This window comes from Macaca nemestrina, chromosome 18 (genome assembly GCF_043159975.1).
Source record: "Macaca nemestrina isolate mMacNem1 chromosome 18, mMacNem.hap1, whole genome shotgun sequence".
NCBI classification, from domain to species: Eukaryota; Metazoa; Chordata; class Mammalia; order Primates; family Cercopithecidae; genus Macaca; species Macaca nemestrina.
In genome coordinates this window covers 9,682,450-9,826,628 of record NC_092142.1, presented here as the reverse complement: position 1 = coordinate 9,826,628, position 144,179 = coordinate 9,682,450, and the positions used below count along the sequence as shown (strand labels likewise).

At 44.0% G+C, this 144,179-nt stretch overlaps 3 long non-coding RNA genes across 3 annotated transcripts; 1 reads left to right on the top strand and 2 right to left on the bottom strand.

Moving 5' to 3' along the window:
- Positions 1 to 44,689: 44,689 nt before the first annotated feature.
- LOC139359826 (uncharacterized) lies at positions 44,690 to 91,127 on the bottom strand. Its single transcript, XR_011616300.1, has 3 exons — positions 90,259 to 91,127; positions 82,897 to 84,917; positions 44,690 to 46,178 (listed from the first exon to the last, which is right to left on the bottom strand). It is a non-coding gene; the product is annotated as an uncharacterized lncRNA (long non-coding RNA).
- Positions 91,128 to 92,133: 1,006 nt separating this feature from the next.
- On the bottom strand, positions 92,134 to 110,911 carry LOC139359827 (uncharacterized). The gene is made up of 3 exons (XR_011616301.1): positions 110,557 to 110,911; positions 93,636 to 93,962; positions 92,134 to 92,216 (listed from the first exon to the last, which is right to left on the bottom strand). It is a non-coding gene; the product is annotated as an uncharacterized lncRNA (long non-coding RNA).
- Positions 92,158 to 94,652, top strand: LOC139359825 (uncharacterized). The gene is made up of 2 exons (XR_011616299.1): positions 92,158 to 92,309; positions 94,400 to 94,652. It is a non-coding gene; the product is annotated as an uncharacterized lncRNA (long non-coding RNA).
- Positions 110,912 to 144,179: the final 33,268 nt, after the last annotated feature.

The following is a 144,179-nucleotide window of genomic DNA, read 5'->3' as shown; positions in this document are numbered from 1 at the left end:
CCACCTATGCCATGGGCTTCTGCATAGGGTGAGAAAGACAGGTAAGTCGCCTTAAGGCCTAGAGTCAGAACTGGTATATGTCACTTTGTTCATGTCATTGGCCACCACAACTCACATGGCACTGCCTGAGGTCAAGGAATGGAGTATAAACTCCAGACCTGATGAGATCATGGCAAAGTATGGAAGGGGAGAGGAGGGATTAAAAATGTGAAATCAATAACTCAACCTACATACCCCCCTAAGCATGGACATAGAGATAAATAAGTCCCAAGTTTTGTCAAGCTTGCCTTTTAATTATCTTTTAAATCGCCCACTCTTTCTACTTCCACTGCTACCACCAGGATCCAAGCCATTATCATCTCTTGCCAGGATTATAACAATTCCACCACATCCGTCATTGTCTCCCCTACAACCCATTCTCCATGCAGCAGCCAAACTGATCTTTAAAGAGACAAATCATGATCTTTTCATACCTTTGCGCAGCAACAACAAGAAAAATGCCTAATGGCATTTAGAAAACAGACTAAGTTCCTCTTTGAGATCCTGTGTGGTCTGACCTTGGCTCCTCCTTCACCCTCACCTGGTGCTGCCTCCGGACTCCATCTCTAGGCTTCACTTTTCCATTCCCCAAATGGCCCAAGCTCTCCCTGTTCCCATCACTCAGGGTGTTTCTTATGCCAGGAGAGCTCTTCCTTCCCTTTGCCTCTACTTCCTACCCAGCAACTTCTACTTCCCCATTTCCACTGACATTTGCTTTCTTTTTTCCACCAACATCAACTGTTAGAAAGTCATCTTGAGACAAGATGCTTTGGATGCCTTAACTATGCACAATTCCTAATATTTTACTCCTTCCATTAGTGCAGTTAGTGGTTCTGAGTTGCCTCTGTGAATCCCCCTTATCTGACCAACTTTAGATTCGTATGACCCTAACAGGGACTCAGACACCTCAATTAGCCAACTTGCAGTGCTCAAAGACAAGATGCAGAGTGTAGCTCCAGAAAGCCTGAGATGACAGGGAAACAGCCAGAGGTGCTGCTCACCACAGGGGTTATGGGTAAGGGATGGCTCTGGATAAAACAGGTTAAAGACATCCCTCTGTTTAATATCATGGGGAAGGGATTATTTTGATCTGAACATACCTGAGAGAGCACCAAAACTTCCTTCTTGAAGATGAGACTGAGATGTCCCCATGCTCTAACCCCTGGTGGTGTTTGACTACACACAGAGGATAAAATTTACAGTGAACTAGCTTTGTCTTTGTATTGTCTAAATCACCTATAACTCTCGGGAAGCCACAATATCTAGTGCAAAGAGTTTCAGGGCTGTAACACACACAGATAGATATGGGTATAAACCAAGAAAAGTGTGGATAGAGAAGAATGTGAGGGGCTGTGAAATCATATAACAAACAGGGAGACCTGATCCAGCCTAAAAAGTGAGAGAAGGCTTCCAGAAGGATGTGATTCCTAACCAAAATTAGAACACCAAGTAGGATGTAGAGGGTGAGTGGAGAATTTCACACAGAGGAGATGGATGGTGCAAAGTTTGAGATGGATGGTGCAAAGGTTGAGATGCTAGCAAGAGACATGCAACTGAAAAAACTCTACTCACACTTCCAACACCAAATGTGGGGGTTCCTTCAGCACCAACTAGTTCTCCAATTCTCTATATACCAACTGATTGTCCTACAATTTAATTCAGTTATAATGCTAACTGCCCAGAAATGGTGCAGAGCAGGGTTAAGGGCGCAGTCCCACAAGACTGTCCTACTTCAGATGGCAATCTTCAGCTCTAGGCCAGTCTTACAAACTGGCTATAAATCAGGAGTTCCCACTATCCCCTCCTCAGGTTCAATACTTTGGTAGAATGCCTCAAAGAACTGAGAAAAATACTTTACTTAATAATACAGGTTTATTTTTATAAGGGATACAAATGTACAGCCAGATGAAGAAGTATATAGGGCTAGGTCTGGAAGGGTCCTCAGCACAGGAGCTTCTATTTGTGTGAAGTTGGGATGCACCACTCCCCACCCCTGTATATGGACATGCTCACCAACCCAGAAGCTCTCTGAACCCCATTGTTTAGGGGTTTTATAGAGGTTCCATTACGTAGGCATGATTGATTAAATCACTGGCCATTAGTGATTGAACTCAGGCTGCAGCCCCTCTCCCATCCCTAGAGGTTCAGGGGTGGGGCTAACGATTCCAACTCTCTAACCACATCGTTGGTTCTTGTGACAATCAGCCTCTATCCTGAAGCTGTCTACAGGATTCCAGCCAAGACAATTGCATTAGCATACAAAAAGGCACTCATTATCACTCTGGAGATTCCAAGCATCTTAGAAGCTCTTGTGTTAGGAACCAGGGACAAAGACCAAATATTATAACAAAAGATGCTCCTATCATCGGTATCACTCAGGAAGTTACAGGAGTTTTTTTTGTTGTTGTTGTTTTGTGTTTTTTTTGTTTGAGACGGAGTCTCGCTCTGTCGCCCAGACTGGAGTGCAGTGGCCGGATCTCAGCTCACTGCAAGCTCCGCCTCCTGGGTTTACGCCATTCTCCTGCCTCAGCCTCCCGAGTAGCTGGGACTGCTGGCTCCCGCTACCTCACCAAAATACAATTTTATTGTATTTTTTAGTAGCGACGGGGTTTCACCAGGTTAGCCAGGATGGTCTCGATCTCCTGACCTCATGATCTGCCCGTCTCGGCCTCCCAAAGTGCTGGGATTATAGGCTTGAGCCACCACACCCGGCCTACAAGAGTTTTAGAAGCTCTGTTCCAGAAACCAGAGGCAGAGACCAAATACATATTTCTTACTATGTCTCAACTGATTGCATATTTTAACCCATAAGCAATTTGGTAAGGCAGGTGCCTGGATGGAGAAGGGAAAATGGTGAAGGTGTCAGCTTGGGAGGAGCAGTGAGTGCCCGGGGAGTCTGAGAAGTGGATATTCCTGGCTGCACATCATTTATTTATTTGGAGACAGAGTCTAGCTCTGTCACCCAAGCTGGAGTGCAATGGCACAATCTCAGCTCACTGCAACCTCCACCTCACAGGTTTAAGCAATTCTCCTGCCTCAGCCTCTCTAGTAGCTAGAATTACAGATATGTGCCACCACACCTGGCTAATTTTTATATTTTTTAGTAGAGACGGGGTTTCATCACACTGGCCATGCTTGTCTCAAACTCCTGACCTCAAGTGATCTGCCTGCCTTGGCCTCCCAAAGTGCTGGGATTATAGGCATGAGCCACCACACCCAGCCTCCTGGCTGGATTTTAGAGAGCTCACTCTTGCTGCCGTTCACAGAAAGGACGAGAAGGGAGCAAGGCTGGCATTCCCTGTGGCACCCCAGAGCAGCCTGGTACCTCTCAGGATACAGACCAGAAACCCCAGAAGCAGGGCAGACACTGTGGCCCCTTCATGTGATGGCTTCTGTCAAAGTGTTGTGACTCCTGCTGTTGACTCTCTTGACCAAATTCTGCTTTTACCAAAAGAAAAGGCTGCCTGGTCCAGAGAAAAAGAACATGATCAGCCCTGTCCCTCCTGGGAGAAAATAAAAGCTGGTGCTACTAATTGCTCTTTCCTGAGCCTCCCTCATCAAGAAAAGGAATGGTCAGCATCTCTCCTCAGCCGCTGTTAGTACTCAAACGAAAATGAGAAAAAGCCTGCCTGCCTCCCGTCACATCAAAGGGTAAAAGACTCTGCAAAACCTGTTGGGTATATCTGTCCCCTTCTGATATGGTCTGGCTCTGTGTCCCCACTCAAATCTCATCTTGAACTGTAGCTTCCACAATTCCCATGTTTTGTGGGAGGGACCCAGTGGGAGGTAACTGAATCATGAGGGCGGGCCTTTCCCATGCTGTTCTCGTGGTAGTGAATAAGTCTCACGAGATCTGATGGTTTTATAAAGGGGAGTTTCCCTGCGCAAGCTCTCTGTTATCCGCTGTCATGGAAGACGTGCCTTTCATCTTCCACCATGATTGTGAGACCTCTCCAGCAATGTGGAACTGTGAGTCCTTTAAACCTCTTTTTCTTTATAAATGACTCAGTCTCAGGCATGGCTTTTACCAGCAGCGTGAAAACAGACTAATATACCTTCTAATCCTCTGTACTCTCCTGTTACAGTCCCAGGCTGAGGGTCCCCCACCCCAGATGGTCCCAGACCTGAGGTGCTGTGCTGTTTCTTTTTCACTTGAACAGCATATTTGATGAGAAGACAGTGGGAGGAACATGATGGGAGCATAAGACACAGTGTGTGGGTTCCCATCCCAGCTCTGCCACTTAATTGCTGAGTGGCATTGGGCAAGTTACCCTCTGTTTACTCATTTATAAACTGGGAATAGTCATAGTATCAACCTTCAGGACTGTTCAGACTAAGTAAGTGATCTTTGTAAAGCGTTTGGGATGGGCCTGGCACTAAGTAAATGCTCAATAAATGTCAGCTGTTGGTAAGACTATAAGAAAGTGGAGGTGTAAGAGATTAGAGAGAGAAGGAGGGGCCAGGTGCTGTGGCTCACGCCTGTAATTCCAGCACTTCGAGAGGCCAAGGTGGGTGAATCAGTTGAGGTCAGGAGTTCAAGACCAGCCTAGGCAACATGGTGAGACCCCCCCATCTCTACAGAAAAAATACAGAAAATTAGCTGGGTTTGGTGGTGTGCACCTGTGATTACAGCTACTTGGGAGGCTGAGGTGGGAGGATCGCTTGATTGTGGGAGGTTGAGGTTGCAGGGAGCTGAGATTGTGCCATTGCACTCCAGCCTGGGTGACAATGAGACCCTGTCTCAAAAAAACAATAAAAAAGAGAAGGGGGATAAGGAGAGGGAGAGCGAGATGGGGAGCAAGGAAGAGAGAGAAATGAGAAAGCACCTACACTGGAATGGTGTATTTTCTTTTGAAGAAAAACAAATCTTCCAACATATTGGTTGATTACATTTTGATTTGATTCAGTGAGTGTTTTATGGAGTGTCTACTCAGTCTATAACTGTCGTTTAATTTATCCTTCTAAACAACACTCATGGGGTAGGTTTTATTATTTCCATCTTACCACATGAGCAAACTGGGACTCTGAGAACTAAGGCACCCTGGATCCCACAGCTCAGTTAAGAGTCAGGCAGGGAGTTAGACTATCTGTGTCCTCCAGGGCATGGATTGAGTCAACATGTGCTTGGCACCATGATGTTTAAAACAGAGGACTGACACCACAGATGGTTATAATCCCTCAGCATGTAAACAGGGATATCCTCTAGCCCACCATTTCATCAGCAGCATCCCTGAGCATCTCCTCTTGCCAATTACTGCCCTGCACTGTACTGGTTATGTGTCCTGCATCCTCTCCCAAATCCCACGCCCAGACCGTGAGCCTCTGGAGGGCAGAAAACCATGATTTTTTTTTCATCTTGTATCTGATTCAAGGTAGGGAATGAATCATCATTACAGACTTGAGTTGAAACAATTTCTTCAGAGTGCAAGCAATGCCAACAACTGCATCCATTCAAGTCAGGAAATGTTTACCAGTTAACAATTGTGTGCCTGGCCCTGAGCAGAGACAGAGCAGCACATGGAAGACAAAGCAGACACAATGTCCCTCCTTAAAGAGCTTAGTGGTACAATGAAGGGGTAGGAGGCCCTGATTTCTAGCATCTGCCAGTTGCCCTGTAAATATTCCTATCATGAATCAGCCAGTGATTCTCCCATCACACAAAGTTGAGCTTGGGGTTGATATAGTAGAGTCACCGTCACCGTGCTGAATGACAGGCTTGTCTAGAAAGAAGGGAGGTTATGCCCAAGGGGCATTGAGCTCTGAAAAACCAAGGAAAGGGGCTTTGAAAGGAGGTACCTGCAGAGTAGACAGCAGGCAGGGAGGGGGCTGGCAAGGCGTAAGGAGTGGACCTGAATTTATTGTGCCTCTCTCAGGGCTGAGACAAGGGTGAGGCGAGTGAGGCTTTGGATGCAAAACCTAAGGGAGTGCCCCCAAACTCAGGAGCCTCTTCAAGTTACCCAGCAGCAAAAAGAGTTAGGAAGATGGGCTGCTTCCAGCACACTACGGATTTGTTGGGGAGGTAGACAGATGCGAGCAAGTGAGGAAGCCAAATTAAATAATCACTGATTGGTTCTATGAAGGAAATAAACAGGGTGCTAGGACAGGGAGAGATGGGGAAGTTGCCGTTAAGCTAAGAGTCATGCATGCAACTCTTTACTTTTCAAAGAGGATTTTTCAGTCCAAATTAAGCTCCAGTATTTACCATGGAGATTTACAGGAGCAGACAAATCCCTGCTCTATCCTCTTTCTTCGTGGGCACCCTCCTCACCAGGAAAGGGGGCTGTCATTGAGGGTCTGCTACCCATGAGTCTCTCTCCTGCAAAAGGGACAGTCTCTTCCCCGCCAGGACTTGGCAGCTGAGGAAGGTTAAACTGATTACACCCTCCGCTCCTGCTGTCTCCTGCTGCCCGCCTGATAACGTCTTCCTCCCTGATGGCCGCTGTCGTGGGGCGAGCAGTGAATCAAATCAATAGTGTCACCTATTAGGCTGATGTCAAACCCTAGAGGAGACGGTTTTTCTTCCTCCACTTTTAACAGGTATTATGTAGCCACTGGGTCCCAGAGAGACTCCTTATATTATATAATTGTATTTATTTACCAGCGTTGGGAAATGTCTCCCACTGGCTTTATTCTATTCAGGTCAATCCAAAATGAAGACTCAGAGAAACAATGGAAACCTTTGAATTCTTTTTATTCCACCGCGAGCATTAAAGGCATCCATGATTTTTCATATGGATGAATGCCATCAAATGGTCTCGGTTTTCTTTCTGACTCCACCCCTTGCTTGCTGTATGGACTGTAAGGAATCCTTTTACTTCTGCATGCCTTTGTTTTCCTCATGTATAAAGTGGGGATAAGAAAGGCCAGATGTAATGGTTCACATCTGTAATTCCAGCACTTTGGGAGGCTGAGATGGGAGGATTGCTTGAGGCCGGGAGTTCGAGCCCAGCCTAGGCAACAGAAAAAAAAAAAAAACCCATAAAAAAATTTAAAAATTAGCTAGATGTGGTGGTGCATGCCCTTACTCCCAGCTGCTCAAGAGGCTGAATTGGGAGGATTTCTTGAGTTCAGGAGTTAAAGTCTACAGTGAGCGATGATCACACCACTGCACTCCAGCCTGGGTGACAGAGCAAGACCGTGTCTCTAAAGGAAAAAAAAAAGGAACTTTTTAAAAATGGAGATAATGAAATCCACCTTGTAGGGTTGTTGTGAAGATTAGGTGAATTGAGTTGATACATGCAAAGTCCCTCAAAGAATGCTGGCCATATTCGGCATTATTAATACTTTTCCATTCTTGTTTTTGATATCTTGAATACCTACTAAGTGCCAGGTTCTGAGCTAGGAGCTTTGGCCTATATGATCTCGCTTAAAATTGATATGTTGCTCATCATGGTTTTTTGCATTAATTTTGATTTGTTAAAATAGTGCATTGAAACATTATTCATCTTGGTTGCTGAGTTTGAGGCACTCCCTTAAGTTTTGCATCCAAGGCTTCACTTGCCTCACCCTTGTCTCAGCCCTGAAAGAGGCACAATAAATTCAGGTTCACTCCTTGTGCCTCCCCAGCCCCCTCCCTGCCCACTGTCTACTCTGCAGTCACCTCCCTTCAAAGCCCCTTTCCCTAGTTTTTCAGAGCTCAATGCCCCTTGGGCATATTCTCCCTTCTTTCTAGACAAGCCTGTCATTCCGCACAGTGACGGTGACTCTACTATATTAACTTCAAGGTCAATTTTGTGTGATGGGAGAATCACTGGCTGATTGCAGAGGAGGGACAGAAGGCTGTAGCTGACACAAGCAGCCCAGAGAGGCTGGTGGCAAAGAGAACAACGGTGAAGTCACAGTTTCTGGGGACATTTCTGCAGCAGCAGACTTGATGGCCACATAAATCTGGGTGTAAGGAAAAAGGAGGGGCGGAAGGTGACTGGCGGGTTGCTGGTCCCGGTACCAGGGAGGATCAGTTCCATTCATGGCAGGGAGGAGGTGGGTGCCTGAGAGTTAGGGGGATCCCACTATGCCCTGGTCCTCCCTGGGGCTCTGATTTCTACCTGTGCTTCTCAGTGAAGCACAGCTAACTCCGTTCAGGGGAAAGATCATAGGCTTGGAGTCACAGAGGCCTGGGCGTAGAGATACAATTTTAATAATCACACTGAGTTCTAGTTTGAAAATAGAATTGACATTAAAATTAGAGGGAGCAGAAAACACTCATCCCTGGTTCTCTGCTGCCAGTTTGTTGCTAGGAGCTTCAAGAAAAGGTGGCTTTGCAGCAGCCATTCCTGCCTAACAGCTCTCCTTTGCTCCGGTAGACGTGGCCATAGCACAGCACAGTTCTCCCTAAGTGAAGGCTGTGCAGAAGGCACAAGCACCTGTTTCCCTCTCGGGTTGCTATGATCTGAATGTTTATGCCCCCCAAAAATGCATACGTTGAAACCTAATTCCCAATGTGATGGTACTAGAGGGTAGAGCCTCTGGAAAATGATTATGTCATGAGGGTGTTTCTGTCATGAATGGGATTAGTCCCTGCTCTAGTTTGGTTGTTTGTGTCTGCCAAACCTCATGTTCAGATTAGATCCCCATTGTTAGAGGTGGAACCTTGTGGAAGGTGTCTGGATTATGGAGGGCAGGTCTCTCATGAATGACTTGGTGCTGTCCTCACAATAATAAGTGAGTTCTCTCTCTATTAGTCCCTGCAAGAGCTGGTTATTTAAAAGAACCTGGTGCCTCCTCCCTCCCTCTCTTGCTTCCTCTGTTGCCTTGTGATCTCTTCATACATGGACTCCCATTCCCCTTCCACCATGAGTGGAAGCTGTCTGAGACCCTCACCAGAAGACAAGCAGATACAGGCATCATGCTTCTTGTACAGCCTGCAGAATTGTGAGCTGAATAAACCTCTTTTCTTTATAAATTATCCAGTCTCAGGTATTCCTTTAGCAATAGCCACACAAATGGACTAGAATATCATTATAGTGGGAACCCCAGAGAGCAAGCTAGCCCCCTTCTACTATGTGAGGACACAGCTGGAAGCTGCCACCTGTGAACCACAGAGTGCGCCCTCACCAGACCCTGCATGTGCCAGCGTCTTGATCTTGGACTTCCTAGCCTCCAGAACCATGAGCAACAAATTTGTGTTGTGGATAAGCCACCTAGGGTATGGTATTTTTGTTATCACAGCCCAAATGGACTAAGACACGGGTATAGATGGTACGAGGCAGATAGTTATGGCTTACTTGGGACACCAGACTTCTTAGGATATAGGGAGATGATCATAGTCAACAGAGGGGGCTCCTTCATTCCTTGGTTTTTTTTCTTTCCTTCTCCATAGAATGTAGACTCCATAAGACAAAGACTTGGTCTGTTCTGTCTGCTGCCATCTCCCCAGCCCCCATATGGCTATCTGGCAAGTGGCATCAAACAGAAGCTCAAATATTTTCTGAGCCAATGTGGTTTTTTTTGTTTTTTTTAAATTTATTATTATTATTATGCTTTAAGTTCTAGGGTACATGTGCATAACGTGCAGGTTTGTTACATAGGTACACTTGTGCCATGTTGGTGTGCTGCACCCATCAACTCGTCAGTACCCATCAACTCGTCATTTACATCAGGTATAACTCCCAATGCAATCCCTACCCCCTCCTCCCTCCCCATGATAGGCCCCGGTGTGTGATGTTCCCCTTCCCGAGTCCAAGTGATCTCATTCTTCAGTTCCCACCTATGAGTGAGAACATGCGGTGTTTGGTTTTCTGTTCTTGGGATAGTTTGCTAAGAATGATGGTTTCCAGCTGCATCCATGACAAAGGACACAAACTCATCCTTTTTTATGGCTGCATAGTATTCCATGGTGTATATGTGCCACATTTTCTTAATCCAGTCTGTCACTGACGGACATTTGGGTTGATTCCAAGTCTTTGCTATTGTGAACAGTGCCGCAATAAACATACGTGTGCATGTGTCTTTATAGCAGCATGATTTATAATCCTTTGGGCATATACCCAGTAATGGGATGGCTGGGTCATATGGTACATCTAGTTCTAGATCCTTGAGGAATCGCCATACTGTTTTCCATAATGGTTGAACTAGTTTACAATCCCACCAACAGTGTAAAAGTGTTCCTATTTCTCCACATCCTCTCCAGCACCTGTTGTTTCCTGACTTTTTAATGATTGCCATTTTAACTGGTGTGAGATGGTATCTCATTGTGGTTTTGATTTGCATTTCTCTGATGGCCAGTGATGATGAGCATTTTTTCATGTGTCTGTTGGCTGTATGAATTTCCTCTTTTGAGAAATGTCTGTTTATATCCTTTGCCCACTTTTTGATGGGGTTGTTTGTTTTTTTCTTGTAAATTTGTTTGAGTTCTTCGTAGGTTTTGGATATTAGCCCTTTATCTGATGAGTAGATTGCAAAAATTTTCTCCCATTCTGTAGGTTGCCTGTTCACTCTGATGGTAGTTTCTTTTGCTGTGCAGAAGCTCTTTAGTTTAATGAGATCCCATTTGTCAATTTTGGCTTCTGTTGCGGTTGCTTTTGGTGTTTTAGACATGAAGTCCTTGCCCATGCCTATGTCCTGAATGGTACTACCTAGGTTTTCTTCTAGGGTTTTTATGGTATTAGGTCTAACATTTAAGTCTCTAATCCATCTTGAATTAATTTTCGTATAAGGATTAAGGAAAGGATCCAGTTTCAGCTTTCTATTTATGGCTAGCCAAATTTCCCAGCACCATTTATTAAATAGGGAATCCTTTCCCATTTCTTGTTTCTCTCAGGTTTGTCAAAGATCAGATGGCTGTAGATGTGTGGTATTATTTCTGAGGACTCTGTTCTGTTCCATTGGTCTATATCTCTGTTTTGGCACCAGTACCATGCTGTTTTGGTTACTGTAGCCTTATAGTATAGTTTGAAGTCAGGTAGCGTGATGCCTCCAGCTTTGTTCTTTTGACTTAGGATTGTCTTGGCAATGCAGGCTCTTTTTTGGTTCCATATGAACTTTAAAGCAGTTTTTTCCAATTCTGTGAAGAAACTCACTGGTAGCTTGATGGGGATGGCATTGAATCTATAAATAACCTTGGGCAGTGTGGCCATTTTCACGATATTGATTCTTCCTATCCATGAGCATGGTATGTTCTTCCATTTGTTTGTGTCCTCTTTTATTTCACTGAGCAGTGGTTGGTAGTTCTCCTTGAAGAGGTCCTTTATATCCCTTGTAAGTTGGATTCCTAGGTATTTTATTCTCTTTGAAGCAATTGTGAATGGAAGTTCATTCATGATTTGGCTGTCTGTTTGTCTGTTACTGGTGTATAAGAATACTTATGATTTTTGCAGATTAATTTTGTATCCTGAGACTTTGCTGAAGTTTCTTATCAGCTTAAGGAGATTTGGGGCTGAGACATTGGGGTTTTCTAAATATACAATCATGTCATCTGTAAAGAGGGACAATTTGACTTCTTCTTTTCCTAACTGAATACCCTTGATTTCTTTCTCTTGCCTGATTGCCCTAGCCAGAACTTCCAACACTATGTTGAATAGGAGTGGTGAGAGAGGGCATCCCTGTCTTGTGCCAGTTTTCAAAGGGAATTTTTCCAGCTTTTGCCCATTCAGTATGATATTGGCTGTGGGTTTGTCTTAAATAGCTCTTATTATTTTTAGGTACGTTCCATCAATACCGAATTTATTGAGCGTTTTTAGCATGAAGGGCTGTTGAATTTTGTCAAAAGCCTTTTCTGCATCTATTGAGATAATCATGTGGTTCTTGTCTTTGGTTCTGTTTATATGCTGGATTATGTTTATTGATTTACGAATGTTGAACCAGCCTTGCATCCCAGGGATGAAGCCCACTTGATCATGGTGGATAAGCTTTTTGATGTGTTGCTGAATCCGGTTTGCCAGTATTTTATTGAGGATTTTTGCATCGATGTTCATCAGGGATATTGGTCTAAAATTCTCTTTTTTTGTTGTGTCTCTGCCAGGCTTTGGTATCAGGATGATGTTGGCCTCATAAAATGAGTTAGGGAGGATTCCCTGTTTTTCTATTGATTGGAATAGTTTCAGAAGGAATGGTACCAGCTCCTCCTTGTACCTCTGGTAGAATTCAGCTGTGAATCCATCTGGTCCTGGACTTTTTTTGGTTGGTAGGCTATTAATTATTGCCTCAATTTCAGAGCCTGCTATTGGTCTCTTCAGGAATTCAACTTCTTCCTGGTTTAGTCTTGGAAGAGTGTAAGTGTCCAGGAAATTATCCATTTCTTCTAAATTTTCTAGTTTATTTGCGTAGAGGTGTTTATAGTATTCTCTGATGGTAGTTTGTATTTCTGTGGGGTCGGTGGTGATATCCCCTTTATCATTTTTTATTGCTTCTATTTGATTCTTCTTTTTTTATTTATTAGTCTTGCTAGCGGTCTGTCAATTTTGTTGATCTTTTCAAAAAACGAACTCTTGGATTCATTGATTTTTTGTCTCTATCTCCTTCAGTTCTGCTCTGATCTTAGTTATTTCTTGCCTTCTGCTAGCTTTTGAATGTGTTTGCTCTTGCTTCTCTAGTTTTTTTAATTGTGATGTTAGAGTGTCAATTTTAGATCTTTCCAGCTTTCTCTTGTGGGCATTTAGTGCTATAAATTTCCCTCTACACACTGCTTTAAATGTGTCCCAGAGATTCTGGTATGTTGTATCTTTGTTCTCATTGGTTTCAAAGAACATCTTTATTTCTGCCTTCATTTCGTTATGTACCCAGTAGTCATTCAGGAGCAGGTTGTTCAGTTTCCATGTAGTTGAGTGGTTTTGATTGAGTTTCTTAGTCCTGAGTTCTAGTTTGATTGCACTGTGGTCTGAGAGACAGTTTGTTATAATTTCTATTCTTGTACATTTGCTGAGGAGTGCTTTACTTCCAATTATGTGGTCAATTTTGGAATAAGTGTGATGTGGTGCTGAGAAGAATGTAAATTCTGTTGATTTTGGGTGGAGAGTTCTATAGATGTCTATTAGGTCTGCTTGCTGCAGAGATGAGTTCAATTCCTGGATATCCTTGTTAACTTTCTGTCTCGTTGATCTGTCTAATGTTGACAGTGGAGTGTTGAAGTCTCCCATTATTATTGTATGGGAGTCTAAGTCTCTTTGTAAGTCTCTAAGGACTTGCTTTATGAATCTGGGTGCTCCTGTATTGGGTGCATATATATTTAGGATAGTTAGCTCTTCCTGTTGAATTGATCCCTTTACCATTATGTAATGGCCTTCTTTGTCTCTTTTGATCTTTGATGGTTTAAAGTCTGTTTTATCAGAGACTAGTATTGCAACCCCTGCTTTTTTTTGTTCTCCATTTGCTTGGTAGATCTTCCTCCATCCCTTTATTTTGAGCCTATGTATGTCTCTGCATGTGAGATGGGTCTCCTGAATACAGCAGACTGATGGGTCTTGACTCTTTATCCAGTTTGCCAGTCTGTGTCTTTTAATTGGAGCATTTAGTCCATTTACATTTAAGGTTAATATTGTTATGTGTGAACTTGATCCTGCCATTATGATATTAACTGGTTATTTTGCTCGTTAGTTGATGCAGTTTCTTCCTAGCCTCGATGGTCTTTACATTTTGGCATGTTTTTGCAATGGCTGGTACCGGTTGTTCCTTTCCATGTTTAGTGCTTCCTTCAGGGTCTCTTGTAAGGCAGGCCTGGTGGTGACAAAATCTCTAAGCATTTGCTTATCTGTAAAGGATTTTATTTCTCCTTCACTTGTGAAACTTAGTTTGGCTGGATATGAAATTCTGGGTTGAAAATTCTTTTCTTTAAGAATGTTGAATATTGGCCCCCACTCTCTTCTGGCTTGTAGAGTTTCTCCCGAGAGATCTGCTGTTAGTCTGATGGGCTTCCCTTTGTGGGTAACCCAACTTTCTCTTTGGCTGCCCTTAAGATTTTTTCCTTCATTTCAACTTTGGTGAATCTGGAAATTATGTGTCTTGGAGTTGCTCTTCTCAAGGAGTATCTTTGTGGTGTTCTCTGTATTTCCTGGGTTTGAATGTTGGCCTGCCCTACTAGGTTGGGGAAGTTCTCCTGGATGATATCCTGAAGAGTGTTTTCCAACTTGGTTCCATTTTCCCCCTCACTTTCAGGCACCCCAATCAGACGTAGATTTGGTCTTTTTACATAATTCCATACTTCTTGCAGGCTTTGTTCATTTCTTTTTCTTCTTTTTTCTTTTGGTTTCTCTTCTTGCTTCATTTCATTCATTTGATCCTCAATCGCTGATACTCTTTCTTCCAGTTGATCGAGTCAGTTACTGAAGCTTGTGCATTTGTCACGTATTTCTCGTGTCATGGTTTTCATCTCTGTCATTTCGTTTATGACCTTCTCTGCATTAATTACTCTAGCTATCAATTCTTCCACTCTTTTTTCAAGATTTTTAGTTTCTTTGCGCTGGGTACGTAATTCCTCCTTTAGCTCTGAGAAGTTTGATGGACTGAAGCCTTCTTCTCTCATCTCGTCAAAGTCATTCTCCGTCCAGCTTTGATCTATTGCTAGCGATGAGCTGCGCTCCTTTGCAGGGGGAGATGCGCTCTTATTTTTTAAATTTCCAGCTTTTCTGCCCTGCTTTTTCCCCATCTTTGTGGTTTTATCTGCTTCTGGTCTTTGACGATGGTGACATACTGATGGGGTTTTGGTGTAGGTGTCCTTCCTGTTTGATAGTTTTCCTTCTAATAGTCAGGACCCTCAGCTGTAGGTCTGTTGGAGATTGCTTGAGGTCCACTCCAGACCCTGTTTGCCTGGGTGTCAGCAGCAGAGGCTGCAGAAGATAGAATCTTGCTGAACAGCGAGTGTACCTGTCTGATTCTTACTTTGGAAGCTTCCTCTCAGGGGTGTACTCCACCCTGTGAGTTGTGGGGTGTCAGACTGCCCCTAGTGGCGGATGTCTCCCAGTTAGGCTACTCAGGGGTCAGGGACCTACTTGAGCAGGCAGTGTGTCCCTTCTCAGATCTCAACCTCTGTGTTGGGAGATCCACTGCTCTCTTAAACGCTGTCAGACAGAGTCGTTTGCGTCTGCAGAGGTTTCTACTGCTTTTTTGTTGTTGTTGTTGTTGTTGTTGTTGTTTAGCTGTGCCCTGTCCCCAGAGATGGAGTCTACAGAGACAGGCAGGTTTCCTTGAGCTGCTGTGAGCTCCACCCAGTTCGAGCTTCCCAGTGGCTTTGTTTACCTACTTAAGCCTCAGCAATGGCGGGCGCCCCTCCCCCAGCCTCGCTGCTGCCTTGCGGTTAGATCGCAGACTACTGTTCTAGCAATGAGGGAGGCTCCATGGGCATCGGACCCTCCCGGCCAGGTGTGGGATATAATCTCCTGGTGTGCCCGTTTGCTTAAAGCGCAGTATTGGGGTGGGAGTTACCCGATTTTCCAGGTGTGTGTCTTAGTTCCCCTGGCTAGGAAAAGGGATTCCCTTCCCCCTTGCGCTTCCCAGGTTGGGCGATGCCTCAACCTGCTTCAGCTCTCGCTGGTCGGGCTGCAGCAGCTGACCAGCACCGATTGTCCGGCACTCCCTAGTGAGATGAACCCAGTACCTCAGTTGAAAATGCAGAAATCACCGGTCTTCTGTGTCGCTTGTGCTGGGAGTTGGAGACTGGAGTTGTTCCTATTCGGCCATCTTGCTCCCCTGAGCCAATGTTTGAATGAATCCATTCAGCAATAAACAGAGAGTAACATAATTCAAGAAGGCTAGATTATGCAGGATTGCACAGGTGTAGTTTGAATGTACCCACTGCACACGTCTCTTCCCAGTCTCACCAAAAGGATGTTGCATGGGGAAAGGTATGGGAAGCAGGAGAGGATTTAGGAAATGATTGTGATTTTAAAATGTGTAGTCTTTGACTGGGCATGGTGGCTCATGCCTATAATCCCTGCATGTTGGGAGGCTGAGGCGGGTAGATCACCTGAGGTCAGGAGTTCAAGATCAGCCTGGCCAACATGGTGAAACTCTCTCTCTACTAAAAATACAAAAATTAGCCGGGTGTAGTGGCGGACGCCTGTGATCCCAGCTACTTGGGAGGCTGAGGCAGGAAGAACTGCTTGAATCCAAGAGGCAGAGGTTGCAGTGAGCCGAGATCACGCCACTGTACGCCAGCCTTGGTGACCGAGCAAGACTTTGTCTCAAAAAAAAAAAAAAAAAAGTGTAGTCTTTAGACAAGCCTGCCTCTCTGTCTCCTTCATTTGACGAAGATGAGGTCATTGAAGATGAAGAATGAAGATGAGGTCATTGGGGTGAGCTCTAATCTGATAGGACTGTGTCCCTAGGAAAAGGGAAATTTTGGACATAGACACAAACACCCAGTAATCACACCATGTGATGACAGAGGAAGAGACTGGAGTGACGCATCCTTAAGCCAAGGAACACCAAGGATTGCCTGTAACACGGAAACTAAGAGGAAGGCACGGGACCGATTCTCCCTGTAGCCTTCAGAAAGAACATGGCCCTGCCAACCCCTTATTTGAACTTCTGGCCTCCCAAGCTGTGAGCAAATACATTTCCAATGATGCAAGCCAGCCAGTTTGTGGTCATTGTTATAGCAGCCCTGGGAAACAAATGACCTCACTGTTCAGACTTCTGTGTGAGCTACTCCTCAGCTGCTCCCAATGACCCACACAAATACTAGAACACAAACATTCAGTTCCCTGACTCCCCACTCCATCTCCCGCACAACCTTGAAACCAAATTCCTGACACCAAAGCTAATTTTACCTTTCAACCTGCCTGCAGCTATTTTTATTCCAACCTCCAATCTCGGTTCTGTTGAGCTCCAATTAACAAGGTGGCTGAGGTCTTCCTGAAAGGCTTCACAGACCTGCATAATTCATCTCCTGTGTTCTCGAAGCCAGCATTAAACAAAGGAGGTCCAGCTCCAGACCAGACTCAAGTCTGGTGGTTCCCCAGGTGGGGCCGGGGACGATTTGCACCAGCAGCAGCTGGGGCACTGGTCAAAACTGGAGATCCCTAAGAGGATAGCCTGAACCAGAGTCTAAGGGGAGAGGTCAGGCACCTGCATTTTCAGCAGATGTACCAGGATATTCTGGTGTTTGCTAAAGCACTACCTTGTTAACTCTTTATCCACAGAGTTTTCCAGGCATGAGAGTCTGGGTTCCAGCCACAGCTAATGGACCTGTGGAAGACAGAATTCTCCCTATTTTATTTTTCCTCTTCCCAGTTGTCCTGGAGTGGGCACTGGGGTTGGCTGTTCTCAGGTGCCTCTTGGAATTTCTCAGCCTAGTTTACATGGGGAAGATAGAGGCATATTCAGATGAGGTAGCGGGTGAGAGTGGGTGAACTAAGGCAAGACATCCCCAGTTCTTTCCCAGCTTCCCTTCAAGAGGTAGGGTCTCTGACCCCAAAAGAATGCCTCTGCCCCATCCTTACAATCATCCCCTAAGACTGCTTTCCAGACCTGGCTGATTCTTTGATGAGATTTCTCAGCATTTGTTTTCATTTTTGTTTTTGTTTTGGTGTCATCTCAATGCTGCCAGTACTACCTGAGGCAGGAAAACCCACCCTACCCCTAAGTAAATCCATTCGTTTAGCAAATATTCAGTGAAAACCGAATATATGCTAGGGGCCTGGTTCACGCTCATAGTCCCAACACTTTGGGAGACCAAGGTGGAAGAATCGCTTGAGTCGGGGGGTTTGTGACCAGCTTTGGCAACATAGCAAGACGCTGTCTCTACAGAAAAAGTTAAAATTAGCTGGATGTGGTTACTCATGCCTACAGTCCTAGCTACTTGGGAGGCTAAGGTGAGAAAATCACTTGAGCCCAGGAAGTTCAGGCTGCAGTGAGCCTTGTTCACACCCCTACACTCTAGTCTGGGCAACAGAGCAAGACCCTGTCTCAAAAAAAAAAAAAAAGAAAAAAAGATGCTGGAAGCTGTGCTAAATACGGAAGGGAACAAGACAGACCAAACCCCAGTTACAGGGCCTTTGCTTCAGCAGGAAAGAAAGATGGTAAAAACCCAATAGCATGACATGATATGGCTTGATTTCAGAGAGCGGTCAGGGCTGAGGGTGGTGGTGTGGGGTCATGGAAGTGCCAGTTGAGATAAGCTGGCCAGCAGGGTCCTCTGAGAAAGTGACAGACACCAGAGACCTGGATGAGTTGAGGGATGGGCCATGGGACTATCAGGTTGAAGAGAATTCCTGCACCAGGGAGTAGCTAATATGCAGCCCAGGTCATCAGGGTCCCGGGCATGTTTATAGACCAGCAAGGAGGCCAGTATGGCTGGTCTGGGAGGAGAAGATAGGGAGGCAGAGGAGGGGAAAGCTAGCGGGAGGTAGGGTCAGAGACAGGCAAGGCCAGACCATGTAGGGAAGTGCAATTGTCCAGGTCAGAGATCATCTCAGGCTAGGCTAGGGTGGAAGTCCCAGAGAGGCGGCAGAGTGGATGGATTCAGGATGAGTCTGGAGTTGGCAGGACGCAAGGATGGATTAGATGTGGGAGGAGGGAGAAGGAAAGAGGAAGCTATTTTAGTTCCTAGACGCTGACAGGATATTGCATAATATAAAAGAATCATTCATTTTTTTAGAAGTGGTAATGGTATTGCCATTGTGTATTTCTTAATTGTCCTCACCTTGTAGAGATACATGCCAGAATTTTAAAAAATGAAATGGCCAGGCATGGTGCCACCTGCCTGTAATCGCAGCTTCTGAGGAGGCCAAAGTAGGAGGATTGCTTGGGCCCAGGAGTGTGAGACCAGCATGGGCAACACAGTGAGACCCTGTCTCTAAAAAAATTTAAAAATTAGCTGGGTATGTTGGTGCACACTTGTAATCCCAGCTACTTTGGAGGCTGGGGCAGGAGGATTGCTTGGATCCAGGAATTTGAGGTTGCAGTTAGCTATGATCATGCCACTGCCTTCCAGCCAGGGTGGCAGATCAAGTTCCTGTCTCTTAAGAAAAATAAATAAAAAATAATAAAGTCATCTAATTACTTCACATTAATAAAACGCATGAGGGCTGGGCACAGTGCCTTGCACCTATAATAATCTCAGCACTTCAGGAGTTTGAGGCGGGAGGATTGCTTGAGTTTGAGACCAGCCTGGGTAACAAAATGAGACCCCCATCTCCACGAAAAATCAAAATTAGGCAGGCATGAGGATGTGTGCCTAGAGTCCTAGCTACTCAGGAGACTGAGGTGGGAGGATCACTTGAACCCAGGAGGTCAAGGCTGCAGTGAACCATGATCATGTCACTCTACCCCAGCCTAGATGACAGTGAGATCTTGTCTCTAAATAACTGTAAGTAAAATGAAATGATGTAATTATGGGATTTATCCAAAATAGTATAGGAGGGAAAGCCTTCTGGGAGGTGGAAATGAAAAAAGAATTGGCCATATGTTGATCATTGTTGAGGGTGAGTGACGGATCCATGGGTTTTCATTGCACCATTCACTCCACGGTTGTATTAATCTATGGTTAAAATTCTCCTTAGTAAACATTATAAGGGGGTACCATTTCCAGGATGCAGAAGTCTGAGAAAGGGGCAGGTCTAGGACGACAGATGGAGAGCTTCCTATAGATGTCGAATCTGGACTGTACTGTTCACAAGAGCCAAGATGTGGAATCAACCTAGGTGTCCAACAATAGATGAATGAATAAAGTAGATGGGGTGCCTATACACAATGGAATACTACTGAGCCATATAAATGGAGAAAATCCTGTCATTCATGACAGCATGGATGGAACTGGAGGATATTACGCTAAGTGAAATAAGCCAGGCACAGAAAGTTAAATAGTACACATTCCCACTCAGATGTTAAAGCTAACAAGGTTGATGTCATAAAAGTAAAGAGTAGGGCAGAGGATACTAGAAGTTGGGAAGAGGAGGGAGAGAGGAGGACTAGGGAGAGATTTTATTAAAGGTTTAAAAATTCCATCTAGATGGGAACAGTAGGTCCTAGTGTTCTATGGCAGTGTGTGATGACTATAATGTAAGTTCTGAACAGCTGGAAGATGATATTGAACATTCCTAACACAAAGAAATGATAAATGCTTGAGATGACGGCTATATTAGTTCCCCTGATGGGATCATTTATATTATATACATATCAAAACATCACTGTGTGCCACAAAAATATGTACAGTTATAATGTGTCAACTTAAACAATTAATACAGAAAAATTAGCCAGGCATGGTGGTGCATGCCTGTAGTCTCAGCTACTTGGGGGGCTGAGGAAAGAGGATTGCTTGAGCCCAGGAGGTCAAGGCTGCAGTGAGCCAAGATCAAGCCACTGCACTCCAGCCTGGGTGACAAAGTGAGACCCTGTCTCAAAAAAAAAAGATAAAAAATTAAATTAAAATTGTAAGCTCCAGACTCTGGGTTCAGACCCAAGACGTCAGAGAGAGGGTTACACACCTCCCCTACTCTCATCGGAGGCTTCATTGTCACCTCCCTCTTCTAACCCCCTGCTCAGAGGTTTATTTGCCACCTTCCTCACACACCCCACCCTAGAACCAGCTACATAATTTATGGGCCCCAGTGCAAACTGAAAATGCAGGACCCTTTCTCAATTACTATAAATTTCAAGATGGCTTTGCAGAGCATTCAACCAAGCTGGGGCCTTTCTGAGCATGGGCATTTGTGCAACCGACCTGCAATGACACCAGTCCTGCCCCACCCTGCAAAGATTGGAGAAATCTTCCTCAGGTGCTCATCTACGAAGCACTGGCATCTGTGGCCACCACAATTGAATGACTTCCTTTCTTCATCCAGTTATTCAGGAAGTGTTTTTGGTGTATCCGTTACAGGATATTATGCTGGGGAAGAGGGTTACAGCAGGGTCTCCCAATCTCAATACTTTTAACATTTGGAGTCACATCATCCTTTGCTGGTCCTGTGCTGTCCTGTACACTGTAGGGTATTTAGCAGCACCCCTGGCCCCATCCCACCAGATGCCAGGAGCACCTATCCCTCCAGAGTATGTCCAGACATTGCCAAATACTCCCTGGCAGCAAAGTTGCCCTCTGCTGAGAACCACTGGACTACAGTGATACAAGGAAATTTGGAGGCACTCCTAGTAAGCTTTTCCTTTGTAGAACCTATCACATTCATATTTTTAATTACTTTTTACTTATTTGTTTAATGCTGGCTCCTCCAAATAGACTGCAGTTTTCATGAAACCAAAGACAACCTCCCATCTCTGTTTTGTTCTCAGTTGCATCTCTAGCCCCAGCACAGTACCCAAGACATGGTAGGAGCTCAACAAATACTTGTTGAAGGCATGAACGTTGGAGGAGACAGACAAATGGCAGACAGAAACAGTGGAGTGTCTCAACGTGGACAAAGAAAATACACAGTTGCGTGTACAAGGAAAGCATGCATCACAGAGGAGGAAGTGATTAACTATCAGGGAGAGAAGACTCCAGGAAGTCTACATGAAAGACTCAGCAAATATTTAAAGGAAAAATAGGGATCTGTCTGGTGAAATGATAGGGCTGTGCATTCAGACAGCAGCACCACCATCCACAAAGGCACCAAGAGAATACAAGGCTGCACTCAGGAACACAATGATTATAATGGTGCAAGTGAGTGAGCTGGAGAGGTAGGCATGGTCCATTCCGTGGGCCTGGATGCCCATTAAACCATTAAACAAATGGATTACAAGTAATTAAAAATATGAGTGTGATATGTTCTAGATGCTTTACCCAGTTGGCGCTGAGTATCCACTGAAGGGTTTGAAGCAGCCACCTGGGTTGGTGGGCTCTGTTTGTAGATAGCCATGTGCAGAATAGATTGAAGAAGACAATCTATAGAAAAGCAGGCATCATAGCAGGGGCACCTCTGCCTTTGCTCCCTCCTGGACCATGAGGTGTGGCACTGTCCTGGCATTAACCAATCTCCTGCAGTCACTCATCTGTGTTATCAACTGCCCTAGTCAGCTCAAGCTGCTATAATAAAACACCATGACTGTGTGGCTTAAACAACAGGCACTTACTGTGAAGGGCAGAAAGTCCAAGATCAGGGAGCCAGGAGGGCTGGGTTCTGATAAGGACTCTCTTCCTGGCTTGCAGACAGCCGCCTTCTTGCTGTGTCCTCACATGGTGGAGATAGAGGAAGAGTCTGTCTCTCTTCCTCTTACGAAAACACTAATCCCCCCCATGGCGGCCCCACACTAATGACCTCATCTAAACCTAATCACCTCCCATAGGCCCCACTTCCTGACAACATCACACTGGGGGTTAGGGCTTCAACATATTAATTTTGGGAGGACACAGACTTTCAGTCCGTAACACCAGGTCTCCTGAAAGTCCCCAGGCCTGAACACCTGAAAGTGCCTTGTGAATTATTCAAAGCACTAATTTGGGACTGAGTGTCTTCTCGCATGTTTCCTCTTTGAAAATCAGAGCTGACAGTAACTCACGCACAGAGGTGCTATGGAGACAGCAAGGCTGGAGGGGGCCCTCTGCAGACAGACTGTGCCACGGGCCACACTCCAACTGTGTAGCTTCGAGCAAGTAACTTCACGGCTCTCAATTCATTCTCATCTAAAGATCGAGGGGAAGGATAGTACTTTCATTGTGAGATTGATGTGAAGGTTAAAATTAAGAGTTAACCTATAAAACATCCCTTAGCAGTGTCACTGTGACATAGTGTCAATAGCCAGACTGTTTGTGGGCCATTTATCTCCCACTCACCCCCTCTACAGCCATCAATCATACCAAATTAGAGAATGTATTTTGAAAACTTCATACCGAGTGCCAGAGCAGGGAGCATGATGGTCACCAGGTTAAAGGCTCAGGACTCGGGCTTTTTTTTTATTTTTTTTATTTTTATTTTTTATTTAAGTTCTAGGGTACATGTGCATAACGTGCAGGTTTGTTACATATGTATACTTGTACCATGTTGGTGTGCTGCACCCATCAACTCGTCAGTACCCATCACCTCGTCATTTACATCAGGTATAACTCCCAATGCAATCCCTCCCCCCTCCTCCCTCCCCGTGATAGGCCCCGGTGTGTGATGTTCCCCTTCCCGAGTCCAAGTGATCTCATTGTTCAGTTCCCACCTATGAGTGAGAACATGCGGTGTTTGGTTTTCTATTCTTGTGATAGTTTGCTGAGAATGATGGTTTCCAGCTGCATCCATGTCCCTACAAAGGACACAAACTCATCCTTTTTTATGGCTGCGTAGTATTCCATGGTGTATATGTGCTACATTTTTTTTTTTTTTTTTTTGAGACGGAGTCTCGCTCTGTGGCCCAGGCTGGAGTGCAGTGGCTAGATCTCAGCTCACTGCAAGCTCCGCCTCCCGGGTTCACACCATTCTCCTGCCTCAGCCTCCCAAGTAGCTGGGACTACAGGTGCCCGCCACCTCACCCGGCTAGTGCCACATTTTCTTAATCCAGTCTGTCAGTGATGGACATTTGGGTTGATTCCAAGTCTTTGCTATTGTGAATAGTGCTGCAATAAACATACGTGTACATGTGTCTTTATAGCAGCATGATTTATAATCCTTTGGGTATATACCCAGTAATGGGATGGCTGGGTCATATGGTACTTCTAGTTCTAGATCCTTGAGGAATCGCCATACTGTTTTCCATAATGGTTGAACTAGTTTACAGTCCCACCAACAGTGTAAAAGTGTTCCTATTTCTCCACATCCTCTCCAGCACCTGTTGTTTCCTGACTTTTTAATGATTGCCATTTTAACTGGTGTGAGATGGTATCTCATTGTGGTTTTGATTTGCATTTCTCTGATGGCCAGTGATGATGAGCATTTTTTCATATGTCTGTTGGCTGTATGAATGTCCTCTTTTGAGAAATGTCTATTCATATCCTTTGCCCACTTTTTGATGGGGTTGTTTGTTTTTTTCTTGTAAATTTGTTTGAGTTCTTTGTAGGTTCTGGATATTAGCCCTTTTTATCTGATGAGTAGATTGCAAAAATTTTCTCCCATTCTGTAGGTTGCCTGTTCACTCTGATGGTAGTTTCTTTTGCTGTGCAGAAGCTCTTTAGTTTAATGAGATCCCATTTGTCAATTTTGGCTTCTGTTGCGGTTGCTTTTGGTGTTTTAGACATGAAGTCCTTGCCCATGCCTATGTCCTGAATGGTATTACCTAGGTTTTCCTGTGGGGTTTTTATGGTATTAGGTCTAACATTTAAGTCTCTAATCCATCTTGAATTAATTTTCGTATAAGGAGTAAGGAAAGGATCCAGTTTCAGCTTTCTACTTATGGCTAGCCAATTTTCCCAGCACCGTTTATTAAATAGGGAATCCTTTCCCCATTTCTTGTTTCTCTCAGGTTTGTCAAAGATCAGATGGCTGTAGATGTGTGGTATTATTTCTGAGGACTCTGTTCTGTTCCATTGGTCTATATCTCTGTTTTGGTACCAGTACCATGCTGTTTTGGTTACTGTAGCCTTGTATAGTTTGAAGTCAGGTAGCGTGATGCCTCCAGCTTTGTTCTTTTGACTTAGGATTATCTTGAAGATTTTTTTTTCTTTTTTCTTTTAACAGGGTCTCACTCCAGTTGATAAGGCTGGAGTGCAGTGGCACCATCTCAGCTTACTGTAGTTTTGCCCTCCTGGGCTCAGGCAAATCTCCCACCTCAGCCTCCTGTGTAGCAGGAACTACAGGCACATACCACCACACCTGGCTAACTTTCTGTAGTTTTAGTAGAGACAGGATTTCGCCATGTTGCCCAGGCTCGTCTTGAATTTCTGGACTCAGGAGTTCAAGTCCACCTGCCTCAGCCTGCCAAAGTGCTGGAATTACAGGTGTGAGCCACTGTGTCTGGCTTTATGCAATTTTAAATTGAGCCTTGACAGAAAGAGTACTCCATAGGGCAATGGCTCTTAACTGCGGGTGAGTGTTGCAGCCGAACATCTGGCAATGTGTGGAGGCATTTTTGGTTGTCACAGCTGAGGGGGTTCTACTGGCATCTAATAGATAGATTGTAGAGAAGCTGCTGAACATCCTGCAAAGCATGGAACAGTCCCCGACAACAAGGAATTGTCCAGCACAAAATGTCAATAGTGCTCAGATTGAGAAACCTGATCTAGACACTGCTAGATCTTGGTAGAATGAACATAAACTTTTTGGAGTCAGGTAAACCTACATTTAAATTCCCATCATGCCACTTACTAGCTTGTGGCCTTAGACAAATCACTTAACATCTCCAAGATGACACCTTCCCAGAGTATGTTGCTCAGGATTAGAAGGAGTAAAACATCAGCACCTAGAAAAATGACCAGCACTTGGCCAATGTCCCAGACATTTGTGATTGCCTACCCAATAGCCATTCTTGACTGCCTTCCTGCTCCGGACACTGACATGAAAGATGTGATGTTGGTGCAGCAGCAGCAATTTTGGCTCCAAGAGGGAGAAGGCAAAAAAAGACTGAGAGGCTGACGCAGAGCCCAGAAGCCATGGAATCAACCCCTGGATCCAACTCCTCTTGAGTTCTGTTACATAAGAAATAATGTGTCATTAGTGAAGCTGCTTTTAAGATTTTTTAACAGCGCCTTTTTTAATTTTTTGTTATTTATTTATTTTTCTTTGTTTTTTTTTTTTTTTTGAGACGGAGTCTCGCTTTGTCGCCCAGGCTGGAGTGCAGTGGTGAGATCTCGGCTCACTGCAAGCTCCGCCTCCTGGGTTCACGCCATTCTCCTGCCTCAGCCTCCGAGTACCTGGGACTACAGGCACGCACCACCACGCCTGGCTAATTTTTTATATTTTTAGTAGACACGGGGTTTCACCATGTTAGCCAGGATGGTCTCGATCTCCTGACCTCGTGATCCGCCCGCCTTGGCCTCCCAAAGTGCTGGGATTACAGGCGTGAGCCACCGTGCCTGGATTTATTTATTTTTCAATAGCTTTTGGGGTATAAGTGGTTTTTGGTTACATGAATGAATTATATAGTGATGAATTCTGAGATTTTAGTGCACTCATCACAAAAGCAGTATACATTGTACCTAACGTGTAGGTTTTTTCCATCCTTGCCCCCCCACCCTTGCACTTCTAAGTCTCTGAAGTCCATTATACCACTCTGTATGCCTTTGCGTACTCATAGTTCAACCTCCCCCTTTTAGTGGGAACATGCAGTTTTTGGTTTTCTACTCCTGTGTTACTTCACTTAGAATAATGGCCTCCAGCTCCATCGAAGTCCCTGCAAAAGACATGATTTCATTCCTTTTAATGTCTGAGTCGTATTCCGTGGTGTATATATACCATGTTTTTCTTTAGCCACTCAGTCAATGGGCAATTGGGTTCGTTCCACATCTTGGCAATTGTGAATTATGACGCTATAAACACACATGTGCAAGTATCTTCTTCATACAATAACTTTGTGAAGCTGCTTTTAGTTGATAGTTATTACACCTTCACTCATTCGAATCACTACCATACAAACTCAATAAACATTTGTAGATCAATCAATGGTTTTATATGTCTGGCCTATAGTAGGTGTTTTAAGCAGTGGTTGAGATATCCTGGCCAGGCAAGAAATAACTTTTTTTTTTCTTTTTTCTTTTCTTTTTTTTTTGAGACAGAGTTTTGCTCTTGTTGCCCATTCTGGAGTACAATGGCGCAGTCTTGGCTCACTGCAATCTCTGCCTCCTGGGTTCCAGTGATTCTCCTGCCTTAGCCTCCCAAGTAGCTGGGATTACAGGTGCCCGCCACCACACCCGGCTAATTTTTGTATTTTTAGGAGAAACGGGGTTTCACCGTGTTGGTCAGGCTGGTCTCGAACTCCTGACCTCAGGTGATCCGCCTGCCTTGGCCTCCTAAAGTGCTGGGATTACAGGCGTGAACCACCATTGCCAGGTCAAGAAAGAACTTTTGGTTGCCCACTGCCAGTTGCCCTTGGATGTTAGACACATTTCAGAATCCCTATGATCCAATAAGCGGGCAGAGAAAACAGTTTTAAGGAGACAGGGAACAGCAAGGAGAGGAGAGGTTGTTGGTCTGTGGTTTTCTATAAATGGATTCTTCTTCCTCACCCACATCTTACAAGCCACAGTCACCATTCTGTGTCTAACAAGCAGTCTGTCATTTGGGGAGGAGGGATTACAACCCTCTCTTTCCTTGTAACAGCTGTGATAATGCAGCCCAACTGCCCGCTTAGGTGGCAATCTGTCATTGGAGGTCATGGAAGCCCTGCATGGAGCCACTTGTGAAGAAGTTGTCCGACAAGGAGACCTGGAAGAAAATGTGTGATAGCAAAGTGTCAGGTAGAGATGTGACGGCTGGCTTTGTTTCCCCCAGAGAGCTATTGTCATGGAAAGCTCTGCTCTGCCCTGAAACTAGATAACTTCATCAAGTCAGAACTGCTGGGGGAAGTGCTTTTGGCTTGAAGCAAGCTGAGAAAAGCTGGTAAAGAGGTGGGGGTGGTAAGGCGAGTGACCATGGGGATTTGATGGGGAGTTTCCTTTATAACAAACCTTGTTAAAGTGAGAGGCAGGGAGTACCATGGAATAAGGGTTGCCTAGGGGCCAGGCAATCATTTACCTCTGTTATTCTTACAACCTCCATTTGTCCAGTGCAATAGTTCATAGGTGCCAGACATTGAGATCAACACTTTACAGAAACCCTCTTATTGGTTTGCTGGAGTTTTGTAACAAGGTGGCTCCAACAACAGAAATTTATTCTCTCCCAGCTCTGGAGGCCAGAAGTTGAAAATCAAGGTGGCAGCAGGGGTGGTTCCTTCTGAAGGCAATGGGGGAGACTCCACTCTGTTCCAGGCCTCTCTGCTTGGCTTGTAGATTGCTGTCTTCTCCCTGCATCTCTTCACTTCCTTCTGTGAGTGTCTCTGTATCCAAACTTCCTCTTCTTATAAAAGCACCAGTCTTACTGATTAAAGCCCACCCGAACGGTGTCAACTTAACTTCATTACTTCTGTGAAAACAAGATCTCCAATAAGGTCACATTTCCAGGGGTTAGAACTTCAGCAGATACATCTTGAGATGATACAATTCAACCCACAACACCCTCTTATTCAATACTTACAACACTGGTGAGAGGAGAGGCCTATAAGAGTCATTTAATCCTAGCACTTTGGGAGGCCGAGGCGGGCGGTTCACGAGGTCAGGCAATCTGTCATTCGAGGAGATCAATGTAACAATATAGATCAACATAACAATATAGATTTGTTATCTCACAACCCTGGAGGGTCAGGCATCCAAAATGAGACTCACTGGGCTAAAATCAAGCTGTTAGCAGGGTTGGGCTCTGTCTGAAGCCTCCAGCGAGGCTCTGTGTCATCACCTTTTCCGGCTTCTAGACGCTGCCTGAATTCCTTGACTCTCCTTCCATCTCCAAGGCCAGCAATGCAGGTGGAGTGCTTCTCACTCAGACCCGGACCCTCTTGCCTCCCCTCTCCGTTGTCAAGATCTCTTGATCACAGTGGGCCCTCCTGGATAGTCCAGGATTCTCTCCCCATCTCAGGATCTTTATCTTAACCACATCTACAAAGTCTCTTTGCCGTGTAAGGTAACACATTCACGGGTTCTGGGGATCAGAAGTGATCATCTTTGGGGACATTATTCTGTCTACCACACAGATAAACGTTTTTCTTCGTGCCGCTCCCTAGGATGAGGTCGGAGAGCCGTCGTGGGGTCTCCTATTCATCTCAGACCTCTAAAGCACCTTAGGGAGGAAGATCTCACTGCAGCAGGCTGAGAACCCAGTGCAGCAAAAACCTGTTTATTACAGAATAACACTGTCTTCAGTAGAGAACAAAAGGGACATTATTGAAAAACCCCTTAACTAACCTGTACCTTTTGGAGTTACACATCATGAGGCTTTTTACACAATGCCTCATAAAATTACCTATGAATTAATTTGAGATCTATCTGGGAGAAGGCTGTAAATTGCCCTGAAGCAAGCGGTTATCTCTTTTGGTTGAAACTTGTCTTTCTAGTTTGCCCCAGTCCCCACCACTCCATATTGTCTCAGCCCTGGTTATGCATTTACATCAGCTGCTTGGCTCTCAAGAGCATTTGTGTTCATGACTCCTCACTTAAAATTATTCTGCAAGGATGCTGATGATGGAGTTGTGTTTAACCTTGAGATGTGACTTAGCTGTGTGATCCCAGCAAATCAGGAATCATCTCTGAGTCTCGGTTTCCTCGCTGGTGAGATGTGAACGCTGCTGTGGTGGGCAGTAAGGGGGAGGGAGGCAGGATTATGACAACTATGAGCGTTTACTCATTTACTATGAGTCAGACGAGTAAGACTGAATCTCCTTGCTATTGTTTGCTACCTGCATTAATTCATTTTTATTTACATATTTATATATATATTTATGTATTTTTAATTTCAGTAGGTTTTGGGGGGAATAGGCGTTGTCTGGTTACATAAATTTACATGAATAAGTTCTTTTATTTGAGATGGAATCTTACTCTTGTCGCTCAGGCTAGAGTACAATGGCATGATCTTGGCTCACTGCAACCTCCATCTCCTGGGTTCAAGTGATTTTCTTGCCTCAGCCTCCCCAGTAGCTGGGACTACAGGCGCCCACCAGCATGCCCAGCTAATCTTTGTACTTTTATTAAAGATGGAGTTTCACCACGTTGGCCAGGCTGGTCTCGAACTCCTGACCTCAGGTGATCTGCAAGCCTTGGCCTCCCATAGTGCTGGGATTACAGGCGTGAACTACCACACCCATCAAATGAGTTCTTTAGTGGTGATTTCTGAGATTATGGTGCACCCATCGCCCAAGCAGTGTACACTGTATCCAATGTGTAGTCTTTTATCCCTCACCACCCCTGACCCTTTCCCCTGAGTTCTCGAAGTCCAATCTATCATTCTTATGCCTTTTTGTCCTTATAGCTTAGCTCCCACAGATGAGTGAGAACACACGAAGTTTGGTTTTCCATTCCTGAGTTTCTTCACTTAGAATCATAGTCTCCACTTCCATCCAGGTTGCTGCAAATGCCGTTATTTCGTTTCTTTTTATGACTGAGTAGTACTCCTTGGTGTGTGTGTGTGTATATATATATATAATACATTTTCTTTATTTACTTGTTGATTGATGGGCACTTGGACTGGTTGTGTATTTTTGCCATTGCAAATTGTGCTACTATAAACAATGCAAATCAGTAAAGAGGATGTCTTTAAAAGGCACTGCGCAGGGTGTTAGAGAAACATCAGTGAACAAAAGGGATAAAATCCCTTCCCTCATGGGACTCACACTTCAGTGGGGTGTGTAGTGCCTGATGACATAATTGTAGCACCCGTTGTATGCAGATGGGGAAGGAGGCTGGCATGATGTCAGGCCAGTGTCGCAGCCCCTGAGTCTGTTTCCTTTCCCTTCAATGACTTTGATAGACCTTTCTCTTAAATGACTTTTTTTTTTTTGAGACAGAGTCTTGCTCTGTTGCCCAGGCTGCCAGGCTGGAGTTCAGTGGCAGGATCTCAGCTCACTGCAAGTTTCACCTCCTGGGTTCATGCCATTCTGCTGCCTCAGCCTCCTGAGTAGTTGGGAATACAGGCGCCCGCCCCCACACCCGGCTCATTTTGTTTTGTATTTTTAGTGGAGACGGGGTTTCACTATGTTAGCCAGGATGGTCTCGATCTGGTTATGCTGGTGGGCGCCTGTAGTCCCAGCTACTGGGAGGCTGAGGCAAGAAAATCACTTGAACCCAGGAGATGGAGGTTGCAGTGAGCCAAGATCATGCCATTGTACTCTAGCCTGAGCGACAAGAGTAAGATTCCATCTCAAAAAATAAAAGAACTTATTCATGTAAATTTATGTAACCAGACAATGCCTATTCCCCCCAAAACCTACTGAAATTAAAAATACATAAAAAATAAATATATAAATATGTAAATAAAAATGAATTAATGCAGGTAGCAAACAATAGCAAGGAGATTCAGTCTTACTCGTCTGACTCATAGTAAATGAGTAAACGCTCATAGTTGTCATAATCCTGCCTCCCTCCCCCTTACTGCCCACCACAGCAGCGTTCACATCTCACCAGCGAGGAAACCGAGACTCAGAGATGATTCCTGATTTGCTGGGATCACACAGCTAAGTCACATCTCAAGGTTAAACACAACTCCATCATCAGCATCCTTGCAGAATAATTTTAAGTGAGGAGTCATGAACACAAATGCTCTTGAGAGCCAAGCAGCTGATGTCTCAGCATAACCAGGGCTGAGACAATATGGAGTGGTGGGGACTGGGGCAAACTAGAAAGACAAGTTTCAACCAAAAGAGATAACCGCTTGCTTCAGGGCAATTTACAGCCTTCTCCCAGATAGATCTCAAATTAAATCATAGGTAATTTTATGAGGCATTGTGTAAAAAGCCTCATGATGTGTAACTCCAAAAGGTACAGGTTAGTTAAGGGGTTTTTCAATAATGTCCCTTTTGTTCTCTACTGAAGACAGTGTTATTCTGTAATAAACAGGTTTTTGCTGCACTGGGTTCTCAGCCTGCTGCAGTGAGATCTTCCTCCCTAAGGTGCTTTAGAGGTCTGAGATGAATAGGAGACCCCACGACGGCACTCCGACCTCATCCTAGGGAGCGGCACGAAGAAAAACGTTTATCTGTGTGGTAGACAGAATAATGTCCCCAAAGATGATCACTTCTGATCCCCAGAACCCGTGAATGTGTTACCTTACACGGCAAAGAGACTTTGTAGATGTGGTTAAGATAAAGATCCTGAGATGGGGAGAGAATCCTGGACTATCCAGGAGGGCCCACTGTGATCAAGAGATCTTGACAACAGAGAGGGGAGGCAAGAGGGTCCGGGTCTGAGTGAGAAGCACTCCACCTGCATTGCTGGCCTTGGAGATGGAAGGAGAGTCAAGGAATTCAGGCAGCGTCTAGAAGCCGGAAAAGGTGATGACACAGAGCCTCGCTGGAGGCTTCAGACAGAGCCCAACCCTGCTAACAGCTTGATTTTAGCCCAGTGAGTCTCATTTTGGATGCCTGACCCTCCAGGGTTGTGAGATAACAAATCTATATTGTTTTAAGCCACTAAGATTGTGCTGACTTGTTACACCAGCAACAGGAAAGTGATACCGTCTGCAGCTGACATCCAGGGACACATCTGAGTCACTCTTTCTCCCTCTGCAATACCCAGCTATCAGTGATGATGTCCCAGGACCGCATTTCTTGTCTCTAAATTCCCCAATTCAGTCCCCCACCCCCACTGCAGCCCCCAGATCCGCTCTTCCCACAGTCTTCCTCATCTGTTATTTCTCCTCCACCCAGTTATTCAGGCCAAAAGCCTTGCAGTCATTCACAACTCTTCCTTCTCTCTCTTTGGTAGCTCAGGTCCCACGTATCAGCAAGTCAATATCCAGAATCCAACCACATCTCTCCAACCCCCACCTCCACACCTGGTCCAGGCCATCATCACCTCTCACCTGGACACATCGTGGTAGCTCCTCACCCATCCTTCCCTTCCATGTGTATCTCTTATTTTATACATAAAAGACAGACTGTTAGATTATGTTCTGCTGCTGCCCAACCTTGCCAAGGACCTCACATCACACACCTCACCACAAGCACCCAGATCCTACTGGACGTGGCCCCTGCCCTCCCCTCCCACCTCCCATGCCAACACCACCCCATTCTTCACCATGCTTTGTGGTCAAGGTTCCTCACTGCCTGCAAATGCACTAAGAGCAGGCTGACCTCAGGGCCTTGGCATCTGTTGCCTAAACATGTTTTTTTTTTTTTTTTTTTTAAAGAGATAGGGTATTGCTCTGTCACCCAGGCTGGAGTGCAGTGGTGCATGCACAGCTCATTGCAGCCATGACCTCCTGGCCCCCAGCGATCTTCAGCCTCCCAAAAGCACTGAAACTGCAGGTATGCACCACTGCGCCGACTCTTATTCACTCCCTCTAATCAGACCTCTTGCTATAAGTCACCTGCCCTAACCTCTGTATCTAAATCAGGTCCCTCCCACCCCATCCTCACCTCTAGTCTGCTTCCCTCTTCCTGTTTTACCTTCTATCCTGGCCCTTCTCTCTCCCTAACTCTGTAGCATATATTTCACATGTTTATCACATCTCCCCTTCCATTCTCTGCCAGAACGTAGTTATTACTACAAAGTAATAAGCTTGCAAACTTTCTCATAATAAAGTACAAGATGCTGAGACTCCAGAACAACCACGACTGAACCTCTTCCCCTGTTGTAACTTACATAAATTATGTCAGAGAACACAGTGTCTGAGCCTCTGCACCAGCCTCTCCTGGGGACTGCTTTGGTCCACCCTGTTTGCTCACGGATTAGATCAGCATTGTCACATGGAAGGTGGCCCTGCGCCCTCCTGGCTCCTTCTGCAGGATTGTCCAAGGGTTTTTGGCAACCACAACTCATCCCCAGCTATGCTGGAATATGAACACGAGGTTGCCAGATCTCTGGGTTCTTTTTTTTTTTTTTTTAAAGAAGTTGTAGTCTGGATTTTTATGTGGAAGCTTCTAATTTTTAACACTGAGCCTACACTCTGCATAGCAACAGTCTGCTAGAGCTGCGAGCTGCTGCCCACTATGAAAAGGGCATGAACTCTTTATGTCACAACAAACCTCACCCAGAATATTTCAGTTATTTGCCTTACCTGTCTTGTCTGTGACAGCATTTGGCTCCTCAGCCCCTGACTTAAGGATTTTTCATGGATGTTAAGCTAAACACTAACTAGCAGTGTAAAGTGGAATTGCCAGAAAGCTAAAAATAAAAAATTTTTAAAGACTCATGTTACCTCAGGTTGCATCAGTAGAGGTGCCTTGTTAAAGGGAAAGGAGGTGATATGCCAAGCCTGGTTCCCACTGGTGAGATCACACACCTGCAGTCAAGGCCACCATTTCAAAAGAGAGAAAGACTATGGGAAATTGTTGGTAGGAGAGCAAACAGAAAGGTTGAGCAACTGTTTCCTTTTAGCTTAAAGGGAAAAAGAGAGAGAAAGAGAGAGACTGTTCAGAATTTGAGCACTCTTTTCAAATGTCCAGAGGACAGTTAGGCAGAAGAGAGACAAGACATACTTTGTGAGGCCACTGGGGAGCACAATTAGATCCAGTAGGAGGGAGCTACAAGGAGGGAAAGTTTATCTTGGCATTTAAAAAGTGAATTTTCAGCTGGATGTGGTGGCTCACACCTGTAATCCCAACACTTTGGGGGGCCGAGGCAGGCAGATCACCTGAGGTCAAGAGTTCAAGACCAGCCTGGCCAACATGGCGAAACTCTCTCTCTACTAAAAATACAAAAATTAGCCGGGTGCAGTGGCGGACGTCTGTGATCCCAGCTACTTGGGAGGCTGAGGCAGGGAGAACTGCTTGAATCCAAGAGGCAGAGGTTGCAGTGAACCGAGATAGCGCCACTGCACTCCAGCCTGGGAGATAAGAGTTTTGAAACTCCGTTTCAAAAACAAACAAATAAATAAAAATACAAAACTCCAAAGTGAATTTTCTCATTGCCAGAGCTGAACTGGAATGGAATGAGGAGTGACTTCCCTGTCACTGGCAGTATTCAAGTTGAGACAGGACACCACTTAATGGGCATATAGTAGAGGTGATTCCAGCATTGGACATAAGGTTGGGAGGAAGAGCAGGAAGGAAAGGAGAAAGAAAGGAATGGAGGGAGGATGACAGATGGATGGATTTATTGAGCACCTACTGTGGGCCTGGAGTTGTCTGTATCTAGATAATCATTCATTGCCCTTTCAACATTTACACTCTGGATCAGAGAATCGTCCTTCTAATTGCAATTATTTTACAATCTCAGGTGAAGGTGTGCTCCACATATCCCGTCCAACACAGATGCTAATTAGACACAAATTCCAAAGGTGTTGCAGATAGAAGGTTTCTTTCTGAAAGGGCAATGGGAACCCACGCAGGAGGCAGATCCCAAAGGTCGCCCCTTCCTAGTTCCCCATTCCCACCTCTACCTCCCACAGCAGCAGCAGAAATTATTGCTTACTGGAAAATGGGGCTGGCGGAGACACTGCTGGGACGCGTGCTCCTCCGCTCTTCTCAATCCTGAGCTACGTTAATGGGGGAGAAATTGTCTTGTTTTGTAAGACGTGCTTGACAGCTGTTCATTGCCTGTCAGTGAGGACAAGTAATGAGAATTACTTAGCAGTTGAGTCTTAACTAAGAGAGCCTGCAGCATAACAAGAGGTCCCCAAGATTCATGGGGAAAAAATTGCATCTTGCTGAGCCTACGTGCATCTTACCCCACTCCCACTGGAGTCTTTGGCCTCAGATTAAGAATTAGAAAAAGGAGGACCACTGCAACTGGTCTCCCTGTCACTGATCTGCAGCCCGACAAGCCATTCTCCAAACAGCTGCCAATGGGATCCTTAAGAAATGAATATCAGACATCACTCCCTGCTCAAATCCTTCCAATGCTTTCCCATGACACTGAGGATTAAATCCAAACTCATTAACCCATATAAAAAGACCATGAGGGCTGAGTACAGTGGCTCACACCTGTAATCCCAACACCTTGGGAGGCCAAGGCAGGTGGATCATCTGAGATCTGGAGTTCGAGACCAGCCTGGCCAATGTGGTGAAACCCCATCTCTACTAAAAATACAAAAATTAGCCAGGTGTGGTGGCACGTGCCTGTAATCCCAGCTACTCGGGAGGCTGAGGCAGGAGAATCACTTGAACCCCAGAGGCAGAGGTTGCAGTGAGCCAAGATCACACCACTGTACTCCAGCCTGGGTTACAGAGCAAGACTTCGTCTCAAAATAAATAAATAGACCATAAGGGCCACATCCTAAGCCTCTCTCCACCAGCTTACATGACATCTGTCTTAGTTGGGATTCTCCAAAAGCAGGCCCTAAGACAAGCATCTGGGAACAAGTAGTTTACTTGGAAGGTGATTCCAGGAAGCAAAGTGAGGGAGTGGGAGAGCGCAGGAGAGGAAAGCATAGGGCACGTGATACGGTTTGGCTGTGTCCCCACCCAAATCTCATCTTGAATTGTAGCTCCCACAATTCCCACATGTCACCGAAGGGACTCCGTGGGAAGTAACTGAATAGTGGGGGCAGGTCTTTCCCATACTGTTCTCTTGATAGTGAATAAGTCTCACGAGCTCTGACACTTTTATAAAGAGGAGTTCCCCTGCACAAGCTCTGTCTCTTGCCTGCTACCATGTAAGATGTGACTTTGCTCCTCCTTGCCTTCTGCCATAATTGTGAGGCCTCCCCAGCCATGTGGAACTGTGAGTCAATTAAACCTGTTTCCTTTATGGTTACCCAGTCTCGGGTATGTCTTTATCAGCAGTGTGAAAATGCAGGAATACAGCACGTTTATGAGCAGGTTCTGCTGTGGACAGTTGGGGCTCAGTCCTGCTGGAAACTGCAAGGGACTGTGTGGATCATGCATCAGAGTTGTCCCATCCAGGGCCACGGAAGCTGGGATATTTCCCACCATAGTCATTCTCTAACGCGGCTGTAATGAATTCCCTCCAGTGCCTTAAAACAATAGACATTCACTCTCAGTTCTGAAGGCCAGAAGTCCAAGATCAAGGTTTCGGCAGGGTCACGCTGCCTCCAAAGGCTCTAGGAAACATCTTTCCTTGCCTTTTCCTGGCTTCTGGTGGCTGCTGGCAATCTTTGGTGTTCTTTGGGTTCCAGCACTCCAGGTCTGCCTTGGTTGCTGCATGGCCTTCTTCGTGTGTGTGTCTGTGTCTTCATATGGCCTCCTTGTAGTGACAACAGTCATTAGGTTTAGAGCCTTCCCTAATATGGTATGACCTCGTCTTAACTAATTGCACCTGCAAAGACTCTATTTCCAAATAAGGTTGCACCCTGAGGTTCCTAGTGCCTCAGCGTTCTCCCATCCAGGGACAAGGAAGCTGGCTATTTCCCACCACAGTCATTCCCTAGGGCTGCTGTAATGTAGTCCCACCAAACGGATGGCTTAAAACAACAGCTATTCGCTCACAGCTCTGAAGGCCAGAAGTCCTAGATCAAGGTGTCGGCAGGGCCATGCTGCCTCTAAAGACTCTAGGAAAAAATCTTTCCTTGTTTCTGAGGCAGCATGGGGGATGCTATGCAACCCAGTTCAGCACCAGTTTCCTTCACCCTTTATTCAAGCAATGTTGTGTAGCGCAAAAGCCCACAGCCCAGTGACTGTCTACCTCATCCACTCACTCCAGCTGTACTGGCCTTTGACTCAGTGATGTTCGGCTTGCTCTCCTCCGCCCCTCACACAAGCTGGTACCTCTGTGTGCAACACTCCCTCCCAATGTCTACGCATCTAATTTCTACTGTTTTTCAGATCTACACAGCTACAAGTAACAGAACTCTAACCCAAAGTAGCTTAGTGCCTCCAAAGCAGGAAACTCATTGGTTCATGTAACTAAAAGTCTTCAAGTAAGGCTGGGTTGGGGTTTAAAGTATGCCATCGCTGCTCTGTCTTGCTCTGTGTGGTCCAGGCCTGGACTCATGTGGTTATGAGTGAAACCATTTGGAAACACAGCATCCTACCTACAGGATTCTGGTTTCTCTCAGGCCCTTGCCTACCCCTGAATCATCACTGTGGCCAGAGGATTACAGTATTGTGATTGGCCAGGTCTGGGTCACATGCCTACCTCTCAGACTAATGGGCAGACCTCATCCAATCCACATGGAATGGATTTATCCAAAAGAAACAGCGTTGTGTTATCAAAGAAATAAATAATAGTGGTGTCAACTAAAATGTCTCCACTCATATCGCATTTCTTCAGAGAGCCCTTCCCTGACCTCTCTTCCCACCCCAAATTAGCCCTATGACAGTCTCCTTCATGGATTTAATTATTTTCCCTCATAAAACTCATAATTTGTTTATTATGTGTGAATAGTTGTCCCTTGGTATCCATCGGGGACTGGCTCCAGGATGCCCTACAAATACCAAAATCCTTACAAGCTTAAATTCCTTATATATTAATAAAATGGCATAGTATTTGCATATAATCTATGCGCATCCTCCTGTAGACTTTAAATCACCTCTATATTTCTTATAATAACTAATACAATGTACATGCTATGTAAATAGTTGTTATACTGCACTGTTTAGGGAATAATGGCAAGAAACAGTCTGTACATGTTCAGTGCTGACACTTCTTTTTCTGAGTATTTTCAATTCATTGTTGGTCGAATCCATAGCTAACTGTATTATTTCTTTTTTCTTTTTTTTTTTTTTTTTTTTCTCGAGACAGAGTCTCGCTCTGTCACCCAGGCTGGAGTGCAGTGGCGCCATCTCGGCTCACTGCAAGCTCCGCCACCTCCCAGGTTTACGCCATTCTCCTGCCTCAGCCTCCCAAGTAGCTGGGACTACAGGTGCCTGCCACCACGCCCGGCTAATTTTTTGTATTTTTAGTAGAGACAGGGTTTCACCGTGTTAGCTAGGATGGTCTGTATCTCCTGACCTCGTGATCCACTCGCCTTGGCCTCCCAAAGTGCTGGGATTACAGGCGTGAGCCACCACGCCCGGCTTGTATTATTTCTGTAATATCTGCCTTACCCACTAGACTCTGAGCTCCTTGAAAGCAGAGATGATGCCTGGTTTGTTCACATCTGGACTTCCCAGCCCTTGCTCACCCTTGCTTGCTTTGTCCACAGCAGGTGCTCAATAAATACCAAAGAATGACTTACAGAATTCAGTGATTATTCATTTCAATGAGTTGTGGTGCTGGGAGAAGCACCCAGGCATCCTGAGTCCCAGCACAGCACTTGGCACTGTGGTTCTCCTGACCCCGACTGTGGTCCTCATGACTGGAGTGATACTGGAGCCCAGCCTGGAATTGATAGTCAAAGCCCAACTTTGGATGATCTGTCGGCCATGATGTTTTCCCTCACAACACTTACCTGTCTCATCTTATTCCCCAGCCTAAGTCAGTCTGGCTTAGTGCAAAGGTCACAGCTCTTAGCAGCCAGAAGACGCAGGTTCAAATGGCACTTCTGTCACTTCATACTTCCATGGGTACAGGCAAGGCTCTGAAGCTCTCTGAGACTTTATTTCCACACTGCTTTTGAAAGGATATTTTCTTTGCCTTTACCTTTCATGACTATGCTATATTTTATAAATTATAATAAAACCGCCTATAAACCATCCTGGAACATGGCGGGGCATAAATAAAATGTATCTGCAAAACAGAGATAATATTTACCACTCAGGACTGCAGAGAAGATTACAGATGAGGTAGGCAGTGCTCCTGGTAGTGAGTAGCTGCTGTTGTCATCATTATCATTTTGGGTGAAGCTGAATCTCAACACATACCTTGTAGGACATCAAGCAGGAAACCAATTTCTTTGAAAATAAATGTCACAGATATGAAAGGCCTACAAAAATAAATAAATAATCTCTGATCAGGACAAAATCCAGGGATATGGTCAGGCCGTGGGTGAGGCCCCATGGTAACCCAGTCTGACCCCTCAGAATGGTGGGGGAAATGGAGCTGAAGGTGAAACTTCACGGACACATTATTCTAGTTCTTCATGACCTAGCCAGAGAGATGACTGAACTAGAGGTGAGTAAGGTGAAACAGGAGGGCTAGACATTGCCAGCAACTGCACAAAAAGGTTAAGAATGAAAAAGCTTTGCTGTGAGCCACTATGAGCACAAAATATGATGGGGAAGAGGCCCACAATGCAGAGAATAAAATAAAATGAAACAGATACTTGCATTAGAGAGTTTGAAACAACAAAACAGATCAAAGCCGTGGAGTGGTCCAGACTCTTCAGTAAATGAAGTGGGTGGATTCAAAATTTATCACTGACAAAAAAATAATTAAAAACATGAGACCTATCCCCCAAAAAAGTGAGGAAGAGAGGAATGGGCTGTGAAGAAAAGGTACATTTCTTAAAATATCAATTGTGGCCAGGTGATGGTGCCTCACGCCTGTTCTCCCAGCCCTTTGGGAGGCTGAGGTGGGAAGATGGCTTGAGTTCTGGAGTTCAAGACCAGCCTGGGCAATATGGCAAGACTCCATCTCTACCAAAAGTACCAAAAAAAAAAAAAAAGTAGCAGGGCATGGTGGTCTGCATATGTGGTCCCAGCTACTGGGGAGGCTCAGGTGGGAGGCTTGGAGGCTTGAACCTAGGGGGTGGGGGTGGAGGTTGTAGTGAGCTGAGATGGAGCCACTGCACTCCCTCTGGGTGACACAGTGAGACCCTGTCTCAAAAAAAAAAAAAAAAAAAAAAATTTATATATATATATTGCAGCCAGGCCCAGTGGCTCATGCCTGTAATCCCAACACTTCAGGAGGCCGAGGCGGGTGGATCACCTGAGGTCAAAAGTTCGAGACCAGCCTGGCCAACATGGCAAAAACCTGTCTCTACTAAAAATACAAAAATTAGCCAGGCACAGTGGTGGGTGCCTGTAATCCCAGCTACTCAGGAGGCTGAGGCAGGAGAATACCTTGAACCTAGGGGGTAGAGATTGCAGTGAGCCAAGATTGCACCACTGCACTCCAGCCTGGGTGCAGAGCAAGGCTCCATCTCAAAAAATAAAAAATAAAATAAAAGATTAATTACAAGAGTAATCAACCAAGGAAAAGATGAGTTCTCCATAACCACAAAGAAATGATGGGCATGAGAGATCTCTTAATATCAGAAACAGAACAATAAAGATTCAAAGAAAAGTTTATGTAGCAGCAAAGGAGTGAAAGATAAAATGTCACAGTGCTCAAAGCTACTTGTAAAACAATGTGACTGGAAATGAAGTCTGGGAGGTAAAAGAGAACTTTGATGGGACGAGAAACCTGCCAAAACTTTAAAATCTGTATGTGGGCAGGCATGAGGATTAGAATCTGTTGGAGCCAGAAGCCAGATCTAGTTCTCCCCCACACCAATTCTCCCACCCATTGGACATTTTCCAAGTAAGAAATGGTAGAGGAAGGTGGGGGCTTGGCTGAAAAGCAGAAGTAGATCTTGCAGTCTTGCAGTTCTTAAATCACAAATATCTGCTGGAGGGAGAGGCCCGGTCTCACCTTCAAAACATTAAAGCCACATGCAGGCCAAAACAAACGAAAACAGTAAACCAGCCCCAGTCAGTCCAACTTCTGACCAGACTGAAGAAAGTAACCCTTACGCTAGCTGCCTGAAAGAGAAATTTGAGCCATTTCTGAGGGAAAAAAATATTATCAACTTCAGTTTCTAGTTCTTATATGCAAATTCTGGCATATGATAAAAATAGCAGAATATGTTAAAAAGTAGGAGATTGTGAAATAAAAAAAAAAATCAACAGAAAAACATGTGACTAAATACAGACCAAGAGATGACACAGCTGATTAGTGGACATGGATTTTGAAATAACTATCATAAAGTAAGTGAAAGAATCTGAAAGAAAATATTAATATGGGCGAAAATACGGAAAAATATCCAAAAGAATAATGTGACCTCTAAAACTAGAATGAAATGGAAATTCTAGACCCAAAAAATACAATACCTGAAGTGGAAAATTAATTGAAAGGGCTTAACAGTAGACAGGACATAGTGAAAGAAAGAACTAGTGAATTTGAAGAGCGGTCAATAGAAATTATCCAAACTGAAGCAAAGAGAGAAAAGGAATTTTTATAGTAGAATGTTAGAGAGCCCTGGGTCAGGATCAAATGATCCAGCACAATTTGGAGTCTCAGAAGAGGAGCAGGGAAATGGGATAGAAAAAAATATTGGAAGAGTAAAATATTTTTAGTTGGTAGGAAACAAACTCAAAGATCCAAGAAGCTTAACCAACCCAAAGGAGGAAAAGTACAGTTAAAATCACATCTAAGTGCATCATCCTGCTGAAAACCAAAGAGAATGAGAAAAATCCTAAAAGCAGGGGCGGAGTAGACACCATACATTCAGGAAAATGGAGGCTACCCCTCAAGCAGTCCGCAAAATACTGTTTAGCACATTATATGAAGAGACTAACCAAGGCTAGATAAAGAATCATCCAAAAAGATTAGAGGGAACACTACTTGGTGATCACATAGGACCAGGAGGAATATCCATCACCCAGTAAGATAAAATTCGTAATGTCTGGCACACAAATTATATGCTCCCTATAAAAAATAGACTTTAAATATAAATGTACAAGAATGGAAAAATATATACCATGCTAATACTCATCAAAAAAGAGCTGGAGTTACCATATTAATATCATATAATGTAGATCTCAGAGCAAGGCATATTACTAAGAAGGAAGAAGTTTATGTCATAAAGATAAAGAGATCAATTCATCAAGAGGACATAACAATACTAAAGTTTCATCACATAAAACAAAACTCAAGGCTGGGCACAGTGGCTCACATCTGTAATCCCTGCAATTTGGGAGGCCAAGGGAGGTGGATTGCTTGGGGTCCAGAGTTTGGGACCAGCCTGGCCAACATGGTGAAACCCCATCTCTACTAAAAATAAGAAAATTAGCTGGGCATGGTGGCAGATACCTGTAATCCCAACTACTCGGGTGGCTGAGGCAGGAGAATCACTTGAACGCAGGAGGCGGAAGTTGCAGTGAGCTGAGATTGTGTCACTGTACTCCAGTCTGGGTGACAGAGTGAGACTGCATCTCAAAAAAAAAACAAAAGCTCAAAATATATATAAAAGAAAAACTGATAGAACATAGAACAGCCAGGAGAAATAGAAAATCCACAATTATAGTCAGAGATTATTTCAATAATTAATATAACAAGTAGACAAATTACCAGGCATGTAGAACACTTGAATAGTGCCATCAATCAACTTGACTTGACTGACATTTACAGAAAAACTGGTTAGCCGGATGCAAGAAAAATAAACTTTGATTCATACCTCACACCATATACAAAAAGCAACTTAAAATGAACCAAAGACCTAAGTGTAAAACCTTAAACTATACAATTTCCTGGAGAAAACACAAGATAAAATATTTGTAGCCTTGAGTTGGGCAAAGATTTTTTAGATATGATACTAAAAGCATCAGCCATAAAAGAAAAAATGAATTAATTATACTTTGTCAAATTTTAAGATGTTGCCTTTTCAAAAGACACTGTTAAAAGACATTAAAACAGCCCGTCTCCTCTCCTTCCTCCCTCTAAAAAAAACTAAAAACAAAAGCCATAGACTGGGAGAAAATATTTGCAAAACAGGTATCTAATCAAGGACTTGTACCCAGATTACGTAAGAAACTCTCAAATCCCAAAACTAAGAAAAAAACAACACGCTTTTTTAAATAAGCAAAACATTTGTATTAGTCCATTCTCACACTGCTATGAAGAACTGACTGAGACTGGGTAATGTATAAAGAAAAGAGGTTAAATTTACTCACAGTTCTGCATGGTTTGGGAGGCCTCAGGAAAGTTACAATCATAGTGGAAGGCACCTCTTCACAGGGCGGCAGGAAGGGTAACTGCTGAGTGAAGTGGGAGGAGCCACTTTTAAACCATCAGATCTTGTGAGACTCACTCACTATCGAGAGAACAGCATGGAGAAAACTGCCTCCATGATGCAATTACCTCCACCTGGTCTCTCCCTTGACAAGTAAGGATTATGGGGATTACAATTCAAGATGAGGTTTGGGTGGGAACACAAAGCCTAACCATATCAACATTTAAACAGACACCAATAAAGAAGATACCATAGATGCACATAAGCACATGAAAAGATGCTCAATATCATTACTCATTAGGGAAATGCAGATTAAAACCATGAGATACCACTATACTTCTAGTAGAATAGTTAACGTTAAAAAGCCTGACAATACCAAGGATTTGCAAGAAATGTAGAGAAACTGGGCCAGGCGCAGTGGCTCATGCCTGTAATCCCAGCGCTTTGGGAGGCCAAGGTGGGCGGATCATGAGGTCAGGAGATGGAGAATATCCTGGCTAACACGGTTAAACCCTGTCTCTACTAAAAATACAAAAAAAAAAAAAAAAAAAAAAAAAAAATTAGCCAGGCATGGTGGCAGGCGCCTGTAGTTCCAGCTACTTGGGAGGCTGAGGCAGGAGAATGGCATGAACCTGGGAGGCAGAGCTTGCAGTGAGCCGAGATCACGCCACTGCACTCCAGCCTGGGCGACAGAGCAAGACCCCATCTCAAAAAAAAAAAAAAAAAACAAATGTAGAGAAACTGAGACTTTCATACACCACTGTTAGGAGTTTAAAATGATACAACTTTGAAAAACAGTTTGTCAGTTTCTCTAAAAATCAATCACCAATGATTCAGCCATTGCACACCTTGGTATTTAACCAAAACAAATGAAGCACATCAATACAAAGCTTCCACACAAATATTAGTAGCAGTTTTATTTGTAATAACTCAAAATCATAAACAATGTAGATGTCACCAGCAGGTAAATGGATAAACAAATGCTGGTACATCCATACAATGGAATACTACTCAGCAATAAAAAGGAATCAATACATACTGCAGTATGGGTGAATCTCAAAATAATTATACTGAGTGAAAGAAGACAGAAAAAAATGTAATACTTACCCTCTGATTCCATTTATGTAAAACTCTAGAAAATTTAAAATAACCTAAAGTGACAGAAAATAAATTAGCAGTTGCCAGGAAAGAGGGGAACTGAGAAAATGAAACAGAGGAACTACCAGGGGTACAAGGGAGCCTTTGAGGGTGATGGATATATTCACTATCTTCATGCAGTTATGACTTTTGGTGTAAACACACAGCAAAATTTATCACATGATACACTTTAAATATATGTTTATTTTATGTAAATTATATCTCAATAAAGCAGTTTGACAAAAGCTCCCCACCCCCGCCACCAAAAAAAGTTATTGTGCATTCTATGTACTAAAATTACATTTCAATAAAATACTGTTTTAAAAAGTCACACACAAAACCTCAAGCAGGCAAGGACTCAGAGGATAGCACCACTCCTGAGCTCATTTTGAAGAAAATATTGACAATGAAATGTGCTGAAATAAGAATGAATCAAAAGAACTCAAGACAGGCCAAGCCTGGGGAAAGCACTGAGTCATTTAAATATAAAACAGACTAAACAACCGTGAGAATTCTGGTTACAGAACCACGTCCCAATGCCATAACCTTGAAAATATAAACACACAGTTAAAACCACAGAGTTGGGAATGACAGACAAGAGAAATGTGAACACATAATTTCTTCACATTTTATAGAAAAGAAAATCAAGTGATGGCTAAAATTTGAAACAAATTACTAAAAAACAGATTCTAGCCTCTAAATGATTTCATAATTTTTCCCTCAATTTTAAAGGAATAATTTTAGAATGAGAAGCAGTTATGGTAAAGAAGTCGTTATCTAAACTTTAACAGTTTCTTCAAATTTCATTTCCATTTCATTTTCTTCAGACAAAATTTAAATTAATTATTTTATTAATAATAAGATGAAGAGTATGCATGCAATTTGTAAAATAATTCCCATCTATTTTTGTTCTGACCTCTCTATTCTTATGTCTGCATGTGTGTATAGAAAGATGTCCTGAATGATAGTCACTAAATATTAATTATGGCTTTCTGGAGAGCATGAAATAAGGTGGATTATTTTCCATTATTCTGTGTCCTCCTTCGATGACTTGAATTTTGTGTAGTATACATGTATCACTTTTACAAAAATGATAAAGTTACTATTCTTGTTTTTAAAAAACAGCGCACACTCTAAAGTCAAAGTAGTGCTAATTCCAACTGCAGCAGTAATTCACAGTGCAAATGGAGGATTTGTTTTAATCTGTTAGTGCCTCAGTTCTCTCATCTGTATTGTGAAAGTAACACCAGCACCTAATCCTTTGGGGTAAGGTGGATTTAAATGGGATGGTGTGTTTAAGTTGCTATGTATAGTACCCCAATAGTTAGCAGCCACTGGACAGTGGAATTGTAGCTGAAGATGATGCCAAAAACCCAGTGAGGCTCTTTAGCTCACAATCACATCATCAAATTGTACTTGAACTCTAAAAAGGGAGCTATGAGCAACATAGAGCAACACCCAAGACCAAGTATCTGATTTTCAGAACTGTATCCTATTTACCGAGAAATGCCAGGGATGAAGGTCTCAGTTTCCTTCTGGTTCTTATTTCTTGCACCAGTAGTAGAATTTCAGGAGTTGTCAAATGCACACTTCAAGTTGGTGTGTTATTGAAGAGAAGTCTGATGAGTTTCCAGAGCAGGTGACTGTCCTTGACATATGGAGGAATTTTTAGTAGTTGAACTCCAAACACAACCAGATGTTTCCTTGATGTTCACAATGGGATGTCTCCTTGAAGTCTGCCCTGCCACCAACACGGGGTCTCCAGAACAGCTTGGAGAAGAAATGACAAGAAAAAGATACTACTTTAGACAATTTCAGTCATTTTGAATTTGGAGTAACTGATTTTTATTCATCTCCAAAATAGGCATCTTGTTGCCTTTGCAAGTAGATATATTTCAGGAAAGTGATCTGAAAAGAAAATCTAACTTCTTCATTGACTGTCTTATAAAATTATGAATATATTTGTCCTGGAGAAAAAAATATACCCAACTCAACATTTTTTTTAAAGTGCCGTGGGTGGCCAGGTTCAAGACTTTTTGTTGATGCTAATAAAATGGGTGACTTTTTAAAAGTGTCCAGAGCTTTGCAGCATTTTGCATGAATTCTAAGCTCCCTTTTTCTCTCTTGCCAGGCAAGAATTATCTTCTTCAAGCAACAGAATTATCTTCGAGACTACATAATCTCCTGGCACTCCATTTTCAAATTTTGAAGTTCAGCTCTATTTTTTCACTTATATAAAAATAGTACTACTGGAGGTGGGCTGCCATATTACATTTTTTCCAGTAATGACCATCATGTAAAAATGTGCTCCAGGGAGCAATATGGACAAATAGAAGACCCCAGTGGCCATTCCCCACCCTCCAACCTCCCACTGAAACACCAAATTGAACAATTATCCACACAAGAGAGCATCTTCATAAAAACCAAAAACACGGGCGCTATCACAATACCTGGTTTTGACATCATATTAAGGAAAGAGGCACTGAAGAGGGTAGAAAAGACATTCTCAAATCGCATACAGCACTCCTCTCCCATCGCCCAGCAGCTGCACTGTGGTGTGAAGATTGTGTGTTTGGGGGAGACAGAGTGCAGTGATTGTGGGGCTGTGCATTGGAACTCAGTGCTGTCCTGTCACCATGAAGAGCAACACAGGGCAGAACTCAGCCAGTGCCTCCAGAGGAAGGACTGAGACCAACCCTAACCAGAGACACATTGTCCATCACAGCAGCCAGGACTTCAGTTCCAGCTAGCCCCACTACTATGGGCTACAGGGCTCTGGGTTCCTACTTAGACTTGAAAGTAAGTCCAAGCCACAAGGACTGCAATTCCTGGGCAAGTCCTGGTACTATGCTGGGCTCGGAGCCGCATGTGACCTAGTGAGATACCAGCTGGGAGACAAAGAGGACCTCCTCTTACAACCTGAATACCATCTCAGCCACAGTAGGATACAGCACTGGGCAGAGTCCTGAGGCCCCTATTTTAGGCTCCAGCTCCTAGACAGCATTTCTAGACACACCCTGGGCCAGAAGGGAACCTGCTGCCTTGAAGGGAAGGACCCAATCCTAACAGGATTCATCACCTGCTGACTAATGGGTCCATGGCCCCCGAATAATCAGCAACGGTAGCCAGGCAAGCCAGGTACTTGCCACAGGACTTGGGTGCAATCCAGGGCCATGCTGGCTTCAGGTGTGACTCAGCGCATTCCCAGCTGTGGTGGCCGTGGGTAGGGACTCCTTCTGCTTGAGCAAAGGAGAAGACAGAATAAAGGGGACTTGGTCTTGCAACTTGGGCATCAGCGTGATCACAGTGTGGTAGAACACCAAGCAAGTTTTTGGAGTCCCCAGTTCCAGGCCTTGTCTTTGATGGCATTTCTGGACCTGCCCCTAGGCCAGGGAGGAGCCCACTGTCCTGAAAGGAGAGACCTAAGCCTGACAGCATTCACCACAAGCTGACTGAAGGACCCTTGGGCCTTGACTGAACAATGGTGGTAGCCAGGCAGTACTCACCACAGGCCTGGGGCAGTGGTGGCCAAGGGGAGTCCTTCTGCTTAAGGAAAGAAGAGGGAAGAGTGGAAAGGGGTTTATCTTATGGCTTGGGTGCCAGCTCAGCCATAGTGGAATAGAGCACCAGGTAGATTCCTCAGGTTCCTAACTCCAAGCCCTGGCTCCTGGACAGCATTCCTGGACCTGCTGTGGGCCAGCAGAGGAGCTCACCTCCCAGAAAGAAAGAACACAGGCCTGGCTGGACTCACTACCTGCTGACTGAAAAGCCCTTGGGCCTTGAGTGAACATCAGCAGTAGCCAGGCAGTAGTCACCACAGACTTTGGATGAGACCAGTGCTATGTTGTCTTCAGGTATGACCCAGCACAGCCCCAGTGGTGGTGGTCACAGGAGTGCTTGTGTCACCCGTCTCCCAGCTCCAGACAGCTCAGCGGAGAGAGACCCTGTTTGTTTTGGGGGGAAAGTAAAGGAAAAGAACAGGAGTCTCTTCCTGGTAATCCAAGGACTTCTTTCAGATCTTACCCAAGATAACCAAGGCAGTACTACTACAAGTCTACAAGAGTCACGGTGTTACTGGGCTTAGGGTGCCCTCTAATGCAGATACAACTGCAGTGACAAAAGATGTAGATCACAATACTCAATTCCCTTTGTGTACTTTAAAGCCTTCCCAAGAAAGACGGATACAAACAAGCCCAGACTGCAAAAACTGCAATAAACACCAGACTCTTCAATGCCAGGACATCAACAAATATCCATAAGCATTAACACTGTCCAGGAAAACATGACCTCACCAAATGAACTAAATAAGGCACAAGTGACCAATCCCAGCATGACAGAGATATGTGACCTTTCAGACAGAAAATTCAAAATAGGTATTTTAAGGAAGTTCAATGAAATTAATGATAACACAGAGAAGGAATTCAGAATCCCATCAGATAATTTTGACAAAGATTGAAGTTTTTTTTAAATCAAGCAGAAATTATAGAGCTGAAAAATGCAGTTGGCATACTGAAGAATACCTCAGAAACTCTCAAAAACAGAATTGATCAAGCAGAAGAAAGAAATAATTGGTGAACTTGAAGACAGGCTATTTGAAAATAGTCAGAGGAAACAAAAGAAAAAGAATAAAGTATGTCTACAAGATCTAGAAAATAGCCTCAAAAGGGCAAATCTAAGGGTTATTGGCCTCAAAGAGGAGGGAGAGAGAGGGAGATCAAGGCAGAAAATTTATTCAAAGGTATAATAGAGAACTTTTCAAACCTAGAGAAAGTTATCACTATTCAAGTACAAGAGAGTTACAGAACACCAAGTAGACTTAACCCAAAGAAGACCACCTTAAGGCATTTAATAATCAAATTCCCAAAGGTCAAGGATTTTAAAAAGGATCCTAAACGCAGCAAGAGCAAAGAAACAAACAACATACAGTGGGGCTCCAATACATCTGGCAGCACACTTTTCAGTGTGAACCTTACAGGCCAGGAGAGAGTGGCATGAAGTATTTAAAGTGCTAGAGGGAAAAAAAAAACCTTTTATTCTAGAACACTACACTCAGCAAAAACATCCTTCAAACATGAAAGAGAAATAAAGTCTTTCCCAGACACAAAAAAAAAGCTGACGGATTTCATCAACACCAGACCTGTCCTAGACAAAATGTTAAAGGGAGTTCTTCAATATGAAAGAAAAGGACATTAATGAACAATACGAAATCATCTGAAGGCACAAAACTTACTGCTAATAGTAAGTACAAAAACACATAATATTATAACACTTCAATTGTGATGTGTAAACTACTTCTTGAGTCAAAAGACTAAAAGATGAACCCATCAAAAATAATAACCACACCAACTTTGAATAAGATATAGAATATAGACAGTAGAATAAGATATAAATAGCAACAACAAAAAGTGGAGGGGATAAAATTGAAGTGTAGAGTTTTTGTTAGTTTTCTCTTTGCTTATTAGTTTATTTGTCTTTTTTTTGTAATCAGTGTTGTCATCAGTTTAAAATAATAGATAACATGATGTTATTTACAAGCCTCATGGTGACCTCAAATCAAAAAACCTACAACAGATACACAAAAAATAAAAAGCAAGAAATTAAAACAAATCACCAGAGAAAATTATCTTCACAAAAAAGAAGACAGGACAGTAAAAAAAAAGAAGGAAAGACCACAAAACAAACAGAAAACAAATAACAAAATGGCAGGAGTAAGTCCTTACTTAATAATAACATTGAACGTAAATAAACTTAATTCTCCAATCAAAATGCATAGAGTGGCTGAATGGATTGAAAAAAGGCCCCAATGAACTGTCGCCCACAAGAAACCTAGTTCACCTATAAAGACACATATAGACTGAAAATAAAGGAATGGAAACAGATATTCAAGTCAATGGAAGCCAAAATAGAGCAAAAGAAATATATATATACCCAAAAGAAAAGAAATCAGTATATTGAAGAGAGATCTGCACTCCCATGTTTATTGCAGCATTGTTCACAATAGCCAACATTTCAGAGAAACCTAAGTGTCTATCAGAAGATGAACGGATAAAGAAAATGTGGTACGTATACACAATGGAGTACTATTCAGCCATTAAAAAAAGAATGAGATCTTGTCATTTGCAACAACGTAGATGGAACTGAGGGACATTATATTAACTGAAATATGCCAGGTACAGAAAGACAAACTTTGCATATTCTCACTCATTGGTGGGAGCTAAAAATTAAAACAATTGAACTCATGGAGAGAGAGAGAAGAGTGATGGTTACCAGAGGATGGAAAGGGTCATGGGAGATTGGGGATGGAGTAGGAATGGTTAATGGGTACAGACATAGTTAGATAGAATGAATGAAATCTAGTATTTGATAGCACAACAGGATGTCTACAGACAACAATAATTTATTGTACATTTTAAAATAGCTAAAAGAGTATAATTGGAATGTTTGTAACACAAAGAAACGACAAACGCTTGAGGTAATGGATACTTCATCTACCCTGATGTGATTTTCATGCATTGGATGCTTATATCAAAATATCTCATGTATCCCAAACGTACCTATACCTACTATGAACCCATAAACATTTTTAAAATTTTTTAAATGTACTCCAGTCCCCAAAAATTATTCAATGTGCATAAAAACAGTTCTAGCACCTACTCTATCAATTCCTTATGCTGAAACTTTCATAAAACTTGCTTACTTAAAATCAATATTATATGTGCCTGAAAATATCAGTAAGAAACTCAATAGAAGCTTAGTCAAGTCAAACACAGTAATATTTGGCACCCATGCCTCTTCTGTAGTCCAGGACTGGGTCTGCCAAGAGAATTCTTGTAAAGAGACTCCCCAAGAATGAAAGGGAACCCAATAGCTTCTCAGTTCTCTTTTGATTCTGCAAGCAAGCCCACAGGAGACCTCTGGTCCCCTTTGTGGAAGGTGGAATGGCAACGGGACAGGAAAAAGAAAATGAATACTCATCAACAGACAGGACAAGAAGAAGAAGATGAATTAATATTGATGGGAAGCTAAAGCTGTTGTAGATTGGAGACACCAACTTGCAAAGGATCTGAATCACAAGAATAAGCGAAGCTACGGGGTGTGATACAAATGAAGACTTTGTGGTCCTAACCTTATTTCCTACCTAGGGGACAAAATATTTAGAAATCTACCATTAAAGAGGCACAGAGGCATCTAACAGCATATACAATCCCAGAGAACAAGGGGAAGGGAAGTAACAGGGAAAACCAACGTTATCAAACATTGCTGCGCATCGTGACTTCATCCTAGTTCCACTCTCATTTGAAACAGTCTCTGTTACTCCAGCTGCAGCGGACTCTTAGGAAAATATGTTTCCTCCAAAATGCATGCAAATGCCACATAGAAGTGGCTTCGGACCTACACTCCTTTACTGGGTTAATTCAATTCCTGACTTACTCTTCTGTTCTCATCAAACTTCTTCTAGTCTCTAGAACTCAGAGTGTTACCTGCATGAGTTAATTCTTTCTGCCCATGCCCTAGTTTAGCACCACTTCCTCCGCACACCTTCCCTGACCGTGGTCCTCCCCTCAACTTCCAAGTGCTGTACTTCCCCTAGTATTGATCTTCTCATGGTGCGTCAAGATAGGCTGTGGACTTAACAGGCTCTCTACCAGACCTTGAGCTCTGCTGGAGCAGGTGCCGGATTTTGTTCACTGTTACATTCACCTGTGCTTGGCCCATTGAAGGTGTTTAATGATTTCTTGTTGAATATGCAGTCAAGAGCATATGTAGAATACATCGATATTCCCCCGTGTTGCTACAGAAATTTCACTTGCCTCTGCCCCACATCCACCCACCTATATACAGTTTCCCTCTGCTTTTCCATTGTTCCCATTTGGGTCCAACTCTATGACAGCAACTTCTAGATAGAATTGTCCCTGCTTGGGTGAATCTAGGCCAAGCATGTGTTTTGGGAGAATTGCAGCTTTTTTTTTTTTTTTTTTTTAGCAGAGATGTAAATATTAATGGTAAAACTATCTGATAAAAATTAAAGAGGGCCATTGCTCAAGAATGCAAAGTGGGGCTTTCTACATTTTAAGAGTCTCTGAGAAGTCCACAAGAGGGATCTAAAAACGTACAAAACATCATGTGGCTGTGTTAAGAAGAGAAACTTCACTGCAATTTTCAGAAGCCAAAGCTGAGAGGCTCTGCAACGTTGGAAACACTTGAGAGCTGTGGCACTAGAGCAGTCCAGTCTTTCTAAAGGAAGCAGACAGAGTGGTAGACTGGGTGGGCCAGTGGACCTGAGCTTAAATGAGACAGGAAAAAGGAGGGCAAAGAGGAAGAAGGAGAGGAGAAAGAGATGGGGATTGGAATCAAAGACAGAGATGGAATTAAATTATTGGAATAAATAAATATACAACAAATTGGAATATATAATAAACACATAATAAATTGAAATAAATACACAGTAAATAAATACACAATTGGAATAAATAAATACACAATAAATCAATCCCCCTTCCATACTTTCCATTTTTTTCTTGTATCCACTTTCCATTATTTCCATCTTTTTTTTCCTTAAGGAAAAAAAGAATGGAAAGCAGATTGATTTATTGTGTATTTCCAAGTTTTTAAAATATTGCATGCTTATTGGAGAAAAACAATAATACAATAAAGTAAGAAAAAAATTCACTCATAATTTTTAACCACTTTTTCTGTAATTCCTTCCCACCTTTCTATTCATATATAAGAGCTTTTATATAGGTTTATATTTTGCATGTCACTTTTGAATCCATCTGCAATTATTTTATACACAACAGGATGGAGTTCAAAATTTTTTCTACCAAAAAATCCAAATGTCCATTACTATTTGAATGAAGTTGCTTTTTCTTTACTCCTTTTCACTTTCCCTTAAGTATTGTCAGCTGCGTGTTTCATATACTGTGTTTCTGCTCTACCTTTTCTATGTTGTAGCCCAGCAGTGAAGAGCCCACCTCCGGAATCAGACAAGCTAAGGTTGGAAACCCAGCCCATTGATGAGCTCTGTGGCATTGGGCATGTTCTGTAAAACCTCTGGGACTGTGTTTTAACATCTGTAAAATGGGATTGATAATAATACTTCACAGGGTTGTTAATGATAAAGCATTTTCACCATTCCTGGCACATGCTGATAATTCAACAGGTACCAATCGCTAATGTTATTATACTCCCATTGCTCTGTTTGAATTCACACTTCAAAAAAATACTTTCGAATACCTCCTGTGTACCAGAAACCCATTGCTCTGTTTGAATTCGCACTTCCAAAAAATATTTTCGAATACCTCCTATGTACCAGAAACTGTGGCAGGCCCTGGTGTGACAGTTTTAGAACTGTCATCACCCCAATACACACACACTCTATTCCCTGGCCATTCTCCTTTCCACTGGAATTCTACTCAAGTGCTTGCTACAGTGTCCTAGCTGTTTTGAAAGGCAGTAGGGGTTTCACTGCCAATCCTTAAGGGAAATCAGATGAAAAGGAACAACCATACAAGACGTCGGCAGCAACAATAGCTCCAGAATCCTGCTATTGTCATTATCCCTTATCCTGGGTGTAGCGTTTCTGATGCCCTGGGTCCAGTGGAACCAAAGGCACTAAAATAACCTCCTTCCCCTCCACAATGCCCTCCCTCCCTTAGAAAGCACCTTCTCCCACAGATTCCACTTCCAGCACTTTAGCTGAAAGAAAGGGTACAAAACAAGCATAATGTTCACACTCTCAACCTCAAAAACCAGGATAAATCCCTTCTGTCTACAACCATGGAGATCTGGAACTTATCTCTGGGTCCCAGTAAAGATGGCTTGGGATTTTATCTCAGTAGGTACCCCACACTCACACAAACAATGTGGATTCTGTTCCTCTTTTGGGAGAAAAACATACATTCTGCTCCATTCGTAAGGGAAGAATGCTGTCCTGTGAAATGGAACCCAGGGTGAGTACTTGCCGTCTGCTATAAACTGGTCCTGAAGGTCAATGCAAATATGGCCTCCCTCCTGTGCAACCTCCCTGGGCCCCTCTGAAGCTCAGAGCTGGCTCCCTTCTCTCCCAATAAAGATCTTGCTTATATATTAAAATGGTTAGAAAGGCAGGACACTTCCCCAGAAGGAAACTCTCAACCTTCTAATTTTTATTCACCGGAGAGTCAAACAGAATAAAACCTAAACTTGGAATCACGGAGAATTAGCCCAGGTTGATAAACTTGGCTGGTGATGTGCAGGTCCAGCCATGTGTATGGCCTCCCAACCCCCAAATAGAGGCCTCAAGAACTTGGTTCTGGAGCAAATTCTGCCCCATCCTGCACATACAAGAGAAATAAACAATTGAAAGGTCGGCAGAGTGCCTTCTGTTTTCCCATTGCAGCTTTTCACATTACAGTTCATGCAGAAAAGTATATCTTCATCAAATGCCTGGCAGCCCTGAAAGCTGAGGGGATGGGCCCCTCGGGTTAAGGTTGGAGATTCTCTGGGGCAGCAGACTACAGGCTCTAAATGCAGAAAGGAGGAACAGAGAGGGAGAGAAAGAGCTGTACGGCTCAGCCTCTGCCCTTGGGCACCTCAAAGAAGGCATTATACTTATGATTTCTCATTCACTCCTCTTAAAAACATTACGTCCTACGGTGAGGAAATGAAGTTCAGAGAGGTTAAATGGCCGGTTCTTTCTGTCCCACTTTGGGCACCTGGAAATTTCTACTCATCTTTGAAGACTCAGTTCAGATACCTCTTCCTTCATTTACAGACACCCCTGTGCCTCTGAGCCCTACAGCTCCCATAGACGCCTCTACGATGGCACAGATTACATGCAGATTGACTGCCTGGGTCTGAATTCCAGCCTTAAAACTTCTGAAATTTGACTCTTTGAGCAGGTTATTTAAACACTGTGTGTTTCATTGTCTTTAACCATGAAATGGGAATGATACTAGCAGTTCTTATCTCATTGAGTACTTAGGTGGATTCATTGAGTTAATACATGAAAAGCATTTAGGGCAGTGCCTGGTAAATAGTAAGCATTCAATAAATGTGGATTTTTCTTTTTTTTTTTTTGAGACAGAGTCTCACTCTTGTCGCCCACGCTGGAGTACAGTGGCACGATCTCGGCTCACTGCAACCTCCACCTCCCTGGTTCAAGCAGTTCTCCTGCCTCAGCCTCCCAAGTAGCTGGGATTATAGGTGCCCACCACCACACCTGGCTAATTTTTTGTATTTTTAGTAGAGACGGGGTTTCGCCATGTTGGCCAGGCTGGTCTCGAACCCCTGACCTCAGGTGATCCGCCCGCCTCAGCCTCCCAAAGTGCTGGGATTATAGATGTGAGCCACTGCACCTGGCCTATTACTTTTATTCTTTTTTTTTTTTTTTATACTTTAAGTTCTAGGGTACATGTGCATAACGTGCAGGTTTGTTACATATGTATACTTGTGCCATGTTGGCATGCTGCACCCATCAACTCGTCATTTACATCAGGTATAACTCCCAATGCAATCCCTCCCTCCTCCCCCCTCCCCATGATAGGCCCCAGTGTACGATGTTCCCCTTCCCGAGTCCAAGTGATCTCATTGTTCCGTTCCCACCTGTAAGTGAGAACATGCGGTGTTTGGTTTTCTGTTCTTGCGATAGTTTGCTGGGAATGATGGTTTGAATCAATATCGTGAAAATGGCCATACTGCCCAAGGTAATTTATAGATTCAATGCCATCCCTATCAAGCTACCAATGAGTTTCTTCACAGAATTAGAAAAAACTGCTTTAAAGTTCATATGGAACCAAAAAAGAGCCCACATTGCCAAGACAATCCTAAGTCAAAAGAGCAAAGCTGGAGGCATCACACTACCTGACTTCCAACTATACTACAAGGCTACAGTAACCAAAACAGCATGGTACTGGTACCAAAACAGATATAGACCAATGGAACAGAACAGAGTCCTCAGAAATAATACCACACATCTACAGCCATCTGATCTTTGACAAACCTGAGAGAAACAAGAAATGGGGAAAGGATTCCCTATTTAATAAATGGTGCTGGGAAAATTGACTAGCCATAATTAGAAAGCTGAAACTGGATCCTTTCCTTAATCCTTACATGAAAATTAATTCAAGATGGATTAGAGACTTAAATGTTAGACCTAATATAAAAACCCTAGAAGAAAACCTAGGTAATACCATTCAGGACATAGGCATGGGGAAGGACTTCATGTCTAAAACACCAAAAGCAACAGCAACAAAAGCCAAAATTGACAAATGGGATCTCATTAAACTAAAGAGCTTCTGCACAGCAAAAGAAACTACCATCAGAGTAAACAGGTAACCTACACAATGGGAGAAAATTTTTGCAATCTACTTTTATTCTTATTAGGCACTCATTATGCTGAGTTCCTTGAGGATAGGAAGAGTATCTTACTCATGAAAACAGGACCTTGTCAGAATTGTTACATGTATCCAATGCCTGAAACAACCTGCCAAGAAAGACCCTAAATAAATATGTGTTGAATCTTTGGATAAATGCATTAATGAATTTATCCCTTTCTCTTCAGTACCCAGCATCAAGCAATGTCCAATTTGTATTCGGTTGATGTGATAAATAAATTCATAAGTGAACCTCACGGGTGATTTAAGCCTCGAGATACTCCTTACACCTTGCTCATCGTGGTAGCTTCTTGCAAAAAAGGTATAGACCTTTGTCTTCAAAGTACTTGAAAGGAACAACAGTCCAGGGTTATGCAGCTTTCCAAAGATGCAGCCATGGAGAGTGCCCATAACTTTAATAAGCACCCTCGAGTCTAGCTGGAGTCCCTCAGTAAGGAGCCGAAGTTAATTTGGCACTTTTTGGCCTTCCAATGCACTTTCAATAGGGATAAAAGCAACGTTGATTTCCCCTGGAACCTATAAATAATTCAGTCCCCCATTTGTGTCATTGAATCTCTTTTAGCAGGAACCGTACAAAGGTCAGGGCCAAATAAATGTCTCTTCAATGTTTGTGCATAATGTCAAAGAGTATTTTTAGGGCAAATGGTGTTCAGAAAAGAACTGAAGAGAAACGGTGAGGTAATTGTGTTCCAGCGCAGATATTCCCGAACAGATAAGCGTGGGTTTTCCCAACAGCCCCCAGAGCCAGACAGCTCCCGCCTGCATTGCTAACCCAGAGCCGGGGGTGATGAAGACTTCATTGGCCCCAAAATGGCGTGGTGCAGCTTAAGTTCTTCTCAAACCTAGAAGTGGTGCCAGAACAGTTTTTGTCCTAGTTTCTTAAGCCTACAGATTCTAGCAAGATTAAAAAAAAAAAAAAAAAGAATAAAAAGAAAGGCTTCTTCTTGCATAAGAATTAAATGCAGCAATTAACTAACCTGGGAGAGTGCAGTGGACAAAACCATGGGCTTGGAAGCCAGGCAGCCCAATATCTTGGCTCTATCGCTCTCTGGTTGTGTGATCTTGGGCAAAATACCTCAACCCACTGAGCGTTAAGTCTCTCTATCTATAAAATGGAAGTACTAGCAAAAACTACGTCAGAGGGATATTGTGAGAATTATAGTAGATAATGCAAGTACAAAGCTTAACATCGTGCTTGGCACAAAGAGCTCCTTAAAATTAGATATTCTTTTAAATATGTTTTAGGCTGTGGTTTGCAATGGCTCTTTTTCCAAATGCATGATCTGGTTTTGATCTGTTAGGGATTCCTCAAGAATCCTGGTTTGTTGATGCTATTCTGCTACTTGTTCTTGTTTTTCAGTCTGTTGCTCTACACATTCGCTCTCATATCCTCTGTCTCCCCTCCCTCTCTTGTTATTTCATAGGATTTGGAGTGAGAAGGGGTCGGAAAGAGGTACTCAGTCTTCTTCAAACCTTATTATCCAATGAATCAAGGCCCTATAAGGGCTGCTCACTGTAGAGTAACTGAGTACCATGCTTAGAAAAAACATCAAAGTGTATGCACCCATTTTCCAAATGAGGACACTGAGGCTCAGAGAAGTGTGGCTTCCTCAAGAAAATTAAGTCAGTGCAGGGGTTTTTAACCCAGTGTCCACAAACCCTCAAAGGGTCCTGGATAGAATTTAGGGAGTCCATGAACTTCAATGGGAAAACATTAGAGGGAGACTTTTCAATAACGTCTAGCTGAAAGTTTTCATTTCCTTCAACTGAATGTAGGCAATCAAGCACAGTGGTACTTACCTTATTATGATTTTGTCACCAAGAGAAACCACAGATACTTTGCCATCACAGCACAATTATTGTAGACATCACAAAATACTATTCATGCTTAGCACAATGTTGAAATATTGATAGTTATTAGACCTGCTGTGGGATCTATTTAATGCACTATTAAGGAAGTATACGTATCATTCTACCACATATTTATTGTTTTTAATCTTTTGCCAACAAAATAATGTATTCTCTTTGTAATTTTTTTTTTTTTTTTTTTTTTTTTTTTTGCAGGGTCTCACTCTTTTACCCAGACTGGAGTGCAGGGGCATGATCACGACTCACTGCAGCCTCAGCTTCCTCTGCTCAAGCAATCCTCCCACCTCAGCTACCCAGGTAGCTGGGACTACATGCACACACCACCAGACCCAGCTAATTTTTTGTAGTTTTCGTAGAGATGGGGTTTTGCCATATTGCCCAGACTGGTCTCAAACTCCTGGGTTCAAGTGATTCACCTACCTTGGCCTCCCAAAATACTGTGACTTTAAAACAATTTTTTTGAGGCAAGATCTATGTCTTCATCAAACTTCCCTTTGGCCCATGCCCTCAGGAAAGGTTAAAAGAGCTAACAAGTGTCAGAGTTGTCATCTAAATATGTCCCCCAGAAACTTCAAACACATGGCCCCTCCTTGGAAGAGGCTGGATCCCTCTGAGTCTCTAGATGCACCCTGTCATGCTATACCTCCAATCTCCCACCTTCCTCACTACTATTATTCAAGTCAATGAGGAAAAGGAGGAGGAAAAAGAGGAGGAGAAAAAGGAGAAAGAGGAAGAGGAGGAGAAAGAGAAAGAAGAGAAAGAAATTAACAACCACCACCCCAATAGTAGGTCTTACAATTGACCTCATCCTTCCATATAACTTAGTTCATAACAACCCTATCTACTACCTACAAAGGGAATGTTAGAGAGGCCAAGGGTTTTGTTCAAAGCCACACAGCTAGTGAAGAGTAGGTCTAGGACTCAAGCTCAGTCTGTCAAATTCTAGATCACTGCTCCATACTGCCCTGTGGTCCCTTGTCCCTAATAGCCACCCCCATGACCACTAGTCCACATAGCTGCTTCTTTTGACAACCACCCTCCCCACACCTCATAACACCTAAATTGCTTTATCTTTATCCAGGATCGTTTACACTGTGTAATTCTCATTTCAAAACTGGTCAAAGTGGTACAGGGAAGTCATCATGTCAAAAGGATTGTCTCTGGGAGACTTGGACAGGAGAACTGCTTTGCTGGCTAGCGAGTGTATCAGTTAGGGAAAGCCAGGTTATGAAGCAGTAACAAATGACCCCAAAAGCTCAGTGATATAACAATAACAAGTCATTCTTTCTTGCTCCTACTGCACGTCCATCAGGGTCAGCTGTGGCTACGATCCACATCTCTTCTGCCTGGGACACAGGCTATGGGAGCGGCCACAATCTGGGACATTGCTTTGGCAGAGGGAAAAGAGGACATAGCTTTTAAATCTGCTGCCTGGAAGAGACTCCTGTCACTTCTGCTTGCATTTCATTGGCCAAAGCAAGTCAAAACCATGACATCATGCAGGGAACGAAAGCATGATTATTTTCCAAGAAGATGGAGTGAGTATTACAGTAATAATTCAGCTAACATAGGGAAAAGCCCATTTAAAAAGGTGCTAGGTTTTGATTGCAATCTGTAAATGTCTCCAGGTTTGACCTCTGATGCGTCAATCATATTTACAAGACTGACCTTTGCTTTCTTTAATTTGTATTCATCATAGTCTTAACTACTATGATAATAAATTGGCTTTTAAAATTATTGAAAAGGTGCCACTTTTAGAGCGTGTATTTAGAGGAGAATCCACTCCCCCTGTTCCTTTCTCCCTGCAGTTCTGGCAGTACCGCCAAGACTCTGACACTGCTTGGTCATATTCTTCATTATTCTAAGCCCAGCCAAGGGCACCCAGTGGGTATTCAGCTCAGACATGGCCACTTGCTCTGAAAAGCTACTAATGAGTGAAAGTTGTGTGTGCTCAACCGACACAGGGAACAGTGTTGACGGCTGCAAACACTTCATAAATCCTGTTCTCTAATAAAGAGACTGCTCTGGGCTAATCTCTGTCCCCTCTGAATTTAAATGCTGCATGGAAAGAGAGTGTCGATGCAGCAAGATGGACTACTATAAGGGGCTAAGGAGCTGTGTCACCAAAATGGTTTTTGTCTTTCCCCTTGATTAATGAGAAGGAGGCCAGGCTGTGCTTTTATCTCAGACAGGTCATGTTGGATAAATATTAATGATGTCATCAGATGATGGATTTTCTCATACCTTCACTCACTAAACCATGCCAGATCTATCAAGCCCCGTGCAAAGTGGATGGAAGAACAAAGAGCTTGGAGCTGCAGGAACAATCCCATTATAATCGACTTGCTGAGGTTACAACATGTAATAGAGTGGCAGGGAAGTATGATGATATAATGCAAAAGTTAAAGACTACTGAAAATTGGTGCCCAGAAAAAACCAGACCTAGTTCCACAGGTGTGGGGGGGGTGTGTGTGTCTGTATGTGTGTTGGGGGGGGAGGGGGTGTGTATTGAGCAGATAGTTTTTTAATTGGGTTTTTCCTCATTTTTCCCAATATTTTATTATAAAACTTTTCAACACACAGCAACATTGAATCATTAACATTTTACTGAACTTGATGTATCATATATCTGTCCATCCATCAATCCACCTTACTTTTGGTTCATTTCAAAGTATATTGCAGATGTCAGTATACTTCAGGTTGAAATATACACATTTTAAGTATTCATCCACTGAGTTTTGACAAATGCATGTAACAGTATAATTTAAACCTCTATCAAGCTAGAGAATATTACTAGCACCCTGAAGGTGCGTCACTCCCTTCTTCACAGCTGATTCCTGCCCTCATCATAGGTCAATTTTACTTGTTCTAGAACTTTGAGTAAATGGACACCTGTCATATGTGCTCTTTGTGTATGCCTTCTTCTGCTCAGCCCTGTGCTTCTGATTCATTCATGCTTTGTGTAGGTATCAGTAATTTCCTTCCTTTCCATTGCAGAGTCATATTCAGTTGAATAAATATCCATTTGTTTAATGCATTATCTAGAAAGATATTTGCAGAATTAAGTATCAAACTTTAAAGAACATGCATTGATGGTCTTTATAATTTTTTGGCATGCAAAAATGGAAGGTTTCATATAAAAATCTAGATGTCTGGGTGCATCTTAAGAATCTCAAGATTGGGCAACACTGGGCTCACCTTTCTCCACCAGGAACAATGGGAAGGGTCAACTGAAGACCCTTCAAGTGCTCTCTCATTTGGCACAGCCTTCCCCACTTCCTTCCATATCCCACCTGGACAACTTTATTCATTTATGATACCTGCCTGTGTCTGAAGGTATGTAATTTTCTGGTTCCTATTAATAATAACCAAATGCTACAAAGGAATTATGAAATGTTTAATGAAGGAGAGAATAAATGAACAAAATGTGATTGCATTGGCTATACTGTGCCAAAGATCCTACAATACAGAGTAAATAGGAGTCCTGAGTTTGGATTCGGTTACATATGAGTCCTAATCCTTTCGCTACTTTGTATCATCTCCACTTCCTTCTATGTAATATGGGAATAAAAAATGTTAATTTATCACTTGGTGTAAGAATCAATAAGATAACATATTTAATCTGCCCAGCATCACCAGGATGGTAGTTTACAATCACCAATATTATCGTTATTATCATCAACTCGTTCTCCATTAGAGAGTTCAACTCATTTTTCATTCCATCTCTTCAAGGCAGCAATTTGAAGCTTCTGGATTCTGAGAGAGAAGATGATTGGGCTTAATGATCAGGAGAAGTTTTCTCCCTCGTGCCCTTCCTTCTAATGAGTCACCATCCCAAGCATGAGTTTGGTCCCAAATAAAAGCCATTGAAAAGTCTAGAATCCTGTCAACCAAACGGGAGCTTCCTTCTTCATGCTTTTGAGGACTTGGGACAAAGAGCATTAGAGCTCAGAAACAAAATGAGGCATCTCAAAGGGTGGAAAATCAACAGAATAGGAAATCCAGAAATAGACCCACATGCATACATGATATTAGTATATAATGGCAGTGTTTTCATACCACTGGGAAAAGACAGATTACTCCATAAATGGTAACAACTGGAAAACCATCTGGAGAGAGAGAAAGTCGAATTCTTATTGCACTAAAACAAATTCCAGATGGATCAAAGATTTAAACATAAAATAAAGGAACCATTAAAATACTAAAAGAAAGGATGGGAGGCGTTTTTTCCTAAAACATTGATGGAGAGAAAACATTAAGAACCACTTAAAATTCAGAACCCATATATAATGGGGGTATATTTAAACAAATTAAAATACGCAATTTCTACCTTTAAAAACCACAAAGGAAGTTTTAAAAAGATCTAAAAAGCTGGGGAAAATATTTTTGCAAACAACCAGAAAAAAAGGTCATTTCCTAAAGATAAAGAAATCTTATAAATCAGTAAGAAAAAGACCAACAACTCAATAGAAAAATTGGCCAAGTTTTTTTTCATCTAAAAAGAATATCTAAACATACCAAAATATGCTCATCTACACTAATTATAAGTTAAATACAACTTAAAACTATAGCAACATATTTTTAGCTTCTAATTGGCAAAAATCAACATGTTTGATAACAAACTGTGGCGTTGAGATTGTGGGGAAACAGTCACTCTCATATTTGCTGGTGGGAAGATAAATTGATAAACATCTTTGAAGAGCCATTTGGCACGAACTTTTAAAGTTAAAAATGCACATACTATGTGACCCACCAATTCCACTGCAAAAAAAAAACATCATCCTTGAACTTGTGAGAAATGCTATGGATACAAAAGTTTATCTGCAGCATTGTGGTAGTCAAACAGTGGGGACAACCTGAAAACTATAAATAAGAAATTGGGGCCAGGCCTGGTGGCTCATGTCTATAATCCCAGCACTTTGGGAGGCCAAGGTGGGTCGATCACCTGAGGTCAGGAGTTCAAGATCAGCCTGGCCAACATGGTGAAACCCTATCTCTAGTACTAAAATTACAAAAATTAGCCGGGTGTGGTGATGCATGCCTGTAATCTCAGCTACTCTGGAAGCTAAGACAGCAGAATCCCCTGAACCTGGGAGGCAGAGGTTGCAGTGAGCCAAGGTCATGCCATTGCACTCCAGCCTGGGCGACAGAGTGAGACTCCATCTCAAAAAAAAAAAAAAAAAAAATTGGTAAAATACACTATGGTACATCCATGCAATTAAATACTTCTGTTTGTAGCAATATTGGACAGCATCCAAGTTACACTGTTGAAACTGACAAAAGGAAGGAGAGATGGCAGGGCAGATAGAGAGTGTGAATACAGTGAGCTACCATTGGTGCAGGGATGCAGGGAGAAGAATAGGCAAGGCAGAAGTGCATAGGCTGTAAGTGCATAGGATATATCACAGGATACATCTGGAGGACATGGGAGAAACCAAGACCAATAGTTGGCGCTGGAGTAAAACTGCATGGCTGGGTCTATATATTCTTTTACATTTTGCACCATGTACATTTATTGCCTATTCAACGAAAATGTTTTACTTAAAATATAGTGAAATTGCTATCTTTAGGTCATTTAAACATGTATAACTATTTTAGCAGGCTATTACAGATAGTACACAGTCATCATTAGAATAATCCAAATAGATTCCCTTCTGACCCTGGAATTCTAGGAATTTATTGAAATACATCCGTACTAGCTCATTTCATTGTGCTCAGAATGACAAAAGTATTTCTATTAGGTTTGTAGAAGCATAACATGCTTCTGGCCTTCAAGACCCCACGCCTATTAGCACACTACAGAAGGAGATTCTTTGGGTCATCCACCTTCTGTCACGCCTTCTGAACAGGTAGGGCTTCCTACCACACAGCACTGACAACCACCCCACTCCAAGGGGCCACCACACACACAGGGAAGGGGAACAGAATGTTTCTTGACAAAAATGGAATTTGGATCTATTTTCAAAGCTAGAACGCATATATGCCGTAATGTGAAGGCATTTTTAGCTTCCAAATGGTAACTGACATTTGAAGATTTACTATCTGCCAAAGCTTCACATGCATTATCTTTTCTAATCCTCCCCATGACTCTGTGAGGGAAGCATCCTGCATATTCTGCATTTACAGGTGAGGAAACTGAGGCTCAGCGATGTCTGTGCAACAGCACAATGGGAGATTTCAAGCCAGGCAGTCAGCTCCAGGAAGCCCCTCCTCTTATCACCACCACCCACCATGGCTTTTCAAATCACAAAGCCTGGCCTCTCACCTGCCACTCCTCCTCCACATCCATGGGTTCTATTTATTTTCCTGTGCTTCCTCCTAGAATGTTAGATGGTGTGGGAGGCAGAACAATGTCCTCCCAAAGACATCCACATCTTAATCCCCAGAACCTGTGAATATATTGCATTATATGGCAAAGGGGAATTAAGACGGAATTAAGGTTGCTAGTCAGCTGACCTTAAAATACAGAGATTATTCTGGATTATTAAAGTGGGACCAATGTAATCAGAAGGGACCCTAAATGTGGAAGAGGGAGGCAGGAGAGGAAGTCGGAGTGATGAGCAGAGAGAAGCATTCAACTGCCCATTGCTGGCTGTGAAGTCCAAGGAAGGGGCCATGAGCCAAGGAATGTGGGTGGCCTCTGGAAGCTGAAAAAGGGAGGAAACAGATCCTCCCCCAGAGACTCCAGAAAGAAACACAGCCCTCCCTACCCCTTGATGTTAACCCAGTTGTGACTTGTGAGATTCTTTTCAGACTTCTGACTCCCAGAACTGTAAGACAGTAAATTTGCATCTTATGCCGCTACATTTGTGGTAATTTGTTGCATCCACATAATGAAGAATACTATAAAGGAAAAAATTGGGAGCTATGAAGAGACCCCGGGTGAAAACAGACACCTCTGTAAATAAGAGGTGCAGTCACACCACAGTTACCATCTGAATAAAGAACCAACAGGAAGAACCCACCGAGAACTTGAGGTTGGATAAAAGGTCTAGATCTGTGCTCTCCAAGAGCGCTTTCTGAAATGACGGAAAATGTTCTATGTCTGGTCTGTCCAGTGTGGGGGGGCCGCTGGCCCTACGTGGCTACTAAGTGTTTGAAATGTGGCTGGTGTGATGAGAAATTACAATTTTAAAATTTTATTTCAACTATTAATAATTTAAAGTTATGTACCATAGCCCCATGGCTTATGCTGTCTTGTTGGACGGGGTATGGAGAAAGACCTTCCTCTTGTAAAATGAACCACCCCCTCCCCTCTATCAGCATAACTCTGCTCGTGACTCTTTGGTAGTGAGGTCAGAGCCATCTCTCAAAGCACAAGCAGTCAAGCACGGTGGTCAGGAGCTACGGCCCTGGCCCGACCACTTCTCAGCCATGAGGCTCTGAGCAGGTGACTTGACCTGCTGTGACTCAGTGTCCTCCACTATAAAATAGAAATAAAACAATTACACTAGGCACGGTGGCTCACATATCTAATCCCAGCACTTTGGCAGGCCAAGGCGGGCAAATCACTTGAAGTCAGGAGTTCGAGACCAGACTGGCCAACACATTAAAACTCTGTCTCTACTAAAATTACAAAAATTAGCCAGGCATGGTGGTGGGTGCCTGTAATCTCAGCTACTCGGGAGGCTGAGGCATGAGAATCACTTGAACCTGCGAGGCGGAAGCTGCAGTGAGCCCAGATCATGCCACTGCACTACAGCCTGGGCAACAGAGTGAGACTCCATCTCAAATAAAAAATAAATAAATAAATAAATAAAACAATTGCTGTATCAGAATTAGATGACCCATATTAAGGGCATAGCACACAGTAGGTCCTTTGTCCAGATTAACAATTGGCAGGAGTATGACTGTTTTCTTTATAGCATTCTGTCTTCTGCAATTTAACGGTAAGGTCCTGGACCGAGGTCTGATTCATGTTGATTCCTCCCCTCTTTAAAAGTGTCTAGTACAACACCCAGCACACAGTAGGTCCTCAGTATAACCATTTGAATTGAATTGAATCCATTTAAGTTCAGTACCTATACATGTTAAATGTTGTACGCGTAATTTTAAATACTGAATGTGCTGAGACCAAGCATGCTGCTGGGAAAGGCCTTTTCCTGTGGCTGAGAGAGCTGGATCACAGGAGGCAGGGGAGATTTCAAAGGTTCCTGGAAACTCTCGTCTTACCACCCCCACTTCAAAAACTATGTTTCCTAAAAGCCCATGCCTGGAATATCTTTAGCCAAAAATAAAAAATAAAAAAAAGTCGGGATTTTACTCCACAATTAGCAAAGATTAAAAATGCTGTGGGAGAAGAAATGAATTGACAGATTCTCACTACACAGAGAAGCATGGAGTTCACAGAAACTTCGAGATTATTCAATGATTCTTTGTCTTTTAACTTTTTATTTTATTTATTTATTTATTTTGTAGAGACAAAGTCTCACTATATTGCCCAAGCTGCTCTTGAACTCCTGAGCTCAGGCGATCCTCCAGCCTCAGCCTCCCAAAGTGCCAGGATTACAGGCACAAGCCACCTTGCCCAGCCTATTCAATGATTCTTAACCGTGCTGCAGGTAGGAATCTACTAAGCAGCCTTTAAAATGTACCCATGGAATCAGAATCTGCGGTGGGGCCCAGCATCAGTATTTTCAAAGCTCCCTGGTGATCTAAATGTGCATTCAGTGTGTAAGAACCACTGGATGGTCCTGTCACGCGTCCTTCTTTTTTCTTTTTTGTTTTTTTTTTAACCATTTTAAAGTGAGCAAATCAATAGCGATCAGTACATTGTCATCACTCCAAAAGGAAACCCTATATGCCCATGCAGCAGGCTCCTCCATTCCCCTCTCTGCACTCAGGCTTCTTTGCTACTCAGGAGAAAACACAACCAACATCTTAACAGGGAAACCCCAGGCTCCCCCTTGTATTCCAAACCCATGTACCCATCCTGACACAGCTTCCTTCTCCATCTCATCTCTGAGCTAGTCTCTAAGCGGAATAGATGCTTCATGGCCATAATTCTTTTGCTCAGATCCACAAATCACTGCCAATCTCAGCTAAGTGTCCCGATATGCTCAGGCCCCTCACTCTCCCCACAAAACCTCAGAAAGTTAATTCCGGGCAGATGGGAACTGGTCAGCCTTCAGCCATTTTCAATCTTGGGAATCTCCAAAAATAGCTCAACTCTAATGCATATTTCAGGTTAGGCTTGTTTATTTTCCCTCTGTCCATGCCAGCAAGCTAATTTCCCCAGAGGGAGAAGGAAAGCAAAGGCTGCTGCCAGAAAACAGAAAAATCGGCTTTTGCTTCTCCCTTGATTGCCCATGAGGAAATGCCTCCAGGGCTTCATGTCTCAGCGCTCTGAAAGAGACCCAGAGAGCAGGGCCTTTCTTTCTCCGTGGGCAAGATGTTCAAATACTCCCAACACAAAAGCCCAGCGATGCTTGACTCTGGACACGGACTTCCGACCTTCTCAGTGTGCAAGGGGAGAAGCAAGAGGCAGCAGCTGATGTTAGCCTTGATCCATGCAAGGAAAAATAAATAAGAAAGAATTACTGTGATTTAAATTCCAAAGTGAGGAAGGACCCTGGGAGACCTGGTGTCTGCACAGTTAGGGCCAAGGATAGGGTAATGATGGGTTGATCTTGGGCACAAGAGCAGAAAAATCTGCTATTTAGATGTATTACTATCACAGACGCTCAACTATATTTAGCCAGAATGGAGGGTGGTAAAAAACACAAGCAGAAACCCTTGAATTATCCACCCATCCACTGCTAACAATTTGTGAGTCACCTTAAGGCAGACAGGATTGTAGACTCAGACATGAGTAGACTTTGATTCTGCTAGTGGAGCTCTTTGGGTAAGGACTGTCTTGCCAATCCCCTAGGTCCTTCCTGCCTGAAGTCTTTTATGACTCTGATGGAAAATTCATCCTCTTTGGGTTTGTAAGGGTTGCATGAGTCCAGAACCATAAAAAAGAGAAGTAGAGTTTAGCTCCTAAAAGTACAAGATGGTAAGAAATCATCTGGCAGTGATTCTCACCTTGGAGCTTCACAAAGACCTGGGCAGGGAGTGTCCCTAGCTCCCTCCCCCAGTCACAGAAAATGAAGCACATAAAACAACATCCAGGATATTCATCAAGAAAAGGATTCAATCATCTAGACAGGCTGGCCAAGTCCTTTCACTTGGGATGAGCTTGAACAATCACACTGCCTTTTCCTGCAGCATCTCTTAAATTCACATAGGTGATAGAGTAACCAAAGCCACCAGAACCTGGAACTTTCCTTTTTCTGTAAACATTTTGGAAGGCATGATCTCCAAAAGAAAGGGTTCCAGAACCTTAAGGGTAGAAGAAAAGGTGGGGCAAACACCAGAATAGTCTAAACCAAAATGGAATTTTCCTTTCTGAATTCATGTTAATGTACATGTACTATGTGCCTGACGGTGTGTTAGTCACAGCTGCACATGTTGGTTCCAAATGGGAGACATTAATATGCCACTTCTGGCATAATCATGTGAGTTAAATGGGTTTTGTATTTGTAGTCTTAATTTCCACATAAAGAAAATAATATTCAGAAGGTTCAAATGACCTATCCAAGCATACTTAGGTAATACCTGGTGGAGCCAGCATTTGAACCCCTATTCAAAGCTCAGTGAACTCTTTCCACCACATAGCTCTGGAACAAGTGGAAATTCCAAGGAAAATCGAGCACCATTCTTGTCGTGGTTCCACAAAGCAATTTCTTTTATAGTCCTACTAGTCATTGCCCAGTGCCAAAAGGAGACATTTGCTTTTCTCTCACTTGTCACTCCTCTGCCTGCAAACCTCATTTGCATCAGCTCCTAAACAATATCTTTGGCTCATCCTCTTAGGAAACAGAGGAGGGCGCAGAGGCGAGCTTTTTCTGGAGTCTGCCAATGTCTAAATCAAAAGTTCTCCTCCAGTAATGGCAGTCAGAATGGACTTTGTCCAATTCTCTCACTTCCAGGACGGTTAATGTCTGCTCTACGGCCCTGTGTTTCTAAACAGCTTTCTCCCGGAGAAGGGATGGCACATATGTGTATGTGCTGTTTCCTCTCCTCCCTTACCCATGACAGACATTACTAATCAATCCTGGCATTCCATCTCACCCATCCTAGCCTCAGCATCAATCCTCTCTATTTCGTTAAATTCCAGGCACTCACTACCAACTTTAAAAAGTCTCCTTTTCACCCTTTTTCTCTAGCAGTACTCCACCTAACAACTCCCAAACCATCCTTTTGTACTAAGGGAATGATGTCTCCCTTCCCTCTATTAATCCCCCGAATGTACAACCCATTTTAGAGAAGCCACTTCTCACTATAGAATCTCAGTGTACACTGTTAAACCATTTAACTTGGCAACTATTAAACATGAACAGAATTTGTCCTAATGTAATTTCATGACAAGTTCACTCCATGAGACTTCACCTAAGTGATCTGGGCACTTTGTTAATTAAAGCAAATTGAAACTGAATTTCTAGTGGAAATCTGAGGAGAACTACACACCACCTCGTGAGATAAAAGGTGATTCCCAAGGGCATTTTGAAATCAAGGGTACCAATTATGGGTTAAACTCAAAGTGTGAGTCTGAATCCTCCTTCTACACAGGTCTGCATTGAACATCGGTAAGTTCTGTGATTCAGCAAATTTTACACGAGCTCCAAACACAAGGGCAGAAGTGGCTGTATTATTAATAGTTTGTGTTCAGCATTGCTCACAGGCGGATGCACCCATTCACTGTGACCTGTGTGGGGCTCCCTGCCTTCCTCTCGCATCTGCAGTAACTTAAGAAAACAAAACTCCAACCATCAGAGCTAGTCACTGCTACTTAGATAAGACCAAAAAGCCTGAATTCCCAGAGGTGAAAATCAGACTCAGAAAAGGTTATGATAAAACTGAGCACCACCACAGCCCATCCAACACAGAGGGCACCCCTACCAAAAGATGGAAGCCCCGGGGGGGTTCTTCTTCTATGCATATTCTACTCAGTAAATTGCCAATTCTTCTCTTCCTTGCCCCTAAGGAGTTATAATCAAGCTGTAATTTTGCATATTGCCTAGGTTTGCCACATATGTTCAAATTAAAGATAAGCTGTCTTCAAAGGGAAATCATCCCTTTCGAAAGTGAACGCCTACTTGAAATGTAGCTGCTTCAATCCTGACAGAGAATTCTTCTGACTCATATTTGGAATTCAGTCTGTTCCTCCAGGTGGCATGTGCACCAACATTCTCCACTCCTGTGCCCCAAGCAGACATTACTAATCAATCATGACTCTGTTTTGCTCTAAGGTGGGAAGAAGCCTCCAAACAAGGCTCCAGGAACCACTGTCAGTCAGTAAGAGTGGCATATAAGATAAAAGCTGTTTGCCATTCTGCCACCTAGAATTCATTTATGTGGATGTCAGGTGGTCATCTTTGACTGCTCTGGTGACATATAATTTCTGTTTCTACTTCTACACGTTTGTCTATTACAGGCCTTCATTATGCCCCGACCCCAAGCACCATACATACATGGACTGTCTCTAGGGGGACCCAGAACATTTCTCCATTTTCCCAGCTTGTCCTTGCATCTATTTGTCCTCATCCTATTCTACTGTCAAGGTATCTCCCGTCCCTAGACTTAGCATTTTTCCATTTCCTTCCAGTCGCATCAAATCCTAACATGAGGATGCTCCAAGTATCCTATCAGAACCCTTGCAATCTCAGCCGTGGTTGACTTATCCTAACCCCTTTGGTAAGAAAGAGTTTGACAAAATTAGCCCATTCTAAAAATATAACGATGACAATTAAACTTCTCCTTTTTTCAAAAAACCTTCACTTTCAGGATTTCAGGCAATGATATGGCTTGGCTGTGTCCCCACCCAAATCTTACCTTGAACTGCATCTCCCATAACTCACATGTGTTGTAGGGAGGAACCCAGTAGGAGATAACTAAGAATCATGGGGGTGGTTTCCCCCAAACTGTTCTCATGGTAGTAAATAAGTCTCATGAGATCTGATGTTTTGATAAGGGGTTTCCCCCTTTACTTGGCTCTCTCATTCTCTCTTGGCTGCTGCCATGTAAGACGTGCCTTTCACCTTCCACCATGATTGTGAGGTCTCCCTAGTCATGTGGAACTATGAGTCCATTAAACCTCTTTTTCTTTATAAATAATAATCCAAATGATCCAATAATCCAATAATCTAAATCATCATGGAGGGCAAGTATTTCAAGACCATGGGGTTGTCATCAAACAGAAACAGATCCAAACCTTGATTCTACCATGCACAAGCTTTGTCAGATTCTTTCACCTGTCTGGGCCTCATTTTCCTCATCTGGAGACCTTACCAGCACCTACCTCAGAGGGCTGCTATGAGGACTAAAGAAGGTAATGCACACAGAGGCTCAAAGAAGGCGGAGCTTGCAGTGAGCCGAGATCGGGCCACTGCACTCCAGCCTGGGTGACACAGAGAGACTCCGTCTCAAAAAAAAAAAAAAAAAAAAAGAAGGTAATGCACACAGAGGCTCATCACAGTGTCAGGCAATCAGAACACATTGGCTGCGGTTGTTTTTATTTAACAGATGCTGCCTTTGATGTGGTTTCCTAGAAGATCCTAAGATAAAGACTTGAATGCAAACAATGTATTTACCAGAAGATCCCAGGAAGCACCAGAAGGAGAGTAAGAAAGTGAGACAGGGAAGGGAAGGAAACCAATGAGTAGGTCACCATTGTGGGCGCCCAGGGGCTTCATCCCAAGAGGGAATCTCAGAGGTGGTGTAGGACATGCACCCCATTATCCCACCTAAAGCACCCAGTTATCCCACCCACGGGGCATTTGCTCATCAACTCCCATTTCTTGTTGGTTGAAGGCTGCTCCTGGGGGTGTTAACTCCCTGGCACTTCTAGCTTGCTTGTGCACGGGACAGGCATGTTCCTAGAGCCAGCAGACCTCAGGCAGAGTCACAGGCTCCTTGAAGACAGAAGCGGTTGGCAGGAACAGTGAGTGTGAGAGGAGGGGGGATATGAGCATGGCACCAAAGCCCCTACTGCAGATTCACACAGTAGAGTCCAGGAAGGTTACACTGCAAACCCACGCTCACACAAACACGGAGTGCCTGTGTAGAAGGAAAGCAAAAGAACTGCGCTGGGTTCAAATTGCAGCCAATTGCAGTTCAAATTGCAGCCAGGCATGGTGGCTCCCACGTGTAATCCCAGCACCTTGGGAGGCCAAGGTGGGCAGATCACTTGAGGCCAGGAGTTCAAGAACAGCCTGGCTAATATGGTGAAAAATACAAAAAATACATGGCCAAAAATACAAAAACATCATCCAAGTGTGGTGGTGCACACCTATAATCCCAGCTACTCAAGAGGCTGAGGCATGAGAATTGCTTGAACCCAGGAAGCGGAGGTTGCAGTGAGCTGAGACTGAGACACTGCACTCGAGCCTGGCAATAGAGTAAGACTCTGTCTCAAAAAAGAAAAATGGCAAATTGCAGTTGCACCACTTGCTTGTCTGTAACATGATAGGACTGATCCCTCCCTGGGAAAGTTTTGAAGGAAGTAAGTTGTATAATGTAGGTAAATCACTTCACACAAATTGGATGCTGAAGAAATGTTGGATGCAGCAAAACTGCTTAGTGACCTTTCTCTTTTCTCCTGACCCCAGAATTCTCCCACTAGGACTGTAGCCTCCCTGACAAGCAGGGAAACTTATTTTCTCCATCCATCTAGTCATCAAATGGCTATTGAATGCCACCTGGACACCTGGCACTACATAGGAGATGGAGATGTACAGGTGAGTAGACGTGTACATCTTGGCCCTTCTCCCAGACACAGAGAAGCAATCAAATAAATGCAATGTGGAGGGATGGAGAAGCAGTTTCTACAGCAGTGCTTCTCAAACTTTAATGTGCATTTGGGAATGGCCCAGGGAATTCTTACTAAAATATAGTGTCTGACTTGGGGTCTAGGATGAGATTTAAGAGTCTTCATTTCTAGCAAGTTCCCAACTGATTCTGATGCTGCACAGTTTGAGCAAAAGAGTTCTACAGAATTCATTGGGGGTAAAAAAAAATGAAGAATTAATTCATTCTCGGGGAAATATACCTGCTTACTCATTGGGTTACCTAGGTGTTTTTCCCCCCAGCTTTTGAAATGAGGAGACCATTATGAAGTTCATGAACTAGAAAGGATGATTCAAGATGATCAGATCCAGATGTATGGGAAGGTGACTTTCTTATCATCCCCAAAAGAAATTCATTCAGGGTCTACATAAAGAGGGAGACATCACCTCATCCTCTTTTGACAGTGTCTAAAGACTTGAATGGCCAAGAAATTTTTCCATGCCCCACCTTGTACTTCGGAGTGAGTTGAGAAAACTTTATAAAACCAACACACCTCCTCTAAGCCTGGAGTCGTCTTTGCTTGCACCTGTGGGACTGGAATCGGAATGCAAGCTCAGTACAACATGGGCATGCTGCTGAGGTTGCAGCCACTGAATATCTAAGCCTCATAATGAGCAGAGTTCACCATCCAGCTTTCTGATTCATCCCGCCTTTTCCTCCTGAGAAACTGTTCAGTCCCTTCACTTTTCCTGAACACTTCCATCTAATTAAGCCTAAATCGACTATCTGGAAGTGCATGCAAATGGAGCTAGATTTTATCTGAAGTTCCCTAAACCCAGATATAATAACAGTTGCAGAGTATTCACTAAGGAAGATAAATGTGAACTATCAAACAGACTGCAGAGGCCTCAACTGTCAATCAATATGTCCAATAAGCAATGCGTGCATTGTTATTAAACATTTTGGCATGTAAAATTATTCTATAATATGTGAGAGATTAGTAGATGGGATAGAGTATCCTGTATCCTTAGAATAAATTCCCCTGTCTTATTTGTCCAAAGTAACTTGAGCAGGTTTCTATTACTAGCAACGAAAAGACTCCTGATTAAAAGACAGGTTTTCAGATGGCCCAGGCCAGCCAATATTCCCAGCTCAATGAATATTTGTTTTTGAAGGAATGAGCAATACTGTAACCCAAAAGAAGGTAATTATGTAGAATTTCTGGCATCAGCAAGACAGGAAGGAGACCTTCTCTCACCCCTAATATCTTACTCTGTGATAGCTGCCCAGCCTCCGATGAAAACAGGATCACAAATTCAACAACAGGAAAAGGGTGGTGAAAATCTGATATTTAGAAAGAACTCTGAATACAGAGATGCCCATCTGGGTTCTGGCCTCTGCTCCGCTACTGAATAGCCAAATGCCCTTTAATAAGTCACTCAGTCCTCAGTTGTTCTTATCCTAAAGTGAGTCTGTAGCAAACATGTGCTGGCTGCCTTCCCACATCCATCCCTTCCTCTTTCTCCCCCTGATACAACCAATATGCTTTAAGGGAAATACATGCCCAGGCCTGCAGCAAGAGTGAGCTCTGACTGGCTTAAAGCAATCAGCATCTTTTAGTCCCCCAGCCCGGTCTCCAGTTCAGACTTGGGCACATGATCGACATAGATACCACCAAGGTGAATCTCAGGACCCTTGCTTGAATGTGAAAGCAAAAGTGCTCATTCTGGCCCTGGACATGAGTGAGAAAGCAAGAAGCAGTTTGTTGTAACCATCTGCATTCATGATAGGAGCTAGTGTGAGAGTGAATCTGACTTGCAAAATAAAGAAGAGTCACTGAAAAAAAATTACAAGGGAAATTAAGCCAGAGGAATGATCACTCTGCACCTCAAGCTCGTTCTTCTATGAGTTCTATGAGTCAGGCAATTCCCTTTGTTTTTATGGCCATTGCAGTTAAGTTTGCTGTTATTAAAAATGAATGCATCTGGCCTGGCGCGGTGGAACACGCCTGTAATCCCAGAACTTTGGGAGGCCAAGGCAGGCGGATCACCTGAGGTCAGCAGTTTGAGACCAGCCTGGTCAACATGGCAAAACCCCATCTCTACTAAAAATACAAAACAGCTGGGCGTGGTGGCGGGTACCTGTAATCCCAACTACCTGGGAGGCTGAGGAAGGAGAATTGCTTGAACCTGGAAGGCAATGATTGCAGTGAGCCGAGATTGTGCCACTGCACTCCAGCAGCCTGGGCGACACAGCAAGACTCTACCTCAAAAAAAAAAAAAAAAAAAAAAAAAAAAAAGAATACATCCGTGGATACCCAGTTTCTAGAAGTGTCCTGTATATATTATAGCACAGTTCATAATGCCTGGACTGAAATCATATATTTTGTATGAAAGCACTTTTGAATCTTACAATTCTGTAGCAAGGTAAGAAAGTATTCGTTTCCCAGAAAACATCTGGAAGTCAAAGAGTTAATCTTTCTCCCGAGCCCAGAAAGACAATTTAGTTGTCTTGAAAGAGGCAGGATGAAGGATTCATTTTTATAACAATTGGCTTTGAGAAGCAAAAGCCAATTATTCAAAGCTCCCTGCCTATTTATTTGGTCGTGTTTAAAAGAACCCATCAGGCACAGCCAGATTTGCCTTAACTGAATTGGTTCAGAGAGAGCTTTGAAGCATTAAGTTCACTGTCGGGGAAATTCCATCTCAGAACATGAGAGGAGGTAGCAGAGGAAGAGTCTGCTCCCCTGGGCAGGGCCCATCCTCCATGCTGCTCAGGGAAGCTCTGGTCCAAGGATGGTGCAAAAAACTCAATGAGAGATGGGGCTTACAGGTAGCTGCTGGCCTTCCTGTCAGTGGCAGCGATTCTGGTTCAAACCCACCCTCTGTCACTAGAGCTGCACAGCCTTGAACTTCTCTGAGCCTCAGTTTCCTCATCTGCAGAATGGGGATGATAGCGCTTGTTCTACCTAGCCATCACCATGGGATGTGTTGCTGGAAATAGGTGTGATTTCACTCTTCTATGGGAGAGGAAAGAGGGAGGCAAGACATGAAAGGAACATAAGGAACATTCACAGGGGGAAGTGAAACATGCAGGTGCATGGATTTTACAGTACACCTAGGACCAAAACCTCTGCTACTGCCTCCTATCTTATCATTTAGGCATTTGACAGTCATTCAACTAACATCCCATTGAGAGCCTACAGTGTGCCAGACACTGGATACCAGTGGAAAACAAGACAGACAAGGTCCTGGCCTTATAGATCTTACACTGAGGTCAGCTGTGGTGGGGAGGGGAGTGGTGTACAAAATATCAATATATAAACAAATCTAAAAGATAATTTGATGTAATGAAATTGTCCTTGCTCAAATCTCATCTCTTAGAGAGATATATCCAGCCTTCCTATTTAATGCACAGCCTTGCCCCACCTGTGCTTACAACCCTCTAACCTCGCCTTCCCTATTTTCCTTTCCATAACTCATTCCTTTTAACTTACCAGGTAATTTATTTGTATGTGTATTGTATATTTTCTGTGTCTCCTGTGAGAATGTAAGCTCCATGAAGGCAAGAATCATTGTTTTGTTCACTGCCGTAGCCCAAGTGCCTAGAACAATTACTATGCTGTCACAGTAAATATTTGTTGAGTTGACTTATTTCATGGAAAGTACTACAGAAAAATTAAGCAGGGTAATGGAATAGAGTGTTATGGTTCCCCCCCAAAAAAAAAATTAACATGTTGAAAACTTAATCCCTGATGTGGTAACAGTAGGAGGTGAGACCCTTGGGAGGTGATTAGATCATGAGGGTGAAGCCCTCATGAGTGAAATTAGTGCACATGTAAAAGAGACCCTAGAGATTTCCCTCCTCACTTCTGTGGTTTGAGAGCAGAGCAAAAAGGCACTCCCTAAGAACCAGGACGGCCGGGCATGGTGGCTCAAGCCTGTAATCCCAGCACTTTGGGAGGCCGAGACGGGCGGATCATGAGGTCAGGAGATCGAGACCATCCTGGCGAACACGGTGAAACCCCGTCTCTACTACAAAATACAAAAAAACTAGCCGGGCGAGGTGGCGGGCGCCTGTAGTCCCAGCTACTCAGGAGGCTGAGGCAGGAGAATGGCGTGAACCCGGGAGGCGGAGCTTGCAGTGAGCTGAGATCCGGCCACTGCACTCCAGCCTGGGCGACAGAGCGAGACTCCGTCTCAAAAAAAAAAAAAAAAAAAAAAAGAGTTTTATTAAAAAAAAAAAAAAAAAGAACCAGGACTTGAACCCTCACCAGACAACATATCTGTTGGTTCCTTGATCTTAGACTTCCCAGCCTCCAGAACTGTTAGAAATAAATTTCTGTTGTTTATAAACCAGCCGGTCTATGGTACTTTGTTATAACAGCCCTAATGGACTAAGCCAGAGGGTAACGGAGCAGAAGTAGGATTGAGGGCCTAGTTTAGATAGAAATATATGTAGGCTTCTCTAAAAAGATGTCATGTGCATGAGAGCTGCATGGTGAGAAGCAGCAGCAGTTACGAAGATTTGGGAAAGCATCCCAGGCAGCAAGGATGGCATGTACAAAGGCCCTAAAGCAGGAAGGATCTTGGTGTGTTCAAAGAATAGAAAATTCGGGAACTCTTGGGTGAATCACCTGAGGTCAGGAGTTCGATACCAGCCTGGCCAACATGGTGAAACCCTGTCTCTACTAAAATACAAAAATTAGCCAGGTGTGGTGGTGCATGCCTGTGGTCCCAGCTACTTAAGAGGCAGAAGAATCGCTTGAACCTGGGAGGCAGAGGTTGCAGTGAGCCGAGATGGCACCAGTGCACTCCAGCCTGGGCAACAGAGCAAAAAGAAAAAAAAAAAAAAAAATTCAGTAACTCTGAAGAAGGAGGGTGAGAGGGAGAGTGGTGGAAGACAGGACTGGAAAAGTGTGGAATTTTGAATCCTGCTAGTTGAATACCCTACGAATCTTTGCTTAATTGCAAAGTGTTATAAGCCATAAACATGCTTATCACCATGTCTGGAGCATAAAGAAAAAGCTCTTTAATAAATGCTTGTTAGATCCAATGAACTCTCCTTTTTCGTCGTGGAGAATGGCTGAAAAGTTAGAAGATTTCTGACCTTTCAAAGAAATGACACAAGTGGATTTCAACAATTGCCATCTTTATAAAACTAAAGGGTCATCAGAGAGAAAGGGAACAGAATTGTTCCATGTGAAAACTAAATCCAATGGGTAAAGACCACAAGGAAAGAGATTTCAGCCCAATTTGAGACAAACTTCCTTACACTCAAACTGCACAAAGGTGAAATTGGGAGTAGTGAGTTTCCCACAACTGGAAGTGTTCAAGCCAAGGGTGAGCTTCCATGTGGTAGGAATAGGTAGAAGGAGCCCAAGTGTTGAGTCGACTATAGTCCTCCCATGCATGCAAGTTAAAGATTTTATGATAATCTCTTAATCATGCCATCTAACGCATTCGTGTTTGATCTCTGCCTTTGTTTACAAACCCCATCAGTAAAATTTTCATAGAACACATCTACTAATAAGGTAGCAAAGACTGGAATGCATAACAAGGAATGAGTGTACCCATCCTTTGTTCAATAATACAATATTTTTCTTGAATAATGCATGAGCTGCTTTTCATTTCGGAAATGAGAGAGTCTATAATCCCACTGTGCGTCAAGCGAATATTTTTAAACATTTATAAGCAGGAGCCAAAGACAGTGGTAAGAAGCTTAGTAACAACAGAAACATGCGTGGCTTGGGATCAGAATAGGCAGGGTGCTTCCATGAGAACCACAGAAGGATGCAGGAAACTCAACAGCCACCATTCAGTCCCCTGCTCCTAAGGTCATAGAGGGCAAAGCAAAGATGAGACTCTGGGTCAAGATACTCCAGGGGGCTTTCTTCAAGCCAGGCTGATTTACAGTTTCCAAAGAAGACTAGACTAGGAAAGGCATATCAGCACTGAAGTTCAGTGCTTTCTTCTCAAATTAAGCTCTCTACCCAACCTTCATCACTGCCCTGGCTATTTATGTGGTGGGTGAGTTCAAGGGGACAGTGACATAAATACTAGGGCCTACTTGATGTCCTCTTATTGCTAGTATGAGAGACTACATTTATCACTCAGCTAAAAGACTACATTTCCCAGACTCTCTTGTGAGGCATGACCACGTGACCACATTCTGACCAATGAGATGTAAAGAGACAAGGGTAGAAAGGGAGGAAGAGGGTCTTACAGGAAGGATCCTTAAAAGGAGTGGACTCCAGTGAGAAGTGTCCCCTTTTTCTCATTCCACTCTTCCCTTTTCCTGCTGCTACAGGAATGGAAAGTTCTGACTGGGCCTATCCCAGTAAACTGGAGATGATAGCAAACCCCATCCTTACTCTAATGGGAAGGAGTGTTGTCAAAACTAATGAGATGATTATTTCACAAGGCCAAAATAACAGATGTTCCTTATGTGTGAGAAGGCAAGACACAGAGAAAGTAAGGGTGTGTCTGTTTGGATTTATGAATGCAGAGACGAGGAACAATTTTCCCGAGGGAAGCAGCAACACGGTCAAAGGCACAGAGGTGGCAAAGTGTGAAGCCATTTGCCAAACTAACCCTGCACGCTTATGAGTAGGAGCAGAGGAAAAGGAGGCCAAAAGAGAGGTGAAAGCCTGATCATGGAAGGTCTCAAACACCAAGCCAAGGGGGTTGACGTGTTTTCTTTGCTGGTTCTCATACTAATGATACTTACCAGCCTTGCTGAAAAAGTTGGCCCACTTGAATCTTCTTTACTGAATGAAGAAAATGGCAGAGTGAGCTTTTTTTGCCCTTTGTCCCCAAGGCAAATGGAGAATGAGGCATTTTACTTTGGATACCTTGTTGTGAGCAATTTCTGTTTTATCTCAGAGAATTTCATCAATATAGGTGAAGTAATAGTTACAAATAGGGGTTTTTGTAAATATATATATATATATCTAATAACAGCTAGCATATGGCTCCTAAACTAAACACTTGTCTGAAATTAATTTTATTTATTCTTTTTGACAATGCTGTAAGGAAGACAGGACTACTCTATCGCATTTAATCATGGAGAAAATGGGCTCTGAGAAGTTACATACTAACCAAGATTACACAGGTGGGGCTGGAGAGCTAGAATGCAAACTGAGCTCTGTCTGGCTCTAAAAACAATTCCTCTAGCCACACGCTAAATCTGTAACTTCTGTGCATGATCAGAATAGCTGAGCAAACAGAAAAACCTAGATACATTGTTGGGTTCACCATAGAGAGGACCACTCATCACCCATGAGCCAAGAGCTGAAAGATCTCTAACCTCTGAAAACAGCAGAAAGTAGAGTTCCTACTTTCCAGCTACAAAGCGGCCACAGGAAAAAGTGTGGTGCAAGGTGAAGGAACATCTGTAGCATTTGCTTTATGCATATGGCATCATTTCAGGACTGCTCACTGATAAATATGACTCCAGTTAAGGCACCATGGGGCCTGATATTCCACAAAATTGTTTGACGACCCAACAGAGAAAGAATGTATCTAATCATTCTTTTATATTATTGAGGTAACTAATCAATAATATCCTCCAACAGAAAAGCCAGTTCTGTAGCCATCAAGTTGTTCTACAGCTCAAGGTGCTGCCTGCAATGGACTAAATTTCTGTGTCACACCAAAATTCATATTTTAAAACCTAATTCTTAGTGGGAAGTTGTTTGGAGGTGGGTGGTGACTACATCATGAGGGGGGAGCCCTCATGAATAAGATTAGTGTCCTTATAAAAGAAGCTAAATCCTTTGTCCCTTCCATCATGTAAAGGCACAGCAAGATGGCACTATGAGCCAGAAAGCGGGACCTCACCAGACACTGAATCTACCTTAATGGACTCAGACATTAATGGACTTAGTGGACAGCCTTAATGGACTCAGACATTCCCCCTCCAAAACAATAATAAATAACCAAACTGTTGAGTAATGCTAGTTCTTATGTGTTCATTTAATCCTTCTGAAACCCCACCATGTTGAGAATTACTATCCAAATGAGGAAAATGAGACTCAGTGAAGAACCACGGCCAAGATTACACCATCAATAGTGAGCAAGTAATTCTAATCTGACACTGAAATGGCTTCTCCACCAAGCCACTAAGCCATGGCACTTCTCAGAGAGAACACCTCAAAATAGCAGAAATAAGAATTTGAATCTAGACAAAAGGAAAAAATGAATGGGCTGTTGAACATCCATTCTCAGCAAAATCCATCTCCCTTTTAATTTGATAGAGCCCCACCTCAGCAGAACACCATTTCCAGGCTCATTTGATGGATTCCACCCTTTCCACAACTAGGTCTCCTTTTTGATGTAAGTTGGCATTTTAATTAACATGGTTTTTATTGTGTGTGAAGCCTGAAGCAAGCAGGCTTTGGGATCCAGGGATCCCAAACACAAAGAGGAAAAAGGAAAATAAGTAAGGATCAAAATGTGATTGATGCTCATTTTTAAGAGCCAAATTTCAATCCTCCTTCCTTCTCAGGTTTTTTACTTAATTAACCCCAGCAAATGCTAGAGGCCTGAGCTCTGGTCTCTCATCTACCTTACTCTAAGGATTTGTCTCTTGTGGCCATAGTTTGCACATCTGAAAACAAGGAGGTTGAGGTAGAGGTACTGCAATGGTTCTTCCAGCCCAAACTCTTAAGACAGCCATCAGCGAGAATGGAAGGTTGCAGGCATTGGGTCAGCTCAGCAAGGATATGTTTAGGTAATGAGTGAAATCATACTAGGTCCATAAAGTGGGAGTTCCAGAATTTTGCTCTTTCAAAACCCTTATAGCATGGAGCTTACAGTTCCTTTAGCTCTTGGCTCAAAAGTAGTGGAAAGACATAACTTTAGTCATCCTTTGTCCTCTGAGCCCTAATTTCTCAAAGAGACATGGAGACTGGTTTGCCTAGATAGTGGTGAGGCCTTGGGAGCAGGGTGGAAGTGCAGAAAGATATGGCCTTTGGAAGCCAACCATTCCACCTCCTATAGCTTTGTCACTTGGAAAAGTTACTCAGCCTCTCTACACTTCAGTAACTTCATCTGTAAAATGCCCAGAATAATCTCACTTTCCAGGATGCCAGATTAAACAAGATCATGCTTGTTAAGTACCTAGCAATGTACGTAGCACATAGTAGCTGCCCAGTTAATAGTAGGTATTATTATTAATTGTCCTGCATATAGTCCCTCCCATTTTTTACCTCCAAGCTGGCTTGGCTTAGAAAACAGTTATAAATAAGCTACATATGTAAAAGAGCTTTGTAAACTGTACAGCAGTGTACTCACATAACGTCTTGCTATTATTTTACATGAATGGGGGAGATGAGATTCCCATCAGGCCAACAGGAATGAAACAAGCATACAATACAGACCCCAAGTTTTTCATCATTCATTGTAGTTACTCACCTCTGAGGATCCCCTCGGTACATGTTCGTCTTGAATTGAGTTGAGCTGAACTGAGTTGAGTCAAGTTGAGTTCAACAGAATTGAACTGAGTTCAGTTGAGGTGGGCTGAGTTAAGTTAAATGGAGTTGAGTTGAGCTGGACTTAGTTGAGTTCAGCTGAGTTGAGCTGAGCTGAACTTAGTTGAGCTGAGTTGAGATAAGCTGAATTGACTTCCATTGAGTTCAGTTGAGTTGGGCTTACCTGAGCTGAGTTGAGCTGAGCTGAGTTCACTTGAGTTGAGTTGAGCTGAGTTCAGTCGAGTTGAGTTGAGCTGAGTTCAGTTGAACTGAGCCAAGTTGAACTGAGCTGAGCTGACTTCAGTTGAGCTGAGCTGAGCTGAGCTGAGTTGAGCTGAGCTGAACTGAGTTGAGCTGAATTGAGATGAGCTTAGCTGAGCTGAATTTAATTGAGCTTAGCTGAGCTGAATTGAGTTGAGCTGAGCAGAATTGAGTTGAGCTGAGCTGAATTGAGTTGAGCTGAGCTTAACTGAGCTTAGCTGAGCTGAGTTGAGCTGAGCTAAGTTGAGCTTAGCTGAGCTGAGTTGAGTTGAGCTGACTTGAGCTGAGCTGAGCTGACTTCAGTTGAGTTGAGCTGAGCTGAGTTGAGCTGAGCTGAACTGAGTTGAGCTGAGTTGAGCTGAGCTGAAGTGAGTTGAGCTGAGTTGAGTTGAGCTGAGTTGAGTTGAGCTGAGCTGAAGTGAGTTGAGCTGAAGTGAGTTGAGCTTAGCTGAGCTGAATTTAGTTGAGCTTAGCTGAGCTGAATTGAGTTGAGCAGAATTGAGTTGATCTGAGGTGAATTGAATTGAGCTGAGCTTAGCTGAGCTGACTTGAGTTGAGCTTAGCTGAGCTGAGCTTAGCTGAGCTGAATTTAGTTGAGCTTAGCTGAGCTGAATTGAGTTGAGCAGAATTGAGTTGATCTGAGGTGAATTGAATTGAGCTGAGCTTAGCTGAGCTGACTTGAGTTGAGCTTAGCTGAGCTGAATTGAATTGAGCTGAGCTGAGCTGAGTTGAGGTGAATTGAGTTGAATTGAGCAGAATTGAGTTGAGCTGAGCTGAATTGAGTTGAGCTGAGCTGAATTGAGTTGAGCTGAGCTTAGCTGAGCTGAGTTGAGTTGAGTTAAATTGAGTTGAATTGAGCAGAATTGAGTTGAGCTGAGCTGAATTGAGTTGAGCTGAGCTTAGCTGAGCTGAGTTGAGTTGAGTTGAGCTTAGCTGAGCTGAGCTGAGCTGATTTGAGCTGAGCTGAGCTGAGTTGAGTTGAGCTGAGCTGAACTGAGTTGAGCTGAGATTAGCTGAGCTGAGCTGAGCTGAGATGAGTTGACCTGAGCCTAGCTGAGCTGAGTTGAGTTGAGTTGAGTTGAGTTGAGTTGAGCTGAGTTGAGTTGAACTGAGGTGAGGTGAGGTGAGTTGAATTGAGCTGAGGTGAGTTGAGCTGAGCTGAGCTGACTCAAGTGGGAGAAGGCATCTCTTAAGGCTTCAGTCTGGAGGCAGCATGGACCTTGTAGCCAGTGGATAGGAAATGGGCATGGAAAGCAAGGTCAGGAGCCCAGCCTGCCATGCTAAGAAGCTGTCTGGTGGAGCAGTGAAAAGCAAGGACCTGGGAACCAGACTATCTGCTCTATAATCCTGGCTCCATCATCCAACAGCTGTGTAGCCTTGGGCAACTTACTTAACTTCCCTTACTTAACTTCCCTTAGTTTCCTCATCTACAAAATGAGGAAAATAATAATATACACCTTATATATCATAAAATTAAATGAATTAACATTTCTAACAATGCCTGGCACAGATCTTTTGTTATTATTAGTTGGTCAGGGGATAGGAATGGATGAGCATACAGGGACTGACCTCAACTGACCCTTAGGGCTTCCTGAGCACAGGAGCCAGGACCTACACACGCATTTCTCAGCTAAAAACTCTTGAAATGTCTGTTCAACGCTTGTTGATCTTTTTGCTTTTGCATCCCCAGTCCCGTCCCAGCGCCTGGAAGGAATAAAGGAACAACTTCATAAATAAGAGGAAAAAATATTCGTCGTTTGCCATGCAATAGGCTAAGCATTTTACACACATTATTTTAATTATTTTAATCTGCATAATATCTCTATGAGGTCTAGGTACCATCATTAGCCCCCTTTTTATAGAAAACAACCTGAGGTTCAGAAAGGTGAAGGAATTTTCCCAGGAGTGCACAGCTTCTAAGTGGCTGAGCCAAGATACAAATTCAGACTTGCCAGGCTTTTGCCCTTTATGACACTGCCTCTCTGAATCAAAGTGTTTGGTCCCATTTTGCGGGTGAGAAAGCTGAGGCCAGATAGCTGTAAGCCGTTTGGAGTCAGTCTCCAAGTTTCTGTTCCTTTTCCTGCACCCCAGCTACTCCACCCACTGGCCAAATGCACCCTCACCCAACTCCCAGAGGCATGGATACTGTATATTCCCTGCCTGGGGGTTCCTGAGGGTGTTTCAGAGGCCATTTGCCTAGAGCAAAGGCACAACTGTAGTGGCCAGTCTTGAGCTGGTGAGACATGTGTGCTGGGGGAACCAAGCCCTTCCCCCTGACAGCTGTGTTAGTCATGACTTGCTGCAATGCGCAGTGGCACTCCGGGAAGCCGGGCCTCCTTGACGTTAGGAATCTGTAGCCGCTGCCTCACAGACTGGCTGCCGAGCAAGCTGGCTTCTGCAGCTGCCCATCATCCTGCCTGCCCTGTCCACAGCCCTGCTGTCTTAAGGACTTTTTTCTTTCCTGCTAGAAAGATTGACAAGGCCCCTGAATCTTTCTCCCTGACAACACAGGCTACAGTCAGGACTGGAGACACCCTGGGCACAGGTCTTGCTGCTCAAATAATATGACACCTTCCAAATGTTGAATCCTTAACTATGCCCAGGCTATCTTAGACACACATAGGGAAGGAGAGTTTGGAGAGTCAGGGTCCAGTGGAGGGGAGGCACAGGGAGCACAGACATGCACTGAGCATATTCTTCAGCTGCTAACATAATGCTTTGACCAGTAGATCCTTTACATCCATCATGTTACTAACCCTCCGACCATTGAGGGAAGACATCATTCCATTTAAGGGATAGAGAAAGCAAGGCCAAGACAGGTGAGCTGACTTGCTTATGATCACACAACCATAATGTTTGATTAAAACGTGCTGGAGAGATCATGTAACAACAAGCCCAGAGGACACAGACACAAAGTCATCAAAAAGAGATGTCTTTTCATGTGTTAATACCCACATCAAGCAGTGGTACTGTTTCCACCCCAGCCCAGCCCTGCCTGTCACTCCCATGTTAGATTCCGGAAAAAAACAAATTGGGAGCCAGTAGCACCTAGCTGCTGGGTTTTCCAACTCCCAGGAGTTGGGCTTCTAGATTCAAATCCTGACTCTGCCCCTCACCAGCTATGTGCCCTCAGACATGTTACTTAACCTCTCTGAGCCTCAGCTCCCTCTCCTGCAAACTGGGCAGTTTAATGAGACCAATGCTTGTGGGGGTCTCAGGCCTGGACTCAAATGCTCCATGCAAAGCTCTGAACCCGGTGCTGGGGATGGAAGAAGGGAGCTGCTCTGATTTTCACCATGATCCTCTCTGATCCTCACATGATTCTGCAAGGCAGGCAGGAGTAACATCCTTCTACAGATGAGAAGACTGAGGTTCTTGGATGAGGTTTAAGACCTAGGTCTTTCTGACTCAGGAATCTCAAAGGCTACTGGCCTTGGTGCAAGCGTCACTGGTCTTCATGGGAGTGGAGCCTGCTGACGGCTGGCAGGAATGTTGAGGTGGATAATGAGACTTGGGATAGGCTTGGTGTGTCATCACTGCAGCCCTTTCTGCTGACTTGGGAGGAAGAGCCTGCAAGGTCCCTGGAGAGTCAGATCGCTCCATCCTGGACCAAGGCTGTGAGAGCTGAAGGCTGCCTTGGAGATGCCATCACCTCCTCCCCTTTGAGCCCTGACCTGAGGAACCAGGGTCACAGAGGGTGGGGACTCCCAAGCAGTGTGCACCTGTGACACGTGCTGAAGGAGAGTCCACCATGAGCCAGGCACTGGGACAGCCACCACACTTTTCATCTTGCTTAACCCCTCAACCCACCCTGGAATGGTGATGTCAAACCCATGTAACAGACAGAGAAACTGAAGCCAAGGCAGGAGAGCTGACTTGTTGATGATCACAAGTCATAAAAGAGCAGAGCCAGGGCTGCAACTCAGGTCTTTCTGGGGCCAATGCCCTTACTGTCTATTCACTTTACTGCCCAGAGGCATCAGTGAGTTACAATCCAGGTTACCGCCTCCAATCCTAGTGCACCACTGGGTATTTCCAAGGTACATAGTAAGCATTATCTAGCTGGGTGGCTGATGAAATTTCCATGTTTGTGTTTTCCATATAAGATGCCTTACAAGGTACAATAACTTTCCAAACTGCTTTCTTGCTCCTTTCGACGACTAAAAGTATGGACTGGGTCAGAAACCAGCAGCACTGGCATCAGCCAGGTACTTGTTAGATAGAAATGCAGAGTCTCGGCCCTCACCTTAGACCAACTCACTTAGAATCTTGCATTTATCAGGACATCGCCCACCTGCATGGTTTATGTGTGCACTAGTGTCCCAAAGGCACAACCATAGACCCCTTGATCAAATCGGCCAAGGAAAAAGTCCTCACTGTAACCAGAGCGGTTAAGTGACTTCTATAAAGACACACAGAGTTAACAGTGAGTGCCACTCCGCGTTTGCACGCTCTAGTCTTGCACCCCTCATTGCCTGCCCCTCACTGCCCTCCTGAGAGTCTTTCAGGGAGGAACTGGCTCCTCAACTTGAGCCCAAGTTCCTGCCTACATCTTCCAAATAAAAAGAAGTCAGATTGTGGCGAACAATTAGTCTTGTTATCCACAAAGGAAATAAAACCAAAGGCAGCACTTGTCAGTACACAGTGACCAAAGCTCCCCTGAAAGACAGGCAGGAACTCGGCAATTAAAAACTTGGGTCCGTATTTCAGGATCTAATTGTGTGAGATGCTTTGCATGTATCATAGCAACACAAAGACAAGCTGTATCAGCATTTCTCTGAGAACCTGCTTTTCCAAGGATTATAATGAACCCAGCATGTGGCAAAAACAAAACCGCCCTGTCCGTCACTGAAGGCCGTTCCTGGGCTTGAACTACTGACGGATATTTACCTGCAGGGTTTGGGTAGGTAGCACTTTTTTCCATTTTATTCTTGTTTCCATTTGCAAAAGGAAAAGAATAACTCAGGGAAAATTTTAAGTGGGACGAGAAGTGGTGTGAGTGATTTTGAGTTTTACTGCTGCTTGGAAATCACTCCGAGGATTTTCAGGGTTTATGGTGCTGAGTTGGCCGCGGGTCAACAATCCACTTGCAGCTTCGAAGTGAACAGGGGAAAGGAAACCGCCACTGACGAAACACACCAGCAATAGGTCCCACGCTTCATTTTAATGCATGTAATATTCAATCTCCCCAGTAATGTCTCCTTTTTGCAGGTGAGAAAACTGAGTATCAGAGAGGATGAGCCATTTTTCCCAAGGTCGCATGACTAATGGGCTAGAATACCAGCCCAGGTCATAAAGCCCAACTTTTGTCCTGGATACCACACTGCCTTATGCTTCTGTAGCACTTATCAACTCTTGGTACAGTTAATTGCTATCTGTGTTCAGCAAGTGTCAATGTAAGAAAAACAAGAAATGATCCTTGTCTCCTTGCCCAGTTGCAATATATACCATTGGTTGAATGTCTTCTGGGTGTCAAACCCTGAAAGGACCTTTGCATACAGTCTCATAAATCCAGGGATAATAAGTCGCTACATATATGTGCCATCTCTCCTCCCTCATCCATGGCAGACAGCCATAATGAATTTAATTACCCCCTTCCTCTGTTCCCAGACACAGCCTCAGAATCTTTCTCAACACCATGTCGGGAAACCCCTGACTAATAAAGCAGAGTTAGTGTAAGAGGTTTAACGGAATGTGCTGGAGCCAGCTCACAGCTGCACAGAAAAGTAGATGGCACATGTCTCTTCCCAAATCTACTCAGTGATGTGACACAGACTGCTTGGAATCCACCATGGAAGGAGTGTGTATACCTTGGAAATTGACAAACACTACACAACAGGGCTTTTGTTTCAAAGAGCTGATTTAACAGCCCACTACCAACTCTGTGCCTCTTCTGATCTAAACCTCACTTTTTACAACAACCCAGAAGATAAGTAGTATCAGCCTCCATTTTACAAATTAGGAAAATGAGGCTCAAGCAAGTGAAGAGGGTTGGCCAAGTCAGACAACCAGCCAGGACAGAGCTGTAATACTATAACCTCCATCATGCATTGGCTGCACAGAGCAAGACAGGGCGGAAATGGGAAACGAGAACGAGTAAAGCCCTCTGTAAATACGAGAGATTATTATTCCTACTGCTGCCATCATTGCTGGGCAGACAGAACTAATGAACCTGGACTTCCGGAGTTCTGCCAGCTCCAGGGCCAGTCATTTCAGAGCTGCCCAGGGTGGAGTTCCCAAGCCTGATCTCCTTCCTTATTATTAGCCAAGACCCCTTATTAGCCTAGATTCTTAAAAGGCCCCAAACACTATCTACAATCTCAATCTGCCCAGGAAAACCATAACAGAATTTCCTCAGTGGCAGCAGAATCTATTTACATGGAGCTCAGAAGTTTGTTTGGGGTTGGGTTGTTTTGTTTGTTTGTTTGCTTGCTTGCTGAGTTTAGCAACCAATCCTATAAAATGTGGCTACTACATATCTATATCACGTTCTTTCTTTCCACAAACACTTATGAACGCCTCCTAATAAATCCAGAAATACCCTGCGAGACCCAGTTCCTAGCAAGTGTGATAGGATGGTGATAGGGGAGAGGTCAAAGAAAGTCAAATAATAGTAGTAATAGTTAACACTCATTGGACACCTATTATGTGCCAAGTACTATTTCACACACTCTCATTATCTCATTTAATCTTCAATGCTGTGAGGTAAATATTATCATCATCCCATTTTTTAAAAGGAAACTGATGCACAGAGAAGCGAAGCAACCTGCTCAAGAACACACAGCAAGCAAGAGGCAGAGGAGGATGCAAACTTAGATAGGCAACTGGATTCAGGGTTTATACTCTTAACTGCTTAACAGAGGACAGTCTGCCTGAACTGGGTTTTGAGGGCTGAGAAGGAGTGATTGAGAAAGGGAACATGGAGAACTTTCAAACTCAAAGGCAAAAATGTTCACATCTGTTTTGAAGGCACTCCTGGTAGTTTGAATGAAGGAGAAAATGTGTGTAAAATGCTTAGCTGGCCCATAGTAAACATGCTACTCACCGTTCTTGCTTGGTGTGGATGGACCAGAGAATATTTCTGATGCAAGGCAGGAGGGGAAGCAGAGGGCTGAGTGTGGAAGATGCCCAGGCTATATTGTGGATTTGGAAACCAACCCTAGGACAGAAGCTTTCATATAACTCTGAGTCGCAAAGGGTGGAAAAGCAAGTTAGCAGAGCTCAAAACAGCCCACCCCAGAGTGTAATTTTTGTAAATATCAGGTTTTCATGAAAAAGTCAGACAAATACTGCTGTTTCCTCCATAAGATATTTGCATTTGTTGTAATATAAATATGATTATTTAAAATTTCTACCATTGGCTGGGCACAGTGGCTCACACCTGTAATCCCATAACTTTGGGAGGTCGAGGCAGGTGGATCACTTGAGGCCAGGAGTTTGAGACCAGCCTGGCCAACATGTTGAAACCCCCTCTCTACTTTAAATACAAAAAAATTATCCAGGCAAGGTGGCTCACGCCTGTAATCCCAGCTATTCGGGGGGCTGAGGCACAAGAATCGCTTGAACCAGGGAGGCAGAGGTTGCAGTGAGCCCAGATCGCGCCACTGCACCTCCAGCCTAGGCGACACAGTGAGACCCTATCTCAGAAAAAATAATAATAATTAAAAAGCAAATTTTCTACCATCGAGGAAAACGGACAACACAAAAAGATGCATCTCCTTTTCCCCCTGTCGGGGGACTCCAAACTCAGCATTATTGACATTGGAGTAATGCTTTTTTGTGGTGGGCTGTCCTGTGCATTGTAAAATGTTTAGCAGCATCCCAGCCAGCAGCAAGCACCACTCATCCTAGCTGCGACAACTAAAACTGTTTCCAAACACTGCCCAGTGTGCCCTGGGGGGCAACATCACCTCAGGTTGAGAACCTCTAATCTAGTCTCGGACTGCGGTATCCTGCTATGTGACTCCAATTGAGAAGCACACTTGTCTAACTGAAGGATTTTGATACAGACAGAAGGTAAAAACTACTTACGATGACTGTGCTATAATATTGATACTATGGTCTTTCTCATTCTGTCAATGAGTAAACAGAAGCTCAGACAAGGGAAGTGAGTCTCCCCCAAGTCACACAGCCATAAGACGGTTTGTACCCCATGTCTTTCTGACTCCAAAACCTAACTCCATCCACTGTACCACACGACTACACTCAACTTCATCGAGGGCAACCAAAGGCCTCAATTTGCTTGATCCAGCTGAGCAAGGAAGAGAAGACGCCTGCCTCCCATCCCTCCTCATCATCCACCTTGGTCGCAGGGCAGGACACTCTCACACCTTAACTGCTATCTCTTCTGGACGACTGCGCTTGGTGGCTGAGGCCATGTAGTGACCTCTCCTGTACCATGATGACTTCCAGGATACAAGGGAAAACCTAAATTGCAGGGTTGAGCTTCAGAGACCAACCAACAGCAAGGTCATAGCAAAGCAGCAGGATCACCCCATTTTAAAACAAAACACACCACTGCTAGAACCGAAAAACATGCAGCGCATTTTGCCTCCTCTTTTCCACAGTAAGATTTAAATTATCCATAGTGGCACCCAGGAAACTATTGCTCTATAGGAATATCTCTTAAAGGACACCATCCCCACCCCATTTTATAGGGCATGAGACTTAAGATCCATAAACGGTATGCTTTCCATTTCACCACCTTCATTTTTGGGCTCCTCTTGGTGACCCTCACAGATCCTGACAGTAGCCTCTCACCACGGCTGGAAAAGAAAGAAGCCATTACCCGGAGTTCCACGTAAGTCCCAGGACACGCTCTGATTGGACCAACTGGTGCCACATGCTCCCCCTGAACCAATCACTGCAGTCAGGGAATGGACCATGCTGATTGGACCGGCCTGAGTCACATGTCTACTCCCGGAGCTGGGAACGGCTCAACCAGAACCAGAGCACATGACGTGAGAATAGAGGAAAGATGGCTCCCCAACGAAATGTGGAATACTGTTATAGAAAGCAAAGGGAATGGATGCTGAGTGTCAGTCTGCAAAAATCCTAATTCTAGCAGACATTTATCCACTACCCAACAGGCAAGAGGTACTGCTCAAAGCAATATGCGAACTCTGTGACCTCCACTGCACCCTAGGGAGATTGGTCTGTTTTATTCCTCATCTGACAGTCAACAAAGACCACCAGAGCCACACCTGCCATTGAGCAAGTTAGGATTCTGGACTCATTGCCATGAGGGAGAGCACACACGGTGGAGAGTCATGGGGCATCTCAGGAAAGGGGTGTTGGAAAGGCTTCTTTGGGCTCGTGTTAGGTGATTTTAGGAAGAGTTTAAGGAAGCAGGACTTTGTTCTGGATTGCATACTGTCATGAAGTGAGAGTAATTATATTTTGATAAATCTCCTTTAGAGGGTGAGGAATGAGGCACAGCCAAAGCTCTAATTGGTAAAGAAACAGAGGTTACTCCCGTTAGCCAAGATCAGGGATCCTTTGGTCATCTTTGTGGTTTAGACAATGCTGATGTTTGGCTTGTGCGTGGACATGATTACAAAGTGATCTTGTTTTCATCTTGACCTGACATTGTTACAGAGGGGCCTTTTCTGATGCTGGCGTTCTGCGAAATTGTTTATGCTCAACACAACACTAGGGTCTACCTGTGAGTGCCGAGCCAGCTCCCAGCAACTCCAAGCCCTTGTCGATAGTACCAGGCCAGCTCCTGGATGTCAGGGGCTGCTTTTCTCTTTCTTAGAACTGAGACAAGAAGGGTCTAACAACTACCTAAAGTCACAAAGCAAGTGGTGGAGCTAGAATACAAGCCTCAGCAGGCCCATTCTAGAGTGTGATTTAAACCACTACATCACCCTGTCTCTCTTCCTTCACATTGCAGGACCCCAAACGCTATGAAGGAAGGGGAAAACATACATTTCCTGGACATCTACTCTTGTCAGGCACCGAAATAGGTCCTTTGACTCCTTAAAGTCATCCACCTTTGTATTCATTTCCTAAAGATGCCATAACAAAGTGCCTACTGGGTGTCTTAAAACAACAGGAATTTACTGTCACCGTTCTGGAGGCGAGAAGCCCTAAATCAGGTGACAGCAGAGCCTACTCCCTCTGAAGCCTCCAGGAGAGGTGTCTTCTTTTTATTTTATTTATTTTATTTTATTTTATTTTATTCCATTTGATTAAGTTCCGGGGTACATGTGCAGGATGTGCAGGTTTGTGACATAAGTAAACGTGTGCCATGTGCTCTGTTGCACCTATCAACCCATCACCTACGTATTAAGCTTGGTATGCATTAGCTATTTTTTTCTGATGCTCTTCCCTGCCTCCCCACCCCCTGCCCGACAGGCCCCAGCATGTGTTGTTCCCCTCCCTGTGTCCGTGTGTTCTCATTGTTCAGCTCCCACTTACAACTGAGAGCATGCAGTGTTTGGTTTTCTGTTCCTGCGTTAGTTTGCTGAGGATAATGGCTTTCGGCCTCATCCATGTCCCTGAAAACGACATGATCTCGTTCTTTTATGGCTGCATAGTATTGCGTGGTGTATATGTACCACATTTTCTTTATCCAGTCTATCATTCATGGGTATTTGGGTTGATTCCGTGTCAGGAGAGAAGTCTTCTTATCTCTTCCAGCTTCTGGTAGCCCCAGGTATTCTGTGGCTTGTGGAAGCATGACTCCAATCTCTTCCTCCATTCTGTATGGCTGCCTCCCTCCACGTGTCTGTGTCTCTTCTCCTCCTGTAAGGGCACCAGTCATACTGGAGTAAGCGCCCACCCTACTCCAGTATAATTTCATCTTAATTACATCTGCAAAACCCCTGTTTCCAAACAAAGTCACATTCACAGGCCCCAAGGGTTAAAACTTAAATATGTCTTCTTAGGGGAAAAAAAAAAGGTCAACCTGTAACAACCCTTAAATAGTGCCCTCCATTTTAACAGAATTAGGCATTAAGTCTCAGAGAGGTTTAGTAACTCACGCAAAGTCACACAGCTAGAACATAGCAGAGTCAGGATTCAAACCCCAAGGCCTTGACTCCTTGCCCAGTGTTTCAAAATCTCAGAAAACTACACCCCTGGCAGTCAAATGGGGCAGGGACAGAAGGCTCAGACGCACCACCTTGCAACCGCCAAAAAGACTGTTTTGTTTTCATTTGTTTCTTGGAGTTTTCCTGCAGGAGAACAGTGCTGTCCCGGAAGGAAATGAGCCGGCACACACACGCCCCAGTGCAGGAGACTCACCAGCGCAGCCACCAAGCTGTCCTGGAAGGAAGCCGGCTCCGCAACCTGACATTGACAAAGCGCTCGCCAGTGTTTCCAAAGATTCCCAGGCTCGTGTTTTCCACTTACACGATTCAATTAGGAATCCCAAAATGTGTAAATCTTGGCATTCTTATGGCTCCATTAAGGAAACAAAGTATTAAATGCAGACACATCTCCTTAAATGTTGGTGAGTTTGCTTCCATTGGCTCTAAAGATAACTGCTGTTCTTTTCTAATGATTACTCTGAGGATGACAGATGCTGTGGTCCCAGATGTCTCCAGAAAGGGCCATTGTTTTGGGTGTGGGGGAGTCACAGGGATTCCAGGGAGAGGACAGGGAGAACCAGCATAATTATGATTATTATTATTGTTATTATAATGACTTTCTTTTCTGTTGCTCCCTTTTGTTCATATTCCTCCTTAGCTCATCACCTCCCTTCTCCCACCCTGTTCACAGCTACTGAGGGCAAATCATGTAAAACCCCGGCTTCCTCTTGTGGCTCTCCTGCCCACAGAGATGGATCCCAAAGGCCTGTCCCATCAAGAGCTTATTCTTCATGACATAGATGTTGTGTGATCAGGAACAAACCAGTTAGCCTCTTGGAGCTTCCATTTCCCCATCTTCAGGTCACTTACCTTATGGTGCTAAATGAGATCATTCATGTAAAGAGCTCCACGTGGAACCCGGCGCACAACCAGCCTTCGCTTCAACTGACCAAATGCCGAAGCACGGGACCACTCTTGCCAAGAAGCCAACACACACCATGTAATCAATCTTCACACTTCGCAAGGTCCTCTCAGCCGGCCCACCATCCAAGTCCATTTAATCTCCTGCCTATAAACAGATGACCCTCCAAGGCAGATGAGATTGAGCAAGATGCACTGTCCCTGCTAGACCCAGCGACCTTTCTAAAGAGATAGACAGGGTGGCTATAGAATATTTCATCACTGCAGAAAGTCTACTGGACAGCACAGGATTACTGTGAGGAATAGTAAATGAACTGATGAATATAAGGTGCCTAGCACCACGCCTGAAGGATAGAAAGTGCTCAATACAATGAGGCTGTTATGCCACCTAATCCTCTGCAAGGTGGGGGCTTTGCTCCCATTTCACAGATGAGAAAGCCGAGGTTCAGAAGAATGAAAATAACATATTCAAACTCTGATACCAGTAACTAGGAAAGTCAGAATTTAAGCCCTGATCTGTATGACTCCAAAAATGGGTGCGTTTTTCATGAGATAAGCAATCTTCATGCAATGGGAAGAGAGACTGGCAATAGAGGAAGTAGTGATGCAAAATGAAATAAAAATAAAAATAGGCTGGGCGCAGTGGCTCACGCCTGTAATCCCAACACTTTGGGAGGCCAAGGCAGGCAGATCATGAGGTCAAGAGATTGACACCATCCTGGCCAACATGGTGAAACCCCGACCCTACTAAAAATATAAAAATTAACTGGGCGTGGTGGTGCACACCTGTAGTCCCAGCTACTTGGGAGGCTGAGGCAGGAGAATTGCTGGAACCCAGGAGGTGGAGGTTGCAGTGAGCCAAGATCGCGCCACTGCACTTCAGCCTGACAACAGAGCGAGACTCTGTCTCAAAAATAAAAAAATAAATAAATAAAATAAAAAATGAAAATGAAAAAGATACAATGGTATCACCAAAAGCAAAGAGAGTTCAGTCCATACGCAGTTTCAGGGAAAACAAACTCAAACCCACCGCTCCTCCCCTGAAGACATTTGGCCTCACTTACAGGATAGTGAGAAGGTTTCAATCCTGCTTTAAACCTCAGTTTCCTCTTCTGTAAAGTGGGTTGCTTTGAGGAGAAAGTGAGACAATGTATTTTCAAGCACAGAGTAGGTACTCAAAACATTGTTTTTTAAAAATATCTGAATAATGACCACCCTAAGTACAACCTTTGGGTCTGGGCCTATCCAAGAGTGCTCACCTATCTTTTTGGCTTTCTGTAAGAATCAGAAATTTGTTGAATCCACACTCTCCAGGAAGCAGAAAAGCTCACTGCCTCTTGCAGAGGACGTAATAGCTGAAGTGTGGCCTTTTAATTTGTTAATCTTTGCAAAACAGGGTTCCAGAGCTTTGCAAAGATGCGGAACCATGGGAGCTCTATACAGAAACAATCAATTCCTTGATTAAAATCTGACAGCTTAATTAATTAGTACTTAATAGCTCAACCTTAATTATACCCTACATCGTTCTTTGATAATATTCATAAATTTCCCATGTGGCTGTGCACACATGTCTTTTATCAACTGATTACAAACGCCCGAACTTGACCTCCATCCTCGGGAAAATGTCTCGGATGTCAAGAACATGAAGGACTTCATTAACACTAATGGCGACCTCACCAAGGCCTACTCCTAGGTAAGAATTCTCTGATTTAAAAGTTCTTTGAGATCCACCAGAGAAAAGTGGTAATTTGTGCACTAAGTTTGCTGTATAGTTTATTTCCTTCAAAGTTCAATATTTTTGGAAATTTTATAAAGTATTAAATAATATCCCTGGATCTTACTTTCACCTGAAAAAGACACTCACAGACTCTATTTTTTTTAACCCAGAGAGTGGGTTAGTTTCTAAACTAGGTGAGAATCACTGAAATTCTTTGGATGTGATGGGACAGTTACGGGGACCCCATATGATGATGATTAATACGGCTTTGAAGCCCAAAAGCCCTGGCTTGAGGCCAGGCATGGTGGCTCACACCGGTAATCCCAAAACTTTGGGAAGCCAAGGTAGGTGGATCACTTGTGGTCAGGAGTTCGAGACCAGCCTGGCCAAGATGGCGAAACCCCATCTCTACTAAAAATACAAAAATTAGCCGGGTGTGATGGTGCACGCCTGTGGTCACAGCTACTCGGGAGGCTGAGGCAGGAGACTCACTTGAACCTGGGAGGCAGAGGTTACAGTGAGACTCACTTGAACCTGGGAGGCAGAGGTTACACTGAGCAGAGATCACGCCACTGCACTCCAGCCTGGGAGGCAAAGCAAGACTTTGTAAAAAAACAAACAAACAAAAAAAAACCACCTGAACTTCAATCTCTATATTTCTGAGCTTTATGATCTTGATTGAGTTTCTTCACCTCTCTGAGCCTGTTTCTTCATTTGGAAAGTTGAAATAATAATTCCTAGCCCTCAGAATGTTGATGTGACATTCAAATGGACGGGAAAGTGCCTGGCATGTACTAGATGCTCAATAAATGTTACACGTTAACCCATTAGCTGTGGCAGAGTGTAGGCCATTCTGCTTTGTCCAATTGCCCATGGAGACCACTCACCTGGAGGAGAGGGGATCAGACCTCTGCATGTGGGAGCTCTGGAGAATGAGGTGAGGGGAGAGCTATCAGAGAGGATAAGAAGATTATATTCTGCCAAATAAACCAGTTCTTCTATGGATGTGTCTTTTGGGCTTGGTGGGGGCAGGGAGGGGGATAGCAAGGGAGGGCACAAAACCTTCCCAGAAGTCTCCAGAACTACTTTAGGAGCTGCAGCCCTGCCTAGAGGGAAGGGCCCCCCACTTGAGTTGAGGTGCCTAGCCTCTAGGCATGGCTCTGTGTTGGGTGGCATTAAGCAAGTCCCTCAACTCCTAGAAAATTAATCTTCTTCTTTGTTAAAGACATTTAGTTTGATTTTTCCAAACACCTGCTGCAACTATAGAATCACCTGGGACATTTATTTAAGTAGAGATATAATATACAGCGACAATTCCCCGCCACACACATCCCAAATAATGACTACTTCCATATAGCAATTTTTTTTAGATACTCATTTCTGGGCCTCGATTGATTCAGTGGGTCTGAAGTAATTTCCAAGAATTATTCTTTAAATTTCCCAAGGAATTCTGATGGGCAACCAGGTTGGGGAACTAACAGGACTGCTGGTTTCCAGCTTCCGCATCCACCGGGAAAACTTGGACTCGTTGCCGCCTGGGCACACCAGTGACACCTGGTGGCTTGGAGGAGTGACTCTAGCTTGCCCCAGCACATGATTTCAAATCCTCCATTGCATAGCTCCCTGCAGTTGTGGGAGAAGAGGTTTTCCACTCTTCCCAAAATCTAGATAACATGATTCTCTGTCTCAATATCCATAAAAGACACAGCATCTCAGCTCCAGAGTCCATCTTTCAAACTACCCATTTGACAGATGTCCGTCTTGGACCACCACCATATTTTTTTGGCCTCCAAGTTCTGATGGCACCTGCAACTAGAAACCTCACAAGACATCGCCATTTCAGGAGTCACACAGACATGGGGTGACCACTCAGATACCTGAACTGGACTGTGTCCTAAGAGAACAGACACATGACCTTTCCCTCCTTTCCCTCAACTCATAGAATTTACAAAGTGGGATAAGACAAGCTGAGATGCTGAAAAAGGCATAAACTGATGTACTCGCAATCTCCCATTCCCTAGAATCTGTGACCAGACAACTCTTTACATTCTTATTGGTCACCCCAAGATTAATCAATCATACTAATAATTGAAATTACAGAAAATCTATCCAACACAATGGCCATTTCCAGAAATTAGATTGTCCCTCATTAGTGGGGGATTTTCTTTCTTCTCTATATTATTTCCCACTAATACTAAAAAACATTTTTACTGGATTTTTCCCATCATTTTCCCAGCATGGACCTAATAGTAACCAAGAAGTACTTTAAAAATCCCATTATCTTTATCGAATGGAAATTCTCACAATATCACAATTGCCAGAGGTCTTTTTTATTCTAGTGTTAACCTTGGAGAGCTTTTAGATGTTCTTTGGGGCATGCACAGAGGACTGAGGAAATCTTTCATTTCTACATCCTTTGAGAGTTCAGCACACTTGGCTAAGGATGAAACTGTTCACTCCTAATTTGTTTCTCTGGGTGAATATTGATTTGACTTCTGTTGTATATCACCAATGCACACCAATCTCCAGAATCATGGGGCACTGAGGGTTTCTGTTTAATATTCAACTTGGAGCCACTCAAGCACTCACACAATGTTTTTTTTAGTTGCTCCACCTGTTGTTCTCCCAGATGGATAAGGTAAGAATGTCGTGTATAAAACAAAGTAATTGCTGTGGCTGTTAAACAATTCAGGACTACTTCTCCTGAGCTCTGCTGGGTATTTACAAAGTCCCACAGATGCCAAGCTTGAAGAAGCTTAAAAGGGGAACTGCTCATTTGGAACTGAGTAAATCCAGTGATCTCTCTGGTTATGTAGCAAACCTGTCTAGGTCTGCGTGTCCGATATATTTGCGCTTTTTGTACTGGTTAAGTCCACACTTGGGGACATCTGGCATTCCCCCTATTTATGAGACAGACATCTATGCTGCATGTTGGAGAGGAAATATATAGTTCTGAGCAGTATTTCTGGTGCCTGGACATTTGAAGTTCCTTGATCTAAATGGAAGTCTTTAAGTGAGAGAATCATCAGGGGAATTCTATTTTTAAAATCCCAAAGTGTTTAAAAATAATATAAGATTTTTAAGGACAAATCAGTTTGTTTTGGGGGTGGAGGGAATCATCTGGATATTTGCCTTTCCCCCTTTTTTTTTTTTTTTTTTTTTTTTTTTTTTTTCAGAGACAGGGTCTGGTTCCGTCACCCAGACTGCAGTGCACAATCATAGCTCACTTGCAGCTTCAAACTTCCAGGCTCAAGTGATTCTCCTGACTCAGCCTCCTGAATAGCTGGGACTATAGACACATGCCACCATACCCAGTTAATTTTTTTTAAATTATTTTTTGTAGACCAGGAGCAGTGGCTCAGATCTGTAATCTCAGTACTTTGGGAGGCTGAGGTGGGTGGATCATTCAAGGTCAGGAGTTCGAGACCAGCCTGGCCAACATGGTTATACCTGTCTCTACTAAAAATACAAAGATTAGCTGGGTATGGTGGCACATGCATGTAATCCCAGTACTCAGGAGGCTGAGGCAGGAGAATCGCTTGAACCCAGGAGATGAAGGATGCAGTCAGTCAAGATCACACCACTGCACTCCAGCCTGGGCAACAGAGTGAGACTCTGTCTCAAAAAAAATTACTAAGATTCTGCAAACCAGATGGAATTCTTACCTTGTTACATCACCCAAGGGTCCCAAGGAGGCTTCAGCTATTGAGGCGGATGCAGAGAATCCCAGTGCCAGTAGCAGCCTTCAGCACTGTGTGTATTTGTAAAGTGGAACAAACCAGATGTTGACGGTACACAAGACTGCACAGGCAAGAAGCAGGCAATAAGACAGGTGTCAGGAATCGGAGAGGATGCAGGAGATGCAGAGGATCTCAGAACTCTCCTTTTCTGATCAGGGGAAGCAGGAGGAGGCTTCAGTGCTGAGCCAGACCTCCCTGATGAGACTGTTTATCCAGGCTCTTCACACAAGAAGGCTCAAGTTGGGGCAGAGTGATCAATCACCCTACCTTGCCAGGGATAGAGTGATATCCCGAGATGCAGGGCTTTCTGTTTTAAAATCATGAAAGCTCCCATAAAACTAGAATGAGTTGGGAGGCCAAGGCAGGTGGATCACCTGGGGTCAGGAGTTCAAGACCAGCCTGGCCAATGTGGTGAAACCCCGCCTCTACTAAAAATACAGAAAATTAGCTGGACATGGTGGTGGGTGCCTGTAATTATAATCCCAGCTACTCGGGAGGCTGAGGCAGAAAAATTGCTTGAACCTGGGAGGCGGAGGTTGCAGTGAGCTAAGATCACACCATTGTACTCCAGCCTGGGCAACAAGAGCAAAACTCCATCTCGAACAAACAAACAAACAAACTACGGTGCATTGTTCACCCTAGGTTGGAGAGACCATTTGATGTAGTTTCTAAAGCATAAACATTAAAGTAAGACAGGCCTAGGTTTGAATTCCAGCTGTGCTTGCTAAATAACCTTGGGCAGGCAGCATCACCTCCCCTCTTCTGTAAGACGGAAATGGTCATGTTTGCCCAACTCACAGGTATGTAAGATAGTCATGTAGTAAAGTAACATTTAATAATGCAAGCAAAGTGTATAGCATAGTGTCTGGCATAGAGGAGGCTGTCGGTATGTTTTATTCTCATCATTCTGAATAAACGAGTTACCAGGATGCATTCCGAACGCCTCCAAAGCAAGAAAGGAAAGAACAAGCCTGGATGTGGGTATCCAGGAAAATGAGAGACGGTGAAACCAAAGACCATGAATTAATGACTAGGGCAGATGAGAAGGTCAGAGAGACCAATGTAGAGATGAGGCTAGGATAGATAGTGGTTGGGATGAACTGGGGAATGAGGTAGGACTAATCTCTCACACTCTGTGCTATGTCCTTGAAGTCTCAGGGCTTCGACAGAGTGGGGGCTCCCCACTGAAGGAAGAAGGAAGACTAGGATTCTGGCTGAAGGAAATGGACCACCCTGGGTGCCTACACCCTTGGTAGACCACCCAATATCCCAGCCCTTTCTCACCCTCCTCTTTGACCATTCTGAGGAATATTCTCTTGGGGCCTGATGATGGATTCCCAAGAAACTGACATTCTAGCAGAGTTTTCTGCATTCAAAAGAAAAAATCAGGCTAGGAGGAGGGAAAAAGCTGGAAAAACAGTTTGAAGCAAGTGCAGAAGCTCTTTTAAACATAACAACACCCCAGTGTTACGGTCCAAATTTGTCCCTCAAAATTCACGTGTTGGATGCTTCATCCCCAATGCCACAGTGTTGGGAAGTGGGGCCTAATAAAAGGGGATTAAGTCTCAAAAGCTTTGCCCTCATGAAGGGATTAAGGTTGTTATTGGGAGAGAAGTTGAATTATCTTGAGAGTGAATTTTTACAAAAGTGAGTTTAGCTCCTTCTTGTTCACTTACTTTTGCCCTCTGTTGCCCTTCCACCTTCCACCATGGGACGACATAGCACAAAGGCTCTTGCCAGATACTAGTGCTATGCTCTTGGACTTCCCAGCCTTCAAAGCCATGAGCCAGATATAATTCTATTGTTTATAAATTACCCAGTCTGTGGTATCCTGTTATAGCAACACAAAATAGACTAAGAAACCAGGTATAACAGAAATAAAACCAATGCTATTAAGTTATTAGTAGGTACAGTGCTCTCCCCTTCCATTCTCACTCCCTTTTGGCCTTTTAAAGAGAAAAAAATTATTTCTTACTGGATCAGTTCTTAGGTTCCCCTTTATGTGTGTGTTAAAAGGGCAAAGTAGAAAGAAATGTAAAGATCCAGAAAGGCTAAGTTGATTTATATAATAAAGAACAAAGGTGGAAACATGAAGTAAAAGGGAGACAGGAAAGTTTTTGGGGCTGAGTGTCAGGGTTTAGGAAATTAAGAGAGAAGGAGATGAGTTGATCTTTTCCCAGGAGCCACTGCAAAGATTTAGGAAGTAATTTGTGGTGAGAGAGACGAGCTATGATTTTTTAAGATGATTGAGAGACTGAGTAAAAGTTTTAATTTCTTTCAACTAAATTGTCTTCCATAATGCAATTTCTTTTTTTTTTAGAGACAAGGTCTTGCTCTGTCACCCAGGCTACAGTACAGTGGTGTCATAGCTCACTGTAACCTCAAACTCTTGGAACTCCTGGTCTCAAGTTATCCTCCTGCTTTAGCCTCCCAAGTAGCTAGGGCTAACAGCATGTGTCACCACACCCGGCTAATTTTTTTTCTTTTTTTTTTTTTTTTGAGACAGAGTCCTGCTATGTTGCCCAGGATAGTCTTGAACTCCTGGGCTGAAGCAATCCTCCTGCCTCAGCCTCCCAAAGCACTAGGGTTACAGGCATGAGCCATGGCACCTGGCTTGCAACTTCTTTTACTGCGAATCTGTGCTGAGACTGGACCATGTAGATATCGTGACTTATACAGGTTACACTAACTACCATTAATTAATATTCAATAAGTGCCTCCCAGGTTCCAAGCAATTCAGCAAACATTGACTGCCTATTGCAGTATTATGATTGCATTGATTGCTCCAATTAATGGGTCTCCCTGCTTCCACATCCTTTCCAGTGTGAATTTGCAGCTTCTTCCCATCATGAAGTAGAGTCTATTTCCCCACCATTTGCACCTAAGATGGGCTGGTTAACTTCATTTGGCAAATAGGACATAGTGGAACTGACAGTGTTCCAGCTCTAAGCTGAGCTCTTAAGAGGCTTTGCAGGCTTCTACCGTCTCTCTTGGGCCTTTGCCTCCATCATGATGACAAGCCCAGGCTGGTCTTCTGGAGGCTGAGAGACCAGGTACATTAGAACCAAGAGACCACAGCTAACAGCAAGCCAACCTCCAAATGCAAGGTCATCAACTCAACCTTCATCTGAGCATGGACACATGAGGAAGCCCCACGAGGGGTAGAAGAGCTACCCAGCAGAACCCACCTGAATTGCCAACACTAAGAATCATGAACAAGAAAAAAAGTTCATAGCTTCTAAGCCACTAACTTTTGATATGGTTTGTTATGCAGCTACATCTACCTGACACACTTACTAAGTAATCAATGTTTTGAAGACATTATTTTTATTCTTTCAACTGAAGATTTATAATTCTCTTTGTCATATGAGATTTCATGACAAAAAAAAAAAGAAGGACTTGCCTGAGATCATTCATCTGGTAGATTCCAAAGCCAGATTTGAAAATAGTTCCATTTAATTCAAAATCTATCCTCTGTGCCTCATATCATGCTGCCTAAGATAATGCCAAATTTACCAATAGCCAAGATCATCTGTATATTTCAGAAGGGCTAAGAGGACAGGTCTGGACATTGCTCATGAAGCCAGGCCTCCCAGTGTCCAGGCCGGTGAAACGGGACCACAGCCCAGTAGGAAACTGACATCACAGGAAGGCTGGGGCAGAATATGAGACCTCATAAGAGACACTCCAGTGTTGAAAACAATGAGAGATGTGAGAATCAGCAGAGTTGGAGTTGCCAAAGCGAGATTTATGGAAGATCAACAAAACCCATTTGATCAAACGGAAAATGAAATTGCCGAGCAGTTTCAATAAGAAGTAAATAGACACTCTCTGAAACCTGCTAAACAGCTTGGCAGGAAATCAGGCTGGCTGTACACACACTTCCTCAGTGTTGCAAGTGGTTCTACACACACACACACCACACAGGGATATAGGTGAGTGCACGCACAGAGACCTGCCTACTTATACTTCATAGGAAGCACATGCACGCAGTCACATCTGTATGTGTACATGCACACACACACACACACACACACAAAAGTTACCCAGTCTGTGGTATTCTGTTATAGCAACACAAGAAGGACTAAGAAACCAGGTATAACAGAAATAAAAGAAATTATATTAGGCCGGGCGCAGTGGCTCACACCTGTAATCCCAGCACTTTGGGAGGCCGAGGCAAGCGAATCACCTGAGGTCAGGAGTTCGAGACCAGCCTCACCAACATGGTGAAACCCCGTCTCTTCTAAAAATACAAAATACAATCAATTAGCTGGGCATGGTGGCGGGCGCCTGTGATCCCAGCTACTCAGGAGGCTGAGGCAGGAGAATCGCTTGAACCCAGGAGGCAGAGGTTGCAGTGAGTCGAGATCATGCCATTGCACTCCAGCCTGGGCAACAAGAGCAAAACTCTATCTCAAAAAAAAAAAAAAAAAAAAAAAGATATTAAGTTACAAGAAGGTACAGCCTCCTTCCTCTTCTCTTAGGCCTTTGATCCCTACAGGCATAAATGATCACAAAACATGTAACACCCAAACGCACACAGAATACACACAGAGAGAAAGGCACACCCACACCCTCTTACACAGGAGCACATGGCCTTTCCATACACATGCAAACATATTCCCTGTGACATGCAGGCACACACATAACCCTCACTGACCAAAGAGGCAGAGGGAGGGACATTTTTCTCTTACTGGGAGCAGGTTTTCTCTTCCAGGATTGGTCCTCAGAGCTGGAGCACTCCACCTGCACACCCGGCCAAGATGGAGTCTTCCCAATGATCCTTCGATCCCAACAAAAAAAGCCCAGCCCTTCCTGGATCTTGGAGCCAGTGCTGACCTTGGCAAGAAGGAGTTTTGAGAGCCTTGGGGTGACTGCTGGGATTAAGTGTGAAGTCCACCTTTTGGGCTTTTTGCACCGTGTTTTGAGAAATTACAACTGTGACCCATAACAGCAGCTTTGACACCAGGGAGACCAGGGTTCAAATCCTACCTCTGCCACTTCCTAACTGTAGGAACTTGGGGCCACTTACATAAATATGCTGAATTTCAGTGTCCTCAGTTGTAAAATGGAAATGGTAATTCTCACCAAGCAGGGATTTGTATGGATAAAAGGTGATTCTGTGTGTAAGTGCTTGGTTTGGTACCAGGCACACAATAGGTGTCAGTAATAGGAGAAGAGAGGACATTTTCCAAGCCACATGCTCCATTCATTTACAGTCTTAATCTTGGGTTTTCCTTTTCTTTTTTCTTCCCCCAAGCATAACATAAATCCTGGCTACTTTGCATTTATATTCTATAACTTTTTATGCATCACTTTTTATCCAAAATGATGATTTTTCCATTAGATCTCTTCATGTAAATGACTCTGGTACGAACAAGGGCTAATTTCTTCATCTGTCCTTGGGCACCATATATCTGGTTATGATCATGAAAACCATTCAGCAAATCAATTTTAATTATCCCAAATTCTCTTTATAGGCAACATTCCAAGACTCAAAGCTTCCTGAGAAAAGGGGACAAAAAACTACAGTCTGAAAGTCAAAAGCAGACATTGCTCTTAAGAATCCATATCTAAAAGTGGACCTTGAAACATCAAATTTTGAATGTTTGTTTTCCAACTCATCCGTTCAACACCACCAACATCTCTGAACGCCAACTATGTGCTAGACACAGTGATTGGTGTCCAGTTCGCAGAGACATACAGAGTTCAGTACAAAAGCAAAGTACATAAGGAGTCAAAATTCAAAATGGTCAGAGAAATGATTTTTAAAATACTAATTTTCTAAAAGGTACATGGCTCAGGCCTGTAATCACAGCACTTAGGGAGGCCAAGGCAGGTGGATCGCATGAGCTCAGGAGTTCAAGACCAGCCTGAGCAACATGACAAAACCCCATCTCTACAAAAAATACAAAAATTAGCCATGCATGGTGTCACATGCCTGTAGTCCCAGCTACTCTGGAGGCTGGGGAGGGAGAATTGCTAGAGCCCAGGAGGCAGAAGTTGCAGTGAGCTGAGATCGCACCACTGCACTCCAGCCTGGGCGACAGAGCAAGGCACCATTTCTAAAAAAAAGAAAAAAAGGGCCGGGCGCGGTGGCTCAAGCCTGTAATCCCAGCACTTTAGGAGGCCAAGACGGGCGGATCACGAGGTCACAAGATCAAGACCATCCTGGCTAACACAGTGAAACCCCGTCTCTACTAAAAAATACAAAAAAAACTAGCCGGGCGAGGTGGCAGGCGCCTGTAGTCCCAGCTACTCGGGAGGCTGAGGCAGGAGAATGGCGTGAACCCAGGAGGCAGAGCTTGCAGTGAGCTGAGATCCGGCCACTGCACTCCAGCCTGGGCGACAGAGCGAGACTCCATCTCAAAAAAAAAGGAAGGAAGGAAGGAAGGAAGGAAGGAAGGAAGGAAGGAAGGAAGGAAGGAAGGAAGGAAGGAAGGAAGGAAGGAAGGAAAGAAGGGAGGGAGGGAGGGAGGGAGGAAGGAAGAAAGAAGGAAAGAGAGAGAAAGAGAGAAAGAGGGAAAGAAAGAAAGAAGGGAGGGAGGGAAAGAAAGAGAAAGAAAGAAGGGAGGGAGGGAAAGAGAGAAAGAAAGAAAGAAAGAAGGGAGGGAGGGAAAGAGAGAAAGAAAGAAAGAAAAGAAAGAAAGAAAGAGAAAGAAAGAAAAGAAAGAAAAAGAAAGAAAGAAAGAAAAGAAAGAAAGAAAGAAAGAAAGAAAGAAAGAAAGAAAGAAAGAAAGAAAGAAGGAAGGAAGGAAGGAAGGAAGGAAGAAAGGAAGGAAGGAAAGGGAAGGAGGGAGGGAGAGAAAGAGAAGGAGAGAGAGGGAGGGAAGGGAAGGGAGGAAGGGAGGAAGGACGGAAGGAAGGAAGGAAGGAAGGAAGGAAGGAAGAAAGGGAGGAAGAAAAGAAAAAGGAGAGGAGAGGAGAAGAGATGAGAGGAGAGGAGAGGAATTATCTTAGCATGGCTAGAAGATACAAGGATAAAGCAGCTAGAACTTTGAAGACAAGGACCACCCTCCTCTATATTCCCAGCACCTAACACAGCGCCCGGCACATAAAGGTGCTCAGGAAATGCTTCTGGAATGAATGAGCCATGGATTCACAGAAACGGAGCCAAAGTCTCATAAGCCATGCTGGCTCTGGCAATACCCGAGGGCAAGGTGGAAACATTAAAGATGTTTTTAATCAGGAAACAGTCATAATTCAGAAATGGTTTTTTTATTGTTCACTTTAAAATTCAACTTTGGCTTCTGAATGAGGAACAGATTGAACATGAGCAGGGCTGGAAGCAGGGATTCCAATCAGGAGACCAACGCCGTAATCCAAGGGAGGAAGGCAATCAGGCCTGAAGCTGGCCCCTGGCAGTGGGGATGCATTCGACAGGTTTTGGTGATTGTTTAGATACGGGTGGAGAGGGGAAGGGAAAAATGCAAGGATGACCCAAAATCACCATCTTGGGTGGGTGACGGTATCATTCACCGACAAATGGAACAGGAGAGGAGAAACAGGGCAGAAAAATGAAGAGTTTTGTTTTGGGGGTTTGAGGTCCTGTCAAACAGCCAAGACGAGATGCCAAGTAAGACTGCAGCTCAAGAGAGTAGTCAGGGAGGATAGAGTTTAGGGATTTATCAGCATTGGCTCAAGGATTCTAAACCTGTGTGTCAGATCCCTCAGCTTGCACACAATATTATGTATGCATGTGCATTTTTTAGGAGCGAAGGCCCAAGTCCTACATCATTTTCTCAATGGATCTATGCTCTCAGAATGGTTAAGAAGCATGGTGAGCCTGGCACAGTGACTCACACCTGTAATCCCAACACTTTGGGAGCCTGAGACCAGCCGATCACCTAATCCCAGGAGTTCAAGACCAGCCTGGGCAACCTAGTGAGACCCTGCCTCTACAAAAAACAAATACAAAAAGTTAGCCAGGTATGGCATACATCTATAGTCTCAGCTACCTGGGAGGCTGATGTGGGAGGATTGCTTGTGCCTGGGAGGTTGAGGCTGCAGTGAGCCATGATCATGCCACTGCACTCCAGCCTGGGTGACAGAGTGAGACTTTGTCTCAAAAATAAATAAATAAAAGAAGCATGGTGTTTGAGGCCCTGGGTATCTGTATGAGTCAGAATTCTTCAGGGAAAAAAAAAAACAACAGAACCAACAGGAGGTGGGAGAGAGAGAGAGATAAAAACACAAAGAGACAGAAAGAAACTTTAGGAGATTGGCCCATGAGATTGTGGAAGGTGGCAAGTCCAAAACCTGCAGGACAAACTGGCAGCCTGGAAATTCGGGTGGGATTTCCATGTTAGAGTCTTGAGGCAGAATTTTTTCTTCTCAGGGGAACTTAGTTTTTGTTCTTAAGGCCCTCAACTGACTGGATGAAGCCAACCACATTATCAAGGGTAGATGCTATATATATATGTGTGTGTGTGTGTGTGTATGTGCGTGTGTGTGTGTATATTTTTAAATCATTGAGATTGTGTATATGTGTGTGTATTTTTAAATTACTAATCATCAAGGTTGTGTGTGTGTGTGTGTGTGTGTGTGTGTATGTATTTTTTTTCTTTTTAAGAAATGTGGTCTTGTTCTATTGCACAGGCCAGGGTGTGGTGGCACAATCCTAGCTCACTGCACCCTCAAACTTCTGGGCCCAAGCTATCCTCCCACCTCAGCCTCCCAAGTAGCTGGGACTACAGGCACACACCACTGCACCCAGCTAAATTACTTTTTTCTTTTGTAGAGATAGGGTCTCGCTTTTTTGCCCATGCTGGTCTCAAGCTCCTGGCTTCAAGCAATCCTTCTGCCTCAGCCTTCAGCACTACACTTGGCCTTTTTAAACAGAAAAAAAAAAAAACACACACACACACACACACAAATGCACAAAATAAAGGTGGCACTTAATAGACCACAATGATAACACTTATTTGCTGATACAAGGAGGCAGGATGTTGCCTTGTTCAGCCTCAGACGGGAAGGTGCACATCACACGACTCAGCTTCTTCACGTTTCGGTGCCTGTCCGTCAACAACTGTGAAACTGTGTCGAGTATTGGCCGGGTGCAGTGGCTCACACCTGTAATCCCAGCACTTTAGGAGGCCAAGGCAGGCCAGTTACCTGAGGTCAGGAGTTCGAGAACAGCCATGGCCAACGTGGTGAAACCCCTTCTCTACCAAAAACACACACAAAAATTAACGGGCATGGTGGCACATGCCTGTAGTCCCAGGTACTCAGGAGGCTGAGGCAGGAGAACTGCTTGAACCCAGGAGGCAGAGGTTGCAGTGAACTGAGATCGCACTGCTGCACTCCATCCTAGGCAACAGAGTGAGACTCCATCCACACCAAAAAAAAAAAAAAAAATAGTGTGGCAAGTATTAATTGTCAGATTACAAATAAATTTTAGCAAGTAGGCAAATTTACAAATACAGAACCTGCAAATAATGAAGGTGACTGTTGGTCAGGATAGTCTCAAACACCTGACCTCAATGATTATAGAACAGACAGATTTGAAAAATGCATCAGAGCCTCTCCCCTGCCACACCCAATTGATTCAGCCTAATGCAAGCAGAAGACAAGGATGAGGGAGACCGTCCGAAGCTGCTCGCCACGGGGCTGCATCTGTTCAGAGCCCTGATCCTTCTCCGGGGCCTGTGAGATGATCAGCGCTAGAGAAGGGGGAGAACCTGCGACAGTCAACTTCTCATGTTGCTTCTTGTTCCCCACCGTAGGGAACAATTTCTACACCTGCAGCCAGCACAGGCCATGGAAGGCAAGCTCCAGCTCCGGGGAAATCCGCTCTTTCTCCCGCAGGGAAGAGTAAAGGGTGAAGAGAGAGGGGAGAACCCCTCCCCAGGATTTTCTGGAGAACACAGGACAAAATTCCTATTTTAAAGGCCCAGATAGAATAGAAGAGAGGAGGACACAATCCTTACCTCCGGGGAAGTCAGTCCCAATGACTGCTCATGGTGGAGACAGCTTTCAGAAAACCAGCGGAGAGGAAAAGCCAGGGGCAGACAGCTGCCTTTGATTCTCAGCACTAGCAGACCCGCGGTCCACAATCACCATCTCCAGGGACACGTCTGTTCCTTTTTCAATGTTGACAATGACTTTGAACATCACCTTGAAGTGGAGTCATGTGAGGGACAGGGTTCCATCAGGAAGTGCAGGCTTGAGGGAAGACCTCAGAGGCACGGCAAGGTCCTGTAAAAATCAAACACATCACCATCATCCTCATGTCCCTGCCATTACCGGTGGACTTAAACGATATGGAAGCAGTTAATATATGCCTATATGTCACTGACTTTTTTTTTTAATGGAGCCTCACTCTGTCGCCCAGGCTGGAGTTCAGTGGTGCAATCTCAGCTCACTGCAACCTCCGCCTCCTGGGCTCAAGTGATTCTCCTTCCTCAGCCTCCCAAGTAGATGAGATTACAGGCGTGTGCCACCATGCCCAGCTAATTGTTTTTTTATTTTTTATTTTTTTGTATTTTTAGTAGAAATGAGGTTTCACCAGTTGGCCAGGATAGTCTCAAACTCCTGACCTCAGGTGATCTGCCCGCCTCAGCCTCCCAAAGTGCTGAGATTACAGGCATGAGCCATCACGCCCGGCCATATGCCATTGACTTTTAATCCCATGAAAATCCAGGTTTATATTTATGGAGGGTTTGCCAGGTCCCTGATGCTGTGCTATGTGTCACAAGAGCTCTGTTTTGAAAACAACCACGCCGGCCAGGAACTGTTTATCATTTGCATTCCATCAATGAAGGAACAGAGGCTTGGCCAAATTAAGTAACTTCATAAGCTAGTAGACAATAGAGCAGGGTTTCTTGACTTCAGCACTACTGACATTTGGGGCCAGATTATTCTCTGTTGTGAAGGGATGTCCTATGCATTGAAGGATGCTGAAGAGCATCCTCAGCCTCTACCCACTAGATATGCCAGCAGCAACTCCCTCAAGTTATGACAACCAAAAATGTCTCCAGACATGGCCAAATGTCCCCTGGAGGCTGGGGGCCAATTCCAGCTGAGAACCAGTGCAATAGGACAATCATTTGAATCCAGGCTGAATCCAAAGCTCACTCCCCTCATTGCTACATGATCCCAACTCCTTGCTGTTAATCCCCAATCTTCAGCCTGAAACCAGGGCTCAAAAAGGAAGGCAAGTCCCTATCACTGCACAGCTTGTATGGGGTCCAGTGGATGTGAATTCAGTCTGACCCCAAGCTAAGTCCTCTTCCCACCCACCATCCAGCGTCTGTTTCAAAGGAGATTCATCCATCAATGCCTGTACTAAACCGTGGGCTTGAATTTGGCAGTAGTTAGGAAAGGGTCACTCCTATGTCTGACACCAGACCTGCTCTTCCATTGCTTATCAGGGATTTTTGCCCTAACAGTGGTTGTAAGGAAAGCCCAGGGTCTAAGTTCAAGGAATACATTCTCCTACTTCCTTCCCACAGGGTGGTAATAGCAAAAGTGTAAATAGCCCTCAGGGAACAGCTGTGTGCTCCAACAGATGAACAACACGTTATAGTCCACAACGGTTGACTTTCTTGAGTATCTTCCATGTGCCAGGCACCTTTGAATACCATCTCCTCTAATCCTCACAAGTGCCCTGTGAATTGCTTATGCGGGTTTTAGAGATGCAGAGGCTGAGATTCCAGAGAGCTAAGGTCCCTCGCCCCAGGTCCATAGCTAGGAAGTGCCCAGGCCTGGATCCAAACTCAGATCTGCTAGTTCTGCAGTACAAGCAGGTTACACTCCACTCTGCAGTCCCCAGCTCATACCAGCTTCCTCCCCTCCATCATTCCCATTTCCTTCTCCAGCCAATTACAGCCAAGTTTCACATCTAGTGATTTTGCAACTATCTTTTCTTGTACAATCACTGGCTTCAACTGCCAATATCTTCCTTTGATGGCAAAAGAGAGGGTGACATGGCCTTCAGAGATTCAAAACTGGACAGAGCAACAGGTTGCAAACCCCAAAGCTTTGCTGGATTTTTAGCCAAAGAACTGGACAGAAGGATATCCGTGGCTTATCAGATGGCCCTCCTCCCACCGCATGATGGTGGCTGATAAAGGAACATGCTTGACAGTTCAGTTAGCTCTTTAATTACATGGAAAGAAGAGCCTTCAGAAGCCAGTCAATCAGCTGAGGGAGAAAGAGGCACGTCCGGCTTCAAATCAATGGCTGTTCCAGTCTCTTTCAACAAAGGCTTGATGTGTCATTTTCTATTGTCTGCAGTTAATGAGTCAGTTTGATCAGGCGTTGCTTCCGTGGCCTCCCTTGGATAAAGGGAGCTTGCTTAACTCTGGGGAATGCTCTCTGCTTGATAACGTTTCTCCATGCATTTCTCAGGGCATCTATCACTCTGAGAGTTGTTGTCTACTGAGTATCTGCTATGTGCCGGGCCGTGCATTGAGGACTCAGTATGTCTTAGCTCTTTTGATCTTCATGTCAACTCCAGGAGAGAGGTTCTACTGGCTCCCTGGCCCCGCTCCTTACCAACTGGAAGCCTTTGGGCTTCTCTGTGCCTCTGTTTTCTCATCTGTTTAATGGGGATAATAATAGTTCTGACCTCAAAGAGTTGCAAAACTTTGATGAATTCATGTTTACAAAGTCCTTAGAATAGTGCCTTGCACACAGTAACTGCCGGTAACAGTTTGCTACTTTTTTTTTTTTTTTTTTTTTGAGATGGAGTCTTGCTCTGTCACCCAGGCTAGAGTGCAGTGGCACAATCTTGGCTCGCTGCAACCTCTGCTGCCCGGGTTCAAGCGATTTTCCTGCCTCAGTCTCCCAAGTAGCTGGGATTACAGGCAGGTGCCACCACGCCCAGCTAATTTTTGTGTTTTTAGTAGAGACAGGGTTTCAGCATCTTGGCCAAGCTGGACTTGAACTCCAGACCTGGTGATCCACCTGTCTCGGCCTCCCAAAGTGCTGGGATTACAGGCGTCAGCCGCCGCGCCCGGCCTACGTTTATTATTATCCTCATTTTTCAAGCAAGGAACCTGGGGTTGATAAAGATTAAGGAGGCTGACCAAGGCTCAGTGGTTGCCAGCCATAAAGCTGAGACTTAACACTGGTCTGTTTGACTCCAAAGCTAAGTTCTTACCACTGGATCATGAAAGGGGGAAAGAAGGAAAGGATACACAGCTGCTTCTGGGAAACTGCCAGAGCCCTGGGAACCCTGGAACTGGCTCTCACTTTACAAAGCCAAGAGCAGACCAGCAGTCAGCACGGAACCCACCTAGAGAGGATCTAGCCCGGAGGAAGGAGACCCTATCTCAGGGTTAGAGTGACCAAAAGGGCTGCTGGAGGAACTCCTCATCCTCAGAATAGAGGCCAAACTCTGCCTTGGCATAAAAGCTCTCCTGAGCCCTCCAACCTTCCCATCTTTATCCTCAGGTACCTCACGCACTCCAATCCCCCCATCTGCATCTCTACTCAGACCTGCCAGTCTCTTGAATTCTGTGTCTGTTCATACATACTCTTCACTCTACCTCAAATTCCTTCCCCTTCCCCATTTCTACCACACACACTGCCCTATGAAACTCAGCTCTAGTGTCACCTACTCCAGGAAGCCTTCCATGACCACACTGCATGGGGCTAGATGCCTCTTTGGGGCTTCCACAGTACTCCCCTCCTTATTTTTTCAGCTTAAAATTCCCCTGTAATTATAAATCCATATTGTAATTATCTGTCTCTCTCCTAGGCCCTGGAACTCCTCTAAGGTCCAGCTCAGAAGCCAGCACACAGTAGGTGCTCAGGAAATATTTGTGAGTGAATGAGTTATTAAAGGATGGGTAGTCCACTTAGGTACCCTTCCATGTGCAAAAGGGACTTTATTAATTCTGTGGGTCCACATAGGGCTTGAAGACCCAGGGAAATATGCTGACACATAGTGGGTGCACTCAGCCACACCTAAAAAGAGAATGGGCTGCAGGAACAGGCAAAGGACTCCACAAGACTGGCGGTATGCAAGCAGAAGCTGAAGGAATGCCCACCAGGGATGCCAGAGTTAATTTATGAATTACTAAGATGATGGCTGATGTTCTAATGCTTTCAGTCTATACTCAATCAACTCGAAATCTTCTCAAGCAACCTTAAAATAATAATTATAGGCCGAGGCAGGTGGATCACGAGGTCAGGAGTTCGAGACCAGCCTGACCAACATGGTGAAACCCCGTCTCTACTAAAAATACAAAAATAGCCAGGCATGGTGGCACGCGTCTATAATCCCAGCTACACAGGAGGCTGAGACAGGGGAACTGCTTGAACCCGGGAGGTGGAGGTTGCAGTGAGCAGAGATCGCGCCACTGCACTCCAGCCTGGGTGACAGAGCAAGACTCCATCTCAAAAATAATAATAATAATTGTGATCGCCATCACCTATGAGGCACCTCGATGTACCATGCATTGTGCCATGCCTTTAACACACAGAGCGATCACCAGCCCTCCCTACATATATAATGCACAACTTAAAAATGTGTACAGAATTCAAATAATCAACTCCAATGTTGGGGGAGGAAAGGATAACATCTGTATACAATCTTCAATTTAACCTCATTTTTCTGATGCAATCTTCGACCATGTATTTCTGTTTTCATATATGTCTTTTAATTGTATTCTTTTTTTTCACAACTGTGCAATGTACAATAAGCTAATCCCAAAGATCTTCCAGCTAAAAGTTAAAGATCTGCTGTGTTAGGTGGCTTTTATGATTTTATATTCTCATTTGTTTCTTTCGTTCTTTGGCTTGGTTGTATTAAGTTTATGAGACTCATGTTTCTTTACCAGAAAGATCAGCACTTCTTCTTTTTGCTTGGTTTTCTATAGTAATCACAAAAATGCAATAAAATATTAAAGTCCTTGGCACAAACACTGCTGCACAGGCAAAGACAGAGACCCTCATGGAGAGGAATTTCTGCCAGGGGGTCATCATCACATGAGCTTGAGATGGCCTTGCAGCCCCTGATACACAAAAACTCAAACTCCTATGTAAGAAGGGGTGTATGGGTATCCGTGTAAATGCCCCCAAAGCCCATTTTGTCCCAAAGATGAATATGTGGCAACCAAAAGCTCTCAGTATGGGTATTATATTTATTTGTCTGATTGGATATTGTGGCTCAGAGCAGTCAAGTATCTCACCCAGAGTCCCACAGTCAATGAGAAACAGAGCTGGGAACATGAATCAAGGTGGAATTGAGCACCTATGTTTAATAACAATAGATGGTGTTTATTGAGCACTTACTATGTGCCAAAGATTCTTCCAAGCACCATTTGTCTTTGACTTACTTAGTTCTCACAGCAACCCTAGGAGGAGTGCCCCATTTTACAGATGAGAAAACTGAGAGGCAGAGAGACCGAATGACTCACCAGTGCTCACCCCACTAAATGTGGTGGAGCCAGACTTTGAACGGGGAGAACCTGGCTTCCAAGACTCTCTCTTAAGTGCCAAGCCTCTCAGTAAGCCAAAAATCTCCAAACAGACCCTGAGCACAAAGAACACCTCCCTCCCTGAATAAGGATTGAGGACATGGTAGAGAGAAGCCAAGTGCCCTGAGGCTGGGTTGATTGTACGAGCTGCTATTTTCCTGCAGGGAAGCAGCTCTGCCATCAAAGGCTCCTGTCTGAGAAGCTGACCTTGCAGCACAAGGGCATCCGAGCCACGGCCAGAGCTGCTTTTCTAAGGCATTGCTCTGAGAAGCCCCTTCTGGAAATGCTTCTCCTGCATGCCTCATTCTCATGAGGGGCTGTCAGGCCTCAAAGAGCTGAATCAGGGATTTAATTGAATGCTGCGGAAAAAGGTGCTATGTGGGTCTCCATAGGCTCAGCTCTAACAGCATTTGCACTTTGGCCACTAAAGCACAAAATGCAAACCACTAGCCTCTCGGTGCAGGAAATGAAACAAGGGTGTAAAAAATCAGGAGATCTCAGATCAAGTTGAGGCATCCCTGACTCACTGGATGACCTGGGGCAAGTCACTTCACCTGTCAGAGCCTCAGGCTCTTGTGCACGTGGAGTGTGATGAGTCAGGGTTTCTCTAAACTCTCTCCCTCCAACATCCAGGGCTCCTGTGCCCACATACCGGAGGAGATACACATCATGAATTGGTTTGAGCTTCCCTCTGCGTATTGAATTTCAGGCCTACATGACTGGAACCCAAATGAGGAGGGAATCCTGAGAAACCAAGAACAGTGCTTTACAGGAGAATCTACAAAATTCCCTAACTGCAGCAGTGACTGTATTTACCTGAATGGCTCCCAATATCTGATCAATTCCCTGGAATGATCCACCCCAGCTGCAGGTCCTATTATTGTTAATAAATGGTACTTAATGGGATAGCATACTATGTGCTGATTATTTCACTTGCTACAACAACCTAAGAGATAGGTAAGAATAAGGACCATCAGAAAAAGGGGGAAACTGAGGCTTACATGCCCAAGGGCACATATATAATAAGTAGTACAGTTGGGACTAGACCTCACGTTAATATGACCAAAGGTCTGTGTTCTCTCCACTACTTCTCCAATTCTCAAATAATCTTGGTCTTGCAAACCAAAGCAGCTTTGGCACAGCTCACATGTTTAATATTTGTTCAACAAGTATTCAGTAAGCACCTATTACAAGCCAGGTGCCATGCAAGGCACCAGAGATACAGCAATGATAGAGACTAACTCAGATTTTTGGCTTCAGAGGACCTCAGTTGCTCCCATAGCGGGGACAATGAAGCTCCAGTAAGAGATAATCATGGTTCGAATGCGAATGAGACGTTGGCAGACACACACGGGAAGCATTCGCCTCCATTCTCATAAAAGAAAGCCCTTGATTGGTGGCGGTAAATGGATCCTGGGGAGGAGCAGGGGTAAATGTGTTCAAGCTGCATCGGTAGATTTACTGCAAAATGGAAAATGTTACTGAATGTAAAAATGCTGAAGATATGAAATTAAAATTGAATCACGAACACAAATCATTTCTGAGTTTCAGAAAAGTGTGAAGGTTGCCTGCATAAAATTTGCCTGGAAGATGGGGGAGATGAGGAACAAGTGGAAAAATAGGTGGGTTTGCATGCCAGCCCAGAGTATTTATCTCAAAACAGGGAATATTTTGCACATTTATAATGTTTAATATTTTATTCATCCATTCAGCAGACACATCATCTTGAGCAAAGGGGTATGAGATGAACAAGACCCAGTTCCTTTACTAAAGAAGCTCAGCAATGAATGGGGGAAGGAGCCTAACATATACACTGTAATACTAATATTTACAACATCGTTATGTTGTAAGGGTCGTGACAGGTATGAATGAAGTCCCATGAGCTCCACAAGAAGGAAGCAATTAATTCCAACCTAGGGGAACCCTATGGCTTTTCCTGGAAGTAGAGGCCCATGAAATGGGTGTCGCAGCAGAGAGACAAAGAGTGATCAAGATAAAGGGAAGCAGAGATGTGCAGATGTGGAGGCTTGTTCATAGATTAATGGTTGAGTCAGGATGGTGAGCCGTAGACAGTGGGAAGATGGGACAAGAGCAGGTTTCTCAACCTCAGCGCTATTGACATTTAGGGGTTGCATAATTCTGTGTTGTGGTGCTGTCCTGTGCATTATGGTATGTTTAGCTGCATCCCTGGCCACTGCCCACTGGATGCCAACAACAAAAAACACTTAGTAATTCTAGTTTAAGAGGCCAGTGTAATAGAGGGGAGAGAAGATGAGAAGGGAAGAGAGGGAAGAGGAGAGGAGGTGAGGAGCATGAAAATGTCTTCGCTTTTATTACTCTTAAGTATTGACTAGGCTGAAATTAGTACATATTATAGCATTTGATCCTCTCCACAATGCCTGCAATTATGTAGCTTTGGGCTGAGTGTGGTGGCTCACACCTGTAATCCCAGCACTTTGGGAGGCCAAGGCAAGAGGATCACTTGAGGTCAGGAGTTCAAGACCAGCCTGCCCAACATGGCAAAACCCCATCTCTACTAAAAATACAAAAATTAGCCAGTCGTGATGGTGGGCACCTGTAATCCCAGCTACTCAAGATGCTGAGGCAGGAGAATCACTTGAACCCAAGAGGCAGAGGTTGCGATGAGCCGAGATTGTGCCACTGCACTCCAGCCTGGGCGACAGGAGTGAAACTCCATCTTAAAAAAAATAAATAAATAAGGGATGTAGCTTTGGCCTAAGTAAGTATCATGCTTTATCCCAACTCCATATCTGTGCCTATTTTTGTTTTGCCTCTGTTTCCTCCTACACTGTGTCCCATTCTGCAGCTATCCTGAGTGACCTGCCTCCCGGACCAGGCCACAGGCTGCCTGGGGGACCCTCATAGGTCAGGGTGAGGAAGGAAGACCAAACCACCTATTCCAGAGCTGCACGTCCATACTGTGAGTGCCACTGAGGCCCTGATGCCACCTCGGAGGCCTGCTGCGATGGCACTGTTGAATATTTTAAACAAGACAAAAGAACAAGATGCTGCAAGCCTGTCAGTGGCATACCATGGCCTTGTTTTACAAGATCCTTTCCTGTCTTGCCGCATTTGCCTTGCCAACCCAGTCCACTGCATTCCCCAGGCCCCTCATATCTCCTTTTGCCTTCAAACTTCTTTGCACACTGTGTTCTGTGCCTAGAGGGACCTCCCACCCCAGCCTCCTCACCCTGCCAACTCCACTCACCTTTCAGGTCTAAGATCCCACATCACCTTTTCCAGGCAGTCTTCTCCATTGTCCAAGCCTGAATTGAGGCTCAACTCTAAGCTTCCATAATAGGCTACTTTATCATGGTTAGTTACTTGCGTGCCCACCCCTCATTAGACAAGGGGTCAGAAACTACAGCTGGGAGTGGAGTAAAATCTGTTTTGGTAAATAAAGTTTTATTAGAACACAGCCATGTCCCTTTTTTTGCGTATTAGCAACAGCTGCTTTTGCACTACAAGAGTAGAATTAAATAACTGCAACAGAGACCATATGTCCACAAAGCCTAAAATATTTTCTATTCACTCCTTTACAGAAAAATTTTGCTGGCCCTTGCACCAGACTATGGGCTCTCTAAGAGGAAGAAAGCTGCGTTGTTCCTCAGTGTATTGCAATCAGCATCTAGTGCTGGGCCTGGGAGAGAAAAGCAGTTTAATGAATATTTGATGAACGGAATATTTGATGAATGTTGAGTACGTAAGTGTCAAGCTCCATGACAATGTGACAATGCTCACACATAAGAGACACTTTTGGCAAGATAGTTCCAAATCAAAAGAAACAGTCTGATTGTATAAAACAAAATCAACTCAGAAACATGCATGCCTACACACACACACACACACACACACACACACACACACCTCTCAACAAAATGAATAGCTGGTGGTTGGTATGTTGAGTTCTAACTTAAAGGAGATGCTACAGAGACAGGTTGGGTTAAGGTAACTTCCTGCTATGAGCTTCTGTGATTTTTATTTGAATTTTCTTCCTATCCAATGTTTTGAACAAGAAAAATCAGTTGTTGAATTAAACCTGAATTTCATCAACCTAGAAATCTGAGATGAATAATCTAGACTTTTTTTTGAGTCTTGGAAGGAGGGAGAAAGGACAGTAAAGCTAACGTTATCTATTAAGGATGACCATGACTTCAGCTCCCCAAACTGGAAATGCCTCCAAAAAATAACGCCTTGTCCCCCTTGTCCAGCTGATAAAGTTAAACTCCTTCTTCAGCAGTCATTTCATTTTTCTTGCCTTCTCAAAGCCCTCTTTGATCCACCTTCCCAAACTCTCTCCCTCTTCCAAACTCTAGTAGCACTTTGCTCCTACCTGTATTACAATCGCTTCTCAGACTTGCTTGCATGTCTACTTAATACGTCAAAAATGCATGACTCCCTTGGAGACCCCTGGAAAAAATGCAACACCTTATCTAAGAAAGGTACCCTGTTCCAAGCTCATTTAGCATTCAGCCGGGGCTGATTAGAGTTCTGATTATGATACTGGAATTACTTTTATTTCCAAGCATTAGTATTTAGGATCAGGTGGGCATTAGTCAACAGGGATTTAAAAGCAACAACGGAAAGGAAAGTTCTTCCCTACACACATACACGCACATGTGCATGCACACACACACGCGCATGCACACACACGCATCTTTCTTATCTTTAGTTAGCTTTGCCCAGATTGATATGAAAACATTTCCAGACCCAGAAGTAATTTATCTTTTATGATTGTGAAAATCATTAGTTTTTTTAAGAGAATGGGATGCCAGAGATAAATTGAGTGAAACAATAGTTTCAGGGCTCTTCCAACAGCAATAAGTAGACAAAGACCTTGACTAAAATCAGAGACAACAACCGAAGCCAGGGCTGTTGAGTCAAATAATTGTGCATTTTGGATTCCATTTCTGTCCCTCTCTAGATGTGCTACCTTGGGAGACTTAATAACCTCCTCTGAGCCTCCACTTCCAACTGTGTACACACACCTCACCTCACAGTTCATTCTTTGCTAAGTACAAGAGATTTTTTTAAAACATAAATCAATCCAGGAACCTATTGGATTAAAAGTTTTCAACATCTTCCCATTTAACTTAGAATAAAGCACGCACTCCAGAACATGCTCAGCAAGCACTCCTTGATGTAACTTTTGCATATAAAAAAAGTCTAAGTATATTTGTGCAACCAAACAAGGGGAAACTTTTTTCACATGATAAGAAGTTTAGAGATGGTCCAGAGAAGCTCCAAAATGCCACGAGTGACGCATGTTCCTTCTATCCTCCTGCTCTGCCATCATCAGAAAATAGAGACCCTCATGGTCACAAGATGGCTGCACCAGCTCAGGGCTTTGCTTCCAAGTTCCAGGGAAAACGTAGGGAAGGGAGCAAAGGAAAAAAGGCATTAACAGTTGGGTCTGTCCCTTTTTATCACTAAAGTAATAACTTTTCTTTAGACTGCAACTTACAGATTATTGGCCAGAACTTTGTTACATTACCAATGTCAGTTTCAAGGAAGACAGTCTTCTTAGGTGAGTACTTTGCCTCCTGAACAAAACCAGGCTTTTGTTGATAAGAAGAAAGGGCGGTTAAAATGTTGGACTTGCCTGTAGGTTGTAGCAACAGTGAAGAGATTTTTGCAGCTCTAATTCAGGTCCCAAGTCAGCTGATTTTGAATTAATTTAAAGGGAGATCATCCTGACTTATTCAGGTTAAAACCCTTAAAAGAGGGACTGGGCTCCCAAGAGCTGAGAGAGCCTCCTTGCTGGCTTGATGAAATAGAAAGTCATGTTGAGGAACCCCATATGGCAAAGGGATGAAGGAGGACTCCAGAAACTTCAGACTCTAGGACCAGATAGCTGCCTCCAACCAACAGCCAGCAAAAAGCCATGATGCTCAATCATGCATCCATAAGGAAACGGATTCTGCCAAGAGGACCCAGCTAAGCTGTACTCAGACTCCTGACCCACAGAAACTGTGAGATAATACGTGTGGGGTTTTTTTTATGCAGCCAAGATTGTGGCAATCATTGAAATGGAACTGTTGAAAGAATAAATGATAAGGGAGAGAGGGAAAAAGAGAACGGCTGAATTAAATGAGTGAATGTGTAAATGGGTAGGTGAATGCATGAGTGGAGAAATGGATGCATGGATGGGTGGGTGGATGATGGAGTAAATGTGGCAATAGATAGCTAATACTGTGCCAAACACACAGGTCTCCTTTCCGCCACTTTGATTGTGCTGTACCCCTTCATCCATCAAGGACTTCACTCAGGCTGTTATTTCTGCCAGATACAGCCTTTCCTCAGTTCCGTACAGAGCCAACGCATTCTCCTCCTTCAAATTCCAGCTCAAATACCCTTCTCAGAGATGCCTTTCCTCACCATTCAACCTAACTATTTCTTCATCACTCTCTATGCCTCATCTGCATCATAGAATCTAAACCAGTCAGCAATTACCTTTATTTACCTATTTGCTTCCTTGAAATTGTCTTTCTCCACTAGAATGTCACCTCCAAAAGGGAAGGGACTGTGTCTGCCTCCACAACACGTAGATCGGTTCCAGGCACTCAGTAAAGCTCAGGAAAAGACAACCCCCTCCACACACCCAAACTCCTGATGAGGTTTGCAAGCAGCTTAAAAGTAGGATTTCCAGCAGAGCACACCCCTGAATGATCCATGAACATAGCAGAAGGTACTCCTGGTCCTTAGCTCTTCCTACAGCCTCCCTCTCCCCTCCCGCACGCCCATTTGTATGGTCATACAGAGACTTGCCATATTATTTCCCTCCCTCACACATTCACCCTTGTGATTTAACTGTATTTGTGTGAAATTTTGTGTTTTGTTTTGTTTTGAGATGGAGTCTCACTCTGTCACCCAGGCTGGAATGCAGGGTATGCTCTCAACTGACTGCAACGTCCGCCTCCTGGGTTCAAGCAATTCTCCTGCCTCGGCCTCCCAAGTAGCTGGGATTGCAGGCATGCACCACCACACTTGGCAAATTTTTTGTATTTTTACTAGAGACGGGGTTTCACCATGTTGGCCAGGCTAGCCTTGAACACCTGACCTCAGGTGATCTGCCCGCCTCGGCCTCCCAAAGTGCTGGGATTACAGGCGTGATCACTGCGCCCAGGCTGTATTTGTGTATTTAACTGTAAGTTACTGCCTCATAAAAGCCAGCAGGAATTTGGAGAGGGGGAGAAGATGCCCTAGAAATATGAACATAGTGTTCACCTCCTACAGTTCATCTCCACATTGTTCTCATATGTTAAAATGAGACAATCTACCAAGGAGAAGGGGGCATCTTGTCTATATGTACCTGACCATCAAATAATACAATCGAGGAGTTGCACATTAATATGAAATAAGAGCCTTCAAAATTTCCAGAAGGGTCATTAGAAATTGTTTCACCCACCCCTTTTAATCTAAACAGGTGTATTGTTGAACACCAGCCCTGAGGCTGGTGTGGCAAATGTGAGTTCCACATTCTTCTCTTGGGGGCTCATGGTGAATGTTAGTGTGGTGGTCTGGAGGTGGCAACTGGCCTCACCCCTCTGCCCCTCTGGGTTCTGAACCACCCACAAGCCAGAGGAGGAATGAAATGCTTTGTTATCCCCAAATGCAGAGTTTCTGGCATATTTGGGATGAATGACCTACGGTAAAGGAAGGCTTTGTGTTACTTCACCAGGAAGTCTGGAATCCAGACATTGACATCTTCTTTGACAATATATGGACCAGATGTTCTAAAGGAATTCTCTACACAAGACAACTAAATCCTAAAGAAAATAAAATTTTATTGGTGGGATTACAAGAAGCAAGGGAAATCTCCAAGGGGCCAAAAAATTACGTTGAAGCTTAAGCAGATCAGACAAACATGCATAAGGGAACATCAGTGTGACAATCAAGCACAAGTCTCGGGATAAGAGCAAGATGTGGGGATTGGACCTGACCCTCTACTATTAATCCAAGTAGTTAAAAACAGACAGTGCCTGTGGCTCTCGCAAGGCAAAAATGCAAAATACTCTCTGAAGGAAAGCATTCTTAATCTATGTCCTCAGTATTCTCACAGATTAAGATTGGCCCAGTATAAACTCATAAATGAGCAAGCAACAAAAAATGAGCAGACACACTTGAAACCAAAGAAAATACATAAAATAGAACTATAATTATTGAAATTAGAACTCAGTAGGTATAGTTTTTCTTAAAAAAAAAAAAAAAAGCAAATTATCCACAGCTAAAAAGGGAAATTCATAAACTGGAAGATAGAGAGCAACACAAAGGCAAGAATAAGAAAATAAGACATTCAGAGCTGTGAAGCGCAGAATGTGATATTTTAACGTATATTCTAATTCGAATCCCAGAAAATAAAACAGAGAGAGAATAAAAATGAGGCTATATTTGAAAAGGCAAAAACTGAGAGTTTTCCAGGACTAGTAAAGACATGAATCTACAGATACAAGAGTACCATTTACACCAAACTGACTAAGTAAAAAGAAGCCTATTCCTGGATACATTGTGATAAAGCTACAGAACATCAAAGACAAACAGGAAGTCTTAAAACCAGCAGCAGATGGAAGAAATCAGCAACAACCCCCAGCACAGATGTAATAGTTAGACCAGCAACAACTGGACATTTTTTAACAGTAGCAACAGAAGTCATCAAAATTCTCTCTTCATCTAGTTGAGAAAGAGAACTGTCAAGCTAGAATAGCAGATCTAACAAAACTCAAGAATCTCAAGAATAAGAGCAAAATAAGGACATTTTCAGACTTATAAAAACAAAGATTTAACCAACAGGCCAACTAAAATAATTTCTAAAGGATGTAGTTGAGAGAGAATGAAAACGAACCCAAGTAAGAAGGCCTGAGATTCAAGAAGATTAGCAAAAGGGAAAAAGGATAAAACATGTAGGTTAATCTAAAGAACCATTGTATTCATAAAATATAGTTACCTAACAAGTAGGCTTAATAGAAAGAACTAAAGTCCTTAGCAACAAGAATGTGTCAATTAGGAGAGAAATGACCAGGGTTGAAGTAGTCCAAAATCCTCGTATCATCAGTCAGGGTGGGAAGGTGATGACAGTCAAAATACCAACATTACAGCCTGGGCAACACAGTGAGGCTCTGTCTCTAGAAAATAAAAATAAAAAATAAATTATCTGGTTTTGGAGGTGCATGCCTGTAATCCAAGCTACTCATGAGGCTAGGAGGTAGGAGGATGCCTGGAGCCCTGAAGTTTGGGGCTGCAGTGAACTATGATCATGCCATGGCACTCCAGCCTGAGTGACAGCCTCTAAAATTAAAAAAAAAAAAAAAAAAGATACTGACATTAAAAGTTAAACTGACATTAAAAGTAAAAGATACTGACATTAAAAGTCTCATGTGCATAGTAAAATTTCAAAGATAATAATTTAAAGAGTAAAAACAGAAGTTATAACTTCTATCTCAGGAAAGAAAAAGAAGTAATAAGAAAAAAAACTTAATTTGTATAGATCAGAAAAGATAAATTTTATATATGCAGTATATATACATATACACACACACACACACTGCAGTACCAATGAAACCTCAAAAAAGTTAAAATAGGAGAAACAATCCAAATAGATCAATAATCACAATAAATGTAATTGAAATAACCATCTCAGTTAAAAGAGATTATCAAATTGGATGGGGTGGGGGCAGGGAATCCAGCTATCTGCTGTTAAAAAAAAAAAAAAAAAAAAAAAAAAAAAAAAACGCTAAAACGTAAAAATATAGGAAGGTTTTAATATAGAAAGTAAAGAAATAGACAAAGATATTAGGCAAATACTAATAAAATAAAAGCGAGTGGCCATATTAACACCAAATAAAATAGCTTTTTAGTAAAGACTATATATTAGGGATAGAGAGAATCACTGCAAAATAATAAAGCATTTGCTTCTCCACGAAGATATGATTCTGAGAATATTTGTGTCTAGTCAAATAACTTTACAATATATACTGCAGATGCTTCTTCATACTTCTCTATGAAGGATCTCAGCTGGCCTCACCCTAACAAGTGTGGAGAGAAATGACTGTGGGTAGCCAGGTCACCTGTTGGACACAGTGTCCCCAGCCCTGGTAAAAACGGCCAAGATATGATAACTTCTCCCCATCTTTCTAGAGATATGAGTCATTCTTCTTTGAATGAAGAGTAAAGAGGTCAGAGCTGAAGCTTCCTTCCCATAATCCCTTGAGAAGGCAGAAGTGTTAGATTAAGTTCCTACTTTACAGGCTGGGGACAGGAACACTGAAAAGAATAAAGAAACAATTTGTAGCTGGGTGTGGTGGCACGTGCTGTACTCCCAGCTACTTGGGAGGCTGAGACGGGAGGATTGCTTGAGCCCAGGAGATCGAGGCTGCAGTGAGCTATGATCACACCACTGCACTCCAGCCTGAGTGACACACCAAGACGCTGTCTCTAAAAAGAAAAAATTAAAAGAGAAACAATTTGAACTGAAAGGCAGAAACCTTGAGTTTGTTGAACCTAATATTCCTGATTTTTTTTTTTCTTAACACAGATCTACAGAATTTTGGCAAACAGAGACCTGATCCAACCCTCTCATTTCAAAGATGAGAAAACAGAAAACGCACAGAGAGGTCACGTGGCTTGCCCGAACTCATACAAATAATGTATTTGCATGTACATATAATCATTAATATTCACAAGGGGACCCGCGAAAGATTGTGAAAACTAATGAATTTAAATGTTAAAGTGGCAAATTCTCCCTCAATAAAGAAAAAAGCCTCTATCAAACAGCCCCACTAAATTAAAAAATGCACTCCAATAGGTCTGCTTTCCCTCCGCAAAGGGCTAGCAAACAAGAAAGGCATAGCATGCTGTGCACGGCATTGAAATGTCAGATAGCTGCTGACTCCAGTAATTCATCATTGAATTGAAAGCATTACATATGGGAAGAGCAAAAATCTAATTCCAGCTCATTTCAATAAGAATTGATCTAAGGGTTCATTACCTAAAGTAATTTTTACTAACACAACTTTGAACGCATCCTCCAACAAGGGTTAGAATCTCTCCCATGACAGCCGGAGTTGATCAGGGGAAATTTTCATGCAGATAAATGCCCCCTGCTAAGTTGCAGATTCCTTGCGTTCAATTTAACTAAGTTGTTTTTCTGTTTTAATGTTTGCTTAATGTTGGAGAGGAAGATTGGAGAGGGCTGGGAAAACTGGAGTTAGGGGTTATTTTTAAAAGAGATCTAGGGGCCAGGCGCAGTGACTCATGCCTGTGATTCCAGAACTTTCAGAGGCAGAGGCAGGAAGGGTGCTAAAGCCCAGGAATTCAAGACCAGCCTGGGCAACGTAGCAAGACACTGTCTCTAAAAAAAAAAAAAAAAAAAAATTAAAATTAAAATTAGTCGGACATGGTGGCATGCACCTATATAGTCCCAGGAAGGCCGAGGTGGGAGGATTGCTTAAGCCCCAAGGTCAAGCCTCCAGGGAGCTGTGATCATGCCACTGCACCCCAGCCTGGATGACAGAGTGAGATCCTGTCTCAAAAAAGGGGTGGGGGAGGGGATCTAGGATCTCAAATGCAGATTCATTTGTCTCCATGAGCTGTGCGGCCTTAACTGCACTTCTCTAACTCTAGTCCTTCATTGATAAAAATACTTATATTTCATGTGATAATTGAATAAGAAAATGAATGTAAAGCACTTCACAGAGGTTAAAGTTCTTGATGAAAGGTAGCTTTTAAAAAGCTCATAAACCGTTTGCTAGTTCATGATCTCAAGATATTAATACCTACCTGGCCTGACAGCCTTTAAAAGAGTGAATGAATGTGTGTGGTATGCAATGACTGTTAGTTCCAATAGTTCCAATCTCCTCCCCTTTGAGTGGGCTTAAGTGAAATCCTCCAAGATCCAAATGTACCGAGGCTTGTGTCTGATTGGCCCCAGCAGTGAGACTCAAACTTTCATCAAGAATCTTAACCTCTGCTAGCTGGACCAAGATACCTGATTCCTTAAGCAAAAGAAACAATTCCTCTATCTCTTTCTTCTTTTTTTCTTTTTGAGATGGAGTCTCACTCTGTCACCCAGGTTGGAGTCCATCGGCTCAATCTTGGCTCACTGCAACTTCCACCTCCTGGATTCAAGCGATTCTCCTGCCTCAGCCTCTCAAGTAGCTGGGATTACAGGCGCATACCACCACACCCAGCTAATTTTTGTATTTTTAGTAGAGACGGGATTTCGCCATGTTGGCCAGGCTGGTCTTGAATCCCTAACCTGAGGTGATCCACTTGCCTCAGCCTCCCAAAGTGCTGGGATTAAAGGCATGGGCCACCCCACTCAGCCTCCTCTCTTATTAAATAGGTTTTTCTAAGCTCAAAGAACAGACCTCTGGCTAAATTCAGAAGTTCTCAACTTTGAATACTCACTGCGATGATCAGATGAGGGAGTGGGGGGCTTCGAAAAACCCTGTGCCTAAGCTGTACCCAAAGCCAATTAGATTATCTGGGCATGGGACCCAGATGTCAGTATTTTTTAAAGCTCCCAGATGCAACAACAAAAAATAAAATAAAATAACCCAATTAAAAAATGGGCAAAGGACTTGAATAGGCATTTCTCCAAAGATGGTATATAAATGGTTCTATGTTCCTGGAACAGGGGAGCCAAGACAGGATGTGGTGGGAGGTGGGCTAGGAAGATTTAGTCCTCAGAGTTCTGCCACGCACGGGTTTGAGGGCAATGGGGAGGGAGCCTTGGAACGTGTTAAGCAGATGAGTAATCTAGTCAGATTGACATTTCTGGAAAATTACTCTCACTACAAAATAAAGAGTAGGTTGGATGGCGTGTGACCAGAGGCAGAAAGACCAGTTAGGAGTCGATGGGTGGACCCAAGGTCAAACGTTTCTAGGACAGTGGTTCTTACACATGCCTGGAAATCTTCTTCAGGGCTTGCTAGAACACAGATTGCCGGGCCCTGCTCCCCATCTCTTTGATTCGGCAGCCCCAGGGTACAACCAAGAATTCACATTTCTAACAATTCCCCAGGCAATGCAGGTACTGCAGGTCTGGGGACCTGACTTTGAGAACCACTGCTCTAGGTGGTAGTGATGTTAGAAGGGCGGTTCGTTTGGAAAGCAGCTTCACAGTTCTAGGTTGGTGGTTCTAGGTCAAGATTTAATGCTGCCTGCACATTAAAATCACCTGGAGAGCCTGGGCCCCACCATACCCCCCTTCACTGATTCATCTGATCTGGGGTAAGGTCTAGGTGTGAGCACTGAAAAGCCCCCAAATGACTCTAGTGTGAAATCGGGGGTGAAAACCAATCCTTGCTGCTCAAAGTGTGGTCCACGGCCCAGCATCTTCAGCACTATCTGAGAATGAATGAGAGCTGCATCCCAGACCCATGGAGCCAACCATTCTAACATAATTTTCCAGTGGTTCCTTTGCACGTGAAAGTTTGAGAAGCATGGATGTAAATAGCATCTGGCCTGAAATGGGATTCCAGAAACAGCTGGAAGCACAGGGGAGGTGGAATCCAGCCCCCAGGATGATAACCTGGACAAGGACTCTGGGGAGAAGAGAGATTCATTCATTTATTCCAATGGACTATATTGACCTTCACTGTGTGCTGGGCATTGTGCCAAGTGCTACAGAAATATGAGGCAAGCACCTGGCCTCAAGGCCAAGAAGACACGACAATAAAAAAATGAAAGGCCAAGAGCTCTCACGCTGAAGCTCTAGAGGTGCTTCTGAACCACGGCCAGGTCAACAACTCCAACACCAGCTCCCTGAGAGCAAGAACATCTCCCCGGCACACGACATGCCAGGCACCTGCCAGATTTCCATAAATGTTTGCTGAAAGAATGCCAAATTCAGTGGCATTGGAGGGGGACCTTCCAGGTGGGGAAAATTACTATGGGCAGAAATGAGCCAGGACTTTGCAAATGGACGGACCCCCCAGGACCAAACCAGGTTATGGCAAAGGCCAGGATGTGTGCGAGGGACCACAGCGCATGGTGCCATTTGGCTGGATCTAGATCTGGTCAGCACTCTTTCTCTGCACAGAGCCAGAGAGTAAACATTTCAGGCCTTGTGGGCCATGCAGTCTCTGTTGAAACAATTTGACTCTGCCCTGATAGTGTGAAAGCAGACATAGACAATCAGTAAACACATGGGTGGCTGGATTCCAATCAAACTATCTACAAAAGCAGGCTGCAAATCAGATTTGGCCCGAAGGCCCCTGATCTAGAACAAGAGAGGAAAAAGCTGGAGATGAAGCCGCAAAGGTAAATTGGAGGTCGTTAGGAGATCACAGAAGACCTTAGCTACCAAGCAAGGTAGGGCAGACCTTGAATCAGCAGTGGTAAGCTCTGCGTTGGACATCAAAGTGAAAGGGTCAGCTTGGACAACTCCATCAGACAGAAATGTGTGAGATAAGATCAGGAGCTAGGGGAGGAGAGGTGGGGTCAGGGGGACCTTTAGGAGATTTGGGGTGGTTCCCAAAGTTCTGGACAACCAAGAGCCAGAGCAGTGGCACTCAAAGAGAAAAACTGGGGTGCAAGAGATGCTTTGGTGGCCAAAGGTAGGGAGAGGAAAGGAGGGGGTGGTTGGAAACAGTGCATTTTCTGGTCACTGGGGTGATGAAGAGCATGCTGCAGGCAAAGACAGGGAAGCTGGCAGGATCTTGGGGAGTGAGGATCTGGATCTGGAAGCTCAGGGAAAGCATGTTGAACCCAGCAAAATCCGAATCTGAGACAGCATGAGGCTCCCCATCAACTCCCCATCCCCCCACCCTCCCACCCCAGCACACGCAAGCGCAGAGGCAGCTGGAGACAACATTTGAGAAAAGCAAGAGAAAAAGGTTAAAATGCAGGGCTAGACTGGCTGCTGTTGTTCCCAAAGATATGAATCTGAGAGATGGAGCTCACCCCAGGCTGGGGTGAATCCTGGCATTCCGGGGCCAGAAGGAGCTTCAGAGCAGCACTCCTCAAACCTCAATGTGTCGCAAACCCCCTAGAGAGGCTGTTAAGTAAGATTCTGCTGCAGCAAGCTGAACGAGAAGCCCAGACCTTGCAATTCCAACAAGAGCCCAGTGGTGCCGATGCTGCTGGCCCAGGATCACACTTTGAAAATTGAGACCATGAACTCATTCCTTTAACTTCTGTTGTCACCCAAACAACAGTGAGAATCTTTAGCCACTACCATTTGTTGAGTGGCTAATACACACTAGGCCCTGGAGATACTGAGAAAATAGCAAAAGGAACTAACCTTTGAGCCCTTGCTATGAGCCAGGCACTGCCCTCAGAAACCCCCATCTGTGACTCATCCATTCCTCGCAGGGGAAGGACCTGCCATGAGGCGGGCTTCACAAGTGCCCCCGTTCTCCAGACAATTTAATGGCCTGAGCACAAGGCAGCCACAATGCAGAGCTAGAACTCCATCGTTGTACCCAAAGAGGACAGCAACAGACCACCTAGGCAGGCTATGAGTCCCCCTAACTGAGGCCACCTCTCCGGGAAAATTTAAAACTAAGGCAAGCTCTTCAACTACATTGGACTCAAGGCATCATGAATCTCCTAAGTGAGGTGGGGTGCAGGGATCACGTATCTGCTAGCATCAGGGACACCCACGGGGCCATGTGGCTAGGATTTCACCCACGGACAATTCTTTCACTTTGCTTCTGAGACACTAAAGCACTAAGCCCTTAGAAGAGACACTTCCACGGAGCCCCTGTAATGCAAATAAATACCCCCAAATAAAAGAGAAATAATCTGGTGGAGAATTTTGTAGCTGGTGCGTATTTGATGGGCTTGATTTTCAGAAGCGACTCCCAGCCCCTTCGTCAGGGTCCTGGGGTGCGGTCCCCGCCGGGCGTTGCGACACTACCACCTAGTGGCAATGCGGAGATCTGCTGCGGAAGTCGAAGCGTCCAAACCCCCAAAACAACAGGGGAGGCTGCATTCTGTTAACACCAGTCTGGGCGGTGGCTGTTTTTAGCTGGGTCTCTCCTTCTGTGCCACTTTCATCATGGAAACTGGCTCTCTAGGCCCAAAAAAAGCTGCGACGTGCTCTGCAAAAGCTGTTTGAGGGCCAATTTTAGCTGCATTTCTTGGAATTTGGGCTCCCAGGAGGAAGGAGGGATGTGCGGTTTCAGGAAGCTGTGCATCTTCTTCCTGGAGGCTGTTCTGGCCATGAGATCATGGATCCCTTTGGGTTCTGCACTGCACCCTACAAAGGAGTATTTGGGTTTTATACGCAGCAGCAACTGTGTCCTGAGAGCTTTACCATGTACTATCAAGAGCTTTTTTTATGTGAATCATGTCATTGATGTTTCCAGATAACCCTAAAAAGACATTTAGAATTATGCCCATTATACACATGAGGAAATCAAGAGTTGGGAAAGTGACTTGGCCAAGGTCATAGAGCTGGTACCTACCAGAGCCATGATTTCAACTCCAGAGTTTGTCCTCTACACCCAGAACCCAAACAAAGCGATGGATCAAGCGTTGAAAGTCCTGGGTTCACCCACACTCTGCTGCCAATTCACTGACTTTGAGCAGGTCATTTAACCTCTCTGGGTCTCATTTTCCTCGATGACAAAACGAGTGTGTTCCTCATAGATCCTGCTTCACAAGGTTGTATGAGGATCCAAGAAGAAATGTGATATCCTTTCATTCAGTGGTTCTGTTTCCCGGCCAGGGGGACATCAGACTCCCAGAGTCTTCCACAGATTCCAGGAGATAGATGGGAATAGGCTCAGGATCCTGCAATATGAAAGTCTGCTCCATGAGCTGGGGACTGCCATTTGTCTCATTACCGTTGTGCAAACAGCTTAGTTAGCCCCTGGTAGGAAATTGAAGAGATGACCACCTACTATGTGTCAGGTCCTTATGCTGTGCATTGGGGGTGCAAACATAAGTGAGACATAGAGATCATGGCCATGTGGCAGAGATTGACAGGTAGCCATGTGGACCCCTATACATTAAGGACTGTGATGGAATAGACATGGGGTGGAGGAAAGGGATATGGAATCATAGAAGGACCCCAACTAGCTTGAGATGATAGGTGCCAGAGAAGCCTTCCTAGAAGATCTGATTCTAGTGGAGCCCACAAAGCTATTAATCAGGTAAGAAAGGGAAGAAAAGAAGACTCTTGAGAGATCTGCAAGCCACATGACATGCCAGTGCCATGGAGGTCAACCTGACCCAAAGACAGAAGCTTTACCAGACTGCACCATCTCCAGACTCCCAGAAATCTCTCAAGCTCCTTCCCTTCCCCCTGCTTTCCAAAGCAACCAAGTCACTATTCACCTAATAACAAACAACAACAACAAAATTCGCCTTTGTCCGTATCAGCCAAGGTCCAATTTCATGCCTTAAGATTTTGGATAGGTCATTGGAAGGCTATCCATCCCTGCTGCCCCCATGCCAAGCCTCAAAATGCTAAATTAAATATAGGTAAAATGACAGGTTCACTTTTCCCATCTTTTACCTTGCTTGCAGATGGCTGTCACCTAGCCAGGGACCTGCAGGTACAACTGTTTAATACTTCAGTGGTTCTTCACTGGAACAATGTTGTCCTCCACGAAATAGCCAGCAATGTCTGGAGACATGTTTGGTTGTCATAACCAGCAGGTGGGAGAGATGTTGCTACAAGCGTCTGGTGGGTAGAGGCCAAATACACTGCTCAACATCCCACAGTGCGCAGGACAGCCCCTACCACAAAGAACGATGTGGCCCAAGACACCACTAGTCCAGAGGTGGAAAAACTCTGTTGTATCCTGTGTTGAGCTGACCATGGAGGGCACTAAAGGAAGCCATCAGGCCGCTGCTGAGCCATTCAGAGTCCTCCTGGATAGATATGGAGGGAAAGGGGATGTGGAGTTTTCTATCTGATCTTATTTTCACTATATGGCATTAGTTGTCCATGTGGTCTTCAATATTTTACCCCATCACCAACCACCAACACTGCCCCAATTCCTGAGGAAGATCAGATGGTATCTCAGCCCTTCCCTATTCTCTATTCATTCTACCCACATGGAGTGAACACCTAATGCATGCCAGGCACAAAATGGTGACTAAGGCATAGCCTCTGCTCTCGGAAGCGTTCGGTCTCCTGCAGAAGGCAAGTTTGGCCCCTTATGTGACTGGAGAAACAGGACACCAGGTGCCACGACTCCAGGGGCGCCACCTCTCACCTTGTAGTCTATGGGAATGGCACCCCTGGAGGACGGCTTCAGAAAAGCAGGTGAAGTTGCCTTTTTGGGGTTGACCAACATGGCGGCCTCTGAAAGGCTAGAAAACAGGAAAAGGCAGATCAGTGGGGACAAGGAGCCTTAGCTGTGCCTTAAAGGCAATGGGGGAGGACAAGGGACAGACAGGGAATAATATGGACAGAGAGTAGAATGAATGAACAGATGTCTAATAGATACCAACAAGAGTGTCAGAAACAAAACCACTATAATAGGCGTTGCAATACCACTTTAGTATATAAAGCTCACTCAGGACTTGCAAAGTGCTAGGGGCCTTCATGAATTATCTTGCTTTGCCCAAACATGAACCCTGGAAATAGATATTATTATCATCTGCAAATTGCAGATAAGGAAGGTGCTCCCTAATTAGATATTTTACTCAAAGCTGCCCAACTCAAAGGTGGCAGAGCACAAATTGGACTGTGAATGTTGATCATATGAACTTGGTCATTCTTGTCACACCCAACTAAAAAAGAGTTGAGAAATCAGGTGGGGAAAAGGCACTCAGGACGCATAATATTGCTGCAAGAATGTTATTCTCTGCAAGTCCAGCTGCTGAGACTGCCTGTTATAACCTGAGACAAGTTTTATCGATAGCTGCTGAGATAAAGTGCTGCAACTCTAGGACTAATTTCTTCTACTGCCATCTCCCACCAATCAAGCTTGCCAGCTCCCCAGAAACTTCTAGAGCCAATGAACATTCTCAAAGAGTAATACATAATATTTCTCTTTGCCATAAAACCTCCAACCTCCTCTTTGTTCTTTGTTCTTCAAAGTCTGCCCAGTCTCTGTGCATGCCCCAAACTGCAATTCTTTCTTCCCAAATAAAACATTAAATTAAGAAATTCATCACTGCATTTTTATTTTGACTTTGCCAGAACCCATGGAGTTTAATTCCAAAATCTATATGCTTAACAGCTCCCCTATTAGCTGAGAAGAGAACTGTTCAAAAGCCCAGTAAGCAATGAGCATATGAGAGTTCAGGGAGCTAGCTGAAGCAGAAAATTTACTGGAAGAAGTAAAGAGACAGGCTCTGAAAAGCATCAAATGCTGAGCTAAGCAGCCTGACCCTTGACACTGTAGAATTGGGAAGGCACATAGGTTTCCTCCTGTGATCTACCCTAGTTGTTAGCTAGCTATGGGGAGAAGCAGTAAGGAGAGGAGTTTGAGGCTTGCTGTTATTGATTAGTGATGTCTGCCTTGAGTGTAGGAATGGGAGATAACAGCATACTTAGCCTAGACTTGCCATCCCTGATGTGGGCAATAAGGAGCCATTACAAGTTTCTGAGCAAGGAGCGCTCTAGTAGGACTACTCAGGCTATGACATGAAGAGTAGAGATCAGAGCAGAGAGCCCTGGGATTCCATGGAAAGCAGCATTTTCTTCAAAATATGAAACCTGCAAAAGGCAACCTGCTCCAACAAACTTGATCAAATATTTTTACAATTATCTCCACTCCCTGAATTCTTGTTTTAACTCTACTAACCTCATTCAAGAGTTCCAAGGAACTCCAGCACTGCTTTCCCCCCACCCAAGAATATTCCTCATTATAATTTTGTTCTCATATAACTTTGACTAATTAGAACACTTGGGAAGGAAGGGGTGGCAGAAAGGCTCAGGGAATCACGAGAAAAAGGAAGAATTATTTAATCACCACATGGTTAATCTAAATTATTATCCACAGTGTCCCAACATGGAGATATCTTCTCCAAAAGGTGCCTTATTGAGAGGCGTGGAGTGAGGTGGCCAGTAGCCAAAGACCACCTCGAGGTGTCCCTCCCACAGCACACAAGCCAAAGAGTTCCTGTACTGGTCAGAAAAAAAACCCTGCCATGGCAAAGTCAACTGCCAGGTATTAACAAGACAGACTAAAATCACAAAACAGAGACACAGGAATGAATCTTTACAAATTCCTTCAACAAGTGCTTTTAACATCCCTACTGTGTGTCAAAATACCTTAGAAGTAATACAGACATCTTCCCACTTTATGTTGAATCCATCCCACACCATCCATAGTGGACCATGGTGACTAATGTCTTCAGAAGCCCAGCACATTTTCCTCCATTCACCTTCTTCTAGTAACTTCTAGTAATTTCTACTCCCAATCACTGGGATGGACATATGACCCAGTCAGACCTGGCCAATCATGCTCAGTGATTGCTCTGGGGGTGGACATATGATCTGAGCAGAGCCACACAGAGTCCTCTCCTGAGACTTTCTCTTGTAGTCAGGGTTATGAAGGAGGATGTGGAATCAGGAGCAATGGTGGCCATCTTCCCCACCACATGGACAAAGCAGAAGATGGAGCCAGGCAGAGGGAAGCAGACAGTCTCCACCTCCTTCAATTCTGCAAACTATCTGAGAATTCTTCCTGACTACATGAACCAACACATTTCCTCCCTTACTGATATGGGTTGACTGTGCCCCCAGCCAAATCTCATCTTGAATTGTAGCTCCCATAATTCCCACATGTCGTGAGAGGGACCTGGTAGAGGATAATTGAATCATGGGTGCAGTTTTCCCCATACTATTCCCGTGGTAGTGAATAAGTCTCACGAGATCTGATTTGTTTTGTTTTGTTTTGTTTGTTTTTCTGAGACAGAGTTTCGCTCTTGTTGCCCAGGCTGGAGTGCAATGGTGCAATCTCGGCTCACCACAACCTGCACCTCCGGGTTCAAGCAATTATCCAGCCTCAGCCTCCCAAGTAGCTGGGATTACAAGCATGTGCCACCACGCCTGGCTAATTTTGTATTTTTAGTAGAGACAAGGTTTCTCCATGTTGGTCAGGCTGGTCTCAAACTCCCGACCTCAGGTGATCTGCCCGCCTCTGCCTCCCAAAGTGCTGGGATTACAGGTGTGAGCCACTGTGCCCAGCGAGCTGATGGTTTTATAAGGGGTTTCCTCTTTCACTTGGTTCCCATTCTGTCTTGTCTGCCACCATGCCTTTCACCTTTCACCATGATTATGAGGCCTCCCCAACCACATGGAACTGTGAGTTCATTAAGCCTCTTTTTCTATATAAATTACCCAATCTTCGGTACGTCTTTATCAGCAGCGTGAAAATGGACTAATACACTTGCCATAAGCTATCATCTCACCCCAGTTAAAATGGCTTCTATCCAAAAGATAGGCAATAACAAATGCTGGTGAGGACCTGGAGCAAAGGGAACCCTTGTACACTGTTGGTGGGAACATAAACTAGTACCACCACCATGGAGAACAGTTTGGAGGTTACTCAAAATACTAGAAGTTTCCAGAAGAGTTTTGACTGATACATCATCCACGACTCACACCTCCATTTGGTATCCTCTAAGGATTGGGGAACTGATGGGGGACTCACTGTCTTGAGGTAACCCTTCTACTTTGAGGCACTTTGTCAGAAATCTCTTTCTTAGAAAAAGCCAAATTTTGCCTCATGGGTCCTCCAACCCTTGAATTCTGGTTCTGCCCTCTGGAGTTCCCCAGTCTGAATCTATGACACTGCTGTATAGTATCTGCTAAATATGCATTTGCAAGATGCATGCCTTCCCTCAGGCACATCACACACACACACACACACACACACACACACACATGCACACACATACACACAAACCCCAAGCCTCCTCTTTGCTTGGATGAGCACCTGAGTTCATTCTACTGTTCTGCATTTGACATGGTATAATGGTGCATCTGCATTCAGGCAAGGCTGGATCTAGGGGAACACTTGAAATAAATCACCAGGACACTATCTCACCTTTTCTTTGTTCTAATTTCTTCAGTCTTGGCCGTGTTCACAGATAAACTCTTCCCACCTAGAAAATGAACCTGACAGCTCACACATCATCTTCACAGCTGATTATACCAATTCACAGAAAGCAGCTCTCCCATGACGGGAAGGGTTCCAATTTGTCCAAGGTGGTGAAGGGGGGCTAACATGCTTTTGTTGAGCCAATCATTGTGGCCAGAGGAATTGGGAATTCCTGTGGCCACTCATGGGTGATGTGCCCATCTCTTAGTAGGGGGAAAGCAGGGAAAGGCTCCCAGCATATTGGATGTTACCAGAAAGCTGGGAGGAGAGGAATGGGAGAAAGGCAGAGGAAGCTGGCTTCAGAAGGGAACGCTCTAGTAAATAGTATCTGATCTACATGATTTGCAGAACTTCCACCTTCTAGGTCCTCTCCTGGACGTGATTCAAGCATCACCCTCCAAGGGTGGTACCTTGGTCTGAACCAGGTCAGGAAACATAATTTCATTATCACCTTCTTTTGTAGTTTATTGAACCAACCGAGACTCACATTATCCCCTTGGAAGTCACATTTCATCCTCACTCCCACTGAAGTTACAAGCAACATGCATGCACACACACACATGCAGGACACACAGCACATGTGCAAACACATACACAGACACATACATAGATTCACAAATATAAACACATATTTTATATTTATACATAGACACATAAACACATACAGACATGCATACACTGATATGAACACACAACGTAAATATGCATGCATATGCATGTACACATACATAAACACACAGCGATCCATATATACACACGTGCAGGCACACACGTATGCATACACACACAGATACACATACACATATGCATACACACTGATGTACACATATAAGCACATTAACATATCCATACAAAAACACATACACAAACACATGTACACACCTACACATACACACACACACACACTCAGAAGCACACAGAAACATGTATACACACATGCACATACATACACAGAGAGATATATACACTCACACAGAGACACATGTAAACACATCTACACACATACACATACACAAGGGCTCATCACATGAGCTGCTGAGAACAAAAGAACTCCTTACTCACATCACCTGGTATGAAGACCCCACACGCCCACATCCATTCTCACTGCAAATAAGACTCCCCAGTTAAAAAAAACCAAACCATGGCCAGGCGCGGTGGCTCACACCTGCAATCCCAGCATTTTGGGAGGCTGAAGAGGGCAGATCACAAGGTCAGGAGATCGAGACCATCCTGGCTTATACGGTGAAACCCCGCCTCTACTAAAAATATAAAAAATTAGCCGGGCATGGTGGCACGTGCCTGTACTCCCAGCTATTTGGGAGGCTGATGCAGGAGAATCACTTGAACCCAGGAGGCAAAGGTTGCAGTGAGCTGAGATCGCACCACTGCACTCCAGCCTGGGCAATAGAGCAAGACTCCGTCTCAAAGAAAAAAAAAAAAGCCATGTGGTTCCCTGCCCACCTCCCAGAGCCTTCAGCCTAGCATTGGCTTCTCCCATCACCATGGAAACCACACCACCCCCAGCACTTGCCGTTCAAGAACTTTTGTGGCATTCCTGAATGTCAAAATGACATTGATATTTTCCAGAGAGGTGACCCTAATTTTGAGTTCAACTCAAAGGACTCCTTGAAGATAGAAAGCAGGCTGACTTCTCTGGCCCCGGGTGAGTCACCAGGGAAGGAAGGCAATGTTGTTGGTCTGCTTTCTTTTGTGTTCCTGATCAGTTACAGCATTTTATGTTATAAAATGGGCCTCAGGAATACAATCATGATTGATAACATTGTGTGTTTTGGAAAGATGAGTGCTCCGAGGCTCCGAGAAATTAAATAATCAGCCTAAGGTCACACAGCAGAACTAAGACTTCTAAAAAGATTTTTTTATTTTTAATTTTTGTGGGTACATAGTAGGTATATATATTTATGGGCATATGAGAGGTAGAGAGATGATAGATAGAGAGATAGAGAGATAGAGAGATAGAGAGATAGATAGATAGATAGATAGATAGATAGATAGATAGATAGGCCGGGCGCGGTGGCTCACGCCTGTAATCCCAGCACTTTGGGAGGCCGAGGCGGGCGGATCACGAGGTCAGGAGATCGAGACCAGCCTGGCTAACACGGTGAAACCCCTCTACTTTAAAAAAATACAAAAAAAAAAAAAAACTAGCCGGGCGAGGTGGCGGCGCCTGTAGTCCCAGCTACTAGGGAGGCTGAGGCAGGAGAATGGCGTGAACCCGGGGGGCGGAGCTTGCAGTGAGCTGAGATCTGGCCACTGCGCTCCAGCCTGGGCAACAGAGCGAGACTCCGTCTCAAAAAAAAAAAAAAAAAAAAAAAAAAAAATAGATAGATAGATAGATAGATAGATAGATAGATAGATAGATAGATGACAGTTTTTTGTTTTGTTTTGTTTTTTGGAGATGAAGTCTCACTCTGTCACCCGAGCTGCAGTGCAATGGCCCAATCTCAGTTCACTGCAACCTCCACCTCCCTAGTTCAAGTGATTCTCCTGCCTCAGCCTCCCAAGTAGCTGGGATTACAGGCACCCGCCACTACACCCAGCTAATTTTTTCTATTTTTAGTAGAGACGAGGTTTCACCACATTGGCCAGGCTGGTCTCCAGGGAAGACCACTAGAACTCCTGACCTTGTGATTCACCCACCTCGGCCTCCCAAAGTGCTGGGATTACAGGCGTGAGCCACTGTGCCTGGCAAGATAGTTTTAGAAATTTTTATAAAGGCACATAATGTATAATAATCACATCAAGGTAATGGAATATCCATCACCTCAAGCATTTATCCTTTGTATTATAAACAATATAATTACACTTTTAGTTATTTTTAAATGTACAATTAAATTGTTGACTACACTTACCCTGTCGTGCTATTAAATACTAGATCTTTTTCACTGTCTATACCATCCCCATTTCTCTCTCCACCTCCACCACCTATGACCTTTCCCAGCCTCTGGTAACCATCCTTCTACTCTCTATCTCCATGAGTTCAAGTGTTTTAATTTTCAGCTCCCATAGATAAGTGAGAACATGTGAAGTTTGTCTTTCTGGGCATGGCTTATTTCACTTAACATACTGACCTTCAGTTCCATTCATGTTGTTGCAAACTAACAGGATCTCATTCTTTTTATGGCTGAATAGTACTCCATTGTGTATATGACCACATTTTCTTTATCCATTCGTCTAGAATCAGGATTTGAACCCAAATTTGAGCCCAAGGCCCTGGACTTCCTTCTGCATATGCTCCCACTCCATAATGCTCCCTTTTCATGATTGGGTAATTAATATTTTGAACCTAATGCAGGATTCTTTTTTTATTACTATTATTTTTGAGACAGAGTCTCACTCTGTTGCCCAGGCTGGAGTGCAGTGAAATGATCTTGGCTCACTAACCTCTGCCTCCTGGGTTCAAGTGATTCTCACGCCTCCATTTCCCAAGTAGCTGGGATTACAGACTTGCACCATCACGCCTGGCTAATTTTTGTGTTTTTCGTAGAGACAGGTTTCACCATGTTGGCCAGGCTGCTCTCAAACTCCTGACCTCAGGTGATTCACCTGCTTTGGCCTCCCAAAGTGCTGGGATTACAGGTGTAAGCAACCACGTCCAGCCTATTTCTATTATTATTACATTGTAGTATATACTGAAATAATTATGTAACTCACCATAATCTAGAATCCATGGGAGCCCTGAGCTTGCTCTCCTGCAACTAGATGGTCCCATCTGGGGGTGATGGGAGACAGTGACAGATCATCAGGCATTAGATTTTCATAAGGAGCACACACGGCCGGGCACGGTGGCTCAAGCCTGTAATCCCAGCACTTTGGGAGGCCGAGACGGGCGGATCACGAGGTCAGGAGATCGAGACCATCCTGGCTAATACGGTGAAACCCCGTCTCTACTAAAAATACAAAAAACTAGCCGGGCGAGGTGGTGGGCGCCTGTAGTCTCAGCTACTCGGGAGGCTGAGGCAGAATGGCGGGAACCCGGGAGGCGGAGCTTGCAGTGAGCTGAGGTCCGGCCACTGCACTCCAGCCCAGGCGACAGAGTGAGACTCCGTCTCAAAAAAAAAAAGGAGCACACACAACCTAGATCCCTCACATGCAGATGAGGAAACCCAGGCACAGAGAGGCTGAAGTCGTGCCGGCGTGTGCAGGCCATCTGAGTGCAGAGTCTTCTGCTTCTCAACCTCACTCTGCTGCCGAGGAGAGATTAAGGAGGGGAAAATCCACTCTGCATTGGAGGCCAGTTCACGATACCGTTCGTGCTCCTGTAAGGATCTAATGCTGCTGCTGATCTGACAGGAGGCGGAGCTCAGGCGGTAGTGTGAGCAATGGGAGCGGCTGTCAACACACAGGGAGCTTCACCGGATCACCCACCACTCATCTCCTGCTGTGCGGCCTGGTTCCTAACAGGCCATGGACCAGTAGCGGTTCGTGGCCTGGGGGTTGGAGACTCCTGCTGTAAGACCCACCCTCAGTGGTGACTCTCTCCAGACCTTCAATGCAGATAGGATTTTCCCCTCCTTAACCTCTCAGCAGCAGAGTGGTTGAGAAGCAGAAGACTGCACTCATGGCCTGCACACTCCCAGCACGACTTCAGCCTCTCTGTGCCTGGGTTTCCTCATCTGAAAAACACTCGTAACAATAGTACCTTCATCAGAGGTTATGTCAAAGGTTACAGGAGTTAATAAGTTCAGCATTTAGAACAGTGCCTGGCACGTAGTAAGTGCTATATGTGTGATGGTTAGATTTGATAAAATCTTTTTCATACCTATGCTCCCCAAATCCATGCTTGGTTGGCTGTCATTCCCCGAGAGCCCTTCCTCTGTGACCCCTATTCCTGCCTCCTAGAAGCCTAGCACAAGGTCTTGCAAATAATGACTATCCTATGTGGGGGCACTGACTGGATAACTTTGCATTTCTTCTGTTATCTGCCTGGATAGACACAAACTGGAACCAGACCAGTTACAAGAGTGAAGAGGTTATTGTTACAAGTAACATCTTTTGGAAGTTATTTCGCCCTTTAGGAATTATTTAATGCTTCTGGAAATGTTCAGAAGCCACCACTGCATTGAAAATTTACAGAGATGACTGTGTGTGGCTGTAGAGGGAGGGCCTTGAGATCATTTTACTACCAATTCCCATGCAGTTGGGCGGGGCTAAGAGTCTCCCAGCTGCCCGCTGCCTCCTTCAAGCTGTTTCAGCCCCACCTGTTTCCAAATGCTGTCCCTGACACCTACGGTGTGGGACGCCCTTAGCCCAGAGGCTGTGGTGTGCCCCCGTTCCCCCATGAGGCACTGACAACTCTTCCCGGCCTTGTGTCAGGCACAGATTCAATAAATACCCATTCATTCTTTGGTTGAATCAATTAAGGACCTCGGAATAAGGTGTTAGCAGGCAAGATCTGCACCTGTCTGCCGGAAGAGGAAGAGGAAGAAGAGGAAGAGGAAGAGGAGGAAGAGGAAGAGGAAGACGAAGAAATGTATTCTCTTGCAGTTCTGGAGGCCAGAATTCTGAAATCAGGGTTTCAGCAGGATTGGTTCCTTCTGGAGGCTCTGGGGCTGAATGTGTTCCATTCTTCTCTCCCTGCTTCTGAGGCTGCCCAGGATCCTTGGCATTCCTCAGCTTGTGGACGCATCAGTCCAATCTCTGCCACCCTCTTCACATGGCCTTCTTCCCTCTAAATTTGTTATCTCTGTGTCCAAATCTCCTTCTCCTTTTCCTTTGCATCAGGGCCCACCCTAATCCAGTATGACCTCATCTTAACGCGATTACATCTGCAAAGACCCTGTGTATTATCTTTTTTTTTTTTTTTTTTTTTTTTTTTGAGACAGGGCCTTGCTGTGTACCCAGGCTGGAGTGCAGTGGTGTGATCACAACTCACTGCACATCAACCTTGAATATGGCTTTATTTCCTAATAAGGCCATATTCACAGGAACAGAAGTTAGAACTTCGATGTAATATTGCAGGGTCGGTGCAGGAGGACACAACTCAATGTGGTGACAGCAGGTCACCACAGCTCTGATCTTCCACTTCCTCTTGTGTATAGAGGAGATAATAGCCCCTCCTTGCTCTGG